The sequence below is a fragment of the Pogoniulus pusillus genome, chromosome 7, assembly GCF_015220805.1.
Source record: "Pogoniulus pusillus isolate bPogPus1 chromosome 7, bPogPus1.pri, whole genome shotgun sequence".
Classification (NCBI taxonomy): domain Eukaryota; kingdom Metazoa; phylum Chordata; class Aves; order Piciformes; family Lybiidae; genus Pogoniulus; species Pogoniulus pusillus.
This window is the reverse complement of record NC_087270.1, coordinates 26,192,808-26,311,573: the sequence shown is the minus strand read 5'-3', so window position 1 is coordinate 26,311,573 and position 118,766 is coordinate 26,192,808. Positions and strand designations below refer to the sequence as shown.

General features: G+C 52.7%; 2 protein-coding genes across 6 annotated transcripts; one reads left to right on the top strand and one right to left on the bottom strand.

Moving 5' to 3' along the window:
• Positions 1–15,418: 15,418 nt before the first annotated feature.
• On the top strand, positions 15,419–73,013 carry VPS54 (VPS54 subunit of GARP complex). Of its 3 annotated transcripts, none has more exons than XM_064146310.1 (24): positions 15,419–15,503; positions 15,962–16,066; positions 26,347–26,508; positions 27,981–28,222; positions 30,161–30,239; positions 33,617–33,651; positions 34,861–34,992; positions 38,499–38,884; positions 41,737–41,863; positions 42,916–43,023; positions 46,727–46,782; positions 48,255–48,351; positions 49,259–49,587; positions 51,789–51,918; positions 52,277–52,458; positions 54,965–55,077; positions 56,289–56,352; positions 58,893–58,998; positions 63,827–63,914; positions 65,306–65,427; positions 65,522–65,602; positions 66,622–66,729; positions 69,127–69,221; positions 72,558–73,013. In XM_064146310.1, exons 3-24 carry the CDS (start codon positions 26,373–26,375, stop codon positions 72,661–72,663), a joined length of 2,922 nt encoding a protein of 973 aa, XP_064002380.1. In that variant the 5' UTR covers positions 15,419–15,503; positions 15,962–16,066; positions 26,347–26,372; the 3' UTR covers positions 72,664–73,013. The 3 variants fall into 3 exon arrangements, 2 of the variants coding, with proteins under 2 accessions (XP_064002380.1, XP_064002381.1); XM_064146311.1 differs by having other exon boundaries at positions 15,485–15,503; positions 15,985–16,066; XR_010302861.1 differs by lacking the exons at positions 69,127–69,221; positions 72,558–73,013 and having other exon boundaries at positions 65,358–65,427; positions 66,622–66,710.
• A 727-nt stretch (positions 73,014–73,740) lies between these two features.
• UGP2 (UDP-glucose pyrophosphorylase 2) lies at positions 73,741–97,320 on the bottom strand. 3 transcript variants are annotated; one of them, XM_064146314.1, is made up of 10 exons: positions 97,269–97,320; positions 90,537–90,664; positions 89,935–90,042; positions 80,302–80,487; positions 78,846–78,979; positions 77,954–78,251; positions 76,571–76,768; positions 76,141–76,383; positions 75,523–75,627; positions 73,741–74,961 (listed from the first exon to the last, which is right to left on the bottom strand). In XM_064146314.1, the coding sequence occupies exons 2-10, from the start codon at positions 90,648–90,650 to the stop codon at positions 74,854–74,856; spliced, it is 1,494 nt and encodes a 497-aa protein (XP_064002384.1). In that variant the 5' UTR covers positions 90,651–90,664; positions 97,269–97,320; the 3' UTR covers positions 73,741–74,853. The 3 variants fall into 3 exon arrangements, with proteins under 3 accessions (XP_064002384.1, XP_064002382.1, XP_064002383.1); XM_064146312.1 differs by lacking the exon at positions 97,269–97,320 and adding an exon at positions 96,678–96,973 and having other exon boundaries at positions 90,537–90,685; XM_064146313.1 differs by lacking the exon at positions 97,269–97,320 and adding an exon at positions 96,678–96,972.
• Between the last annotated feature and the right edge of the window lie 21,446 nt (positions 97,321–118,766).

Here is a 118,766-nt window from a genome sequence, read left to right as displayed (position 1 = left end):
CTGGCGTTCAAATGATCCCTTCCCCAGAAAGTAACAGAGCAGGAAAAGAAAGCAGAATGTTGTGCCTGGGCTCTTAAAATGCCAGGAGGTCTTGAAGGTATTGAGGCACCCTCAACCAGCTTGCAGATGGCATTGAGCTGGGAGAGAGTGTGGAGCTGCTGGGGGGGGACAAGAAGGCTCTACAGAGGGACCTGCACAGGCAGCATCCATGGGCTGAGGTCAATGGGATGAGATTCAACAAGGCCAAGGGCTGAGTCCCACACTTGAGGTACAGCAACCGTGGAAGGCTCCAGGCTGGGGGCAGAGTAGCTGGAAAGTGCCCAGCAGAGACAGACCTGGGGGTGCTGGTGGGCAGCTGGGTGAAGCTGAGCCAAGCTGTGCCCAGCTGGCCAAAGAGGCCACTAGCAGCCTGGCCTGGATCAGCAGTGGTGTGGGCAGCAGGAGCAGGGTAGGGATTGTCCTCCTGCACCTAGCACTGGGGAGGCCACAGCTGGAGTGGTGGGTTCAGTTCTGGGCACTCACTGTGAAAAGGACATTGAGGTAGAGCAGGTCAGGTGAAGGGTCTGGAGAAGAGGGTTGGTGAGGAGCAGCTGAGGGAGCTGGGGGTGTTTAGTGTGCAGAAGAGGAGGCTGAGGACAGACTTCATTGTTCTCTACAGCTCCATGAGAGGAGGCTGGAGTCAGGTGGGGGTTGGGTGCTGCTCCCTGGTGAAAAGGTACTGGAAGAGAGGAACTGGCCTCAAGTTGCCCAGGGGAAGTTTAGGTGGGAGAACTTCTTGGCTGAAAGGGTTCTCAAAGCCTGGCAGAGGCTGCTCAGGGAGGTGGTCGAATCCCCATCCCTGGAGGTGTTTGAAAGCAGAGATGTGATGCTGAGGGCCATGGTTCAGCCTTGCCAGAGGTAGAGACTGGTTTGAATATAATACTGGATGCTCTGAAAGGACTTTTCCAAGCAAAGTGTTTCTGTGCTTCCACCTTCCATGAAATCCTCTTGCCTCTCATTCTCTGGTCCTGATCTTGCTGACTACCAGGCTGTGTGAAATCAGAAGAGGACATGATGAAAGCTCCAAATGTGAGTAATACAAAGATGAGTTGTGGAAACAGATTAGGAGCTGGATGGCAGCAGACAGATGGCGAGCGCTGTCCTCTCCCCGCATGGGCGGCTTGGCTAGGTGCTGGTGTGAGTAGCTAGGTGCACACACACTGAATGCAGCAGGCAGGAGAGCTCCAGCTCCATGCCCAGACTGTGACTGAGCCTCTCCCTCATCCCTAACACATGAAGATGACAACTGGTGCTTTCCTCACATTTTTCAGCCCACTCTCCTCAAACAGCAAATGTCCCAGCACTGTCATAGAATCATAGAACAGCTCAGGCTAGAAGATCAACCACTCCAACCCCACTGCTGTGGGCAGGGACACCTCTCAACTAGCCCAGGTTACTCAAGGCCACATCCAACCAGGCCTTGAACATCCCTGGGCAGGAGGCATCCACAATTTTCCTGAGCAATGCATTTCAGAGTCTTACCAGCCTCCTAGTGAAGAATTTATTCCTCAGATTCAATCTAAACCTGTTCTTCAATTTAAATTCATTTTCCCTTGTCCTGTCAGGGGATGCTCTCATAAAAAGTCCCTCTGCAGCCTTCCTACAGGATCCATCCAGGCACTGGCAAGCAGCTCTGAGGTCCCCCTGGAGTCTTCTTCAGGCTGCACACTTCCAGCTCCGTCAGCCTGTGCTCACAGTAGAGCTGCTCCAGCCCTTGGATCATTTGTGGCCTTCTCTGGACTTGTTCTGACAGAAGGTGTAGTCCTAGCAGAACTGGGCAATGTCCTGCTAAGGGAGCCCTTCAGAATCTGCCCCATGCTCTCTTTCTCTTGTCTGCCTTTCCTTGGGCAAAACATGGGAACAGACACAACCAGGACACAGAAACTGCACTGCCAGCAGTTGAGAGGTTTGAGGAGCAGTTCCCATACCAAGTGCAGGCTATGCAATAGCAGCAGCTTTGACTGGGTCTAATGTTGTAGTGCAAGGGCTGAGCTGCCTGCTCCCCCAGCACAAGTGAGGGGAAGAGTAACACACACCTCAGGGCTGATACAGAGAAGAGTTTAATGTAACATAAGGTATCATCAGCACAATGCCTAATTACCTTAGTCAGTAATCTAATTAATAATACAGTGCATGATGACCTTAGCTCAACCTATTTGCAGAAGCAGCACAGTGAAAATACACAAGGCAAAAACCAGCACAAAACAGAAAGCCAAACCCAGCAGCTGCCTCGCTGCCACCTGTTCCGCCACCAGGCCTGCAGGAAGAGCCAGCATCTACGAGCCAAAACCCAGAAGCAGCAACCAGAGCAGGAAGCCTTCCCTGCTGCCATCTGAACTTCAAGCCCCATCACACTTGGCTCCAGTCAGCACTTTCATTATTTGAAGCTGGCAGGGCTGCAGCAGAGTATCAATAACAGCAGCAGGTTCAGCTTAATCTATGACACTGGGGCTCCCCCTGGGCTTTTGTTCTTCAATAAACAATTTAAGTAGGTCTTTAATAGAAGAACCAGGCTGCCCAGAGAGGTGAAGTCTCCATCTCAGGTGGCATTCCAAACCCACCTGGGTGTGTTTCTGCATGATTGACTCAGGATGACCCTGCTATAGCAGTGGGATTGGACTGGATGATCTCTAGAGGTCACTTCTAACCTCCACTGTGCTGCATTCTCTGTCTCTTGCTCTGTAAACTCTAAAATGAGCATCAGCTTGGAAGTGACCTAAACAGCTGCCTACAGCACTCTGGAGGCCTTTGCTCCTGAATCTGGGAGCTGTGCAAGAGGTGGTTCTGTTCTGGCTCTGATGTGGTTACAGCTCCACTGGTGTGCAGACAAAGTCAGCCCCAAATAGTATCTGAGGGTTTAACCCTGCTGTCAAAGGCTGGGGTGAAAGGAGGCGTTGCTGATGCCAACAGCAGATGGGACAGGGCTGCTCTTCTCTGAGTGGAACTGGTAGGGGGATGCCTGTGGAGATGAGCACATCTTGGCTCTTTTCTAGCCATGAAATGCTGATAGAGATGATCCTGCTCTAGCAGGGCGGTTGGACTGGAGGATCTTTCGAGGTCCCCTCCAGCCCCTGACATTCTGTGATCGTGATGAAGCTTTCTGAAGAGCTAGAGGAGCACAGCTGGAGATCAGTAGCTGGCTTGCTGCAGTTGGGTCGTGTGTAGATGCTCTGTTCTGCACAATGCAGGTGATGAAACTTTGCAGCTGTGGGGAGCTGCAGGGGTTTCCTGCTGGTGGGAGGCAGCAGCCTGGCACAGCAGTTGGCTAAGGCAGCCCAGCAGAAGTGGGCAGCTGGTGCTGCTGACTCCCTGATGGGCAGCAGTGTTCCCTGGGAAGGTGGAGGGCAGCCCTGCACCCATGGACACTCTGCTCCTGCCATGGCTCAGCCATGGGGTGTGAGCAGTGCCATGAGCAGGGAGATGGGCTGGGGATGAGGTTTTCTGCCCCCATCTGTGCTGGGTATCTTACACCTGCAAGAATAAGGCTGGAATCCAGAAGGGTTTAATGCCTCAGGGGGTGACCCCAGCAGTCCTCCTGCGCTTGGAGGTGCTCAGCAAATCCCATAATGACCCTGCAGTGGCACACCTTGTCTTGTTCTGAGGAAACAGTTTCCAGGCCCAACTCTGAACATCTGTTTTCAGTTTGGCAATGCAAATCCAGCACAGTGACTGGAGCTACCTGCCTGCACGTGGCCTTTCTGCCCCAGCTAGCCTGGATTCCCTTGACCTGGACTGGGCTTCCTGCTCCCTTTGCTGTGGGGATGCTGGCAAAACCACTCTGCTTCTAACTTGAGGGCTGTGATCAGCCAGGAAGCACAGCTCCTGAGGCTCCCACTGGCTGTAAGGTCACCTGGACAGTGCTGGTGTGCAGTCCATGGAGATGAGGTGGGAGAGCACCTCCACGGGAGGTCTGATGGCTCCTGTGACTTGTCAGGGGCTCTTTGGCAAGCATGGCCTCTGCAGGAGCAGCACCAGGAGTTCAGGACCCCCTTTTCCAGTGGAGAATGGCCCCCTGGCACCCTGCTGCCTGCATGCAGTGTCCCATGGCAATGTGCCCAGTGACACACACCCACTGGGGACACACCGGTGTGGGCTGTTGCACGAGAGCTGGCTGGAGGCTTCAACTGCGCTGGGCAGCTCTGGCCCCGTTTGCTCCCTCAAAGCAGAAGAGGCAGATAGGAAGAGGACAGCAAAGCCAGGTGCCCCCAGCACCTAGCTGGGGACAATCTTTTAAGACAGGCCAGGGGGGAATGGCTTTAAACTCGAAGAGCATGATTCAGACTGGCAGAAGTCACTTTTTTCCACTGAGGGGGGTGAGGCACTGGCCCAGCTTGCTCAGACAGGTAGGAGATGTCCCATCCCCAGAACCACTCCAGGTCAAGTTGTTTGGGACTGAGCAGCCTGCTATAGTTGATCACATCTTGTTGGAACTGGATTCTCTGGTCCTACTCTGGCAAGGGTTGGACTGGAAGCTCTTCAGAGGTCACTTCCAACTCCTAACATCCTCTGATCTCGTGTGACACCTTGGCACATTTCTTGTGCTGGTGAAACGGATGACCAGGAGTGGTGAGTACCAGTCAGGCAGGTATGAAAGCACAGCATGGGCAAGGGATCTGCCATGTAGAAATCAGAAATGCTGCCATGGGATCCAGAGGGCACTTAAATGAGGTTGGTGCTCTGTGGTGTGCTCTAGAAGCCCTGTTCCAGTAAGCATGTCTGAGAGGCCGGAGAAAGGCTGCCATCTGCTGCCATCTGTAACACAGCAGTGTGAAGGGGAACCTGACCTGCAGCAGAGCACAGGAGCCACAGCAGAGCTGTGAAGGGCTGGGAGTAGAAGCAAGGGAAGGCAGGTGAAGGTGGACTTTGCACTTCAGGGCATGTTGATTCTTTCCACACAAATCACTCTCAACAAGGCCAAGGGCTGGGTCCCACACTTGAGGCACAGCAACCCCAGGAAGGCTCCAGGCTGGGGGCAGAGTGGCTGGAAAGTGCCCAGCAGAGACAGAGCTGGGAGTGCTGGTGAGCAGCTGGGTGAAGGTGAGCCAGGCTGTGCCCAGCTGGCCAAGGAGGGCAGCAGCAGCCTGGCCTGGATCAGCAATGGTGAGGGCAGCAGGAGCAGGGCAGGGATTGTCCTCCTGCAGCCAGCACTGGGGAGGCCACAGCTGGAGTGGTGGGTTCAGTTCTGGGCCCTGACTGTGAGAAGGACATTGAGGGGCTGGAGAGGGCACAGAGAAGGGCAAGGAAGGTGGGGAAGGGTCTGGAGAAGAAGGCTGGGGAGGAGCAGCTGAAGGAGCTGGGGGTGGTTAGTGTGGAGAAGAGGAGGCTGAGGGAGACTCTCTGGACACTGGGACAGATTGCCAGAGAAGTTGTGGATGCCTCATCCCTGGAAGTGTGTAAGACCAGGTTGGATGAGGCCTTGAGCGATCTGGTCTAGTAGTAGGCAGCTCTGGCCATGCATGGTAGGGGGTTGGATCTGGGTGAAGTTTAAGGTTCCTTTCAACTCAAACCAGGCTTGGGAGGGTTAGAGGTTGGACTCAAAGATCCTAACGTTTTTTTTCTGACAAACTGGTTCTGTGATTCTGTCCTCATGACTGTGACACACCACTGCAGCATTCATATCCTTAAGGAAAAGGAGGATCCTTGTGGACTGCTTTAGACCCTGGGATTTCCAGTCAGGGTCAGAGATGGGCACATGAGAACTGAGCTGCTGCTTGGGGGAGCCTCCTGTGGGAGGACAGTGTGCTGCTTCCTCTTCTTGCTCCAGGCTCCCTCCTGCTTCTGCAGCCTCTCAGCTGCAGCATTTCCCTGCTGTGTGGCTTTCCCCTCAGAGATGAGGGTGAGACCTGAGGTCACAGCCAGTTTGGCTGGGATTCCTGAGACTGTACCCTTGACCTTGCAACCTAAAGCTAGCAGAGGCTAAAACCAGGGCCTTTATCTCTCACCTTTTAAAGAAAGTCTGTACTGACACAGGTGCTAAAACCAGACTCAGTTTCCGTGGAACTGAAATTCCTGATCAGCCCAGCTGGCTTGGTACATTCTTGAGAGGTCACCAACTCAGGCTGCTTCTCCTGTGTTCTTCTTTCCTAGTCCACTTGATCTGAAACTGTGCATCTGGACTCACAAGTGCTCTTGAAACAAGATCTTTTAGTTTGCTTGAGTAAAGACAGACAGAGAAGGTAGAAAGGATCATCCCAAATAACCAGGTTAGCAGGGAAAAGGTGGGACTGAAGGACAAGAGCTCCTGACCACCTGCTGCTTTGATCAGAAGTTGCCTGCGTGGCTGTCAGGTGGCAGCCCTGCAGCTGCCCCTTCCGTGCCCTCAGCCACCTCAGATGTAAAGGCTGCACTCAGGAGTGTTCAGCACGTGTGGGTTGTTTGCTGCCTGCCTGTCTGTCTCTGTCCCTGGACACCAAAGCCCATGGAAGTCGAGACAGAACCAGAGAACTGCTGAGGTTGGAAGAGGCCTTTGAGATCACTAAGTCCAACTACTCACCTGGAGCTCCCAGCCCTACCCATCCCTCAGCATCACATCCCTCATGCTTTGAAACCTCTCCAAGTATGGAGACTCCACTACCTGTCTGGGCAGCCTGGGCCAGTGCCTGAGAACTCTTGCTGGGAACAAATTGTTCCTGATACCCAACCTGAACCCTCCCTGCTGCTCCAGCACTTCAATGTCCTCTGCTTCTGGGACACCAGCATGGATGTAAACAGTGAAGTCTGGGAAAGAAAAGAATGAATTCGTGGCTGTGTTATGTTGCAGTGCTCAGGTCAAACACCAGATACCTCTGAAGCAATGGGCAGCTCAAGGTAGCAGCTACTCAAGCTTGAATGGTGGAAGCAGAGAGGCCAATATGAGAGGCAAGTATTTGTCACCAGTACAAAGGTGTGGGCCATAATGGTGAAAACATCCGGGATGTGATAGTGTTAACAGTAGGGGTGGGATCTGAGCGTGCCTCTCTGCTGAAAGAGAAACACAGGCCTGAGGTTGTCAGCCAGACAGGTTCCTCCTGGGCCATTGTCAATCCAGGGTCATTTCATGGTAAGCAAGCTGTGGAAAATTTCCTTCTACAGCTGCTCTGAGCAGCTGAGATTCCCCTGGCAGGTTGACTCCCTGGCCCAAGTGCACATGCTTCAGGAGACCTGTACCTGAGCAGCTAAGCACTGAGTCAGCCCTGCACAGCTGTGCTTGGCTCCTGCTCAGTCTGTGGGGCAGAACTGGACACAGCACAGTACTGAGGGCATGACCCCATGGCTCATCCAAGGCATTCCATAGAGAACGATGCTGCAGCACTCACCTTCAGCCCCAGGCTGACCACAGGACTGGAGAGGGGAAACTTGGTTTGCCAGGGAGGCCATGAGAAGGGCTTTCCCTTCAAACCCAGCAGCTGTCCTTAACCACCCACAGCTGCTCACATGCTGAGGATTCCTTTGCCTTTCCTTATTAGCTCAGTAAACTCCTTATCTCAGCCCACAGTGGGGACTGTGTTACAGAATCACAGACAGGTCTGTCCTGGAAGGCACCTCCAAAGCTCACCCAGCCCAAACCCCTGCACTCAGCAGGGACATCCTTCACTAGAGCAGCCTGCCCACAGCCCTCTCCAGCCTCACCTTCAGTATCTCCAGCCATGGGCCCCAAACACCTCCCTGGGCAACCTGTTGCAGGGTTCTAGCAGCTTCTTGCTGCATTACTTGTTCCTCACAGCCAATCTCAATCTGCTCTGCTCTACTTTGCAGCCATTGCCCTGGTCCTGTCCCTGCAGGCCTTTGGGAACAGCTCCTCTGCAGCTTTCTTGTAGCCCCTTCAGGTACTGGAAAGTTGCTATTAGGGCCTCCCTGGAGCCTTCTTTCCTCCAGGCTGAACAATCCCAGCTCCCTCATAGGCTGTCTTTGTGTCCCTCCTGTCTGTGTGCAGGTCCCTGCTTGTGAGAGCAGGCTCTCCTACACCAGCATAATCCCAGGTCCTCTTGTAGAAAGTCAGACTACAGAAAGCAAACCATTAAGATAATTTGAGCAAGCCCAAACTTTCTGTCTCACTTGCAAGTCTTGCAGGAGTCATGGGGACACCCCCAGCCAGCTGGCAGCAATGACAAGGCCTGGAGGCAGAAATGCCATTGATCTGAGACAACAATAAGGAACAGAAAGCAGAACCACGCTCTGGGGGCTAACGCAGCCTCTGTCCTCCCACAGCCTCTCTACCCTCACGGAACAAATTCTGCAGACTCATTCTCTCTGCCATCTGGGTCTGTGAGCAGAACTCAGCTTCACATTCTGCTCGTGAGCTCTCACTTTGTGTGGTAGGCATTGGAAGATAGAGAGACTCTAACTAATGTCATCCTAAAGGGGGAAACCAAACAACAGCCCACCACGCAGTTCCCATGGGGAGCATGCCTGCAATCTGAGCATCTGAACACAGCTGAGGCTGCTGGGCACAGATTGCTGCCAGGTAGCAGAAAAGATGCCTGACACTGTTGTGAATGGCATTTAGAGGTTGCTGGAAGGAAATTCCCATTGGTGTCCTAACAAGGATTTTACATTTAATGTTTTATTTATACTGCTTTTTCCATGTCAGCTTCCTCTGAAGCCAGTCTGTGCTGTGCTGGTATTGATTCCAGCACCTCAGAAAGCCAGGGGTGATGCTTTGAAGCATGAGAAGGTGCCTCTTCATCTTCTAAAGCATGTCAAAAGCACAACCGCTGATGCTGACCATGGACACTGAAACCAGCAGTTGTGTGTGAAGCAATAGTAGTATCAAACCAGTACTGCCTCTGGCTGCTGCCACACTTCCTGCTGCTTAAACTCATCATATAAACCTCTTGCAACAGCAGCAGCAACACCCAGACCCCCATCTGGACATGAGGCCATTGCTTCCCAAAAGGGCTGGAACCTTTGGTTCCTTGGACAAGTTGTACTCCTGCTGTAAATGAAGGGCAGTGGAAGCTGCTTGCTGTGCCCGCAGTCCATTGCACAAGGGCTGCAAGAGGTGTGGGCTGAGCCCGTTCCTGTCTCAAGGAAAGCCCCTTGAGTGGCCTCTGCCATGCTCACACACACTTCTCTGGGGACTGGGGATGAGTTTGGCTTCGTAGCACCAAGCCAGCCAGGGCCTTGCAGACAGGGAAGTGAGAATTATTTTTGAGACAGGCATCTGTGCTTAGATCCTGGTTTGTGCTCCATGGCATCGCTTAGCATTTCACAACCTGGAACCTGGGCACCTACACAACCATGGAAATGGTTGGGTTGGAAAAGACTTCTAAGATCATTGAGTCCAACCACTAACCCACCACCACCATGGCATCCTGGCCTGGATCAGGAACAATGTGGCCAGTAGGACAAAGGAGGTTATTCTTCCCTTGTATTCAGCACTGCTCAGGACACACTTTGAAGGCCGTGTCCAGTTCTGGGCTCCTCAACTCAAGAGAGATGTTGAGATACTGGAAGGTGTCCAGAGAAGGGCGACAAAGCTGGTGAGGGGCCTGGAGCACAGCTCTGTGAGGAGAGGCTGAGGGAGCTGGGGGTGTGCAGCCTGGAGAAGAGGAAGCTTAGGGCAGACCTCATTGCTCTCTACAACTAGCTGAAAGGAGGCTGTGGCCAGGTGGGATTGGGCTCTACTCCCAGGCAACCAGCAACAGAACAAGGGGACACAGTCTCAAGTTGTGCCAGGGGAGATCTAGTCTGGATGTTAGGAGGAAGTTGTTGCCAGAGAGAGTGATTGGCATTGGAGTGGGCTGCCCAGGGAGGTGGTGGAGCCACCGTCCCTGGAGGTGTTGAAGCAAAGCCTGGGTGAGGCACTTAGTGCCATGGTCTAGTTGACTGGACAGGGCTGGGTGCTAGGTTGGACTGGATGATCTTGGATCCTGTCTGATTCAATGACTGAACTATGTCCCAAAGTGCCACATCTACAGGTTTTCTTGGGCACTTCCTGGGCAGCCTGTGCCAATGCCACAGGTGCACCTAGACATGTGATGATCTAGGGAAAGAGAAAGTAAACAGTGACAAGAGGGAAACTGCAGCCACAGCTTTCTGTAGGAATGTGATGTAAGTCAGAACAGTAGCAAGCAACGTGTGAGCATCTGACCTTCGTTCCCACAGCTTCAGGATGCCTCCCACGGAGGAGGAAAGATAGCAGGACATCTGGCTGAGGGGAAAACCAAGGTGTGATATATGTAAAAGATTGGGCTGTACTTGCCTAGGTTATGCTAATGTGTAGGTGTGTGGTCTATGCTCAAGACTATATAAACAGGGTCTTAACCAACAGTAAAGGTCTCCAGATTCACATTGAACTGTATGGAGTCCGTGTTGTCCCCTCGCCGGCAGATTTCCTTTGGCCTCTCGAGGTAAACACCAATGGAATCCTCCTGTCTGCTTCTCCCTGGTCTTCCTTTCTGCAGTGACCTAAAGCCTGCTGAGCTAACATCTGACTTAAGCTGTGTGCTGAGTGAGACAGCAGGTCCCATACAGAGTTGTGCCCTAGCAAGTTCCACCTCTAGGTCCAGCAGCTATGACTCAGCCAAGTGACTGAGCCCATGCTAACGCAAGGTGGGGAGAGTAGTCTCCCTGGAGATGGCAGCCCAGGTGTGTGATACCAGCATCAACACTGCTGCCTGTGCCTATCTGCTGCTGGAGGCGAAGTAGCAGCCAAACTCAGCCCTGACATGACACAGAGGCAGGAGATCTGCCCTGTGAGCTTGCCATCTGAGCACCCAAAACCCCAGCCTCTGCTCTGGGGGATACAAGGGCTTGCTGGTGGGGCTGTGCTTTACAGCTACTGGATCTGCTTCTCCTTTAGCAGCAGCATCGATTACACGGCTGATCCCACCTTCAGCCTGAAGCAGCCTTGGGCCATGCTGCAAACAGACCCTGGCAGAAGGAATGAAATGAGAACCTGCACCCATACTATGCAGCCTCCCCAGGACAGTGGCTGGAACAAGGCACATCAGTGTGCTTCAGGGTAACACCAAGCTGTGTGGTGTGGTTCTCATGCTGGAGGGAAGGGATCCATCCAGAGGGACCTGGACAGGCTGCAAAGCTGAGCCCAAGCCAGGGTGTCAGTTGGTGACAAACTACCCAGGAGCTAGCACTGGTCACTGGCATCCCAGAGCCAGTTGTGTGCTGGCTGCATCCAGAGCAGGGAGGGCAACAGCACAGGGAGGGGATTCTGCCCCTCTGCTCTGCTGAGACCCAAAGTGGAAGAGGGGAGATTGAAATTGGAGATGAGGAAGAAATTCTTGACAGGGTGGGGACACACTGGAACAGGATGCCCGGAGAGGTTGTGGATGTCTCCTCCCTGGAGGTGTTCAAGGCCAGGCTGGATGAGTCCTTGAGCAACCTGGGGGTAGTGAGCTTCTGCAAGAGCTACAGATGCAGAGAAATACACACATGCCTGTTCCCCACACAGCCCTGCACTAAGAACATAGAACCACAGAATGCTTTGGGTTGGAAGGGCCCCTGAAGATCATCTATATCGGCTCCTGCATTAGTGACTGCCGTGGGGTCATGTCTGGTGCCAGTAGCTTTCTGTTGCACCAGTACATCAGTGATAAGAAAACAGATGAAAATAGAAGCTGCTACCTGACAAAGGAATGTCCCAAGCCAAAGGGTGAACACAGATCAGATCAGGACTGTGTGGGATTTATTGGTCCAAAGTCTGCCAAACTAATTGTACCCAACAAGCATTTCTTGACATAAACAGAATCACAGGATCACAGAACACATCCTGCTGGCAGAGCCCTCCAAGCTCATCCAGCCCAACCCTCCAGCCAGCACTGCAGGTTTAGCACTAAACCATGTCCATCAGCACCAGCTCCACAGGCTGCTGGAACACCTCCAGGGATGGGGACTCCAGCACTGTCCTGGTGTTGTGGTAGGCCTGAGAGGCCCAAAATAGGCTTAATACATGTCCTGGCTTGCCCAGGCATGTTTTGCTCCTGTGGTAAACAAGGTAGGCACACTTAGCTTGTGCCTGCCACATGCGAGGCCTATGCTTTTCCCACCTTTGGGTAAAGCAAGCCTATGGCTTTGCCTAATACGGTAAGGTTTGGCTAACTGCCATCCTGATTGGCTATTCTGTGTCCAAAGGGCAATTAATCTCAGCCCACACTGATAAAAAGAGATAGGCAGGTAAACAACGTGCTCTGCCACGCTCTGCCACGCTCTGACGTTCTATCTGTGCCTGCTGTTGCCTGTTGCTATTGTTGCCTACTGCCTCCTTGCTTGCCTGGGAACTCCCCTGTGGCGAGTTTACCAGGGACAGGCTCTAAATGCGTCCAGGCGGTTGGCCTGCGCAGCCAGTGTGGCATCGTGCTGAGGCTGTGCAGCACAAGACATCCTGCCTGCACCTGAAAGCCTCCTGCTAAGACTAGAAGTCCTGGAGATACAGAGACTGTCCAGAGGAGCCAGGAGACAAGGTCAGAGACTGTCTGCCTCCTTTCCCCAGGAGCCTGGAAAGAATCAAGTCTCAGCAGCCGGCAAGACAGAGCTGCCTGAAAGTGTTTGGCTACTGTCTGGGACTGCAGCCAGCCCCGCGAGTCGGGTAATAACAATTCTGTGAGTAAACACTTTAAAGCCTCTTTGTAACTCTCCATTGCCTTCTGCCATAAGCAGAAGGAGCTCCTTGAGTCCATCTAGTGGGCAAGCAATATAGAATCATAGAATCATAGAATCAACCAGGTTGGAAGAGACCTCCAAGCTCTTCCAGTCCAACCTGGCACCCAGCCCTATCCAGTCAACTAGACCATGGCACTAAGTGCCTCATCCAGGCTTTTCCTTAACACCTCCAGGGACAGTGACTCCACCACCTCCCTGGGCAGCCCATTCCAATGGCAAATCACTCTCCCTGATAAGAACTTCCTCCCAACATCCAGCCTAGACCTCCCCTGACACAACTTGAGACTGTGTCCCCTTGTTCTGTTGTTGGTTGCCTGGGAGAAGCGACCAACTCCCACTTGGCTACTGCCTCCCCTCAGGTAGTTGTAGAGAGCAATGAGGTCTGCCCTGAGTCTCCTCTTCTGCAGGCTGCACACCCCCAGCTCCCTCAGCCTCTCCTCATAGGGTTTGTGTTCCAGGCCTTTCACCAGCTTTGTTGCCCTTCTCTGGACTGCAGGAGGCATTTGACCACTTGACCTTCTCTTCCAGTTCGATTAATGTTTATCCATTTTTTTCTGGTTATTACTAGATTTAGTTATTATCTGTAAAGAGTTTCCATGACCATGCAAGAACCTTAATATTATTAAAATTAGTGGCCAGGGGTGGCAAGAGTTCTGAATATCAACATGAAGAAACAATATTAATATTGGAGAAAAAATAATCTTGCATTAATTAATTTCTCCTTCATTAATTAATTTCCCCTTTCACCTGGGCAGACCATTCCAAGGTTCGAGAACACTTCCAGGACAGAAATATTTCCTAGCAACTGTCCTGAGTCTCCCCTGGGGCAGCTTGGGTCATTTCCTCTGCTCCTGTCGCTTGCCACCAAGGAGCAGAGGCTGCCCCCTCCTCGCTCCAACCTCCCTGCAGGGAACTGCAGAGAGCCATGAGGAACAAACCTTCAGCCCAGCTGGGTAACACCAGTCCCACTGGTGCCAGCACAGGGGCAGACACAGAAATGAGCTGGTTTGCTGCAGGCTGGGATGTGAGTCCATGAATTTCCACCTCTGTGCTATGATGTGGCCCACAGCCACCTGCTCACGTGCCTCTGCTCATGACCACAAATAGAACTACTGCTACTAATTAACCAGAGCCTCCCTCGGCTGTCATATCTTTTGTTGATTGCCACGGGACTACAGCTGAGAGTTTGTATTTAAGGCACAGTCAGGCAGGAGGCTGTGATTGCTTAACTGGGCCCTAACATGTCTGGGTATTTCAGCATCTTGTGCGGCTTGGTTATGGCCCAAAGTGTAGGTCTGAAGAGCGAGACAGGGGACTGCTGGGTGCAGAGACTGACTGAAGTGCCCTTGTGCCAAAGGCAGCTTAGGGTGCACTAAGAAGAGTGTGGCCAGCAGGCTCAGGGAGGTTCTCCTTCCCCTCTACTCTGTCCTGCTGAGGCCTCATCTGGAGCACGGTGTCCAGTTTTGGGCTCCTCAGCTGAAGACAGACAGGGAACTACTGGGCAGAGTACGAGAGCGAGCCAGGGAGATGATTAGAGACTGCAGCATCACTTTTATGAGGAGAGGCTGAAAGGCCTGGGGCTCTTTAGGATGGAGAAGAGCAGCCTGAGAGGGGATCTGATCAATGCTGGGCAATAGCTAAAGGGCAGAGGGCAAGAGGGGGCTGGGCTTTTTTCAGTGGTGCCCAGTAACAGGATAGGAGGCAATGGACACAAACTGGAACACAGGAGGTTTGGTGTGAATTTAGGAGAACTGCTTTAAGGGTGCTGGAGCCCTGCTCCAGGCTGCCTGGAGAGGCTGTGGAGTCTCCTTCTGGGGAGACTTTCAAAGCCTGGCTGGATGTGTTCCTGTGTGACCTGCGTTAGGTGGTAACGCCCTAGCAGGGGGACCGGACTACAGAGCCTCTGAAGTCCCTTCCAGGCCCCATCATTCTGTGGTTCTGCAAAGTCTCTGAAACATGACCATGGCTACCTCCTGTGATTCCTCCACTGCTATGCAGCAAAGTCTCTGTGGATGAAACCCGTGCAGGAGCAGCCACGACCCCAGAGCCTGGCTGCTGCAGCCTGCCTCCTCTGCTCACTGCTGGCACAGAGGGAAGCCATGAGACCTCCGTGGCGCCAAGGAGAGCTCTCCCCACCCAGGGCACAGCTGGGTCCGCTTGCGGAACCATGTGCGCTCCAGGATGGCTTTGCTCTGGCTGTGAGGCACATGGGACTGCCATGGGACGGTGGTGCTGTAGAGCTGTGGGTCACTGTGGGGCCCTCTCGAATGATGCTGCCTCTGAAGTGGCACCACCTTGGCCATGAGGCCTCCCGCAGCCCATGACGGCAGTGTTGTCGCCGCGGGGCCTTTCAGCTGGGGATGTTTCAGCCGTGAGGGGCAGCTAGGGTCACTCGAACGGCAGCACCTCGGCTGTAACTCATTTCTGCAGCCTCTCACGCCCCTGGCCGGCGGTGCTGTAGCTGGGGGGCACTCATGAGGCCTCTCAAATGGCAGCGCCCCGCCCGTGGTGCCCTGTGCTGCTTCCTGCACCCCAGCCGCTCGCTATGCCCGGCCCGGGCCGCAGACCTCTCAACTCATCAACCTGCCCCAGGCCGGAAGAGTTTGAGACCGCTCCGGAACTCGCACGGCGGCGAGACAAGACAGCCCCTTCCGCCGGCCGCGGCGCCGGCTCCTCCTCCGGCCGGCCGGGAGAGGCGGTGCAGCCGAGCCCCGGCCCCTCCCGCCGCCGCCGCTGCCGCCGCTGCCGCCCGGGCCGCTTCCTGCGCCGCGCCGCGCCGCCAGCCCTGCCCTGCGCGGGGTCGGGCAGCGACGTGTCGCGGCGGAGGCGCCGCGCTAGGCCGCGCCGCTCGCCCGGCGCCGCAGGTAGGCAGCGGGGAGCTCCCCGCCGCTTCGGGCGCCCCTGCAGGTGTCTCCTGGCCTGTGTCTGCGGCCGGGAGGCTCTGACGGAGAGCGGCTGGGTTTTCTCCGGTGCCCTTTGTGTTTGGCCGCCCGGGCTGTCCGCGGGGTGCGGGGCCGGGTGGGTGAGGGCCTGGGCCGTGTGGAAGAGAGGAGGGCGTGAGGGAGGGAAGGGGCAGCGGCTTCGAGGGGCAGGCTCTGCCGCCCGCTTCTCCCCGTTTCCCCACAAATGTACGGTTTGCATTTCCATGGTAACAGCCCTCCTCGCCGGCTGTTGTCTAACATCTCTGTGTCAGAAAGTGGCGCCTACGCCTGGCTGGGAGGCGTTGAGGCTGTGTGGAAGGGTCCGTTTTAAGCCAGGCTCTCCCGGCCCGCCCTGGGCACGGCCATCGTTGCCCTCTTTCATGTGGGTTTCTCTCCTGCAGGTCACCATCGCGCCGTCCCCAAGGCTCTCAAAGCAGGCGTACGATGCGACAGGGAGAGATATGACGACGGCCTCCCGGAGATCCCCCCGCTGTGTTCTGGCTAAGGTAAGGCCGGCTCCTCACCTGCTCTTTGGGCACACATTTTATGTGCAGGGGAAATAACGTTTGGAGCAAGCGTTTGGGGGTTTTCTCTGTAATAATGGCACTTCATGTACATGTTGGACTGGAATGTGAAAGTGCTGAAGGATTTGTTGGTTCCATAGACCACATAGGACTGCTGTGGTTGCTGGGTTTGTAGGTGATACTAACATTGCATGCAAGGGCAAACCTTTCCTTGCCTTAGTTTCAAACACAGTGTGTCCCCTTGAGAGAGACACCTGTATGTGTTTGTAAAATATCAACCTCCTGTACCTTCACTTTCTCTTCCTCTGGCTGCCCAGCCTTGACCATAGGATTTTATGGATTCTCTTTTTTCTACTTGCTTTGCCTCAGCGACTCTAAAATGCTTGGGGGGGGGGGGGGGGTGTCTGCTTCAGAATGTGGAGTGATGCCACATATGTAAAGTGCCTGTTTTGAACAGCTTTGCCTGTCTGTTGTTGTGTTTGGGGAGTTCTAAAGCACAGGTGGTGTATCGTCTGTCTCGCCTGTGCCCTGAATGAGAAGCGCTGTGGACTCTGTGCAGCTGTGGCCCCATGCAGCCACAGCTGCTTTGCAGCCCGGTGAAAGAACGCCCCTGGTGAAGAACTGCAGTACGTTGGTTAGTGCAGTTGCTGCAGTCGTTGCCACTTCAGCCTGAGAGCCAGCGTGACTCCTTTCCAAACTGTAGGATAGACAACAACTGTACTTCATGTGAAGTTCTCAGGGCATGAGGTGGTGCTTCTGTTGGGCTCCTGTTGGTGCTTCAGATGAGCCAGTCGAAAGGAGACCTGCAGCTGTCTAAGCAAAAGCTGCTGTGCATCCCGTGGGTGGCTTCATTGCCGAGGTCCAAAGGCTGCCCACTGAGAAGCAGCTCAACTTCTCCCATACCATTCACCAGTAACAGAATCTGCCCTGAGTGTCCCTGTGTCTTCAGTTGTCCTCTGGTGCATGCCTTGCTGTTGACAGCACAAAATTCCTGAGGGACAGAGATGTCCCTTCCCAAGGGTGAGCAGAAGTCCTGTTTGCCTGAGAAGGGTCAGGAGCCACCAGAGGTGCTGGAGGAAGCAGATGGCAGACTAGCTCTGGTAGTTGGGGCAGGAAGAAGTTGGGAAATGGAACCCAGTGGGTATTAGTTCTGCTTTTGGAGAAGCAGCTCCATGTAGTAGCTGCTTCTGCTTTACTGCTTCAGGTGTCTGAGGAGATGAGGTGCTGCATGTTTCCCAAGAAGAGGGAAGTATCCTTCCAGATGTGAGGCCCACCCCTCCTCCGCCCCTCCTCACTGAATCACAGCTTCACAGATTGCACTGGGTTGGAAGGGGCACCTTCCCAGGGCACTTTGTCCATCCTCTGCGCTCAGCAGGGACACCTTCAGCCAAAGCAGGCTGCACAGGGCCACATCAAATCTGATCTTGATTGTCTGCAGGGACAGGGCCTTAACCACATCCCTGGACAACTTGTTCTGGTATCTCACCAGTCTTTGTGCAGAACTTCCTCCTGATGTCCAGCCTAACTCTGCCCTACTCTGGGCTCAAGCCATTGCCTTCAGCCTATCCCCACAGGCCCTTCTGAGCATGTAGGTCAGATATTGAAATGCACCTCTAAGGTCTGCCTGGAGCCTTCTCTTCTGCAGGCTGAACAGCCTTAACTCTCCCAGCCTGTCTCCATGGGAGAGGTGTTCTAGCATCCTGGTCATTTTTGGGACCTCCTCTGGACCCACTCCAGCAGGTCTACGTTTTTCCTATGTTGAGGACTCCAGAGCTGGACACAGCACTCACTCTCCTGCCTCCTCTGTCAAGCCCACTTGATGAGACTTGCTGTGCCTTGTGCTGTGCCTGCTTTTGTCTAGTCCCCAGTTTCAGATTTTGCATAACGTAAAAATTGTCAAATACTTTCATTTGGTTCTCTCATAGCTCCTTGCAGTTCTTCAGGGCCTTGGTGAGGCTTTGGAAGCACATGATTGTCATGGGAAAAAAAAGTTGAAGAAAATTAGTTTCAGAGTAACAAATTGAAGCTAGCAAGTGGAAAGCCTGCATAGAGAAACTCGCTGTTGGTGCAAGCTGCCATGAGCTTCTTTTAGAGAATCACAGCGTGACAGGGCTTGGAAAGGACTCCTGCAGATTATCCAGTCCAAGCTAGAGCAGGCTCACGCAGATTCAATCCTACGGGAGCACATCCAGGTGTGTCTGGAATGCCTCCAGAGATGGAGGCTCCACAGCCTCTCTGGGCAGCTTGTACCACTGCTCTGCCACCCTCACAGGGAAGAATTTTTCCCTGATGTTTCCATGTCACCTCCTGGGTTCCAGTTTGTGTCCATTGCCCCTTGTCCTATGCCTGGGCACCACTGAGGTCTTGCTCCAGCCTGCCACTCACCCTTCAGCTATTGATCAGCGTTGCTGAGATCCCTCCTTGAACTCCTTTCCTGAAGTTCAACCCTTGGTGTTGCAGTTTTTGTTGTGGCTGGGGCAGTCCTTCTGCCTTTTCTCAGAGTGTCTCTGCTACTGACAGTCTGCTTACTGGAGTGTCTGCTGGGGCTTCTTGGTCTTTGTTCAGCTGCATGTCCCTCTGTGGGCTTTTAGGAGATGCTCATATGTCACCATTGTCCAAGGGCATAATGCACACTGTAATGCTGGTGTTTGGAAATAAAAGAGCATAAAGACATTTCTGCTCTCATCTTCTGTGGAGGTGTGGGCAGGCAACCACAAGGCCTGGTCTGTTATGGTTTTTACTCCTCTGTTAATTGTCTCTGAATGATCCTGCCAGTCCTGGTGTGGAAGAACGTGACTCACAGTGGCCTAAACAGGTGTAAAAAGGTCTGTTCCTGCAGCAGAGAAGCTGCCTTCTGATTTGACATGAGTGTTGAGCACTGGGAAGGTAGGTTTCTGGATGAGAGCAGGTGCAGTTGGTTCATGAGGTATATCACAGGTGTCGGTTTCATTGTTTTATTCAGCATCAGACAAGAAGTAAAACACAGCTCTCAGGGGAGACCTGGAGCTCTCCAGTTTTTGACAGACTATTTGCACTTGTGTTACCCTCAGTAAACTGCCTGTGTGCATGCATTCAGATCCCAAGAGAGCCCAGGGGGGCAAAAGGAAATGGCAGAGAATGGAATAGCAGGAAATCAGAGACTGTTCCGCCCTGGGCAGTGCTTTGCAGTGGGAATGCAGTTCTCCTGTCCTTTCTTTGCAGGCAGATTACTTTTCCTTCTTGCTTGTTGCCCTGCTGGAGGAGAGCACTGAGAGGTGACAGTTCAAGGGGAGGGTGCTGGCGTTACTCTTGAAGCTGTTGAAATGCTACTGCTTTTCAGCACTCCCTATTACAGCAGCACAGCCTGACCCAGGAGTCACAGCTGTGCTGGATGGTACCAACAGATGTGGCTAAGCCAGACTGATAAGGCACAGGTAGTTTCCTTGGCAGCTGCTTCCTGGGAGGTCAGCACTCATGCTAAGCTTCCAGTGTGGGAACAGGACATTTGGGATAAAAGGTGTGGAGCCCACCAAAACACCTCCTTGTTAAGGTGTACAAATATTTGTTAGGCTGACAGCAGGACAGGACTGTCAAAGGCATAACTCTCCTCTGGTCTTACCAATCATCTGCTTCGTACTCTAAAACCCCAAGGTGGAGATGAGTGTTCAACAAAGGCTTGGGTTAGCAAAACAACTTACACCTCATCCTCTGAAACATCTGGAACACTCCTGATGAAAGGTGACCCTGGGTTCCCTGCCAAAAGAGTTAGGTCTGTCTACTGTGACAGCACTTAGCAATAGCTAAAGGGTGGGGGACAAGAGAATGGGGCTGAGTGGTGCCCAGTGACAGGACAAGGTGCAGTGAACACAAACTGGAACCCAGGAGGTTTCACTTGAACATGAGGAAGAGCTTCTTCATTTTGAGGGTACCAGAGCACTGGGACAGGCTGCTCAGAGAGGCTGTGGAGTCTCCTCTGCAGACTTTCAAGACCTGTCTGGATGCTTTCATAGAATCAATCAGGGTTGGAAGGGACCACAAGGATCAGCCAGTTCCAACCTCACTGCCATGGGCAGGGACACCCTACCCTAGATCAGGCTGGCCAGAGCCCCATCCAGCCTGGCCTTAAACACCTCCTGGGATGGGGCCTCAACCGCCTCCCTGGGCAACCCATTCCAGGCTCTCACCACTCTCATGCTGAACAACTTCCTCCTCATGTCCAGCCTGAACCTACCCACCTCCAGCTTTGCTCCATTCCCCCACTCCTGTCACTCCCTGATATCCTGAGAAACCTGCCCTGGGTGACCCTGTTCTGGCAGGGGGCTTGGATTGGATGATCTTTGGAGGTCCATTCCAGCCTCCACCATTCTGTGCTTCTGTGTTTCTGTGACTTGGGGCACAGGAGCAAGTGTGACAATTTGGGGCTGAGGAATTAACTGGCTGAAAGAAGTGCAAAGCTTGTGTTAGTCCAGACTGATTCTGGCTGTCTAACAGAGGTGCTGCCCTGTCCTTGTTCCAGTGTTAAATCCTGCTGATTCAGCAAAAGCAGCTGCATAATAGAGCAGGAAACCTTACCTTGTGAGGGCAGTATCTTCAGTATCCTTATTCAGGGTGAGGCTGGGCCTGGCTCTGGGCAACCTGATTTAGTTGAGGATGTCCCTGCTGACTGCAGAGGGAGTTGGACTGGATGCTCTTTGGAGGTCTCTTCCAGCCCAGAGCATTCTGTGTTTCAGTATTTAGCACTTCTAGAAGCGGTAGCACTGAGCGTGACTTGTGGGTGGTTTTCTCTTCCAAAGGATTTTGGCTAACCAGAACAGTACTTCAGAGCGTTTTGGTTTCACTCTGTTGTTGCCAGGCAAAGCCCTGAAGAGCAGCAGGAACCTTAGCATGCCTTTTGTGTTCAGAGAGAAAGTTCTCCTGCCTCGCTTCTTGAGAACTACCTTGTGGTGTCCAGCTGTGTTTCATCGTGGACTGCATGGAGAACTGAGAGGAGAACTTTCTTAGTGTTTAGATGTGGGCAGTGGAAGGCCCTGAACTCTGTCCCCTAGGTACTTGGTGGCTCTTCTCAGCTGCTGCTATTTTGAAAGTCAAAATGGAGTTTGGAGAGAAGCTTGTATGAATTAGCTGGAGCTGGTGGGCTCCGTGTCCCTGGGTACCCTTTGTAGTAGTAATGTCATCAGAAGGCAATTGCTGGTAGGTGGTGGATTTGTCTTCATCTGGGAGGGAGAGTGCAGAGAAAAGAGGAATTTGGACTTCTCGAGTGCATAAATTGAGACTTTGCTCAGGCATCTCGCAGGGGTTGTGCTGACTTTGTGAAGTCCAGTTTGTGTTATTGATGCAAGTCTGCAGCCCTGGAAAATTCTCTGTGCAAATCATGAACCCGTGGGAAGCTGTTAACCTGAAGTAGGAAATAGAGAATGAAGTGATGACAGTAAGAGAAAACTGCCCCAAACTGAGGAAATAGGTCAGGTCTCACCTTCTCTGGTAGCATGTTTATAGAGAGGGGTGCCAGGGGTGGCAAAGATGTCAGGAAAGCAGAGGGTGTGTGCCTCTCAGAGTGTGGCGAGGTCGCTCCTGCAGAGCTTTGTGGAAGGCTTTGTAGTTACAAAACCAAGCAGACTGTCCTGTGCCACTACACCTGAGTCGTGCCCTTTGTTGGTGTGTTGTTCTTCTGACTGCTGAATCCTCAGGGGCTGGAGTCATAGCACAGTCACCTCAGAAGTCACTTCTTGAAGTTCATGTGATTGGCAGCTGCCCAGGTCTTGCTGACTGCAAGGTGTCCAAGCACGTGGGCACTGCATTCGTCATCATGGCCATGTCATTCCTTGCCCTGCCTTCTATAGCTATGCCAGCCTGCTGAGTCTGCTACTGAACTAAAGTGGGCTTGGTATGTGTTAAAGAGGCAGTTGATGGTTCATGGAGTCACAGAACTGTTTGGGTTGGAAAAGCCCTTTAAGATAATCCAGTCCAACCATTCTCTAGTTCTACCAAGGCTGGACAATGCCTCTCAGCAGTGCTTCGATGTAAATATGGAAGCTGTTGCATATGGAATATTAATCTCCATGTGTTTGGAGCTGCAAGAACACAGCACATTCAAATCATCAGACTTGCATCACCAAAGCTGTTTTTGTGGCTGTGATGGTTGTTGTATTTTTTTAAAGAAAAAGCTCATCTTTAACTTAAGTGATCACAGCGTGGCAGGGATTGGAAGGAACCTTCAGAGATCATCCACTCCAAGCTCCCTGCCAGAGCAAGGGGCACCCAGGGCAGATTACACAGGAACACATCCAGACTGGTCTTGAAAGTCTCCAGAGAAGGAGAGACTCCACAGCCTCTCTGAGCAACCTGCTCCAGGGCTCCAGCACCCTCACACCAAAGAAGTTCCTTCTTACATTGAGGTGGAACCTCCTGGGTTCCAATTTGTGTCCATTACCTCTTGTCCTATCACTGGGCACCACACAAAGGAGCCTGGCCCCTGCTTCTTGCCACCCAGCCCTCAGATATTTACAGGCATTGATCAGATCCCCTCTCAGCCTTCTCTCCAGACTGAACAGCTCAGGGCTCTCAGTCTTTCCTTATCATATGTTTTGGTCCCTTCAGCATCCTCCTAGCCTCCCTTGGACACTCTCCAGTAATTCTCAGTCCATCTTTAACTGGGGAGCCCAAACTGCTACAACCCGAAGTGCTGACATGAGAGGGTGGTTTCCTGTTGTGTTTGCATGCATTTTATCCCCAGCAGGGTGACAGATTGAAGGCAGGCTGCAAAGCCAGCTGCAGTCCTGTTAGTAGCTCCATCCTCACTCTGCTACCTGAGCCCTGGAGGGCTTTTCGTTGGCTGGCTTGAACACACACTGCTAGGCAAAATGGGAGCAATTGATGGTTGATGGAGAAAGCAGAGGCAATCTCCCCCAGTCCCAATTGTCTGTCACTTAAGCAGTGATGCCCTGAAGTTCCCCAGTTGCATGTTCTCATTGCTGCACAGGTGCTCTTCCAAGTAGGCGGCTCAGGTGACTCCTCATTCACTCTGCAGAGCTCCTGCGGTTCAGTGCAAGTGAAATGCAGGTTAGTGGAGTTAAAGTTGATTGAGTTAAGTAACCTGAACCAGTTTTCTTCTCTGTTACCCCCCCAGGTTCACTTTTCTGGTATGTTTAAATCAGCAAATGGATCTCACAGAGTCACAAAATGGTAGGGATTGGAAGGGACCTTCACAGATCATCCAGTCCAACCCCCTGCCAGAGCAGGGTCACCCAGGGCAGGGCACACAGGAACACAACTAGGTGGGGTTGGAAAGGCTCCAGGCAAGGAGACTCCACAGCCTCTCTGAGCAGTCTGCTCCAGGCCTCCAGCACCCTCACAGGGATGAAGTTTCCTCTCCTGTTCCCATGGCACCTCCTCTGCTCCAGCTTGCCCCCAGTGCCCTTTGTTGCTGCCCTTGGCCACCCCTGAGCAGAGCATGGCTGCGTCCTCCTGTTGCTGCCCTGCACATCTTTAGCACAGCAATGAAGGCAGCCCTCAGGCTCCTCTGCTGCAAGATGCCAGCCCCAGCTCCCTCAGCCTGGCCTCACAGGAGTTGTTCACTGCCTGCAACAGCTTGGGGGGCTCTGTGGTGGGCTCTCCCAAGCAGTTCCCTGAGGTCCTTCTGAAACTGAGTGGCCCAGAACTGGAGACAATATTCCAGACATGACCTCACCAGGGCATAGTAGAGGGGCAGGAGAACCTCTCTGGACCTAATCACCACAGCCCTTCTAATCCACCCCAGGATGCCCTTGGCCTTCTTGGCTACCAGGGCACCTGGGCATCCTTCTGCCCACCAAGACCCCCAGGTCCTTTTCCCCAGGGCTGCTCTCCAGCAAATTAGCCCTGATGTTGTTGCCTGTTGAAAAGGGCTTATTGGGCGGAGTGGTTCTAGATGGGTTTGTCTGTGAAGTGCTTGACAGGGTGGCACAAAGGAGGGCTGATCTGGTGGTGAATGAAACCAGTTATTGATTCTTTGCAAGGTTAGCATAGTGCAAGAGTGGTCAGGCATTGGAACAGGCTGCCCAGCGAGGTGGTGGAGTCCTCATCCTTGGAAGTGTTCAAGAAACCTCTGACTATGGCACTTGTGGACATGGTTTAGTGACCAGAGTCGTGCTGGGTTGATGCTTGATTATCTTAAAGGACTTTTGCAACCCAAACGATTCTGTGGTTCTGCCATCTGCAGGAGGGCTCTGGTGGAGGGCAGAAGTTTTGTCTTTGTCCTTTGTCATTCAGCTCTAACTCAGGTGGTTGTGTCCAGTTTCCTTTGCCTGTGCTCTGCTTGGTTGCTGAAGGAGTGCAGTGTGAGGTGCAGATGAGTTCATTCCTGTGCAAGTGTAGCTGCTCATTGAGGTTCATCCTCCATCAGGTCCTGACTTGGGGGACTCCTAGAATAGCTGTCAAGGATCAATAATGGAGCACAGCATCACACTGCCTCATTGTCTGTGCCCTGTGAGCCCTCCTGTCTTGTTGAAATCATCTCCACAGTGTGAGGGCTGCCATTTGCATTGATGACTGCACTCCTTTTGTACTCTTTCAGGATTTATCAGTGTACAAAGGCAAGATGAATAATTGAAAGGGATAAGCAGTAACAACCCCTGTGCCAGAGTAGCTGGAGCTTGTTCTATAAAGCTTAGGTACTGAGCTAGGCTTGAATGTTCAGTTGCCTTTGAATGGAGTTTCACACCTGGCATTGGGTAGGTGTAGTGAGGGAATCCACAGTAGCTTCAGGCTAGTAGTTCCACTGTGGGGGGAGAAGAGAGGCTTCATGGAGACTTGCTAGACACAGTTCAAGTGCGCAGTGCTGTCTACAGAGTGCCCTAGCTGCTGCTACATCTGGCTACAGCTGAGTGGGCTTGCATTGCAGGGGCTGTTTTCAGGAGGAAAACTGCAAATGTGGAACTTGGAAGCAGGTCCAAATGCAGATAAGTTCCCTATACACCTCGAGGAGAGACCTGATCATTTCCCTTAGCACTGGGTGCTGCAGTGCTGCTGTTTTGTCACTGTCAGCAACTACATTTTTCCCCAGAACAACTTGAACCTTGAGAAAAGAACTTCTTGAGGAAAGCAGGTGTTTGGAAGTGCCAAGGGAAGCACATAAGGATTCAGCAGGAGTAGAGGTTTAATGGAGGAGTACAGACCAATACGTTCTGAGATTTAAAGAAGGGCTGCCAGATGTCTGGAGAGGTTTTATTTCCCTTTCCAACTACTTGCAGGTTTCTGTTGGTGCTCCCATTCTCTGTTACCCAGTGAGTTTTATCTGCTATGAGAAAGAAGAGAATCACCTGCCAAGAAAACCAGGGAGAGAGCTTTTCAGTCCTTGCACAGTGTTTTTAGAAAGAGTTCTGCTGGTCTGGTTTCACCCATTTCAAAAGTCACTTTTAAAACTGACAGTGGAAGCACTTCATCCTCTTGTCTGCTTGGCTGGAAAAGCCCTTCATGGACTTTTTCTTCCAGCAGCCATAGAAACAGAGGCACAGGAATGGTTTCACTTGGAAAAGCCCTTTCAGATCCCTCAGCCCAACCAGTCTCTAACTCTACCAGGGCTAGGGCTAAGCCGTGGACCACACTGCATCTCTGCCTTAGAAACACCTCCCGGCATGGGCATTCAACCACCTCCCTGGGCAGCCTGTGCCAGCCTTTGAGAAGTCTTCCAGTCAAGAAGTTTCTTGTAATCTTCAACATAAACCTCCACTGGTGCAACTGGAGGCTATTTCCACTCATTGCTAGTCTGCAAAGCAGCTCTTTGAAGACCGAGTTCCTGACATTCTATGCTTCTGTGATCTTGGAGGTCCTTTCTGGCCTGGTTGATTCTATGATCATTTGTCTCTCTTTGCCCTGCCTGGGCTGTCATGGTTGTTCAGTGCAGCCCCCAGGACAGTAGAAGCTGCTAAAGGGGATCTGTTCCCAACTGTCATGGAGAGCAGAGGGGATGAAAGGCTGCACATTTGTCCACCCAACCTTCCTGATCCTGAGGAAGTTCTGTTGTGAAGGTTGCACTGTGGCAACAGGAGGGAAGAAGTGCCTGGGAGGCTTCTTAACCATCCACCTGCAGTGGTGCTGTGTGCAAGATGCCTGGAGCTATTGGGGGAAGAGTCCGTGTGGTGCTCAGCCTCGGCTCTGGGAGTCTCACATGAACTGTGCCCTGCTGAGCTACACTGGCAAAGGGGCTACAGCCACAACCCTCGCTGTGTGGCTGATGAAATGGCACTGCTGAGGTGGGATCTGTAAGCCAATCCTGATTAAAGCCTTGCTGCTTGTGTCTCGTGCAGCTCTTGCCCAGAGGTGACTTTATGCAATGGCCTCACACCACAGTTCCTCCCCAGTGCCTCAGTCGAACGCCGGTGATGCTTTCCTCAAGAAGGAGCTGGAGGCCACCAAGCGCTTCTGTCCTGTACAGTCACTGCCTGATGTGTGCCCCAAGGAGCCCACAGGTGAGCCTGCTGCGTGGGGAGAGGGGCAGGGTGGCTGGCTTGGCTAACCTGGGCATGTGTGCTGGGCCAGGGGCCCTCCTGTGCTGGAGGCAGTGCACTGAGCCCCTGCTGTCACTGCTTTACAGCAGGCAGTGTCCCTGGGAGCAGTACGAGAACTACCAGTTTGCAGCCTGCTTTTAGATGGCCACAGGACAGGCTGGGGTCTTTCTAGTGGTGATCCATTCTAGATGCGAGAAGAAGAGGCCATGGTATGTTCTGTCAGAGCCTGTAACAGCCCTGTCCAGCATGCTGGGGCTCTGGCTGTGGACTGCTGGGCCATGCTGCTGTTCTCCTACACTACAGGAAGTTGCAAGAGACCTCTGCTAACACACTCATGAGTCTCTAGGCCTATTGTAGTGAGTGAACTCCAGGTGGGGGCTGGTCACCAGAGGCCAGGTCTCTTTAATGTCTTTATCCATGATCTGGGTGAGGGGATCCAGGCACCCTCAGGCAGTTTGCAGGTGGCACTGAGCTGGGAGGAAGTGTGGAGCTGCTGGGGGACAGGAAGGATCTACAGAGGGACCTGCACAGGCTGCATTCATGGGCTGAGGCCAGTGGGATGAGATTCAAGAAGGCCAAGGGCCAAGTCCTGCACTTGAGGCACAACAACTCCAAGAAGGCTCCAGGCTGGAGGCAGAGTGGCTGGAAAGTGCCCAGCAGAGAAAGAGCTGGTGGACAGCTGGGTGAAGGTGAGCCAGGCTGTGCCCAGCTGTCCTAGGAGGGCAGCATCAGCCTGGCCTGGATCAGCAATGGTGTAGGCAGCAGGAGCAGGGCAGAGATTGTCCTCCTGCAGCCAGCACTGGGGAGGCCACAGCTGGAGTGCTGGGTTCAGTTCTTGGGCCTCACTCCAAGAAGAACATTGAGGGCACAGAGAAGGGCAAGGAAGATGTGGAAAGGTCTGGAGAAGAGGGCTGGGGAGGAGCAGCTGAGGGAGCTGGGGGTGTTTATTGTGGAGGCGAGTGAGCAGAGCCCTTCTCTGCAGCTTTTGGTCACAGCTGTAGCTGTTGTGGCACACCAAAACTTAGTTTCTAAAAAGGAGTAGGTGGGCTGGGACCTGCCGGATTGTGAAATCCAGTGCTGCTGAATTTCAGCTCCCTCTGTGTTCAGGTTCAGATCAGTGCACATCTGTGGGTGGGTGGGAATTTTGTCTCTGAAGTAGTAGCTGTTGTTGATGAGCTAAATATCCTTTCTGTATGCGAGTACCCTGCTGTGCTCAACGCTGTCCTTGCTTAGTCTGAGAGACGCCATGGCAGTTAAAGTGTTGCAGAAGGGCGATACTCTTTCTGCGGTGGTAACTTTGATCTAAGGCCCTGTGTCTGTTGCAGAGGTGGCTGAACGGTGAGCACATGCTGTGTGTAAGAGCCACACTGCAGCCAGCACACGAGGCTCAGTTTCTCACCGTAGCCTCCTGCCTTTTGTCTTTTGTGCCACAGGTGACCCCGGTCAGCTGTGTGACAGCCCCTCTCTCGTTACGGACCAGCACAGATGGACTATCTATCATTCCAAAGTCAATCTCCCAGCAGCACTGAATGACCCTAGGTTAGCAAAAAGGGAATCTGATTTCTTTACAAAAACGTGGGGAGTGGACTTTGTGGACACTGAGGTCACGCCTTCGTTCTACCTCCCACAGATCACCAAGGAACATTTTGAGTTGTACCAACAGGAGATCACTCCGGTAAGCACCCAGGTGTGGGATCACACAGTGCTGGGGCCAGGGAGAGGCCTGAGCTCCCTCTCACTGCGACTGGCCCTGCTGGAGCTGGGAATTAATTCGCTCCTCAGTGCTTGTTGACTCTTCGCAGGACTTCCCTGCTTTGTCACCTGGGTGTTTGTGGTGTGCAGAATGCTGACTAAATCCTCTCCAGGCAATTTCATTGTGGTTTTTTATTGGTATCTCTGCATGTGGAGTTCTGCACCAGGACTTAGTTCCTGTTGATTCTGATGATGAATCAGAGGAGCCCCTTTGTCTGTAAGGAGTGTGTGATGGTTGGGCTTTGCAGTGCAGTGTGGCGTGTTCAGACCTCCAGATCAAGCACAGAGCAGGATTATGTGCAGCAAGGACTGGAGATAGTTTTGAAGACTCTGATTAGAACATTTATGCTTGAAGTTCCTAAACTCCAAACAGAGCTAGTACCTTGATGAGTTCTTTTGCAGCAGGAGAGTTTAAGCTGTGTCTAAGGGCACCAAGGCCAGTAGGAGAGTCCAACAGGCTCTTAACATGCAGGTGTTGGGGAAGTATCTGGTGTTTAGGTTGGACATAGGAGAACCTTCTTGACCGAAGGGGTTCTCAAAGCCTGGCATAGGCTGCCCAGGAAGGCCGTGGCTTAGCCCCAGCCTTTGCAGAGTTAGACTGGTTGGGCTGGAGGATCTGAAAAGGCTTTTCCAAGTGAAACCTTTCCTGTGCCTCTGATTCTATGGCTTCTAGAAGAAAGATTCCATGAAGGGGCAGCTGCCCTGTTCTGTGGCTTCCCTCAGTGCTCCAGCTGACATCAGTGAGCTTTAGCATGGTGATTCCTCAGCACTGCAGTCTGCTGGTGTTCACACCTGGAGACAGAATCAAAAACCCAGTGTGAGGAAATGAAGGCCTGCAGTGGTGGGGCGAGGGACAGTGGTTTGAGGTTGGAGAAGAGGAAACTCAGGTTGTATGTTAGGAACAAATTCTTTACCGTGAGGGTTGAGCACTCAGATTGCACAGGAAGGTGGTTGGGCCCCATCCCTGGAGATGGTCAAGGTGAGGCTTGACAGGGCTCTGGGAGACCTGAACTAGTTGAGAATGTCCCTGCTGACTGCGGAGGGTGTTGGACTGGATGAGTTTTGGAGGTCACTTCCAACCTAGGCCGTTCTGTGAGTGTATAAGCCACAACCCTTCAGCAAGGCCCTCACTGACAGGGTGTGGAAGGGATTCCTGCTCTGATCTGCTTGAATCCATGACCTCCAAGATCATCCAGTCCAACCTATCACCCAGCCCTATCCAATCAACTAGACCATGGCACTAAGTGCCCCATCCAGTCTTATCTTGGACACCTTCAGGGATGGTGACTCCACCACCTCCCTGGGCAGCCCATTCCAACGGCAAATCACTCTCTCTGTCAAGAACTTCCTCCCAACGTCCAGCCTATATCTCCCCTGGCATAATTTGAAGGTGCTGGGATCTCTTTGAAGGGTGAAGGTGTAGCAGAGGCTAAATCACTCTAACCACCAGAGCAGAAGAGAGAATCTGAGAGCCCTTGGACGTGGCAGTAGCTCTCCCACCCACGTGCTGATATGTGATTCCTGGGCTGACAGCAAATAGGGTTTGCGTTTGTGACTGCTCTGCAGTCATAGCTCAGTGTGCAGTGAAGGTACTACACCTCTGCAATAGATTCTGTGTTCATTTTCTCTTGAGCTGTAAAGAAACAGGGGAAAGAACCTGGCACAGTGACTGCAGGGTGAACGTTTTGTCACCTTTCACTTGGACAAACAACAGCTGAGCTTTGAAGTGGGGACAAAAACCTATCATGATCTTACCAGGACTATTGTTTCACTGAAAACACTGGATATTCTGCTTCAAAAGTTAAAAAGCCTTTTCTTTGAAGCCTCAGAATAATTCTTTCCTATGCTTTTTGTTTTCCAGAGAGAGAAGGTTCAGGAGAGAGGCAAGGATGTTTGTGCTGCTAAAGACCCCTTCGACAGGACTCTGTTGCACACCCACGGTACAGTCACGAAGCAGGGATTTCTTCCTGTGCCAGGCAGAACACTCAGTGATGAGAGCTGCCACACACTGATGGGCTCCTTCCTTTGCTTGGGGGCTTCCTGTGCGGTGGGAGCTGCTGCTGCTGTCTCTGTAACAATAGCTGAAGCCTCAGGCCTTGTTGACCACTGCAGGCCAGAACACTTGTGCTGCCTGCTCTTGCCTTAGCAGGTTTGTGTTCATGGCAGCTTGGTGTGTCCTTGGCAGTGTTTTCTTCGGCTTTCTTTCAGTCAGGGAACTGTTGCATCACCTTTTGGCAGCTATTGGCTTTGCAATGAAGGAGGGCAGTATTGGGCCATTCCTGTGTCTGTGTCGTGAAGGCCAAGGAATGGCTGAGGTGGGAAGTGACGCTTTGGGATGGTCTAGTCCACGTCAGTTGTGCAGGCAGGCTCACCTATCAGAGGGCAATGTCTGCCTGAATTGTGAATTTACCCAGAGTGGAAGTGGCACAGCCTCTCTGAGCCAGCTGTGTCACTGTTTGGCCACCCTCACAGTCAAAGTCCTGCCTTATGTGCAGATGAAATTCCTCATGGATCAGTTTCTGCCCACTTCCTCTTGTCTTGCCACTGGGCACTGCTGAAAAGAGCCTGCTCTATCTTCTTTACACAACAGAGAGTTAAGAAACAGCGTTAAGATCCCTCCTGAGCTTGGCCAGACTAGGCAGTCTCAGGTCTCTCAGCTTCTCCTATGAAAGATGCCCTGGTCCCTTAATCATCTTTGTGGCCCTTCACTGGGCATCCTCCAGTATCTGGGCCTGGGTCTGTCTGGTACTGAGGAAGGACTGATCTCACGTTCTTGTGTAAGCAGTTCAGCTAATGTGAAACTGGACAAAGCAAAGCAAGAAGTAAAATAAAAAAGACAAGGACAAGAAATAGTCCTAACCTGGAGCAGCCTTTTAATTTTTATTTATCCATTTTAATATTCACGTGTTTGCTCCAAAATGGTAGCATAAAATCTTTCTATGTGTCTGGTTGCCATGAAGACACACCAGTGCCTACAGGACATGGAGCATTCAGTGCTTTACTCCTCTTGACCAAGCTCTTCCAACCAAGTTTCTTCCTCCTTCTCCATGCAAGAGGAAGTCTTTCTGCAGGGCTGCTCTGGGATTGATTTCATTCTGCAGCACCTCTTCCTGAGGGAGTCTGTGGCCTGTGCTGCCTATCAAGCTCCTTCTTCAGGCTTAGCTTCAACTGCTTTGAAAGGGTATTTTAAAGCAAAGAGCAAATGAGTGTGTCACCCAAGGAACTGGGAGCTTCTTGGTTGGCTGGACACTTGCTAGTGCAAGCATCTTTTAGGAAGCAGGAGCTCTTCACTGTCTGTCAGTTCTTTGGGTTGTGTCACCTGCCTTGCTCCAACTCTGGCCCTCAAGGCTTGGACTTGCGTTCCGTAGAAGGCCAAAGGCTGAGGACAACAGGGTGAGTCCTAGGCTGGTTGCTTTATTTCACTACAAATCAAGTGTCTGAGTCTGGGTGACCCTGCTCTAGCAGGAAAGTTGGACTAGATGGTCTGCAGAGGTCCCTTCCAAGCCCTACCATTCTGGGGTTCTGTGAAGAGCTGTATTGGTGAGAGCAATGTAGGAGCTCATGCTGTTGGAGCGCTTCCATGCTTGCTAGGGATGAGGAGATCATCCTCTGAGCTGTGGCTTTGTTGCTTCTCAGGCTTTGTTACTCACCTCTTCTGGCCTCCAGCCTGCTTCCACTCTCCGTAATGCACAGTAAGGTAATGAGCAGAGGAGGACAAGGGGGCTTTGTCTGAACCTCTGAAGTCTGAATTTGCCTTTTCTTCAAGTTGTGCTGGGGAACAACCATGCAGCTCTTCTTCCGGCTCAGTTTCCTCACCAGCTCTAATGGCCAGGTCAGCTTACTTCAGAGGAAGGGTAGCTTTGTGCTGCATGCTCAGTGTGCTTGAAAGTGTCCTGAGCACTCATCCTTCAAGTGCTGTGCACAGGTGATGATCTGGGCAGCTTCAGTCTGCACCATTAAAGCTGGAGTGTGCTAGAGGGATTCTGTACTGGCCCTCACCAGTTGATGGCAGAGCACATTTGGGGACAGGAAGGTTGCTGGCTATGACTGACATATCCAGTCTGCTCTGTCAGACAGCCAAGTGCAAGCATATTGAGATACTCTTGGGCATAAGACCTGAAGATCCCTTGGAGGCCCATGGCTGGTGGTGTTCCACAGGGATCAGTACTGGGTCCTATCTGAGTGACATATTCATCAGTGACCTGGATGAAGGGACAGTGTCCCTCAGCCACTTTACTACTGGGAGTAGTGGCTGACACCTCAGGCTGTGCTGCTATCCAGTGAGAACTGGACAGGAAGCAGAGCTGGGCAGAGTGCAAGAGAGTGCACTTAAGGAGTGCAGCAAGGGCAGGTCCTGCACCTGGGGAGGAACAGCTCCTGCACCAGTATAGCTGATGGATTGGTCTCTGGGGAAAAGGACCTGGAAGTGCTGGTGGACAGCAGGCTTACTGTGAGTCAGTGATGTACACTCATGGCCAGGAAGGCCAATGGCAGCCTGGGGTGCATTTCGAAGAGTGTGGCCAGCAGGTCTCTCTCTGTCTCTGCTTTGCCCTGATGAGGCCTCACCTGGAATACTGCATCTAGTTCTGGGATCCCCAGTTCCAGAAGGACAAGGAGCTACTGGAGAGAGTCCAGCAGAGAGCCCCTGAGCTGCTCAGGGCGCTGAACATCACCTTGTGTGAGGTGAGGCTGAGAGCCCTGGGGCTGTTCAGCCTGAGGAAGGAGCAGCCTGAGGGGAATCTCAGCAATGCTGAGCAATAGCTCAGGGGTGAAGGTCAGCAGGATGCAGCCAGACTCTAATCAGTGGTGCCCAGGGACAGGGCAAGAGGCAAGGGACACAAACTGGAGGCACAGGAACAGAAGGGACAAGTTCCCTGGGAGGGTGGCAGAGCAGTGGGACAGGTTGCCCATAGAGGCTGCAGAGTCACCATCTCTGGAGGCCTTCCAGACCCACCTGGATGTGTCCCTGTGTGATTGACTCTGGGTGAGCCTGCTTTATCAGGGTGGTTGGACTCTCTATCTCCAGAGGTCCCTTCCAGCCCCTGCCATCCTGTCATTCTGATGCTTAAGTCCAAAGGACAGCATAAATTGTCAGAGAATCAGAGCATCTTGAGTTGGAAGGGACTTCAGAAGGTCTTTACTACAACTGCCACCTCAAAGCCAATTCAGCTATAAGGTCAGGCCAGGCTGTTCAGGGCTTCATCCTGTTGGGCTGTTCCCTGCCCACCCCCTGTGAGGAACCTGGGGTCTGACAGTGTTCAAATTGCTACCCTTTGTTTGCTCATCACTGACTGCTTGTGTTCTGTTTCCATTGTAGATAAATCCAGGACAGATCTGGAACAAGTACCTAAGGTATGGTTCCTGGGCACTGTGAGCTTCTGTAAGGGTTTTCCATGTGCAGTCTTGAGTACTTCAGGCTGCTGTGTCAGAGCTGCTTGGGATCTGCAGTGCTCACAGCCTAAGACAAAGACCAAACTGGCTTCCTTGTGGCTTTTGTCTGATTGGCTTTGTTATTGTTTGCCATGGTGTTGTTTTTTTTTTATCTTCCTTAAAACAGAGCACAATTGGCATCATCTTGGACAGTTAAAACTTCAGAGCTGGCCTAAGTAGTGACTTTTAGTAGGAAGTGAAACATGGGGAGGCTGATAGACGCCTGAGTGTTGAGTGATGTACATCTTAGCACTGGGCTTGATTCCTTGGATCCTTGAATAAACCCCTTCTGCATGTGGGCTTGCAGCAGATGTGCTGTGGGGTTGTTTTGTGGCAGGATGCAAAAGACACACCTCTAGATTCTATCTCAGCCCAAAGAGCTTTTTTCTGGGTCCATGAGGGAGTCAGAGCATGAACGTGGGTCAGCAGTTCTGTGCCAGTCCATTGGCTGTCTCTGCGGTGTTTGAGAGTCCAGCAAACAGGAACCTTTGGCTGTGGTGCTGCCATACACACTGCATCTGTTAAAACTGCACTTCATAAGCACATGGCAAGGGCACTGCTGCCTGCTTGGGAGCTGAGAGCTGGCACTGGTTTTACCAAGTGCAAATGAAACCAGAGAGAGTTTCAGGTCCATGGCTGTCAGGGAGGTGTCATCACTGTTAGGTGTCACCAACTCCCTGTGACCAGCACCTTTACCGCCTTCTGCTAAAGATAGCTCTGCTGCCTGCTAGGTAGCTCTTGCAGCACCCTGACAGCTGGCTGGATCCTCAGTCTGGTCAAAGTTGTGGCCCCGGAGCTGAGCAGGTCACCAGCTGGACACCCTTCTGGTCCTTTGGAGGCCCCAGCTGCGGCTCACTGCTCCGGTTGGTTTAGCTCGCTGGGGTGCTTGCTCACCTGGCTCTTCGTGGCGCTGTGCCTTCCCCTTTTAGGAAGCTCAGACTCTGTCAGATCACACAAGCCTTTGAGGCTCGAAGGGAGCTGCTTATAAGGTCTGGAAGGAATTTGCTTGCCTGAGGACTTTATGCAAATGGGTGAACAAGGCCCTTCTTGGGGTCGGGAGGCGTGGGGAGGCGGGGAGGAAACTGCAGGGCTGAGTGAGGCACATTTATTCCTTTTGTTTTTCTGTTCCAGATTTTTATGAAACCGGATTTTGCCTTGGAAGATTCCTTAACATTTAATGCCGTTTTACCATGGTCTCATTTTAGTACTGCTGCTGGCAAAGGCAATCGTGACGCAGCTTCCTCCAGGTTACTCCAAGAAAAGGTAGAGCCTTGATCCCAGCTGGCCTTAGCCACTGCAGCTGGCAGCTGCTGCAAACAAACTCTTGCTGCCCTCCCCTGCTTGCTGTGGGCTTCGGTGTTTCTCGTGGTACATCAGGCTGAAGATTGTTAGTGAGCAGTGCAGGAAGCAGCTTACTGCAAGAGAGCTTTTTGTTGGCCCTGCTAAATAAACCCATGCATGAAATCTTGGTGAAAGAGCCTGTGAATGGCATAGTACCAAGTGGCTTTTTGTGACTGCCAAAGCTTAGTGAAGCAGGGGAGGACTGCAGAGATGTGGAACTGCTTGTTAGGAGAGCAATCCATGAGAAGAGGAAGCCAGAGCTTCTGCACTGTTTAAGACTGTTGCTTTCTTGCCCCTTAGGGAAGCTCCAGCAGCAAGGCACCGTGGTGTCTGTGCTAAAAGCAATACCAGATCCTGGGGGGTTTGCATGTCAGGAGCTTCTCTTACCTTTGGTTGTCCTGCCATCTGCAGTGATCCTCATTTGTGTTTTGCCAGGGGTTGGAGTGTGCTGGAGAGCACAACAGCAGAGCAAACAGAGGTCTTAGGCTTTTTGTTGTGTTGCTCATGCAGTCGTTCTGGAGAAAACCCCATGCTGAACCCTTTGGGTGGCCTCATTTCCCACCCAATGCTTTCAGAAGATCTGCAGGATTTTGGAGGCTGTTTTCTAACTGTAATTAACCCTCCTGTTTAACCTACTACAGCTTGTGAGGGCAGGGGGAGAGTAGTGAGGGGTCTTAAGGAAATATTTAACGTGACATCATCTGGGTAGTGCTTCCAGGTTTCCAGGAGTCAGACTTGCTGCTCTCCTACCAGCTCAGGAGAGAGAGACAAGCTCTGCTGGAGGCTAACTTGATCCTTCACTGGGTCCTCCATGCTTAGAGTTGGAGTTCCTTGTGGCAGTCACTTTCTGAGGATGAAAAAGCAACATCTGGCAGCTGCTTTAGACTCACCAAGCATGCCTGGAAACAGCAGGATGGATGCTCAGCATGGACTGGGAGTGAAGGAGACCCAGAGTCCTCCCTGGTGCAGTGGAGGGAAAGGAAAGCTTTGATACCCATGACCCAGGCTTCGTTGGAGAGTGGGCACAAATACCCAGATGGCATAAAGCAGTTCAGGTGCCTCGAGAGCCACAGGCCCGATCAGTTGCTGTGCTGCTGCTTACTGCTGAGATACAGGCCCACATCTTCTGGTTTGCTCTTTAAAGGCTCTGATCCAGACGTAGTTTACACTTGGCACATATCAATGGGCACCCTTTGGCCCCAACTGCCCTAAGCTCCAGGTGCCAGTTTCCAGCAGGGTTTTGAAGCCCTGCCTTAAGTACGCATCATGAGGCTGTTAGTGCTTTTGGACTGCTGCTGATCCCCTTGAACAATGTCCCCCTGACGTTTTTCTCTTCCTTGCTTCCTTCCATGTCTTGCCCTGCACTGGCACTGTGAGCTCTTTGAGGCAGGTACTATCATTTTGTTCTACCTCACTTAGCATAGCAAAGGGACCTAGGGCACCTGATTAGCTCAGTCACATAAATAAATGATGCTCCTAAGCCCTTCTCTGATCCCTCTGCCTTTCTCAGCTTTTCCTGTGGGCTGGGTGTGTTTCAGCTGGTTGGTGGAGGATAGTTTTGATGCAAGGTGTTAAAGTGGTTTGCATGTAGTGTAAATCCCTGGTGTTAAAGACAGGCAGAGGATGCAAGAAGGAAGCGTTCTCCAGAGGGGTTTCTTTCCATCTCTGGGTGGGACTTAGGGCATTCTGCATAAGGTTTGAGTGTATGGCAGCTCTAAGATACCAGGTCACCTGAGTGGCAGTATTGCAGTGAGCATTCTGATATCTGTCATTGGAGTTTGCATGTTCAGCAGAAGGCAGAACACAGCTTTTACAGCTCAGGTCATCAGGCCTACCCTGTGGTAGAAAGAATCTGAAATTCAGGTTCTGTACACATGGGCATACTCTGGGAACCACACAGTGCCAGCACACATCAGCTACGCTTCACAGGAGCTCCAGCTGGTTGGCAAGAACCAGCAACAGCAGCCACAGCTATCCTGAGGACTTTTCCACAAGGAAGATGCTGCAGGCTGGTTGGTGAACAGAGCCATTCTAAAGCCACTTCACCTGATCTCAAGCAGCTTCTGTGTGTGGTCTTACTTGCACGCCAGCACTCAGAGCTGGCTCCTGGGAGCTGGCTCCTGGCTGCTGGCCATGTTCTCACAGTGCCACTGTGCAGAAGCTTGGCTCTTTTAAAATGTGTTGCACCCAGGTCTGTAGCCCTCAACACAGAATAACAGAGTTAACCAGGTTGGCAAGACCTTTGAGATCTTTGAATCCAACCTAACAACTTCCAATTAACTATTAATTAACCATGGCATAAATGCCTTATCCAGTCAACACCTCCAGGGATGATGGGGACTCCAACACCTCCCCAGGCAGCCCATTCCAATGCCAACAGCTCTTTCTGCCAAGAACTTCTTCCTAACATCCAGCCTCAACCTGCCCTGGCACAGCTTGAGGCTGTGTCCTCTTGTTCTGTCCCTGGGTGCCTGGCAGAAGATACCAACCTCACCTGGACCCAACCTCCTTTCAGGTAGTTGTAGAATGCTATGAGGTCTGCTCTGAGCCTCCTCTTCTGCAGGCTGCACACCTCCAGCTCCCTCAGCCTCTCCTCACAGGGCTGTGCTCCAGGCCTCTCCCCAGCCTTGCTGCCCTCCTCTGGACAACTTCCAGCACCTCAACATCTTTCTTAAACTGAGGAGCCCAGAACTGGCCTGACCAGTGCCAGTACAGGGGCAGAAGGACTGCCCTGGTCCTGCTGGCCACACTGTTCCTGATCCAGGCCAGGATGCCATTGGCCTTCTTGGCCACTTGGACACACTGCTGGCTCTTGTTCAGCTGCCAGTCAGTACCCCCAGGTCCCCTCTCTGCCTGGCTGCTCTGCAGCCACTCTGTCCCCAGCCTGAAGGAGAGTAGAGGAAGGCTGGGGAGGGACTGTTTAGAAGTACCTGTGGTAGCACAAGGGGTAGTGGCTTTGAACTAGAGCAGAGCAGATTGAGATTGGATGTAAGGAACAAGTTCTGCACCAGGAAGCTGCTGGAACGCTGCAACAAGTTGCCCAAGGAGATGGTTGGGGCCCATCCCTGGAGATATTCAAGGTGAGGCTGGACACAGCTGTGGGCAGCCTGCTCTAGTGAAGGATGTCCCTGCTGAGTGCAGAGGGGCTGGACTGGATGACCTTTGGAAGTCCCTTCCAACCCAAGTCGTTCTCTGACTCTATAACTTGCTTTGCTACCTTGTAATCAGGAGCCACATCAGGGCAGCATTTCAAAGTGATTTTGAGCTGCTTCAAACAAGGGTCAGACCACAGTGGGTAGTTGTTTGCTTGCTAAGCTGATGAAGGGGGGAGTCCTTGTGATGCCATTGACAAATACCCTGAGAGTGCAGTTGCAGTGTGATAAACTTAGCAGCACAGCTGACTGTTGCCTCCTCCCTGCTCTCTCCAGCTGAGCCATTATCTGGACATTGTAGAAGTCAACATTGCCCACCAGATCTCCCTGCGCTCAGAAGCATTCTTCCATGCAATGACCTCTCAGCATGAGCTGCAGGACTACCTCAGGAAAACCTCCCAGGCCGTAAAGTTACTTAGAGAGAAGATCTCCAAAATTGACCAGGTGGTGTGCGAGGGCTCGCTGCGAGTGTTGAGACTCTCTGTCACCAGGAGTAACTGCATCAAAGCCTACAACAAGCTGAAGCTGATGGCTACTGTGCACCAAACACAGCCTATGGTACAGCTGCTGCTCTCCACTTCTGAGTTTGTTGGAGCTTTGGACTTGATAGCAACAACCCAGGAGGTGCTCCAGCAGGAGCTGCAAGGCATTCACAGCTTCCGGTAGGTAACCCCAGATGAGGTGAAGGAAGTGCAAGCAGAGCTGCAGTGTGCTGAGCATGCTGGGGGCACTGAAAGGCTTGGGTTTTCCTTGGGGCATGCAGAGAGGACGTAGCACAGAAGGTACAAAATGCAGGTGTGGCTGATGCACCTCCAGGAGAGAGTTCAGCTTTGGTTGGGGGAGGAGGAACTTTGAACACCAAAGCTTGGTGCTCCCTGCTTGTTCCCAGGTGGTTTAGGGATGTAGAGATGAGAGCCAAGCAGTGGCTTGTAGGCCACAGCTGGGAGAACTGTTTGGGCTGGGAGATACCTCTGGGATCATCCAGTGCAGCCATCAACCCAACACCACCATGGCCACAGGTTTCTTGAACACCTCCTGTGATGGGGACTTCACCACCTTCCTGGGCAGCCTGTCCAATCCCTGACCACTGGCACAGCAAAGACATTTTTCCTCATATCTAACCTAACCCTCCCCTGTACACAATTTTAGGTCACTTCCTCTCTTTCCATCACTTGAGACTAGGGAGCAGAGCCCAACCCCCACCTGGCTGCAGCCTCCTTTCAGGGAGCTGCAGAATAATGAGGTCTCCCCTCAGCTTCCTCTTCTCCAGACTTGTTTTTTACTTAAATCCTTGGGCAATAATTTCAGAAACAAGCAGACACATTGCTGTTCATCTTGAGTTGTTTTTTAAAGACAGAGTATTTGCTTAACTTGGATCCAGCCAGATTCACTCAGTTCAGCTCAGTGCTGCCCCTGTGGCCTTCTGCAGGAGGTAGCTACCCTGGCCCTGTGCTTCCTCGCACCCTCGTGCTGACTCTGCCCTACATGGACTGTGAGGCCAGGTCCTGTGGACTTGGCACTGCTCCTTCCAGGGGATCCAAAGACGTTTTGACCACTCTGCACAAGCCAACAGTACAGCTAGACCAACACTGAATTCAAGGCAGTGAGCCATGCTGGCCCATCCTCCCCATTTTGGGGAGGGACCTTGACAAGCTTGAGAAATTGGGCCAGTACCAACTGCATCAGGTTCAACAAGTCATAGTGCAAGGTCCTACAGCTGGGTCAGGCCAATCCCAGGCACAAATAAGAACTAGTTACAGAGTGGCCTGAGAGCAGCTCTGAAGAGAAGGACTTGAGGGTATCCTCATGCTGCAGCCAGAGGAGTGTGAGCAGCAGGGCAAGAGAGGGGATTGTGCCCCTTGGCTCGGCTCTGCTGAGACCTCACCTCCAATTCTGCCTCCAGATCTGCTGTCCCCAGCAGCAGAAGGACACACTGCTGTGGAGTGAGGCCAGAGGAAGCCACAAAGATGCTCCAAGGGCTGGAGCAGCTCTATAGTGAGCACAGGCTGAGGGAGCTGGGGGTGTGCAGCCTGGAGAGGAGAAGGCTCCAGGGGGACCTTAGAGCTTCCTGCCAGTGCCTGAAGGGATCCTACAGGAAGGCTGACAGGGCAAGGGTAAATTGAAGGAGAACAGGTTTAGATTGGATCTGCAGAAGAAATTCCTCACCAGGAGGGTGGCAAGACTCTGGAATGCATTGCCCTGGGAGGTTCCTGCCTGGAGATGTTCAAGGCCAGGTTGAATGGGACCATTGAGGAACCTGGGCTAGTTGAGAGGTGTCCCTGCCCGTGCCAGGGAGGTTGGAGTAGATGGTCTCTGAGGTCTCTTCTAGCCTGAACTGTTCTGTGATTCTGTGGCTTTGTGTCTGACAGCTCCTGCCGATCCTGACTGGCAAAGTGCCTGTTTCTGAACAGCTAAGCCTGACTTTTACAGGTGTTTGCTGCTCCCAGCTGCTAGCAGAAGTTGAACAGTTCGGAGTGTTTGACATCTCTGAAATTCCCACTTTTAATTTTTCTCTGCACAACTTTTCAAGATTGGCTGACATTTGTGATGTGAGAAATTCTCTGGTGTGTGCGATGAGAGTCTGCAAAACACCCTTCAAAATCTGCAATATGTGGGGAAAAAAATCTTCTTAGTTTAGAGTGGCTCAAGATTGGAGGGTTTGAAACCTCCTCTGTGCTCTCTAGAAGCCATCCTGCCATGAGGAGCTGTTGCTTATGCCTCAGCCATGTGAGTTAGATCTGTGCCTACAGGAGATCTCCAATGCCTAGAGAAGAGGAGGCTCAGGGGTGACCTCATTGCTGTCTACAGCTACCTGAAGGGACATTGTAGACAGGTGGGGGTTGGCCTCTTCTCCCAGGCAACCAGCAATAGAACAAGGGGACACAGTCTCAAGTTGTGCCGGGGTAGGTATAGGCTGGATGTTAGGAGGAAGTTGTTGGCAGAGAGAGTGTTTGGCATTGGAATGGGCTGCCCAGGGAGGTGGTGGAGGCACCGTCCCTGGGGGTCTTTAAGAAAAGACTGGATGAGGCACTTAGTGCCATGGTCTAGTTGACTGGCTAGGGCTGGGTGCTAGGTTGGACTGGATGATCTTGGAGGTCTCTTCCAACCTGGTTGATTCTATGATTCTAAGTGGGGCTGGGGGACTGGTGAGCTGAGGAGCTGGGCAAATGAAGCAGCATTCCTCCTTTTAATACCTTCATCCTGACAGGCTCTGAGCCTTCTCAGTTCTGGGTCACCTCACTGGGAAGAGAGGAGCCCAGCACCTTCCAAAAATAAAAGACAAAAAGCCTCCTTGCAGCTCCTACCCCTCATCAATATTCAGGTCCATCTGTTGGGTTGCAAGGTGGTGGTGCCTCTGAAAAGTGCAGTGTTTGAGCTGCTCTGGGTAAGACAAGATTGGAGCCTTGATTGCGTGGCTGTTACCTACTAGGTGGTTATTTTCTTCAACTGTGACCTAATGATTGGTGTTCAGGTTGATTATTGAGCTTCTCTCTCCCTGGCTGTCTTTTCTTAGGCACCTTGGCTCCCAGCTTTGTGAACTGGAGAAGCTGATAGATAAAATGATGATTGCAGAGTTTGCCACTTATGCTCGCAATGACTTAAATAGACCCCTGGAAGATGATTGCCAGATTCTGGAGGAGGTATGTCTGTTACTGAAATAAACTGCCTGCTGAATGTGTTTGCATCCTTAACATTCTTAATTAGAACCCACTAATTCACTCAGCTTCCCAGAAGCAACATTATAATTCTGTGCTCTTTCTCTGCTTGGCTGCTCCCCTTTTTTTTGTGCTGGATAAAACTAAATAGTTGCATTGAAACTCTTGGAACTGCAATCCAGTCCTGTGCTTCCAAACCAATCAGTTTTCTTTTCTCTTATTAAAAGTATTCCAAGGTCACGTCCTGCCCCTCAGTGTGTCAGTGGTGCCAAACACAGGCTCTCAGACCTGCTTCACTGTAAAGCTCCAGCAGTGCAGTGGTAGCTGGGAGCTGCACATTGTCCTTGGCTCCCTGTGTGCTCTGAGTGGCTCCATCCAGCACATGGCTGCCCTAAACTGGCCTTTCTTTGTGCTGTCTCTAGATGTGTATTCCTCTGAAAGTCACAAACATCAGTGTGAAGGTGGTGAGACTCTGGAACAGGCTGCCCAGGGAGGTTGTAGCTGCCCTCCCTGGGGGTGTTGAAGGCCAGGCTGGTTGAGGCCCCCAGCAGCTGAGTCTAGCAGAGAGGTGTCCCTGCCCCTGGCAGGGTGGTTGCAGTAGATGAGTTCCGAGGTCTCTCCCAGGTGGAGCCATTCTGTGATTCACTGATGATTCTCTGAGCAGCAGCAGCACTTCAGCAGCCACATTTCTACCCTGGAGTTTCTTCCCACCTTTGTGTTGTAGCACTGTAGCCTCTCGTGGCAGCACAGTGGTGTTTAGTGTCATCCTGGCTCAGGGTAAGGAGCCTCCCTCACCTCCAGAAGTGCCCCTGTTTGAAGCACAAGTGAGGAACAGGCATGAAAGGGGCTGGGGAAGGGACTTAGGCAGTGCTGCCACAGGGAGCTGTGTATAGCTAAGGCATGGGCTGCTGGCACTGGGCTGATGGAAGCTGATCCCTGAAGTGTCTGCTTGCCGTGTAATTCTTCAGCTGCTTCTTGTCCTCACTTTGCCGTTTGTCCTGTGGGGGTTTATTCTCTTGCTTTCCCTCCCTTGCCAGGAGAGACTAATTTCACTGGTGTTTGGCCTTTTGAAACAAAGAAAGCTAAATTTTTATGAAATCTATGGAGATGAAATGATTATTACTGCAAAGAACATCATTAAACAGGTAAGCCAAAGGCTTCTAACCTATCTGGCAGGTTTGTTTCAACCTCCTTACAGATGACTTTTTAAATAGCAAAGAACAGCTCTTTGTGAAGGTTTTTTGGGTGCCTGATCTTCTCTCATTGATAGCAGCTGAGCTTGCAGACACTGAGAACTTCCCAAAGATCTGTTTGCAGAAAAGACCTGGAAGGAGTAGGTAGCATCAGTCCAGCAGATCTTTATTGATGATCCGGACGAGGGGATTGAGTCCATCATCAGTAAGTTTGCAGATGACACCAAGCTGGAGGGTAGTAGAGCCCTGCAGAGAGACCTGACCAGGCTGGATGGGTGGGCAGAGGCCAATGGGATGAGATTTAACAAGGCCAAGTGCAGGGTTCTGCACTTTGGCCACAATAACCCCAAGCAGCACTACAGGCTGGGGGCAGAGTGGCTGAGAGCAGACAGGCAGAGAGGGAGCTGGGGGTGCTGGTAGAGAGTAGCTGAAGATGAGCCAGCAGTGTGCCCAGGTGGGCAGCAGAGCCAATGGCATCCTGGGCTGGAACAGGAGCAGTGTGGGCAGCAGGACAAGGGAGGTTATTCTGCCCCTGTACTCAGCACTGGTCAGGCCACACCTTGAGTGCTGTGTCCAGTTCTGGGCTCCTCAATTCAAGAGAGATGTTGAGGTGCTGGAAGGTGTCCAGAGCAAGGCTGGGGAGAGGCCTGGAGCACAGCCCTGTGAGGAGAGGCTGAGGGAGCTGGGGGTGTGCAGCCTGGAGAAGAGGAGGCTCAGGGCAGACCTCATTGCTGTCTACAACTACCTGAAGGGAGACTGCAGCCAGGTGGGGTTGGGCTCTGCTGCCAGGCAACCAGCAACAGAACAGGGGGACACAGCCTCAAGCTGTGCCAGAGGAGGTCTAGGCTGGATGTTAGGAGGAAGTTGTTGCCAGAGAGAGTGGTTGGCATTGGAATGGGCTGCCCAGGGAGGTGGTGGAGTCACCATCCCTGGAGGTGTTGAAGCAAAGCCTGGATGGGGCTGGATGCTAGGTTGGGCTGGATGGGCTTGGAGGTCTCTTCCAACCTGCTTGATTCTATGATCTCAGCTCCCTCTGTTTAATTACCATTGTTCTGCTCCTCTGATTTTAGCTTTTAGATTTTTTTTCCTTTCTCTTAACACATAGCTTTCCCAGCAGCATCATGGCTCAACTATACTATGCTTAATAAAACAGGAAGCAAATCTCCAAAAACCCAAAACCACACCAAAAAGCAATTGACAAACCTCCTACTGGCCCACACAGCTGTAGCTGTTTTCCATCTAGGGTTCTGTCCTTTCAGACCAAACCCTTTGTATATAGAATCAGCTAAAGGCAGCAAACCAGCACAGTTCAGCTGACTCCTTTGGGTCTGGCCTGGGCAGGGCCATGATGCCTTTCTTAGCAAACATCTGCTGGGCTTTGTGCTTGGTGTGTTTAGTTTTACTAGACTTGTCTGCTTGAGAATATTGTGTGAAGAAGTGCTTTCAGAGAGGTGAGATGATTTCCAGAGTCACCTTTTGGTGTGTTGTGAGTACTCCTGATTTGTATCTCAGAGAGTGGGAGGTAGTCAGATGCTGGTACCATCAGAAGGAGGTATTCTCTCACAGGATCACAGAACACATCCTGTTGGCAGAGCCCTCCAAGCTCATACAGCCCAACCCTCCACCCAGCACTGCAGCCTCAGTGCTAAACCGTGTCCCTCAGCACCAGCTCCACAGGCTGCTGGAACACCCCCAGGGATGGGGACTTCAGCACTGCCCTGGGCAGACCATTCCAAGGTTTGGGAACCCTTCCAGGGCAGAAATATTTCCTAGCATCCAGCCTGAGCCTCCCCTGGGGCAGCTTGGAACCATTTCCTCTGCTCCTGTCCCTTGGCACCAAGGAGCAGAGGCTGCCCCCTCCTCGCTCCAACCTCCCTGCAGGGAGCTGCAGAGAGCAATGAGCTCTGCCCTCAGCCTCCTCTTCTGCAGCCTGCGCACCCCCAGCTCCCTCAGTCCCTCCTCACAGCCCAGCTGCTCCAGGCCCTTCTGCAGCCTCATTGCCCTGCTCTGCACAGGCTCCAGCCTCTCGGTGTCCTTCCTGCAGTGAGGGGCCCAGAGCTGAACACAGCACTTGAGCTGTGGCCTCCCCAGTGCTGAGCACAAGGGGATGGGCACCTCCTCTCCCTGCTGCTCTCTCTGCTTCTAACCCTAGCCAGGCTGCCCTTGGCTTTCTTGGCCACCTGGGCACTGCTGACTCACAGTCAGTGACTGCCAACCAGCACCCCCAGATCCCTGACCAAGTCTCACATCCACTGGTTTAGAGCTCTCCATGGGGTTGTTGTGACCCAGGGGCAGTACCTGGCCCTTGGCCTTGTTGCACTTCATTCAGTGAGCCTTGGCCCATGGCTCTCAGCTGTCCAGGTTCTGCTGCAGAGCCTTCCTACCCTTTAGCAGATAGACATAGCCACCCAGCTTGGTGTCACCTGCAGACTTACTGAGGATGCCTCAGTGCCCTCCCCCAGATCATTGATAAAGACATTAAAGAGGCCAGGCCCTAGTGCTGAGCCCTGGGGTACACCACTGGTGGCTGGATGCCAGCCAGACTCCATTCCCCACCACTCTCTGTGCTTGGCCATCAGCCAGTTTTTATCTCCTCTGCTCGCAGTCTGCTGCTAAGGCTGTGCTGGGAGCCCAGGTTGTAAACGTTTGGATTTTCTTCTTCCTTTATTGTGAATGAGGTTTTTGTTTGCAGTGAGTCTCACAGCCCAGCCCACATTGCAGCCTCAGGGTTCTGTGGGCCTGGGTGTGCAGGGTGGGTGTAGCTAAGACAGGCTGATGTTGCTAGTGAAGGTGATGGTAGGGTCAGAAGCCAGGCAGAGGTGTTCTGGCTGATCCACCACCACTTCTTGTGAGAGCTCAGTGGTGATGCTAGGCCTTGCTCACTTGGCCCCAACACAGTGAAATCTAGTTAAGCTCTGTTCTCTCAGCTGCAAGTGGTGGAGTGCTGGGCTGGGTCATTGCCTGCTCCCTGAAAGCTCAGCACAGGGAGTGACTGAACACAAGCTCTCTGGTCACACTGCCCACCTGTAAACCTGGAATAGCAAAGGCATACAGATGTGTGCAGCTGCTCTGCCAGAGCCTTAAACACAACCAGAAAAAGCAGCAGTGGCTCACACCAGGGTAAAATTCCTCTTGGAGTTGGACAGCCAGCAAAGGCCACATCTGCTAGGAGAGCAGCTAGAACTGAGTCTGCCTTAAGAGTCAGAGGTGCAGGACTCTAAGTCTGTGCTTCCACACCTCGCTGCTGCTGCTCCTGTCAGGCCAGGTTAGCTCTCAGTTCGCATATTTAAACTGCCAAGGGGACATGTGGCTTCTGTTCTTAAGTACCTCCCTGAGAGGGAGCATAGCTTGGTGTTCACCCTCAGCAAAGCAAAGCTGAGATGGAGCCAGTGAGCCCCAGAGCCTGTTAGGCAGCTGGGAATGCTCTCATCAGCCGTGTTTTGCAGAGGGATCTTTAGATGGGCGAGATGGGGGTGGGGTTTGCTTGGTTGGGTTTAGGGAAGCAAGTTCTTACATGATACAAAAATGTCTCCTGCCTTTGTTGTTTTCCTTATTCGCCTTGAGGGCTGTGGTGTATGTTATGGAACTCAGCAGTGGTTAGAGAGAAGCTAAAACCCTGTGTTGTGTTGTTTTTCTTCCCCTCTGAACCTGACAGTGTGTGGTTGACACAGTGTCCCAGATAGAAGAGATCGACCCAGAGGTGGTTGTGAAGTAAGTACACAGCCAGGCTTGTTCTTTTCAGTGGGGGATGGGCAGAGGATACACATGTGGTTTGGCACAGCTAAGGTCACCATGCTGATTGGTGTTCAGTTTCCCTGTGACTGAGAGTTACCCTGCCCCTTCACCTCAAGTCTCTGCTTCAGTTTGCCTGGGGGTGAATTCCCCTTCTCCTTCAGAGTCTCACCTTGCCCTAAAGACTCAGATGTTGTGACTCTCACTGGAGGAGGCACAACCTGCTGCATTTAGAGATGTAGCTCTGAACTGCTTGGACGCATTCCCTGTTGTTTCATATCAGACACGTCCGTGGTTTCAGTGCCTGCCACGTGAACAGGAGCTGCCCAGAGAGGAGCCCACGCAGACTCAGCCCTAGAAATGGGACAGCAGGAACTTCACAAAGCCTGGCAAAGGCAAATGCTAAGTTCTGTGTCTTGAAGGAGCAGCTCCTTACAAGAGGAGAGACAGGAACTGTCTGACTTCAGAGCAGCTCTGCAGGGCAGGGTTCTGGATGTATCTGATGGTGAAACGGTTGGTGATGGCCAAGCAGGGTGACCTCACGCCTGCAGCCCAGGCCACATTAGCATAGCCCACAGGTCAAGGTACAAACAAGACACTGAGGCCGAGCAGAGGCCAGTGGGTGGGTTGGGAGCTGGAGTGTGGCATGTAGGAGGAGCAGCTAAGATAGCTGGGTCACCCCTCAGCCTGGAAAGTGGAAAGCTCAGAGGACAGCTGCCTAGAGCTACCCCATGGGTGGGTTACAGCAGAGCTGCAGCCAAGTAGGTTGCTCTCAGAGGTGTGTGAGGGAAGGACAAGAGGCAACAGGTGCAAGGTGGAAGATGATCTTAGGGAAATTCCATGTGAATATGGCCAAACACTGCAGTGAAGGCCCAGAGAAGCTGTGGGAGCTCTTTCTGGGAACATAGTCAAGCCTTGACTGTCAAGCTTAGAACAGCCCAGTCTAGGTGGGCCTGCATTGAGCAGGGGTTGGACAAGGCACCTCCAGAGGTCTCTGCTTCAGGGGCCGCTGCCATCTGCTGTTTTTCTGCAGCTCTGTGATTCATTTGGCTCAGCAAAGGGTTACCCCAAGGTAACAAACCAAGCGAGTGGCAGGACCTGTGTGGGATTCACACCCAGCTAGGAAGAAGACTGGGCACAAGGTCATGTCTAAACGTGGGCATTTGGTCCCCACTCTCCTGCTGGTGGTTCTGCTCTTGAGGCCTGCCTGTGTCACACAGCTTATCTCCTGTCCCAGCAGTTACCTCTCTGCTCTTTGCCAAACCAGCTGGCTTGCACTTGCACAACAGGTGTGGTCTCATTGACGTGCAACAAAGTGGGCTTAATAACACAGCTTTTGGAACAACTTGCAAAGATTTTCATTTAGTTTGTTTGTCCACTTGGTCTGTGCAAGTGTTACTGACCCCTCTCCCCTGCTGGAAAAAAGCTTGTGAGCACTGCTGTTTTTTCAGGCTTGCAGACCAGATGAGGATGATGAATTTCCCTCAGTGGTTTGACTTGCTGAAGAACATTTTTTCCAAGTTTACCATCTTCCTCAAGAGGATAAAGGTAAGGCAGTCACCCACCCAGAGCTTCACATGCTGCAGGGACTTGCCATCTGAAATCTGCAGATGTTGGGTTTTGCTTAGAGTGCCAGCTCTGGGTTGAAAGGAGGATGTGCAGATGTGTGGGGCAGAGGTGATTAGTGTTGACAGGAGTGGGAAGGAGAGAGCACCTCTTGTTGCCTGCTTACCTCCATTCCAAACTGATGGGGATTAGGACAGGACTTCTGTACATGGAAGGTACACCTCTAGGTGAGGTGGAAGTTCTTCACAGAGAGAATGATTTCCTATTGGAATGGGCTGCCCGGGGAGGTGGTGGAGGCACTGTCCCTAGAGGTGTTCAAGAAAAGACTGGATGAGGCACTTGGTGCCATGGTCTAGTTGACTGGCTGGGGCTAGGTGCTAGGTTGGACTGGATGATCTTGGAGGTCTCTTCCAACCTGGTTGATTCTATGATTTAGGCTGTCAGGTAGTGACAGGACTGGGGGGAATGGATCCAAGCTATAAGAGGGTAAATTTAAGTTAGATACTAGGAAGAAGTTCTTCACTAAGAGGGTGGTGAGAGACTGGCACAGGTTGGCCAGGGAGGTGGTAGAACTCTCATCTTTGGAGGTGTTTAAGGCCAGGCTGGATGTGGCTCTGGGCATCCTGATCCAGTGTGAGGTGTCCCTGCCCATGACAGGGGGGTTGGAGCTGGATGGTCCTTGAGGTCCCTTCCAGCCCTGACAAATTGTGTGATACTGATAGCAGTTAGCAGTGGACAGCTGAGTCTGCCTCCAAATGCTGATCACACCACAGCAAGTAAAGGCAGAGTCTGGTTCGTTCTGGTAGGCACAATAAGATCTCCTTCTAGCACAGCTTGTGGCGCAGAGCTGTGGCTGCTCTGTTGCACTGACAGCTGTGTTTGATTCCAGGCAACCCTCAGTGCTATCCGTGGCGTAGTTTTCTTGGTTCTAGACAAGAACCAAAAGACCAGAGAGCTGGAGGACAGTTTGCACAAGAGCTCTGCTAAGGAGAGCACGGTGGATACGGAGGTGGCCTACCTGACCCACGAGGGACTGTTCATCAGCGATGCCTTTGCTGGCGGGGCCCCAGGTGCCGATGCTGCCCCACAGAGGAACGGCTCCCCCAGCAGCGAACCCTGCAGCAGCGACTCGGTCTCCGAGCCGGAGGGCACCACCGATTCCTCCTCCAGCAAGGAGCAGACGTCCTCTTCTGGCACCCCGGGAGGGGTGGAGATGATGTAAGTGCGTGCCCTGCCTGCCCTGGGCTGCAGTGTGGCAGGCACAGGGTGTGGGGTGCAGTACAGAGATTGCTGGGGAGGAGGTGAAGCGAGGGGTTGTCCACGGTCACCCCTGGGGATGCCATCAGACTGCGCTGTACCCAGCTCACCTTTGCTGCATTTGTTTGCCTTATTTTCACCTTTGTGTGTAGTGGTGGGGACTGAAAAGGGCCTGCTCTCCAGCTGTGCTGCTGGGGAGCCAGTTCTGTAGAGAGCAGGAGAGATGCAAGCCTGGCCTACAGGAAAGAGAGATTGCTTGTCATGCCTTTAGCAGGCAGAAGCATTTCTGCTCCCTGTCTCTGTTCCCTGTGGCAGGGTTTTTTTTCTGGTTTTCGTGGAATACACCTTGATAAATTGTAGAAAAAAGTCTGCTGTTCCTTGTCAGCTGTTTGACTCACCTGGGACTTGGGCATGAGCCCCTTCAAAAGCCAGCATGGCTGATACTGAATTCTAGGAGGCAAAAGTGAAACACCATTTGTGACCCTGCTGCGAGTTAGAAGATAGCAAGAGGAGCAGGCTGTGGAGTCTCCATCTGTGGAGGCATTCCAGACCCACCTGACATGTTCCCATGTGATTGACTCTGAGTGAGCCTGCCCTAGCAGGGTAGTTGGACTAGATGCTCTCCAGAGGTCCCTTCCAGCCCTCACCAGACTGTGATTCTGCGGGCTGCAGGTCCTAGCAGCTTGGTACTCAAGGGCATGGACTTGTGTGCTTGATCAGCTATCAGTCTGACAGAGACCTTCCCCCTCATATCAATAGTGCTGGCTGAGGGCTGTTAGATTTGAGATGAATATACTGTGCGTAAACCAAATGTGGATAGATTCTGTGCCCACATACCCACTGCTGGAAGAGTTAAGACAAGGGTTTCTGGTTGGCAGATGATTAAATATGTGTCAGGTGGCCAAGAAAGCCAAGGGCAGCCTGGCTAGGGTTAGAAACAGAGTGGGCAGCAGGGACAGGAGGTGCCCATCCCTCCTGTGCTCAGCACTGGGGAGGCCACAGCTCAAGTGCTGTGTTCAGCTCTGGGCCCCTCACTGCAGGAAGGACACCGAGAGGCTGGAGCCTGTCCAGAGCAGGGCAGTGAAGCTGCAGAAGGGCCTGGAGCAGCTGGGCTGTGAGGAGGGACTGAGGGAGCTGGGGGTGTGGAGGCTGCAGAAGAGGAGGCTGAGGGCAGAGCTCATTGCTCTCTGCAGCTCCCTGCAGGGAGGTTGGAGCGAGGAGGGGGCAGCCTCTGCTCCTTGGTGCCAAGGGACAGGAGCAGAGGAAATGGTTCCAAGCTGCCCCAGGGGAGACTCAGGCTGTATGCTAGGAAATATTTCTGCCCTGGAAGGGTTCCCAAACCTTGGAATGGTCTGCCCAGGGCAGTGCTGAAGTCCCCATCCCTGGGGGTGTTCCAGCAGCCTGTGGAGCTGGTGCTGAGGGACACGGTTTAGCACTGAGGCTGCAGTGCTGGGTGGAGGGTTGGGCTGGATGAGCTTGGAGGGCTCTGCCAACAGGATGTGTTCTGCAATCCTGTGAGTCCAGAGTGAGAGCAAGGAATCAGGACAGGAGAAGGGAATTGGATCCGTGCTGATCTGCAGCACTTTGGCAGGTGTTCAGAAGTGCAGCAAACAGCTACAGCTCTCTAGCAATGGCCTTGATTCTGAGGCTGGCTGCATCCCTTCCCTCTAAACCTAACTCACTTCATCCCTCTTTTGATGTTCTCTGCACCTCTGCTCCGTGGATGGAGCAGGCTGGTCAGATGGTGTCATCACACCCTGTGAGCTCAGGCGCCACTTGAGCTGTCCTGGTGTTTATCTTGCCTCTCAGTCCCTGCAGCAGCCACAATGGAGTGGAAACCTCAGTAATGAGGTGAGTGGCAGGGTGCTGGCTTTGGAGCCTGGAGCCTAAAGAGCTGATGGAATGGCAGCCTGCTGGGGAGCCCTGAGTATTTGTTTTAGACCTTATCTTGCACTGGAAGAAAAGTGCAGTTGTGCATGTCCTTGTTATAGGGACTGAATGACAGCAGCTTAGAAGATCCCAGTTGTACCAAGTGACTTTGATGATGAGCTGTCTGCATTTAACAGCTGCTGTGAGGTTCTTTCCTACTCCAACCCATGAACAGAAGTACTGTGGGGATTTTAATAAACTAATGCTCAACCAACTGCTTCTGTCACTTGTAGGATCAGTGATGACATGAAGCTGACTGACCTGGAACTGGTCAGGCTAGCAAATAATATTCAAGAGCTACTTTATAATGCCTCTGATGTCTGCCACGATCGTTCAGTCAAGTTCCTCATGGCAAGAGCAAAGGTAAGGAGCTTGAGTCAGACTGCTGCTGATGTCTCCTCCTTAAGGAGAATTTACACCCAAGGCTGAAGTTAAGTAGCTGTGCCTGGTGCAACAGGGGCACACAAGTGCTCATGCCAGGGCAGTATGGGCTTCTGCTGTGTTTTGGGGGGTTTGTTCCTTTTTAATACTCTGGCTTGCTGTCCCTGGAGCTCCCTGCAGAGAAGACATGTCTGTTACTGCGGCTGCACACACTGCGCTCTGCTTTCACCGCTCCACCTAGAGTTACAGTGTGCCCCTTAACGTCCTGCTGGCCCTCAGCCCTGCTGTCTGGTTCTGCTTTACACCTCTGAGTGTTTGTGGTGGTTCTCTCTGCCTGTAGGATGGCTTCCTGGAGAAGCTGAATTCCAACGAGTTTGTTGCTCTGTCACGCTTGATGGAAGGCTTCATCTTGGACACTGAGCAGGTCTGCGGCAGGAGGAGCATGTCCTTGAGAGGAGCACTCCAGAGCCAAGCCAACAGATTTGTGAACAGGTTCCACGAGGAGAGAAAGACAAAGCTAAGGTATCTCTGAGCACAAGATTGCTGTTCTCTCACAATGCTCATTCTGCCAGTCATCTCCCAGGAAAACACCATCTTTTGCTGCCTGAGGCACCAGTAAGCTGCTTGTGCTGAGGAGCAGAGGATGAACCAACTGCAGTGAAGCCCAATTAGTTTCGGTGGGTTCAGGCTTTGACACTTTTCATCATTTCTTCACACTGAGTTGTTCCACAAGGACTGAGATAGCAACAGGAATGAAGGGCAACAATTAAAACCCAAAACAATTAGAACAATTGAAAACCGTGACCACTTGGGCTACAACCTTCATCAGGACAGGCATCAGCTCTTCTGGCTCTCATCCATCCACAACTCTTCACATCACAGAATTGTTTGGTTGAGAAAGACCTCCCAAGATTCTCCAGCCCAACCAGTCTCTAACTCTGCCAAGGCTGGGGCTCAGCCATGGCTCTCAGCATCACATCTCTGCCTCTTTCAAACACCTCCCTGATGGGAATTCAGGCACCTACCTGGGCAGCCTCGGCCAGGCTTTGAAAACACTTTTCAGTCATGAAGATTCTTCCAACCTAAACCTGTCCTGGAGAAACTTGAGGCTTTTTCCTCTCCTGTCCCTTCTTAGGGAGCAGAGCCCAACCCCCACCTGTCTCCAGCGTGCTCTCAGGGAGCTGTAGAGAGCAATGAGCTCTGCCCTCAGCCTCCTTTTCTCCGCACTCCAGCACCACAGTGTCCATCTTAGAATCATAGAATCAACCAGGTTGGAAGAGACCTCCAAGATCTTCCAGTCCAACCTATCCCCCAGCCCTAGCCAGTGAACTATACCATGGCACTAAGTGCATTAGTGGAGACCAAAACTGGACACAGTACTTGAGGTGTGGTCTCATGAGTGTACAGGGAGTACAGGGGCATGATCACCTCCCTACTGCTGGTCGCACCATTTCTGATACAGGCCAGGATGCTGTTGGCCTTCTTGGCCACCTGGGCACACTGCTGGCTCATATTCAGCCAGCTGTCTGACAACAACTGCAGGTCCTTTTCCACCAGGCAGCTCCCCAGCCATTCCACCCCCAGCCTGTAGGGCTGCTGGGGGTTATTGTGGCCAAACATATAACAATGACCCAAACAATGGTGAAGAGGACAAACAAGCAAGGCCAGAAGGAGAGAAAGAGAGAAAAGGAAGCAAGAAGAGAGCCAAGAACAAGCTGTGCTTCAAATTCTATAGAGTTTTCCAGACCAGTGGGATGGCATAAACATCTCTCTTATGTTTTGTTCCCCCTGGAGTTTCTTGAATTCTCTGGAAACCTTTGCTTTGCAGTTAAGACCTTGGTGTTAAAGCTGTCACACTCCATCCCTTCTGGCCCATCTTTTTTTTCTGCATAAAGCTGTTCATCTAATCAAAACCAGTATCTAGATGATGAGTAGTCAAACCCAGGTTTCAGCTCATTCTCGATTCCAGCTGCCTCTCAGGTACAGGTCGATGCCAAGTTTGGGAGATAGGAACAGTTTGTCACTCAAGAGATGAGACAAATAGGACCTCCCAGGTGGCAGAGGGTTCGTGCTCATGTATTATAGATTCCTTTTGGATTCTTCCTTTGAGTGCCATGTTGTACCTGAAAAGAAACTTAAAGATCTCTTGGCAGCCTATCTTACACACTGCAAACTGAAACTCTTTCAGCTGATGTCAGATGCCTTTGTGGAACACAGTGACTTTCACCATGTTCCTGCATTACCCGACACATATGTCCTGGACCTTCAGCAGAAACCAACCCTTGGATAGGTTTATCCCCCCCTGCAAAGGAGAAGAAACCCAAACAGTTTTCCTCAGTAGAGTTGGGGCTGTTCAGTCTGGAGAAGAGGAGGCTCCGAGGTGACCTTCTTGTGGCCTTCCAGTATCCGAAGGGGGCCTACAAGAAGCTGGGGAAGGACTTTTCAGGATATCAGGGAGTGACAGGACTGGGGGGAATGGAGCAAAGCTGGAGATGGGTAGGTTCAGGCTGAATGTGAGGAGGAAGTTGTTGAGCATGAGAGTGGTGAGAGGCTGGAATGGTTTACCCAGGGAGGTGGTTGAGGCCCCATGGCTGGAGGTGTTTAAGGCCAGGCTGGCTGAGGCTGTGGGCAGCCTGCTGTAGGGTAGGGTGTCCCTGCCCATGGCAGGGGGGTTGGAACTGGCTGATCCTTGTGGTCCCTTCCAGTCCTGACTGATTCTGTGATTCTTTTCACAAACAACAGGAATCCTGTCACGTTCTACTGTTTGCACCGGGGGAGGCTCAGGCTGGATGCTAGGAAATATTTCTGCCCTGGAAGGGTTCTCAGACCTTGGAATGGTCTGCCCAGGGCAGTGCTGGAGTCCCCATCCCTGGAGGTATTCCAGCAGCCTGTGGAGCTTTTGCTGAAGGACACGGTTTAGTTCTGGGCCTGCAGTGCTGGCTGGAGGGTTGGGTTGGATGAGCTTGGAGGCCTCTTCCACAGGATGTGTTCTGTGATGTTCTGAGTCTCCTCCCTTTCGTGTTTGTAGCCTGCTCTTGGACAACGAGCGCTGGAAGCAAGCCGAAGTTCCTGCTGAGTTCCAGGACCTTGTGGATTCAGTGTCAGCTGGTAGAATTTCCCTCCCAGACAAGAAGCCAGCAGGTGTGTGTCTTGTAGCCCTACCTTTATCTGCATTCCTTACCAGCCCATGCCACTGCTGAGTGTTGCTGGACATGCCCTGACATCATCCTTGATCACTGTTTGCTCACTTGCTGAGAGGATCAGGAAAAAGTTGAGGCCTCTTCCCTTTTTTCCTTCTTTTTTTTTCTTTTTTCCTGTTAGGGAGCTGAAAATTCTTATGCTAGCCTTTTAGAGAGCATTCTTTTGTTTTCTGAAAACCCATTTCAGTGTTAGCACAGGCAAGGAGCTCCTTCTGTATACCAGCATTGCCAGTGTAGAGTCTTTACAGGCTTTGCACCAGTGCAGTCCTTGCCCACAGCACACCACTGCAGACTGTACCTGCACATGCTCAGCCCCACTTAGCTTGCTCCTTCCCACTGCCAGTTTTTCAGAAGAGAGGCAGCCTGCTCTGGGACAGCTCCAGCATGTTTAGTTGCTCACCCTAACTCAACCCCAAACAAGGCACTGGTTTCCTCCTCATGCCCCATTCCCTCCTGTGTGCACTGGGCATGTGTAACGACTTCTTGCCTTGAGGAACTGCAGTGATGAGTGTGTGAGAGCAGCTAGGGGAGGAAAGGAGGAAAGGTGAAGTAGAATAGCCCTAGATGAGAAGGGAAAACGTGCAGTAACATCTTCATAGAGAAACCCCTTTGCACTGGTGCGAAGACCACATTAGGCAGTAACCATGCCAGTGACAGAACATGGCACTCAGACATCTCGAAACTCCCCAGATAATCTCTTCCAGCAAGAGGATAGACTGGTGCATCAAATGTAGCATGACAAGCTGCATTAGTAAGAGCTGCTGCTGTGAAGCTTGAGGAAGAAGTTGGTTTGAAGCTAAAACATTAATGTATGAAGCAGGGTACTTGAGAAGGTGTAGTGGGAAGTCCACTGACTTCTTGTGCTTTTCTTCTGGTCATAACCTGTTGCATTTGGAGGTTTTAAGTCTATAATGACTTTGGAAGATTCTTGAGCTAAGATCCCAGCAGATAATAAAGTGAGCCTAGGGGCTACAATAATTATGACAGGTGAGCAGCTATGTAAGCAGTGTTAGAAAAGAGAAGAGTGCTCCAGAGACTGACTGGGGGGTTTGCAAGCCTTGGCAAGGGAACACTAAATTTTTCAGAAACTAGCACTCTTTGGTGCCTATTTTGAGTTTAACTCTTCTTCTCCTTTCTTACTAAAATGTCTAGCTGCTGAAGAAAGAAAACCAGCTGAATTCCTGCTTGTGGAAGGGCAGAAATATGCCACTGTTGGGTAAGATGCACTCCCTCCTCTTAGCAGGGGCTTGGGTGGCAAGAGCCTTAGAGAGGCACTGTGATGAACACTAACAGCTCTGGCAATCCTTTTGGAATGAAAAAACTCTTCTTCAGCCACACAGCAGGTTCTCTGCAGCTCCCTCAGAGCTGTGCAGCACTGCCAGCCCTTTAGCTCCCTCAGAGCTGTGCAGCACTGCCAGCCCTTTGGCTTCCTCAGAGCTGTGCAGCACTGCCAGCCCTTTAGCTCCCTCAGAGCTGTGCAGCACTGCCAGCCCTTTAGCTCCCTCAGAGCTGTGCAGCACTGCCAGCCTTTTAGCTCCCTCAAAGCTGTGCAGCACTGCCAGCCCTTTAGCTCCCTCAGAGCTGTGCAGCGCTGCCAGCCCTTTAGCTCCCTCAGAGCTGTGCAGCGCTGCCAGCCCTTTAGCTCCCTCAGAGCTGTGCAGCACTGCCAGCCCTTTAGCTCCCTCAGAGCTGTGCAGCACTGCCAGCCCTTTAGCTCCCTCAGAGCTGTGCAGCACTGCCAGCCCTTTAGCTCCCTCAGAGCTGTGCAGCACTGCCAGCCCTTTAGCTCCCTCAGAGCTGTGCAGCGCTGCCAACCCTTTAGCTCCCTCAGAGCTGTGCAGCACTGCCAGCCATTCTGTATCTGGAATTGCCATTTCCTTCTCTGAATGGCTGAGCTGAAATTTGTCCTTTTTTTCCTCAGTTGTTTCAGGCAAAGACAGGGTTGTCTGCAGCAGAAGGCTTGTTGTTTCTTGCAACACAGGGCAAAACAAAGTAATGGCTTGTGTTGGAAGAGGCCTTTAAAGGTCATCCAGTCCATCCCTCCTGCAATGAGCAGGGACACCTGCAATTGCATCAGGTAGCTCTGAGCCCTGTCCAACTGGGCCTTGAATGTTTCCAGGGGTGGGCTTCCACCACCTCTCAGGGCAAGCTGGAGCAGTGCTTCACCACCCTCTTTGTAAGATAGATTGTTCCTTAGATTTGGTCTGAATCTCTCTTCTTTTAATTTAAAGTCATCACTCCTTGTCCTGTCACAACAGGCCCTATGGTAAGGCTGTCCCCAGTTTTCTTGCAGGCTACCTTTAAGTACTGAAAGGCTGCAATAAGTGCTCCTTAGGGCCTTCTGCAGGCTGAACACCCCAAAACACACAAGTCCACTGTTGAAGATTGCTTATCCTATCCAGAATAAGAAACCAGCTCTCTCTGGAGCTGCACACACAGTTTCTGGTACCCTGCTTGCCTTCAACTGGAAAGCAGTTTGCTACAGCTGCTTCTGCAATGACATCTCAGATGTAGAGCCCTCACACATGGCTGTCCTTCAGAAGCAGGCTGTGTGGCTGAGGAGTGGCAGGCTTAGGGATTAAATAGACAGGAGAGTGGCTCTGGGGAGGGAGTAGACCCTGGACTATCTCCCTCCCCAGAGTCAGACATCAGTTTACTGCAAACTGAAAAAGTTCTGGTCTCAAAATGTCTTTGACCAGCTGTCCCTTCCTGAGCTGCTTCATGATGATGCATCACTGTTCAGTTAGGAACTAGCTGATGGCTCAGAACTTCTTTCCAGCCAACTGGTAGCACTGCAAAAGAGCATTTCAGGTCAAGCAAAAGTATCTGAACATGCTTTAAAGAATGAAAGCTGCTGAACAGGTGACATGTGTGCAATCCATCTCTGCTCATCTGAGCCTCCTTGCCTTTAGCTCTGTGAAGCAGCTGTCAGCTTCCTGTTGCTGCAAGTCTTTGTCCCAGCTGTACACACCTCTGCATACAGTTTGCTGGCTAGAATCAAATACAGTCACCAAATCAAGCCTGGATGCTCTCCAGTAATCACCTGGAGGTTATTTTCACTGGATTGTTCATCATCTCTCACAGCCTGCAGCCTAAAGGCAGAAGGAGATGAAACTTTTTGAAGCATTAGAATGTCTGCTCTGATCATTTGCTCTTGCCTTAGATTTCCTGTATTCAAAGAATTTGCATCCAGTCTGTGTGGAGCCTTCTTCATCCCAGCCAGCAGTCCCCAGGCCCTCCAGTGCCTGCTGAATTCTGTGGCCATTCAGGTGTTGGGCATCTTTGACTATTTGGTCCTGTTCCTTCACAGCTCCTTCTCTGTGGCTCCATTCATCCCATCTTTTTCAGTGGTGGTCATTGTCTACCTTCTGTGGATTCCCACACCTACTGAAAGCTCACCAGAATTAGGCACTAGTCCAAAACCCTCCAGAGCTCCATTTTCCACCCCCTGCCAACATCTTTTTGGAGATTCAGAAGTTAAACCAGTGAAGCTTAGGAGATTTCCTCTCCTAGATGTTGAATCCTTTTCCCAGCAGCCATGCTGTGGGATGAGTGCTCTTCAGAACCATCTCTATGTGCTGCTTCTGGGATGTTTGCCTTCAGGCCACCTTTATTAGGTTTGTTTAGTGCTGGCATCTCTAGCATGAGGTAGCTTCCTGCCACGGTGACTGGGCTGGGTTTGATTTATGGGCTAGGATTTTTTTCAGCATCTTGCTTGCACTGAGGTGACATCCTTGGCTGTTTGCTCTCTTGTAGGACAGTCCTGCTGTTGATAAGGATCATCCTGGAGTACTGCCAGTGTGTGGATAACATTCCTTCCATCACCACTGACATGCTCACCCGCCTGTCCGATCTACTGAAGGTAGGGCTCCAAATGGCACCTCCTTAGGGCTCTGGAGGGCCTGGCTTGCTCTCTGTAATGTCTCACATGCTTGCAGCATGCCACAGGAGTTCTGGGTATTGGCTGGTGTGATGGATTAGAGTGGATCCCTCTCCCAGAAACCTACTATAAAGCTGCCACAGAGAGAGTAAATTTGCTACAACTCAGAAATTGGAAAGTTGGGAAAATGGATTTTTTTTTTTACAGTTTAAATATAGAGAGAATAAACCATGGCAGAATAGAGTAACCTTAGAGGAGATGGGGATGGGGTTATATAGAGAGAATAAACCATGGCAGAGTAGAGTAACCTTAGAGGAGATGGGGATGGGGTTATATAGAGAGAATAAACCATGGCAGAATAGAGTAACCTTAGAGGAGATGGGGATGGGGTTATACAGAGAGAATAAACCACGGCAGAATAGAGTAACCTTAGAGGAGATGGGGATGGGGTTATATAGAGAGAATAAACCATGGCAGAATAGAGTAACCTTAGAGGAGATGGGGATGGGGTTGTATAGAGAGAACAAACCATGGCAGAATAGAGTAACCTTAGAGGAGGTGGGGATGGGGTTGTATAGAGAGAACAAACCATGGCAGAATAGAGTAACCTTAGAGGAGGTGGGGATGGGGTTATATAGAGAGAATAAACCATGGCAGAAGAGAGTAACTTCAGAGGAGATGGGGGCAAGCAGTGGCAAAGCAGCAGCCCAAAGAGCAGCAGGGGAAGAGAGCAGCAGGTGTAGCAGAAGCAGCAAAGGGCAGATCCAAGCTGTGCTTCCAGACATAAAGCTTTTGATGCTCCAATGAAATGACATTAGCTTATCCATTGTTGCCATTTTATGGCCTGTCCCTGGAATGTTCACCTCTCCACTCAGAGACTCCAGTACTCATCCACTTCTGAGTTTCTCTGTTCCCAGTTTTTTCTCTGTCTGAGCTAGAATTCCACCTCAAACAGCCACAGCTGGAGAAGGCTGTGATTGGTACTGCGCCATAAGGGAGCCTTTTAAGCATTAAAGATGCAATCTGTAACGTGGCTGAGCTTTGGGAAGGCTGTTTCCTTCCTTTTGTTCACCTGCAGTGCTGGAAATCCCACCTAGTAGTGTTTGCCAGAACTGCTTGTCCTTCAGGCTGGAAGTAGAGTATGAGCCACTGAAGAACAAGCCACAGGGCTACGTTTTAATGTCAGGAGGGCAGCAAGTAAAACCCTTGAGTTTTACAAGTCAGGAGAAGCATGAGAAATTGCCTGGGATGGAGCTTCTGCTGTGGAGTGTACAGGTGATGGAAGAGCAGGACCCTTCTCATAGCAGGTGCTGGAGCACCTCTGCTATGAGGACAGGCTACGAGAGCTGGGGCTCTTCAGTCTGGAGAAGAGAAGGATTCGAGGAGACCTTACAGTGTCCCTCAGTATCTGAAGGGGGCGTGCAGGAAGACTGGGGAGGGACTATTTACAAGGACTTGCTATGACAGGATGAGGGGTAATGGGTTTAAACTGGCAGAGGGGAGATTTAGACTAGATGTTAGGAGGAAGTTCTTTACAGTAAGGGTGGTGAGACACTGGAACAGGTTGCCCAGGGAGGTTGTGGCTGCTTGCTCCCTGGAGGTGTTTAAGGCCAGGTTGGATGAGGCCTTGAGCAACCTGCTCTAGTGGGAGGTGTCCCTGCCTATGGCAGGAGGTTGGAGATGAATGTTCCTTGAGGTCCCTTCCAACCTAGACCATTCTATGATTCTGATTTGTTTCTCAGCAGAGAGGGGGAGAGCTGACAAAGCACAGGTGTACAGCAAGGTGATGGAAGGAAACAGAAACCCAAGGAGCACATCGATATCCCTTCCAGCTGTCATGTACCTGCTACACCAGATGTAGAGATACAGGCTCCAGAGGCCAGCAGTTCTTGCTGTCAGGGTTTCCAGCTGTGTCTTGGCCTACGAGGCTGTGTCAGATGTTGAGTTCTAAACACAAGCATCATTAGTAAAAGGTGAATGGGGTCTACCCTGCAGAAGTGTTTTACCTGCGGTGGGGAATAGGAGGATAGCACCCCCTGGGAGCCTGACCTTTGTGTCATCTCCTCATTGGTGGTTGTTATCTGAGTAACCAGATGCAGGAGAACTGCTCCCTGTAGGCATCCTTTAGATACATCCACAAGCTGTGTCCTTGGATAGCACTGTCTAGAGAGAGCTATCAGGCTGAGACTGGACATGTGCCTCTTCACCTCTCATTCTCCAGCTGCTGTTTCTCTCAAGCCTTGCAGCAGATGCCTCCAGCTAGGCCAGCTTTGAGTCTCTCTGTTCTCTCTCTCCCCTTGCTCTGCCTGGTTCTGGCTCTGTGTCTTGTATTCCTTGGTGCTCAAACACCATCTGCAGTTTACTGACTGCATTTCCTACCTGGCAGCAAGGAGCCATGGGCAGGAGAGGTGACAGAAGAGCCAGCAAAAACTAAAGCTTTTCTGTTACACCTGGAGCAAAATAAGCAGCGCTGTGCAGATCATGTAGAGATTTCTTTGACAGCTATCAGAGCTAGCAAGCTTCAAAAGCAGCAAGAGCTGATCTTTACTGGGACAGAAGCAACAAAGTTTTCCCAGATAATGAAATTCCAGGCTACTTGGAACTGTGCCTGCAGGAAACCTCTGTGTGCATGAAACCAGGATCAGCATCCTGCTGAAAATGAGCCATGGGGTGCCCAGGTGGCCAAGGAGAGCACCAGCAGCCTGGCCTGGTTCAGCAATGTGGGCAACAGGAGCAGGGCAGGGATTGTCTGCCTGCACTCAGCACTGGGGAGGCCACACCTGGAGTGCTGAGTTCAGTTCTAGGCCCTGACTCCCAGAAGGACATTGAGGGGCTGGCAAGGGCACAGAGGAGGGCAAGGAAGCTGGGGAGGGATCTGGAGAACAGAACTGGGGAGTAGCAGCTCAGGGAGCTGGGGCTGTTTAGTGTGGAGGAGGCTGAGGGCAGATCTTATTGCTCTCTACAGCTCCCTTAGAGGAGGCTGGAGCCAGGTGGTGGTTAGAACAAGTGATAGGAGGAGAGGAAATGGCCTCAAGTTGTCCCAGGGCAGGTTTAGGTTGGACATGAGAAGAAAGGTCTTGACCAAAAGTGTTCTCACAGCCTGGCTGAGGCTGCTCAGGCAGGTGGTTGAATGCCGATGGCTGGAGGTGTTTTGAAAGAGGCAGAGCTGTGGTGCTGAGGGCTGTGGCTTAGCCCCAGCCTTGGCAGAGTTAGAGACTGGTAGGACTGGAGGATCTTTTCCAGCCCAAACAATGCTGTGTTTCCATGCTAATTACTGGAGTTGTTTAGCTGGTGCAGAGAAGGCTGCAGCCCACAGCCGTGCTTTCCTCCCAGCAATCACACGGAGGGCTGTTGCCCTGTGGAGGCTGCAGGGGTGCTGCTTTCTGGCTGCTTCGCTTCCAACAGCTGGGCTGGTAGCTGAGTGGAGCACAGGAGGTGTGAGAGAAGGGTACAAGAGAACATGTTTGTGGTGGTCTGGCATGCAGGCAGTGAGTTGGTGCTAACCTGAGCCTAAACACCTCCAGAGCAGACCTGTCTTTGGCTCAGTGGATAAGAAGAGGTCTTGATTTTCAGGGGAAGAAGGTGAAGTGAATGTGGGACAGTTTCAGGCTTTGACTTCTGTCTGAGAGCAGAGCAGATGATGCCTCTTTAAGGTACAGCTCAAGTTCAGTTGTGGCCCTGGGTCTGGGTTGCCCTGCAAACATCCCTACTGTATCCCCAAGCTGGTCTGGAATATCTGGGGCCTGGAACTTGAGTGGTAGAGCAGGGTTGCAGCTACACAGTGCTAACAGGAGCTGGCTGCCTGGCCAAAGGCTTTTTTTTTTGTTGGCCTGTGCACATTCAGTGATAACTTCTTGTCTCCTGGACCTAAGTTAGGAAGATGGAGTCCTGAGTTGTGCACTGTACCTGGAGGCCTTCCACAGCTGAGTTCTGACGTGGCATAGCATCTCCTGTGCAGCAGTTGTACAGCTCAGGGATCTGTACTGTTACAAAGGCAGATTCAGCCACCTCGGCAGCAGGGAGCTGCAGTGCTGCCTTCAGGTTTCCTTTAGCATCAACAGGGGGAAGGTCTAGAGCCAGAGCAGGAACTTAGAGCCAGAGCAGGAACCTGTTCTCCTGATACTTTCCACTCTGCTATTACACTCAGCTGCTTGGAACTGCTGAGATCTTTACCCCTCACTCCACCCAAGCTCCTGCCTGGATTGGAATGGTTTGTAGCTTTCTCATGCACAGCTCCCAGAGTAAAGCTGAACACAGTCTGACTTGCTGCTGTTCTTTCATGCTGAGAGGAGCCTCACCCAGAAGCAGGAATCAGAGCCTGAGTTGCAATCACTGAGTAGCTGTTTTTAACAGCACTTCCTCTGCTTCCCTTTGCTGAAATACTGCCTTGAGTCAGAAAATCACAGAAGCACAGAATGGTGGGGGCTGGAAGGGACCTCCAGAGATCATCCATTTCAAACCCCCTGCCAGAGAAGCATCACCCAAGGCAGGTCACACAGGAACACATCCAAGTAGGGTTGGAAAGACTCCAGAGCAGGAGACTCCATAACCTCTCTAGGCAGCCTGCTCCAGGCCTCCAGCACCCTCACACCAAAGAAGTTTGTCGTGTTGAGTGGACAGGTTTCGAGAGCGATGGTGAAGGTCTTCTGTCTTACTGGTGGACAGTCTGTAGTAAGGAGTACACAAGACTCTGGAACTGGCCTTCATCATCATCTGCCTAAGCCTGCAAAGCTCTCTTGCTGGCACTTGCCAGCTGCAGCTGGGTGTGGTTACTGGGGGTGCATCTTGACCATCTTTTCCTTTCTCACAGTATTTCAACTCCAGAAGCTGCCAACTGGTGCTCGGAGCTGGCGCGTTGCAAGTCGTTGGGTTGAAAACAATCACTACGAAGAACCTAGGTATGGATTTCTGTCTGTACAGTGCCAGAGCTCGCTCTGCTGCCTCTTCAGAACCAGCCCAAACACCCCCAGACCCCTGCACATTTACAGTCAGCTCTTTGTGTGCTACTGTGTGCCGTGGGTGAGCAGATCTTGCTGGCTGGGGGGTGGATTCGCTGGCCTAGAGAGGCACTAGAATCCATCCCCTTGCTGTGCTGGCTGCTGGACCACTGGAATGTGAAGCTTCCCTGTGTTAGGTGAAGGAGCCATGACATCAAACACGTGGGACAGCAGGTTTGCTCTGAAGGTGTTTTGAAAGCAGGAAGGGACAGGGACTTTTTCAGTGGTGACTTTAGACATGCTTGGAACTGCTCAGTGCTCAGCTCTTTGCCACTGCAGGTAGGTGAGCAGAGAAATGCAGCCCAAGCCCTGTCTGCTGAGCTGTGCTGTCCCACTTGCCCTGGGGCCCCCTGAGGCCCCAGCTGCTGGCCCAGACTGTGTGTGGGTAGCACACGGAGCCCTCCTGTGGCTGGGTCTGGATCTAGTGCGGTCTGCTGTGGCTGAGTGCCCGGGACAGTCTGGGGACACTGGGCTCTGTGTGCTGAACCCAGACAACAGGTTGGGCTGCAGAGTTTCTCATCTGCCACACATAGCTCCTCAGCTGCATTGCCAGCCCCAGGGTAACCTGCCTGGGGACAGTGAGGTGCCCAAGCTGACCTCCATATCCTAACCTGCCTCCTGAAACAAAGAGCCTTTGGCTGATAGGTTGCAGCTTGCCGTTCCCATGGTTCAGGTTGGCACTTCCCTTTGGAAAGGGCAATAGCTTGAGGAGGATGGATGCCAGAGGCTTTCCCCCAAAGGACTCTGTGCTGGAGCAGAGGAAAACTGGCTCGGGTCTTTGCTCCACCCATCTGGAGACCACAGTGGTACCACCATATGTCCTGCTGCTGGCTCAGGCCCTGTTGGACACAGGAGAAGCTCGATTTTGGAAGTTTTGCTGGCAGCAGAGGCAGGAGCAGGCTCTGGGCAGTGACAGGCCAGGATGTTTACATACACCTCCTGCAGAAGAAATGCTGATTCCTTGAGAATGTGGCTGCTGAGGTTAGGTAGCTGATGAGCTGATGAGTCAGGTCTTTTGACATCTCTCTGATGTCTGTGTGTGCTCAGGGCTCCAAATGTCAAGCAGACACTGAAAACCTCTTGTAAAGTCAGTCCCTTCCCCCTCCTGCTGCAGCAGCCGGCTGTGAACAGCCAGGTGCCAGCCTGGCATCTCGGCTGGCTGGGTGTCCCGGGTGCTCAGAGGCTTCCCTGCTCTGGCTTTGTCTGTAAAAAGAGGCATGGTAGTGGCAAGTGACTCTTGCTGTGTAATAATGAAGTGATTTTTCTCTCCCTCTGGTGGCCTGACTGTGCAGCCCTCTCCTCACGCTGCCTGCAGCTAATCGTGCACTACATTCCTGTTATCAGGGCTCACTTTGAAGCTCGGCTGCAGCCCAAGCAGTTCAGCATGCTCAGGCATTTCGACCACATCACAAAGGTAATTCCTGAGCGTCCCCTGATGAGGTAGAAGAGCTCTGCCTTGCAGCCCTGCCCTGAGGGGCAGGAGTGACCCCTGCTCGCTTCCCTTGCAGGACTACCACGACCACATAGCCGAGATCTCGGCGAAGCTGGTTGCCATCATGGACAGCTTGTTTGACAAACTCTTGTCCAAGGTAATGGGTTATGGCAGGAAGGATGCACTCTGGAGAGATCCTTCTCTACAGGATGGGGCTTTCACCTGGAGGCTGAAACCTTCCTAATCAGGACATGCTTGAACTTCCCTAACCTGCATGAGCACACAACTCTGTGCTGTGCTTGTGGAGATGTTTTGTCTTAACACCTACCACTTGGCTGTCATTTGCCTTCACCCCCCAACAGAAAGATCCCTTTTACTATTTCAGCAGTAAGAGAAATGTTTTGGCTGCTGCTGGTGCTCTGCTGCTCTCCTACCCTTAGCAATTTTATCTGCCACTCTCAAAGCAAAAAAGTTCCTCCTCATGTTGAGGTGGAATTTATAGAATCATAGAAACAGTCAGGGTTAGAAAGGGACCACAAAGATCATCTAGTTCCAACCCCCCTGCCATGGGCAGGGACATTCTACCCTAGCTGAGGCTGCCCACAGCCTCATCCAGCCTGGCCTTAAACACCTCCAGGGATGGGGCCTCAACCACCTCCCTGGGCAAACCATTCCAGCCTCTCACCACTCTCATGCTCAACAACTTCCTCCTCACCTCCAGCCTGAACCTACCCACCTCCAGCTTTGCTCCATTCCCCCTAATCCTGTCACTCCCTGAGAGCCTAAAAAGTCCCTCCCCAGCTTTTTAGTAGGCCACCTTCTGATACTGGAAGAACACAATAAGGTCACCTGGGAACCTTCTGTGTTACAGTTTCTACCCCTTACCTCTTGATCCTGTCATTGGGTACCACTGAAAAAGCCTGGCCCCATCCTCCTGACACTCACTCTTGGAGTACTTACAAGCAGTGATGAGATTCCCCTCTCTTCTCCAGACTAAAAAGTCCTAACTCCTTCAGCTACTCCTCCTAAGACTCCACATCTACCCAAGACCATGCCCAGTGAGGCTTAGTTGATGATGTCATTAGCCAGGCAGGCCTACAGCTGGCTCCTGGAAACTCCCAGCTGAACTGGTTTAAAGTGGCAGAGAAATGTAACTGGTTGTGGTTTTCTTTGCAGTACGAAGTGAAAGCTCCTGTTCCTTCAGCCTGCTTCAGGAATATCTGCAAGCAAATGGCAAAGATGCACGAAGCCATCTGTGATCTCCTGCCTGAGGAGCAAACCCAGGTGACACCTCCCTTGCAAGTGTCTATGGAACTGGGAACGAGAGAGGCTCTTCTGCTTGGTCTAGTCGGGGAAAGAGGTTTTTGGGCCTTTGAAACCCACACAGGGAAGGGGTTTGCAGCAGGAGGGTGCCCTGGTGATTGAGGACACAAAGAAGGCAGACTTAGTCAGTGCCTACTTTGTCTATACTGCTGGAGACTGTCCTCAGGAGTCCCTGACACCTGAGGCACCAGAGGAAAGCTTGACAGAAGAGACTGCTCTGGTTGATGAGGACTGAGTTAAGGTCCAGTTGAGTAATCTGCACATCCCTGAGTCCATGGGTCCAGATGGCATGCACCCATGGGTGCTGAGGGAGCTGGCACAGGGCATTGCCAGAACACTCTCTACCACCTTCAGTAAGTCATGGCAGACAGGAGGGCTGCCTGGGGACTGGAGGAGGGCAAACATCACTGCAATCTTCCTGTCAGCCTCATCTCCACCCCTGGAAAGGTAATGAAGAAACTTCTCGGCGCTGTCCTAAGGCATATCGAGGCCAGTGGGAACATTAGGAGCAGCCAACATGGTTTTACCCAGGGGCAGTCATGTTTGACCAGCCTGACAGCCTTTGATGAGGATGTAACCAGGTGGACTGATGATGGCAGAGCAGTGGATGTGCTTTATCTTGATTTCAGGAAAGCATTTGACACTGTCTCCCACAGCATCCTTCTGGCTAACCTGAGGCAGTGTGGTCTGGATGATCAGGGAGTGAGGTGGATGGGAACTGGTTGAAGGGAGGAAGCCAGAGAGTTGTGGTCAATGGGATGGAGTCTAGTTGGAGATCTGTAGTTAGTGAGTCCCACAGGGTTCAGTACTAGGACCTGTTCTGTTCAATATATTCATCAGTGACCTGGATGAGGGCACAGAGGGCACTGGCAGCAGGTTTGCTGATGGCACCAAACTGGGTGGAGTGGCTGCCACACCAGAAGGCTGTGCTGCCATTCAGCCAGACTTGGACAGGCTGGAGGGGTGGGCAGGGAGAAATGGAATTCAACAAGGGCAAGGGGGAGAGTCTGGCACCTGGGAAAGAGCAACCCCAGGGAGCAGTGTAGGTTGGGGAAGGCAGTGAAGGGGAAAAGGATTTGGGGGTCCTAGTGGGTGGGAGGTTGCCCATGAGTCAGCAATGTGCTCTGGTGGCCAGGAGGGGCAATGTCATTCTGGGGTGGATTAAAAGGGCTGTGGTTAGTAGATCAAGAGAGGTTCTCTTGCCCCTCTACTCTGTCCTGCTGAGGCCACATCTGGAGAACTGTGTTCAGTTCTGGGCCCCCCAGTTCAAGAGGGACACAGAACTGCTGAGAGAGTCCACAGAGCCACAAAGATGCTGAAGGGAATGGAACAACTCTGTTAGGAGGAGAGCCTGAGGGAGCTGGGGCTGTGCTGCTGGAAGAAGAGGAGCCTGAGAGGTGACCTCATCAGTGGTTATAAAGATGTAAAGGTGAGCACCAGGGGGCTGGAGCCAGGCTCTGCTGGGTGATGCCCAGTGCCAGGACAAGGGGCACTGGGTGGAAGCTGAGCCATAGGAAGTTTCATGGAAACAGGAAGACAATTTTTTTCCCTGTGGGGGAAACACAGGTCACAGAAGACAGGAAGAGACTGCCCAGGGCAGTTGTGGAGTCTACCTGTCTGGAGATACTCAAAACCTGCCTGGATGTGTTCCTGTGTGATCTGCTCTAGGTGACCCTGCTCTGGCAGAGGCTGGACTGGATGAGCTTTGGAGGTCTCTTCCAGCCCCTGACATTCTGTGATGCTGTGATTCTGAGTGTTGGGATGTGCAGGGAGAACTCAGAGCTGAGTACTTCTTTAATGTCTGAAGAAGGAGGTTAGGCACCTTCCATAGGAACGGCAGCACTAGGTAGCTGGAATGCAGCTCTTGGAGGGAATGCTTCTGTAATGCTGCTCAAAAATGGTGGCTTCCAGAGGTGCCTCAATGCATTATGCATGCAGGTTGTGCCAGATGTGTTTGTGCTCTTGCAGAGTGAAGGAGAGGAAGGACTGAGCCAGGCCCTGAGCAGCCTGATGCTGTGGTTCCCCCTTTGCACTACATGAAACGAGCCCTGCAGGGCACTCCTCAGGCTTTCCCTTGGGAGTAGTTCCAGTACAGGAAGGAGATTTGCTGTCTTCTAAGCTTCATACCACTTGCTAGATGCTTCAGACAACAGGGAGGGAAAAATCATGCTCCAAAGAAGGTGTCCTCCAAAGGCAAGGCACAACAGCGAGCTGAGGGTTCCTCCTGTCCTGAGGGTTAGCAACTCTACATGGCCAGGGAGATGAAGATGCAGAAGGCCTGGCAGGAGGCAGAGTCCCATCAGTTGCCAGAAAGCCCAGCCTGAAGGTTCCTTACTCTGGTCCTCTGCTTCCTTCTAGATGTTGTTTTTACAAATCAACACAAGCTACAAACTCCACCTGAAGAGGCAGCTGGCCCACCTCAACGTGGTCAATGATGGAGGACCTCTGAATGGGTATGTTTGGGCACCCTCGTGTTCTTACTGCTTTTACTGCTTCGCTGTTGCACTGAGTTCAGAGGAGGCAACAAAGGAGATCGAAGGGCTGCAGCACCTCTGCTGTCAGGACAGGCTGAGGGAGCTGGGGAGCCTGGAAAAGAGTCCAAGGAGACCTCAGAGCTGCCTTCCAATACCTGAAGGGATCCTACAGGCTAGGAAGGGACTTTTCCTAAGGATGTCCAGCAATAGGACAAAGGGGAATGGTTTTAAGCTGAGGAAGAGTAGATTTAAAGTAGATCTTAGGAAGAAGTTCTTCAGTACAAGATGCTGAGGCTCTGGAACAGGCTGCCCAGGGACATTGTGACTGCCTTCTCCCTGGGCATGTTCAAGGCCTGGTTAGATGAGGCCTGGATCAGCCAGATCTAGCTGAGAGAAGATGATCTCTGAGGTCCCTTTCCAACCTGAGCCATTCTGTGGTTTCAGTAAGCAGGCTTTGTCTCCTGTGTCGTACTGTGAATACCCTGTGAATACTGCCTTCAGTTTTGGGCTCCTCAGTTTCAGAGGGACAGGGATCTGCTGGAGAAGGTCCAGTGGAGGGCTGTGAGGGTGATGAGGGGACTGGAGGGCACTGCCTTAGGAGGAGAGGGTGAGGGACCCGGGGCTGTTTAGTCTGGAGAAGAGAAGACTGAGAGGGAATTTAATATATGTTTATAAACATCTGAGGGCTGGGGGTCAAGGGAGGGGGGGACAGTCTCTGCTGACTGCTCCCGGGGACAGGACAAGGAGCAATGCATGGAAGCTGCAGCACAGGAGGTTCCAGCTCAACACAAGGGGGAGCTTTTTGACTGTAAAGGTCATAGAGCACTGGCACAGGCTGCCCAGACAGGTTGTGGAGTCTCTGGAGACTTTCAAGGCCTGTCTGGATGTGTTCCTGTGATCTGTGCTAGATTGTGTGGTCCTGCTCTGGTACAGAGGTTGGACTCGATGATCTCCTTGGGTCCCTTCCAGGCTCTGTGATCTTGTGATGCAGCATGAAGCCACACTCTGTGTTCTGGTGTGTTCCACTTGGAGCTCAGTAAAGGACTGGAGATCTCCAGTGACCAGGAGGGCAGGCAGCTTGCTAACAGTGGGAGCTGGGCATCATTCCACTGGAGGCCTGCTGCAGGATCCCCAGTCTGGGGACTGCTTTTGTCCTTTGGTGTGGCAGCAGGAGCCACAGTTCAGTTCCCAAGGACTGGGTGATTGCTGGAGCAGTTCTGAAGCATGGCTGGTAATTGATGGTGCTAACAAAGCAGGAAGAGAAAGGTGTGATTGCATCTGTGTCCTTGGCAGCTGCTCTGTGGGCACTGTTTGTACAGCACAACCAGAATGCAGTGAGATTGTGTCATGAAGCTTTTCCTCTTTCCTGTCTCGGCCCAACCCTCCAGCACCCAAATCCAGGCCAGGGGCAGCTCTCCTGAGAGGCTGGAGCTGGTTGTGCCTGGAGTCCCACACCTCCCAAGAACCTGTGCAAGCCCAGTGCTGCTGTAAGTGGGGTTGTCACCTGAAGGTGTGAGGTTGCCAATCATTCCTAATGACCTGGGGGTGTTTGTCTGCAGTTCTGTGAGGGTGGCACTCAGCTGGCCTGCCCCTGTGCAAGAAAGCTGAAGAAGCCAGGGCAGGAAGGCTGTAAATGTTCCAAATGTCCCTGGAGTGGAGAGTTTGGGTCCTGCCCAGGCTCCTACTGCAAGCTGGGCCTTGTGCTATGCAGGCACTGATCTGAAGTGGTGTTTCTGTGCTTGTGGTGAGCTCACAAGATAACACCCACCTGCCCCTGCTACTTACCAAGGCCCTCGCTTGGAAACCAACAAACGTAAGAGGGTAGGAGTGGGGCTGCCACAGCTCCACTGCACCAGGAGCACCCCACCTGTGCATTTCACACTGGGGTCCCAGACACTCTGCTCCTGCTTTTTGGGGGGGTTCTTAAATACCTGTGGCTTTGGCATCCCCAGCTCAGGAGAGTGTGATAGTTTGAAGCTAGCTAGAATGGGAACTGCTGCAGAGATGCTATGGGCACTGAACATCACCTTGTGAGGAGAGGCTGAGAGCCCTGGGGCTGTTCAGCCTGGAGAAGAGCAGCCTGAGGGGCATCTCAGCAATGCTGAGCAATAGCTGAAGGCTGAGGGTCAGCAGGATGCAGCCAGACTCTGAGCAGTGGTGCCCAGGGACAGGACAAGAGGCAATGGACACAGGAGGTGCCACAAGAACAGAAGGGACAAATTCTTCTCTGTGAAGGTGGCAGAGCAGTGGTACAGGCTGTGCAGAGAGGCTGTGGAGTCTCCACCTCTGCAGGCCTTCCAGACCCACCTGGATGTATCCCTGTGGGATTGATTCTGGGTGAGCCTGCTCAGGCAGGGGCTTTGACTGGTCTCCAGAGGTCCCAACTCCATGCTGGCATTCTGTGAATGGCCTAAAAAGATCCCTTGTTGTAGGAGGATGGGGGCGGGTGTCCCTGCTGCAGTCCTGGTACTGTATCCCAGAGTCGCCCTCACTGCCAGAAGCATTCCTGCGCTGCCACTGTACAGTGATGCCCCAAGTCTGACCCTTCAGGGACCTGAGGCCACGGCGCTGTGAGAAGAGGGCATCATCCAGTGCTGGCTTTGGCTTGCTGCTGTTGCAGCAGCCTCGGCTGTCTCGTGCTCTCCTGAGCCTCGTTTCTCCATGCTTGTTTCTCTACTAGCAGTGGAACCCCAGGTCCCTGCAACCTGCTGAGTGTTTGACTCTGAATATCCAACTTTCCTGCTTCGCTTCTTGCTTCTGGTCGCATTCCACAGTGCAGGAGAGATGTGAGCTGTTAACTGTTACAAACAATGCTGCTGCTTTGCTGTGGAGGTGCTGTCACAGTCCCCTTCTGAAATGCAGCAGTTTACGTTGCAGTAATTAACATTCTAAGCTGAAGCAGACTTGGAGCTCTGGATGAGCCTGAGGGTAAAAGCAAGAGAGCAGCCGTTCCAGCTGCCTCCTTCCTGCCGGCTCTTCTGAGCTGCTTGTTGCAGCTCCCCGCCCCGTACCTTGAATTTACACCAGGCAGTGACCATGGTTGTGTGTGGGTACTGCTGGAACAAGTTCTGCACCATGAGGGTGCCCAGGGAGGTGGTTGGGCCCCAGTCCCTGCAGATACTCAACGTGAGGCTGGTCAGGGCTCTGGGCAGCCTGCTTTAGTGGAGCATGTCCCTACTGACCGCAGAGGTGGGTTGCACTGGATGAGCTTCCATCCCAGACCATTCTGTGAGTTGCAGCCCTCAGAACACCAGGCCCAGAGCTATGAGGCCACTCCTGTGGGAGCTGCTCATCCTGTCCTGTGTTTCCCTGCAGGCTGGTGACCTCAGATGTTGCTTTCTACACTGGAAACCTTCAAGCTCTGAAAGGCCTTAACAACTTAGACCTAAACATGGCTGAAATCTGGGAGCAGAAGAGGTGATGATGTGCTGGCAGCAACGGCCTGGCTCCGACACAGACACACTTTCTTCTGAGCAGCACTGACGACTGTGAGGTGAATTCTGAAGCCCAAGACAGGCCACTATTCATGGTCGGGGAAAGGAGGCTCAGAGGGAGCTACGGGGAGGGCTCCTCCCGCTGTCCTTGGGCAAGAAACAAGAGCTCAGCTGTCCGTGCAATGTTTGCTCCTTCTCTCTGGAAACAGACTCAGGTTTCTTTGGACCAAATCCAAACGAACACATAGCTGTAACACAGCTGTAGTTGTCTAGAGTGCTCTGTAGATCTTTATATTAAACAAGATGCTTTGCATTTCTTCCAGTGCAATGAACTCCACCTGGTCTCCCACCTTATTTAACCATGGTACAGGGAGTGAGAGCTTGTGGTTGGAACTCTGTAGAAAATGTTTTTCTCTCTGTTCTCAGATTTTATTTTTTTACAGAACTTTATATAAATAAATGGTTTTTGATTGCTTGCATGTTAGGATTCAGATTTGTTAGGGAACAGGCTTGTTGCAGGGGATTGCTCACAGGTGGGCTCTAAGCTGCCACCTGAAGATAGGATTTTCTAATGGCCTCTTGGCTCACTGGAGCCATTCCCTACAGGACAGGAGGTGTGGAATGACCATCAACAGTGATCACAGGATGGTAGGCGTTGGAAGTGACCTCCGGACAGCTTCCAGTCTTACCCCACTGCCAGAGCAGGACCAGAGAATCTAGCACAGGTCGCACAGGAACACATCCAGACAGGGCTGGAAAGCCTCCAGAGGAGCCTCCACAACCTCTCTGGGCAACCTGTGCCAGGACTCTAACAGGCAAGAAGTTCTTCCTCATGTTGAGGTGAAGGTTCCTGTGCTGCAGTTTCCATCCACTGGAGCAGGGCTCCTGGTGGAAGTGGAAAGCAGTAAAACAGGCTGGTTTGGGTTTCTGCGTGGCTAAGGAAAGAGGGTTAAGGAGAGGGAGCAGTGCAGGACTTCACTGGAGACAGAGAGTAAGACACAAAAAAAACCAGGGCAGAAAGAATGTTAAAGGTGTCAGGATTTGTATAAAAAGCCAGCACCAAAGAAAGGGCTGAAATTGATTTATTTAAGAGGTTTTTAAAATGCTGCCTTGCACACCTGGCCCTTGACAGTGCCTGCATGGGTCACCTTCACACCCCTCCCCATGCCAACTGCCTGGCTGGGTGGGCAGGTGTCACTGGCTGTCAGTACCAATAAAGCTCCCCAAGCACAGCTGTTCTTAAAGACCAACTTCTTTAATGATACAGACCAGTGGTATGGACTAAGCTTATAAAATAAAGCTGTCTGCATGTAAATACAAGAGAACATTCAGAAATCCAAAGTGATGGGGACAGGGTTGGGTCCTGTACAAGTTTAGAAATGACTGGGGAGGAGATAAATTAATTAACATACATGGCTGTGACAGCAGGGACACAGCAGTGGGCAGCGTGGGGTGGCTGCTGCAGGTTGGAGATCTGAAGAGCAGCTGCGGTCTGAAATGGGGTGTGAAAAGCAAACACCATGCGTGGACACCCAGGCCTTGTGCTCAAGTGCTGGGCTCCTTGGGCGAGGCTGGAACACCGACGCTTCCCACTCGCACGACACAGCAATGGAGGGATCGGGGCCTGGCCCCAGTGCCCCCACCGTGCAGCAGGGACAGGACACCCCCGAGCAGCAGGGCTAGAGGTGGAGACGTCTGTGAGCACAGGGAGTAGAGGGGAAGGGGGTGACAGCCCACTTAGTAATAGTGACACTTCAGGTTGTCAGCTGTGTCGGAAGGGCCCAGGGGTCACTAACTGCATTGTCCCACGCGCATCACTTCACAGCTTCCTGCTGCAGTTACCAGCAACTCAAACGCTACCGAGGGTCAGAGGCAAGGCTCTGACCTCCTCAGCACAGCTCTGTCCAAGACAAACAGTATTGCACTTCAAGGGGACAGTGAGTGACAGCATCTCTTCAAGGACCGAAGCTTTACTTACGCACATCCACTGCACCGTGTGTCTGCTCAGAGAGATCAGCAAGGACATTAACTGGGAATTAATACTGCAGGGTACGGTGAAGGTGGCAGAGCAGAGGCCCTCTCTGGACTCATATTTCTAATGCTTAAAAGGTTCTGCTTTGGCGGGGGGCTGGCTCAGCACAGCAGCCAACGGACCCGGCCGTGCCCCTCGCCCTCACTCAGTGGTCCAGGATCCGAAGGTTGCCAGACACAATTTTGTTCTCTAGGACAGCTCCAGCCGGGATGTCGATCCTGTCGCCGTGATTGGCGATGATGATCACTGTTCCCTGAGGCACAAAAGAAACAGGGCCTGTTAGAAACATCACACTTGCTGGGCTTGGCTTTAGCCAGAGCAGTCACAGCCTCAGCCAGTGCCAGCCACCACCTGCTGCAGCCCCACTCTGCACCCAGCTGTGGCAGCAGCCAAACCACCCTGTCAAAGGGCCGAGGCAAGGTCCTGCTAGGCCTGGCCAAAGCCTGAGAAAGATGGAAGAAAACTGATTTTCCAGGTGTCAGTGGTCACTGAGAAGTCAAGAACCCCAGACTAGTAAGAAGGGGCCTGTGGCTGTACAGGCAGCCTGGACAGCAAGGTGGTGTGTGTCTGATGGACAGTTTTTTGATCAGAGAGGTATAAGGTCCGTGGTGCTCTCAAGGGTCACAGACCAACCTCAGCTCTCCTTAAGACTCTACAGCGAAGCAGCTCTAGTGGTAACACTTCATACTCCTTCAGAAGTGGCTCTGCCATCCCGGGGGCCCCTCAGCTCCTTGAAGAGCCTGCAGGGCTGGGTGGTGCCCTGGGGAAGTGACTGCGAAGCAGGGAGCAGCAGGAGCACTCTGTGCACACTCACCTTTAGTGAAACGTTCTTCCCAAATGTGACATCACCTGAGACCGTGAGGTGATCCAGCTCCAGCATGTCTGGGATGCTTTCAAACCTCCGCAGGTAATCCTGAACCTTTTGGAGCAAGAGCAGAGACACTCTTGAGATCCTGGTGGGCTATAAGCACGAAAGCTGCCTCAGAGCTCCTTCCAGGGGCCTTCCCAGAACCCACAGCTGGCAAACACAGGAGCTGCTCTTTTAGAAGCAGGGCAGTGCAGCCACTTCTGTCAGTGACAGCTATGGACAAGCAGAAAGGGCAGTGTCCCACAAGAGCTGGGTGAGCTTTGCTTCCTCGAGGGCAATGGATGGAAACTGCAGCACAGGAAGCTCCACCTCAACATGAGGAAGAACTCCTTAACTGTAAAGGTTGCAGAGTCCTGGCACAGGCTGCCCAGAGAGGTTGTGGAGCCTACTTCTCTGGAGCCTTCCCAGCCCTGTCTGGATGTGTGACCTGTGCTGTATCCTCTGGTTCTGCTCTGGCAGGGGGCTGGCCTGGAAGCTCTCCAGAGGTGCCTTCCAGCCCCTAACATCCTGTGAGCCTGTGTTTGCATCAAGAGACAAACCCAGGGTGCAAGTGGGGACCTTTACCTTGGTGAAAGAGCTTCCCAGCTTGACAAGAGGCACTGTGGGGAACTCTCTCTTCTCGCTCATGGTCAGAGAGCCTGCGTTAAGGCTGTACAGGTTGGACATCACCAGCAGGAGATCCGATGTGGTCTTTACGGGCAGGAAACGGCTGCGGGGGACGTTTATCCCCAAGGAGTTCTCAAAGCTCTTGATAGCAGCACCAACTGCAGTCTCCAGCTGGATAACGTTCAGGCCTCCATCCAGCGTCTGCCAGAGGAAGCTCGAGGTGAACACAAGCAGCAGGGAATGGTGCTCAGGACTACAGACAAGCACCAGCCAGAGCTCTGCAGGTACCCACCCAGAGGCTCCTTTCTGAAGGCAGCAGTCACCCTTTGGTCACTTGGAAACGACCAGCTGGAGCCCATTTCCTCTGCCCCCGCCCTGAGCTGGTTACCTTTGGGTTCACAATGATCTCCATGTCAATGGCATTCTTCTCCTGCAGCCTTTTGACTGCAGACAAAGCAATCCACAGGTTGTTGGTGTTGAAGATCTTGAACTTTGAGACAGACTTGAACTCATCCACGTGTGCCTTTGGGACCTGAGCAATCTCCACCAGCCTCAGCTTGTTCTCGTACTGCGTCAGTGTGCCACCCTGCATGGGGCAAAGGAGAAGGTTCAAGTGCTGTGCAGCAGCTGCCAGGGGAAGCCTTTCCTCGCCCCAGGTGCACTGGGGCATTCAACGCTGAACCTTGGTGACAGCACCTTGCCTGTGTCAGCAGCCAGGTTACTAATTATAGACCATGGCTAAGTGCAGTCATGGCTCAGCATTCCAAGATACTTCATGCTCTCAGTGAAAGCTGCTGAGAGCTTTCTGCAAGTGCTGCTGTTGTCCCAGCTCACCTTCAGCAGTGCTTCTGTGCTGCTGGATTACAGAGCAAACCTCAGTCAAAGCCACCAGCACTGTACCTGTGCTGCTTCACGGGGAAAGAGGTGGCAATGGAGCAGCCTGGGCTGCATCCTGACAGTGCATGGCCATGGTCTGAGTGTGACCAGCAGGAGCAGGACAGGGATTGTCCTCCGAGGAGGCCACACCTGGAGTCCTGGGTTCAGTTCTGGGCACTCACTCCCAGAAGGACACTGAGGGGCTGGAGAGGGTTCAGAGAAGGGCAAGGAAGGTGGGGAGAGGTCTGGAGAAGAGGGCTGGGGAGGAGCAGCTGAGGGAGCTGGGGGTGTTTAGTGTGGAGAAGAGAAGCCTGAGGGCAGACCTCATTGCTCTCTACAGCTCCCCGAGAGGAGGCTGGAGCCAGGTGGGGGTTGGGCTCTTCTCTCTAGGAACTAATGATATGAGAGGAAATGGCCTCAAGGAACAGTCTGAGAGCCACACCAAGCTGATCAGTGCAGTGCACACCTGGCCAGCTGGGTAAGTACTGCAGGCAGTTCTCAATTTGCAGAGACAAAAGTGCTGTGTTCCACCTCTCACACCTCCAGTTTAAACACTCTTAAACTTCTCCCCACTAGAAGTGACAGCTTGCAGAAGGCGTGGCTGTTGTGACCTGATCCCTGCAGCAATCCCTTGTGTTTAGAGTGATTACTGCAGTCCAGGCTCTCCTTGCCTGCTGTTGCCCAGAACCTAGATCAGATTTGTTCTACGAATTAGAACTTCATAAACTTGCTGATTTTGTGCCTCTCAAATTAGATCCCGGCTGATGTGTTAAAGGGTGCCTAAAATAGCTGTAGGAAGATGTAATGTAAGTCTGAATCCATGCACAGACAAGAGACAAGAGGCTGAGATCTCTCCAGCAGCATGCCAGGCACCCAGGCAAGGCTCTGCCTTTACCTTCACATCTGCCCTGGTCTTGTTTGTGACTTCCATGACAAATTCACAGCGTTTTCCATTGGGGGGGTTCATCAGGTGGTTAAGGATGTAAAGGTCCACAGTGGCACCCAAGTTATCTATATTGGATACAAAAATATATTCCTTCCCCTCTGCAATCAGGTTGTCCAGCAGACCAGAGTTGTAGAAGCTAGCATAGATGTCTCCATGGCCTGGGGGATACCAGCACTCTGTGTTCTCTCCTGAGTAAGAAACATCCTTGGCTATGGGCAGCAGAGTTTCCTTGTTAATTCGAGGGTACCTGGGAAGACAAAGGCCTTTGCTGAGTCCTCACCCGTGTCAGACCAGCACAAAGAAGAACACAACACAGTAGTCAAGGTGCAGTCACGCAGACTTCTTCATTCAGCTCCTGAAGGAGTACTTTCCAAGATGGGTAAGTGACCTGCAAGGCCCACCCAAGTCCTGAGCTGTTGCTGAGAAGCCACAGAATGCAGCCTCTCACTCGAGGAGATGAAGCCAGGGTGCTCAGCTCTCCTCTCACACAGGCTCAGAGCACACCTAACCCCAGCAGCCACTTGAGTTTGCTCCTGCAGGGAAGCCAGCTTCTGTGTCCCTCCACAGCCCACCTGTCCTAAAAGCACATGGAGGGCTGAGGGGCCAACACCCAGCAGATGATGATTCCTGAGGAACCCACACACCCCCCTCCCTCATCTTCATGCAATGCTCTTCACTCTGCTTAATACCCTGGCACTCCAGCCCACCAAAGAGGCTTGAGAGAGACTGGACATGGCTAGAGAGACACTCAGCATCTCAAGCTCCAGCCCCACACCTGTGGAGCAGGCATAAGTGCAAGCTGTCCATTCCTTCCCTCCACAGAGGCAAGTTTTGGTGTTACCTGCTCTGATTAAAAGTGTAGATCTTGACACGGCTGTGGCTGTACTTCTGCAGGATCTTCTTTGTGTCATCATCAGTGTTGAAAGAATTCATCAGCACAAGAGGAACGTCGGTGTTGTAGGACTTGTTTAAATGCTGAGGTGGGAAAGAAAGGTGAAGTTCAGTGGGTGTGTTTAGCTTCAGCTCCTGACACTGAGGTTTGGGGAGAAAGTAGTGAGATAAAACAGACTGGAAATGAAAAAGACACGAGAGAGAGAGGGAGATATGCTTTCTGCTGGCAGCAGGGGTCAGGTAGAGGAAAACAAATCCTTGGAAGCAGCAAAGATAAGGGCCACATTAATTAATGCAGCATTGATCTCTGCTTTTAAATCTGCCCTCAGATGTAAAAATGTGGGAAGCACAGGAAGGGTCACTTCAAATGTTAGGCCACAAAAGGCAATGTTTGCCCTCAAACATTCAGATTCACGGCTGGCAGGGTGAACTTGCCAAACCTCCTCTGCACACGGCATGCTGCAAGGTGGACAACAGCACCAAGAGTCTATCCTGAAATGTTCTTTGGGAATCTGTAGTCAACAGCAGCATTTCTATGTAGACAGCACAGTAAAGGCAAAGGAATCACTGTTAGAAAACACAGCACCACGCCACCGAAATTAGTGTGCAGGAAGGGGAAAAGTTCTCCAGGGGGTTCACAGGCTTGTGCTGGGGACTGTCTGAGAACATTAACCTGTGGTGGTGTCAGAGCCTGCCACAGTGACCCTTCTAAGAAGGCACAAAGGATTAGGACTGCATCTGTTGCATATAAATTTAAGTCTGCTACAGAAGTGTCCGGGGCATGGCAGCACCACTCCAAACAAACACCTGAGGCAAAACCCCCTGTGCGGAGCTCCAGAAGCCATGGAGCAGGCAGATCCAATTTCCTGCTTTAATGACAATCCTAATGATCTGCTGCAAGAGAAAGATTGTGCCTGAAAACCATCAGCTGAGATGTCCTCTCTCGAGGCTGACAGCTGCTGGTTTCTTCCCCTTTTCTCTCTCAGAGGCCAGTGCCAGCAATCACTTCCAGCAGGAGAGCTTTCATTTGGTAAGGAACTCGGAGCTGCTCTGAAGAGCTTTGTCCTAAGGCACATAAAGAGAAGCCTTCTAACAGCTGAACTTGGACTTGGCACCTGGTGGGGTCAGAAACAAACCCAGGCCAGTTCTGCAGTCAGCTTGTTTGCATTTCTGGGCACAGTCCTCATGCCTGGGCTGTTGGTGTGCACAGGCTTACACTGGTGCTAAGGTGCAGGGTGGGCAGCGTTCAGTCACCAGCTGCTCTGCCCCATTCATGCCTGTCCCTTCCAAAGCAACCCCCACTTCACTGCTAGCACCATGACCAGACCTTCTTCCCCTCTCCTCTTGCTTTTGGCAAGGCTACTCTCTGATCTCTCCTGCAAGGGGAGAAGCCCAGTGGGAGTTACCTCGATCTGCTGAACTGTCAGGTCCAAGAAGGTGTTCTCATTCCGCACGCCAATGAGGCTCTTGGGGCCTTTGCAGCCCATGCTTGTGCCCAAGCCACCATTGAGTTTGACGACCACCAGCTTGTTCAGGACAGAAGCAATGTTATCAGGCAGTCCTCTGGCCTTTATCTTCTCATAGGGCTGGATCTGGGAAAACAAACAAGAAGCCCAGCAGTCACACCCCTGGAACTGCCCTCTGCTCACAAGCGCTGCCCGCACGCGTTACCGACTGATGGCGCAGGAGAGTCTGCACTGCTCTAAGGACTCAGGGACCCCACTGCTTGCTGCAGCTCCTCCTCTGCTCTCTGGCACCAGGCACAGCCAGCTCTGCCCAGCTAAAAAGATCTCTACCTGCTCTCCTGGCTCGGGGAACCTGCCTTGAAGAGGGGCTAAGGAAGAAATCAGGCCAGGTGTGCCACTACCCACCCCCGCAGACCCTCCCCTTGGTCCACAGAAGGAGAAGGGGTCTGCTGGTGAGCCAACTCACTTCCCCACTGAGATGGGGAAGTGTCCAGTCAGGTCACAGTTTAAGGACTCCGGCACTGTCACGCAGGACAGAAATTTTTCCTTCCCTAAGCAGATTTATTTTGTTCATACTTTGCTTTGGGGTTGTCAGGAGCAACTTTCTTGGCCAAAGGTTGCCTCTGACTCAATCTAAGAACATTCCTGCTCCAGCTCCTAGTCCAAGGCAATCATTCAGCTCTCCCCAAAGCCTGCTACAGGCAGTTCCTCATTCTCACCCTGCTGCTCTCAGGCTGTGCTCAGCCAGCTGATGTGCAGCCTTGCAAACTCTTCTTCTGCCTTGCTGCTAGCTCTGTCCTGAGGTGTACAACCAGAGCTCAGGCTGCCATTGGGCCGGTGCTGGAGAGCCAACTCAGGCTGCTGGTGACAGCCTGCCCAGCACCAGGCACTGCCTATCCCCTGACCCAACACACCCAAGTCAGAAAGACAAAGGTAACAGGGCAATAAGAAGCATGATGCCAAGGCTGTGTGGGCAAAGTCAATACCATGGCCCTTCAGCCTGCCCTCCTACAGCCTTGCCGCTGAAGAGTCCTTGGTGTTCCAGTGCTGGGTTCTTCTAAGGGCTGAGTAGGACCCACAGCTGCCAGCCAACAACAAACACACAGAGAGCAGCTCTCACAGCTCTGCTTGCTCTGGGCCAGCCAGCCTGGGGTTCAAAAGGAACAAGAGCCACGGTTCCTGCTCAGCTCTGCAAGGACATGGAGCAGCCCTGACAACCTCAGCCTTCCAGGACAGCACAGGCAGCTTGGAGCAGGTCCCTCACTCCAGGGAAGTCCTGCCTGGCGCAGGACCTGCACAGCTCCTGCTCTGCGTTTCACAGGTGCTGCTCGTGGCTCAGGCAGCAAGCAGGAACGGCAACTGCCACTTCAGAGCACACAGAGCCCTCTGGGTTGGAAAAGCCCTTTAAGTCATCCAGCCCAACCAGTCTCTAACTCTGCCAAGGCTGGGGCTAAACCATAGCCTTCAGCACCACAGCTCTGCCTCTTTGAAACACCTCTAAGGATGGGCATTCAACCAGCTCCCCAGGCAGCTTGTGCCAGGCTCTGAGAACCCTTTCAAGGAAGAAGTTTCCTCTCATACGAAATCTCACCTACATATCTGGGAAGCACTTCCCAGAGCTCCTTGGGTACAGAAGTGCACAAAATCCAGAATCTTGATGTGTTTTGTCCACAAACCAGCAGGGACCAGCAGGACAGGGAGGGGATTCTGCTCCTCTGCTGAGACTCCAGTTGCAACACTGCCTCCAGTTCTGGGGCCCCCAGCACAAGGAGGACCTAGAGCTGCTGGATAGGGTCCAGAGGAGGCCATAAAGATGATCAGAGGCTGGAGAACCTCTGCTGTGGGGACAGCCTGAGTTAGGGCTGTTTAGCCTGGAGAGGAGAAGGCTCCAGGGAGACTTTAGAGCAGCCTTCCAGTACCTGAAGGGGCTGCAGGAGAGCTGGGGAGGGACTTCTGACAAGGGCTGGGAGTGCCAGGATGAGACACAAAGGCTTTGAGCTGGAAGAGGGGAGATTAAGGCTGGAGGCGAGGAAGAAATTCTTGGCAGTGAGGGTGGGGGAGACACTGGCATAGGGTGCTCAGAGAGGCTGTGGATGTCCCCTCCTAGGAGGTGTTCAAGGCCTTGAGCAACCTGGGCTAGCATGTGTCCTGTTCTCTGCTGTGGCAGAGGGTTGGAACTGGATGCTCTTGAAGGTCCTTTCCAACCCAACCCATTCTGTGGCTCCATGCCAAGACTGGGCAGGCAGCTCAGCAAACAGCTGCCCTCCTGATGAGCAAGGGCAGGATGAACACAGGTCCTCCTGTACTGACAGTGCACCAGAGTGCTCCAGACTTTAAGTCATCCAGCCAGGACCCAGAGAGATTTACCAACTCCCACTCTCTCTGAGGTCAGTGTTAGCTCCTGTGGGCCTGCAGATGCATTTCAAGCATTGAGGTCTGAGCTCTAAGTGGGTGGATGCGAGTCACACCCATGAGTGCTCCGACACTGCCCCAACAGCCAGAGGGAGGACTCCAGGTCTTGCCACACTCGTCCTGCCTCACAACACAAAAACATGTCTGTCACCCAGTTCTGGGCCAGACTGCCTCCAGAAGACAGAGCTGAAGTGCCAGCTACCCTTCCACACCTTCATCATCATGCCTGGAACCAGCTTATGCTGAAAGCTGAGAGCAGGATCCCAGTGAAGTGAAGGGTTCCACTCCATCGAGGACCCAGCTCAGCTGTAGCAGCTGCCACACAGAACTGAACAGCACCAAGAAAGAGTTCAGTGACTTCTGAAACAGTCCAGTGTCCTGAGCCTGCTGGAGAGCTGCCAAGGAGAGCCCTACTGCAATTCAGCAAGGTCACAGGCAGAGTGCTGTGCCTGGGGCAGAACCCCATGGGTCACTACAGCTTGGGGACTCACCTGCTAGAGAGCAGCTCTGAGGAAAAGGACCTGTGAGTTCACCATGAGCCAGCAACGTGCCCTTGTAGCCAAGGCAGCCAATGGCAGAGCTGGGTGCAATGGTGTTCTAAGAAGAGTGTGGCCAGCACATCAAGGGACATTCTCCTCCTGCTCTACTCTGCCTTGCTGAGGCCTCATCTGGAGCACTGTATCCAGTTCTGGGCTCCCCAGTTCAAGAGGGACAAGGAACTGGGAGAGTGCAGCAGAGAGCCCCTGAGCTGCTGAGGGCACTGAACATCACCTTGTGAGGAGAGGCTGAGAGCCCTGGGGCTGTTCAGCCTGGGGAAGAGCAGCCTGGGGGACATCTCAGCAATGCTGAGCAATAGCTGAAGGCTGAGGATCAGCAGGATGAAACCAGACTCTGATCAGTGGTGCCCAGGGACAGGACAAGAGGCAATGGACACAGGAGGTGCCACAAGAACAGAAGGGACAAATTCTTCTCTGTGAGGGTGGCAGAGCAGTGGGACTGGCTGCCCAGAGAGGCTTTGGAATCTCCACCTCTGGAGGCCTTCCAGATGCACCTGGATGTGTCCCTGGAGGATTGACTCTGAGAGAGCCTGCTCTGGCAGGGGGTTGGACTCTATCTCCAAAGGTCCCTTCCATATCCCTGCCACTCTGGCAGAAGCACTGGAAATGCCAACCTGGCAGTGAAACCTTGGCTCTGGAAGGGTGTTTCATTCAGAGAATGATGCATGGCAAGAACTCAAATGCAGCAGGATGGTTGCAGCAGAGGCCCTGCTGGATGCCAGTGCTAGCAGCTGCAGCCTAGTGTGGGCACTGCCATGCAGAAGCACCTCATCACCTGTCAGGTTACCAAGTGCTCCACAGGAATCAGAATCAATTCTTGCTCCAGGGTTTGGGAACAGTGGACCTGAGAAGAACATGCTGAGGGGGAAATGCTTCAGGTGGTGGTGCACGGCCTGCAAGGCACCTGGCTGCAGCGTTACTGAGACACAGCCCAGCACAGATCCAGCTGCTCCAGGCAGTGTCACAAGAGTGGCTGCTAGGCACAGGCTGCAGGAGCAGTCTGACCAGCAGACCTCAGAGGGTGCTCCCGCAGCAAGAGATCTGGCAAGAGCTTGTCAGAAACCAGCAGCAGCCTGGAGCAGGGCGTGTCCCATTAGCCAACCTGTCCTTGGAGAACAAGGAGACATTTACTCAGTACCAAGGGCCAGCTGCAGAAACAGGACCAAGGGAACCTTTTGAACCTGTGCCCAAAGCTAAGACTAGGAAGGCAGTTTGTGCTCTGAGCTGGAGCAGGATGTTCTCTTTTTCTTCATGGCACGGTTCATTGAGACAACAACCGGAGCTGCAGGCAGCGATACCACCACGGGGGGAAGGGACAAGCTCCTGCCACACTCGACTGCTCCTCACATCCTGCACCGGGCTTGGCACTGCTGTCCTGTGCTTAACTTAAGCACTGCAGCTCTCAGAGGCCTCCAAGCAGGACCCTGCTTTTGTTTCCCATGCAATGTAGCATCTGCTGCTTTGCTCCACAGGCAGCATTCGATGGCAGCTGACACTCGATGTCCACCTGCTCTCCTTGCTGCCCAGCACCCTCAGATGCTTTCTCCTCTGAAGCTGGACCAGTGAAGGTTCTGCCTGCACCAGCCACCACTGTGAGCCTGGGACATGTGGAAGCAAAGCTTCTGGAAGGAAACAACAAGTCAGAGGCTTAGCAACAGAGGGAAAATGGACTCAAGTCTTCTGCTCTGCCTGCCTGGAGCTCAGGAGTAGCTGGCCCATGGGTATCAGTTGCTGCAGTGGAAGCAGAAGTCTCAGGGATGACACCTCCCATGACACAGAAAGATAGGGCAGTATGACAGGACAATCACTGCTGCTTCAACGTCCTGACAACAGCCTTGGCTTGTCAGTAGGTGCTTCAGGAAAGAAATGAGAACTGCACTCAAAGGGCAGGCACAGGAGGTAAGATGTTAGATGACCCATGGACATCGGCTGACAAATTCTGCTCCTCCACAGCACAGTGCCATAGAGTCACAGAAGTCTTTCAGCTGGAAAACCCAGCCCAAACAGTCTCTAACTCTGCCAAGGCTGGGGCTAAGCCACAAGCCTCAAGCACCACATCTCTGCCTCTTTCAAACACCTCCAGGGATGGGACTTCAACCACCTCCCTGAGCAGCCTCTGCCAGCCTTTGAGAACCCTCAAGAAGAAACTCAAGAAGTTTCTTCCAATGTCCAACCTAAACCTCCCCTGGGGCAACTTGAGGCCATTTCCTCTCCTCCTGTCACTTGTTGCCAGGGAACAGAGCCAAACCCCCACCTGGCTCCAGCCTCCTCTCAGAGAGCTGTAGAGAGCAATGAACTCTACCCTCAGTCTCCTCCACACTGAACACCCCCAGTTCCCTCAGCTGCTCCTCCCCAGCCCTCTTCTCCAAACCCTTCCCCACCCTCCTTGCCCTTCTCTGTGTCCTCTCCAGCCCCTCAATGTCCTTCTCACAGTCAGGGCCCAGAACTGAACCCAGCACTGCTGGTGTGGCCTCCCCAGTGCAGTGCTGGCTGCAGGAGGACAATCCCTGCCCTGCTCCTGCTGCCCACACCATTGCTGATCCAGGCCAGGCTGCTGCTGCCCTCCTTGGCCAGCTGGGCACAGCCTGGCTCAGCTTCACCACCCAGCTGTCCACCAGCACCCCCAGCTCTGTCTCTGCTGGGCACTTTCCATCCACTCTGCTCCCAGCCTGGAGCCTTCCTGGGGTTGTTGTGCCCCAAGTGCAGGAGCCAGCCCTTGGCCTTGTTGAATCTCATCCCATTGGCCTCAGCCCATGGATGCAGCCTGTGCAGCTCCCTCTGCAGAGCTTCCTGTCCCCCAGCAGCTCCACACTCCCTCGCAGCTCAGTGCCATCTGCAAACTGACTGAGGATGCCTGGATCCCCTCATCCAGATCACTGACAGCTGTTAGAGAGATGCCCTTGGCACAGGACAGAAGCCTGCAGCAGCTTTCAGATCTAACCTGAAAGTCTGAAGTAACTCAGGTGAAACAGAAAATGGAAAGACAAAGTCATTGCCAGAATTCTCAGTGCTTTGTACTGCTCATGCAGCAAACCAATCCTCAAAACAACCAGAGCCAAAGCAGCTCCCTCTGCTGAGGGCAAGGCACTGCCCTCTCAGCCGTGAGCCTCCTCCACCCCCTAAGGCAAGGTCACCTAGATGGGCAACCATCAGTTACCAGCCAGCTTTCCAAAGGAGTCCTGTGCTGCTCTAACAAGCCCTGGAGGAGAGCACAGGATGAGGTTTTCTGACTAGGAAAGCTCTGCTGGAGCTGAGCAGGAGCACTCAATCCACACATAGTCACAGATGGACATTTATCCCCTAGACTTCAGTGCTGTGGTCTTTATTCTGAAGCCCTTCTCACATTATTACTCTTTGCCCCTTCAAAATGCTACAGCTGTCCTTAGACTAATTCTGGAATTCTGGTTTCCATGGAATCAACTTTTAGCTCAGAATTCCACCAGCCTCAGGAAAAAAATTCCTTTGGAGAAGTTACACTCCAGGTCACTTGAGATGTGCCTTACATGAAACTCTTTTCATCATCCACTGCATGTCCCTTCTGTGACTGGCATGAAAAAGGAGGGAAAGGCAGGGCACATGCAAGCAAGGCTGGGGGAGGGAAGAGGGATGGAGCTCTTCTGGGGAATGAAAAGGAGAATAAAAGGGGGAAAACACTACAGAAAGTTTGGTTTGCTTTCAGCCAAGCAATGTCCAAGGAATTCCTGAGCAAGGAGATCAATATTTATGAGGCAATGAAGGATGTTTGCATGCAGGGATTTTTCCCTAGCTTTTTCCTGTGACATTTACTAGTGGTGATGATTCGCTCTGGAGCTCATGCTGGGAAGCAAAATGTCACTGAAGGTGACGGCTGCACCTCACCTGACCCCAAGAGACCTGACTTGGCAGGATTTTACCCTTCTGCCTCTCCTCAAAAGCTGCTACACAGCTAAGGAACATTTGAGCGTGAACCAGTCCTGGCCACGAGGAAAAAGAAAGAAGACTCTTTCTGAGCTTTTCCCTCCTTTCAGCCCTTAAGTTGGATCTTTGTCTGAGTTCTTTTTGAACAGCTTGCCTTGCCTGGGAATCTCCTCTCAGGCTGCTTTGGTGTCCTACCATAGCTCTGCTGTTGACATTTGCTTCCAAGCTCCTACTCACTCATTATCAGTCCTGGAAGAGCTTGGAAGTTCTTCCCACTGAAGGTGTGCAGGACGTGTGAAAGAGACAACAGCTCTCCCTCTGCACAAAGAGGCATCAAGCTGCTGCCCCTGAATGCCAGGCCCCCACTGGACAGAGGGCACAACTTACTCCTCTCATTGTCAGGACTAAGCTTTACATAGTTAAAAGGCTTAGTGCTGCCCAGGATCTCAATGCCTCCAGGCCAGAAGCAACCCCATTTCCTTCAGTCTTCCCTGTAAGTCACGGTACCTAGAACTTCACTTTCCCACCCTGGCCTCTTTCCTGAGGGTGGATGTTGCTCCCCAAAGCAATGCTCCACCCAGCAGAGAACAGACACCACCTGCCTTAGAAGTCAAAGCACTCAACTCTGCAAAAGCCTTGGACTTGCTCTAAACCAACATCACTCTTCAGGGCTTCAGAGAGCACCACTGCATCTGCTCTGGAAGCCACTGGACAGCTACCTTCCAGTGGAAACAGAGCCTTGATTGAAGGGCCAGAGGGGCCAGGGGTTGCCACACAGCTGTGAGGACACCGAGATGCCGCAGCACGCCCAGATCCCTGCAGTGGGGACAGCAGCAACCATACAACTGCTGGGTTTGAAAAGCCCTTGGAACTCACCCAGCCCAACCATTCCCTAACTCTGCCAAGGCTGGGGCTAGGCCACGGCCCTCAGCACCACAGCTCTGCCTCTTTCAAACACCTCCAGCCATGGGCATTCAGCCACCCCCCTGGGCAGCCTCAGCCAGGCTGTGAGAACACTTTCAGCCAAGACCTTTCTTCTCATGCCCAATCTAAACCTGCCCTGGGGCAACTTGAGGCCACTTCCTCTCCTCCTATCACTTGTTCTAACCCCTGCCTGGCTCCAGCCTCCTCTCAGGGAGCTGTAGAGTGCAGTAAGGTCTGCCTTCAGCTGCCTCCACACTAAACAGCCCCAGCTCCCTCAGCTGCTCCTCCCCAGCTCTGTTCTCCAGATCCCTCCCCAGCTTCCTTACCCTCCTCTGTGCCCCCTCCAGCCCCTCAATGTCCTTCTGGGAGTGAGTGCCCAGAAATGAACCCAGGAATCCAGGTGTGGCCTCCCAGTGCTGAGTGCAGGAGGACAATCCCTGCCCTGCTCCTGGTGCCCACACCATTGCTGATCCAGGCCAGGCTGCTGCTGCTGCCCTCCTTGGCCACCTGGCAGCACAAATTCACCATCAGTCATACAAGAGTCCAAAGCCAGCCCAGGACCACAGCTGAGTCAGCCAGGTTAGGTTTCACAGGAAGGATTTACTGTGATACCAGAAGCACTGAAAAACCCAGGTGAGGCCTTGCCAGCAGCAGCTGAAGCAGCAGGGTCCAAGTTGATTGCCACTGATAGTATCAGAAACCCCTGCCAAAGGCAGCCACCTGTATCAGACTCCTGCCTTTGCCCAGGGTGCTGTAGCTTACAGAAGCTGATCAATGAGCTCCACAGCCCACCTGCCATATGGCCCTCTCCAATCACTTAGCAGAATGGATTGCTGGAAACAGGCTCCTCTGAGACATGCAACCTTCTCCCAAGGGCAGGAGGGAAGTGGGAACAAGGACCTTACTTACCTCTCCTCTAACACAAAGTATCACTGACTCCAGAGAAGGTATCAAATGGTACCAGGCCATCTGCCTCACTTTGTTCCCCTGCACCAACAACAGCCTACAGAATAACACCAAGGAACTTGACACATCTGTGAAGCAGAAGCTGGTGTTCAGGAACAGGTGCAAGAGATGCCAACAAATAGCTGTTCATTCCTGGAGTCACAGAATGGCTCAGGTTGTAAGGAACATCAGAGCTCATCTACCCCAGCCCCCTGCCATGCCCAGGCAGACCTCTCAACTAGAATCAGCTGCTCAAGGCCTCATCCAGCCTGGCCCTGAACATCCCAGGGAAGAGGCAGCTACAGCCTCCCTGGGTAGCCCATGCCAGAGTCTCATCAACCTCACACTGCACAACTTCTTCCTCAGCTCCAGTCTAACCCTGCTCTGCCTCAGCTTCAAACCATGCCGCCTTGGCCTGTCCCCAGACACCCTCAGCACAAGTCCCTCTGCAGCCTTCCTGCAGGATCCCTTCAGGCACTGGCAGGCAGCTCTGAGGTCCCCCTGGAGCCTGCTCCTCTCCAGGTTGCACACTCCCAGCTCCCTTAGCCTGTGCTCACAGCAGAGCTGCTCCAGCCCTTGGAGCATCTTTGTGGCCTCACTCTAACAGCTCTGTGTCCCTCTCATGCTGGGGACACCAGAACTGGAGGCAAGGTTGGAGGTGGGGGTCTCAGCAGAAGAAACCCCTCTGTTGCCCTGCTGGACATGCTCCTTGGGTTCAGCCAGAACCCAAAGTGCTGTCCTGCATGGCTGCACAGAACACACTCAGCCTCTGGGCAGCTGTAAGCACCAACAGCCACTTCTATGCTCCTTACAAGACCGTCACTCCATTGCAACTTACAGAATCTTCTGGAGGTCTCTGGATCTTCCCCCAGTCCACAGATGGTCCCTTTTCTTGTAGAAATCTATGAAACAGCTTCTTAAATCCTTCCAGGTCCTTTTTTGTGTGCTGCAAAGAGGAAGAAATGCACTGGTGGTTAGTGCAAACCAATTGATCACGGCAGCACTCCTACAAACTTGATGCACAGGCTACTCACAAAAGCAAATTTATCAGGCTAAAAAGAAGGAAAACTCTGAAAGGTACCAAAGGTCACTTCCACTAACAACAGAAGCTGTCCTAGTGGGTACAGAACCCACCTGGATAGCTGACAAGCTCTCAGTCAAAGCCATAAGAAGTCAGACCAGTCTGCAGGGTAACAGGCTCTCTCCCACCCTTCTGACAGCTGTTAAAGATTACAGAGACCCTTGAGTAACTACAGATGATGAAACACTTCACAGGAACTCTGTCATCTACTTCACATGGCACTGAGTGTCTCCTGCTGACACTATGTCCAGGCTACTCCTCCACAGAGGATCACAGCACACCCCACAAAATCAGGATGGTTGCTATGCTGGGATCTGTTTCCTGAATTTGCCTCAGTGCACCCAGATGCTGCTCCTTACCTCTAGCTCATTTGAAGATGCAGTGGCAAGGATCTTATCGAGTTCTACTTTCATTGAATACTCCAGCTCCTGCCGAATGACTTCCTGGAACTGTGAACTGCCAGCCTGAGACATTGCTTTGCTGAAATCTTCAATCAAAACAAAAACATCTGTTACAGGGAGAAGAAAATCTGCTGATGTAGACTATCAGTAGCCTTTGGTTTGCAGTTAAAAGTGAATCTAGTCTGTGCTGGTACTTCAGGAATGTAAAGCTTTTGTCTCCTAGTAACTTGGAGCACAGACCTTAAATTGGGGCTGCAGAACAGCCTTCCTCTCAAAACTCAGAGTCCTGAAACACCAAGAAGTCACCTCAACAAGCATCCCACAATCCACAGCAGTACAGTTTTATTGCTAAAGAGCCAAAGATCCACATTCACTGTGAGAGGGACACAGAGCTGCTAGAGTAAGTCCAGAGGAAGCCACAAACTTGATCTAAGGGCTGGAGCAGCTCTGCTGTGAGCACAGGCTCAGGGAGCTGGAGGTGTGCAGCCTGGAGAAGACAAGGCTCTAGGGGCAGCTTAGAGCTGCCTGCCAGTGCCTGAAGAGATCCTGCAGGAAGGCTGCAGAGGGACTTTATACAAGTGTCCACTGTCAGGTCAAGGGGAAATGGACTTAAGTTGAAGGAGAACAGGTTTAGGTTGAATCTCAGGAAGATATTCTTCACTAGGAGGGTGGGAAGACTCTGGAACGCATTGCCCAGAGAGGCTGTGGATGCCTCCTGCTTGCAGATGTTCAAGGCCAGGTTGGATGGGGCCTTGAGTAACCTGGGCTAGTTGAGAGGTGTCCTAGCCCATGGCAGGGGGGTTGGAATTCAACAATCTCTGAAGTCCTCTTCCAGCCTGGGCTGTTCTATGGTTTTATGATCCTGCTGCATGGAGCAAGTTAAGCAGCGTGTAGAAGTGTGAAAAGCCTTTTCAACGAGCCATGGTAACTCTTTGCTGTAGGAGCTGGTGCAGAAGGGTGTCCCTCTGCTCACAGCAGCACACACCAACACGTGCTTTCATTATTTACACAGCACCATCCACAGCTCCTCTCAGCAGATCTTCTCTTACTTCGTGTGAGCATTTTCACTCTCCAGCATGCTCGTCAGTTGCTAAGGAACCTCGAAAATTAGCTTATCATCCCGGTATTTATTTTGCTTCTGAAAGTGACCAGCTCCCTAACCGTGCAAGAGAGGAAACACAGAAAGGCTCTGTGCACTGAAGCCCACTCGGCAGCAAGGCACAGAAGGCAGCAGGACTCCAGCAGAGAGCATTTACAGCCACCCTGTTCTCAGCAGACACCTTGCGTATGCTCTCTGAAGACCCCAGTGGATTTAATTCCTGCCTGATCCCCTGGGTAATCACTTCTCTGTCACACTGAGGGAGGCATCACCAAATATAGCTGGGTTTGAGAAACACCCCAAATGCTGGGGCAAATAAGGGACGTGAGGAAGCTGCATTTGCACAGAGTAGTGCTGCCAGAGCAGGCTGAGAGGCAAGAACCTGTGCCTAAAGTTTACTTCTCTAGAACATGCACCACAGGGCCACTGCATGAGGACATCCAAGACAGGCAGAAGCAGCTCATTTTACCACAATATTGCCTCTATTCTGGCTTTTTGAGGCAGAGTGCTCCCCAGCCCCAGCAGCAGTACCTAATCCTTGCTTTGAAGCCCACAGAAGCCATTTTACTGACTGCACTGTTTTACAGGTAGGGGAAGAGAAAAAACAATCCAGACAAGTGCTGCAGTGCTCAGTGTGTGGTGCTGAGACAAGGGGGCAATGCTGGCCCAGGGCGAGCAGCTCAGTGAACTACAGCCCCTTTTCTTCCTTCAGTTCAGGGCTTCATTTAGCAGTTAAACCAGGTGAGAGCTGCAAGCCTGTCAGGCACAGCTTTCCAAGTCAAAGATGTAAACTCACGGGCAGCTCTTGGTTAGGAAGCACCTCCTCCTACAGAGAAAACAAGGAGGTCTTCACCAGCTCCAACTGCTGCCAGCACCACCCGTCTGTTCACATGTCTGGGGCTGCTGCCTGCTGGAACAGGGTTTCAACTTCCAGGGAAACAACTGCCAGGAGATACTGCCACACTGGGAACCCTCCTTGAAAGATGTCGTAATGCATGCCTTATGTTGCAGCAACAGCAGTGGTCATGGCTCACAGTTCATCAGCCTGGAAAACATCTGAACCTCCCCAAATGATGCAACACAGCTGGAAAGAGTATCTGCAAACATCAGGGGTTCAGCAGAGACCATGCTCAATGCAACACAGCTGGGGAATTGCAAACATCAGGGGGTCAGCACAGACCACGCTCTGCAACACAGCTGGGGAGTATCTGCAAACTTCAGGGGTTCAGCAGAGACCATGCTCAGTGCAACACAGCTGGGGAGTTGCAAACATCAGGAGCTCAGCACAGACCATCCTCAGTGCTCTCAAACAACTGAGGCTAAAGCAGGCAGAGCCTTCCCAGGCTGCCCTGTGAGCAGGACTATCTTGTTTGCTTGCATTGGCCTACAGACTGCTACCTATCATGTAAAAGCATTTGAGGGTTGAACACCATCACCAAAAGACCAAACAAAAAAGGCATCACACAAGCAAGTGCCTGACAATGTCCTGCTTTGGTTTGTTTTAGTGAACCTACAAACCCTTCACAACTTCATGAGCAAATGCTGAACACACTTGGTGACCAACATGCTCTCAAGGAAGCAAAGCAAACCTGCTGCTTCAAACAGCCATGGAGTCTGCTCCATCACACCAAGCTAACAGCCAGGAGGTCCCAAGGAAGGGACATTTCTTATCAAAACCCTGTCCACCAGCACATCAGCTGCACCCTTGATTGGCCACGGAGACAGCCTGGGCTTTCTGATGACCACTGGATCTGCCTGCACCCACTGAATCTGGCCCCAGACACAGCCCATGTGCCAGGGCATGGCTGCTTGGAGAGAGAGCTATGAGCACTATTATTAGTAGTAGTACTTTGGGGAAAGAGAGGCAGGCCATGGCTGGAGCCCATAAATACACATATCTGCCTGGCATGAGGGAAGTGCCTGTGCTGCACAGGGAGGAATTTGAATACTGTAACTAAGCCACCAGAGAAATAACAACTCCAAGCTTTTCTGCTTTTAAAGTGCCATTGCCAGGCAGAGGCTTTTAAAGGATTTATCTTAAGAGCTCTGGAGCAGGATTTGAACTGGACAGGGACACAGGGCACTCTCTGAAGGCTCATCGAAGCAGGAACGCAGCGGCAGCAGCGCTGCCTCCGTGCCACACAGACACTGTCACGCAGAGGTGGGCAAGAAGCTGGTACTCAGTCACCTCAGCCTAACAGCAGCAGAAAGACAACTGTAGCCCTTCAGCAAGAGCTACAGTTAATTCCAGCAGCCCGGGGTGAAGACTGATTGCCCTTCTTACCCCTGGCAGCAATGAAGAAGCAGAAAGACCAGTGGAGCTGCGTGTCTGAATGCAGCTTTGCCCACAGGCAAGCAGCATTTCCTAAGGCTACCACATAAAGCAGTTCTGGTGCCCTTGAAGATCAGCCGGGAGGCAGCGGTGAGGCTGGAAAACTGCAGGAAGAGATTTCCAAGTGTACATCATCAGGCCACAAGCTCACAAGTTACTGCTAAACACGAATGCCTCTCCTTAGCTGTTTTGCAACCGGAGATTCAGACCTCAGTCTATGCCCCCATCTGAAGGAAGAGAAGGGTGGGACGAGGTAGCAGAAGACTCTTGGGGACTCAGCCCACGCAACAAACGAGCACAGCACACCAGGGCACTAGAGTGGAAACTCTGCAAACGCCGTGCGTCGCACACAGGCTGCCCCAGGGTGTCTGATCCTAGTGCCCTCAGCAGCAAGAGCTGCCCGAGGAGCAGGGCCAGGACAGCTCTCGAAGCGTGCTCACGGCGCTGTCTGGTGCGCGGAGCTTCACTCACACCCTCCTGCCCCCACTGTTATTTCTAGCAGGCTTTTGTGCTCTGCTCTGGCGGCTAACTTGCCCCCTGCCCTCACAGCATAAACTACAGCATGTGGCTGGGTGCTCGCAGGTCTGCCCTACCTAACTTTATAGCCAGCAGATGAGAAGATGACGGCAGATCAGATCAAGCTGACAAAAAGGAGGTCTTTGTAGACCATGAGGGATAGCTGTTCTCAGGAAAACTGAACAGGAGTGGAGCAGTGACGAGCCCACACTTTGGAACTTGCATGCATTCCCTGTCTGCCCTCCCTACTCTTACTCTACATTAAATTGCATTAAGACTGATTACTTTTTAGTGAATAATCCACTCAGAAGAGAAATTCACTGCCTTGGCACTCAGGTAGAGAAGGACCCAGCAGAGGAGGGAGCAGTGGGACAAGTCAAGCAACAAGTGTTGAAAAACCTGGGAACCTTTGGTGCTGAGGGTCATGAATTCTCTGAAGGCTGGCAAGCCGAGGAAGCATAGCCAGAGGCCGAGAGCAGAGATGTGTTTAGTCTCCTTGGAGCTAGGCTACTGGGATTAAAAACAACTCGTGCTGAAGGGTGGCCAGCCAAGGCAAAAGCAGCAGCTGAACTTTAAATTTAACACGCTCTCTCCTTGAACTCCGCGCTGAGGATACAGAGGGAATGCCTTAACTTCCACCAACTCCACTGAAAGTTCATGGCAATTTTTATTCCTGGCCAGGATAAAAACCTCTTTAAATACCTTGGCTGTTAACACACAGCTGCAATCAGTATCAGAGTTTTAAGCTGAGCACGGCCACTCAGCCCTTTGGAGCTAGAGGCAGAATTCGTCAGTGTGCACTGGACTGGAGCACAGGTGAGCTGCCTCTCTTCTCGGGCATGACCACGTTAGACTGAGCTGCTGCCTCACAAGTTTGCAGCCCAGGAAGCCCTTCTTGGCAGCTGCCTGCAGCAAGAAGTGAGGGGCTGGGGTCAGACGCAGCTGGATTTCTCAGTCTAGCAGCTGATTCTCATACTAAAAATACCAACTGCCATTGGCAGTGTTTTAGTAGAGCTCTTCAATTGTGGAGCCTTAGAGGAGTGCCAAATCTTTGGCAACACTTAAACACCTGTTTACAGCCTTTACATAGGTTTCTCCAAGCTTTTAGTTTCATCAATAACACTTTGCCTACAAGATGGCCACCTTCATCAACGGGCTGAGAGAAGCCAACACCATTTAAAAAGAACTCAGGATGCATTTTTGTACTTCAGAGCAAGAAGGGACTTGACAACTGCAGAGCAAGGTGGCTGTCACCTTTAACCACTCCAACTCCCTACATCTGGCCCCGGTGCCCCAGGACATCCGCAGCCACCTGGTGCCTTCACGCAGCAAGTGTCGCACAGTCCTGGGCACCGGTGAGGGACAGCCACTTGTCACAGCTCTCTCCAAGCCACTCAGCTGCCTGCAACACTCAAGTTCACACAGGGAGAGACCTCCTCGTGTTCTTCCTCCAGGCAGTCTCATGTTTGTTGACAGGCCTGCAGGGATTTGTGCTGAGGAAACCTCCAGGCGTGGATTTAATTAAACAAAACAAACAAACAGACTGTCAGAAAAGGAGGGAAAGAAAACGGCCACAGCAATGCACCAAAATAATTTTTCTTCCCCAAACGACCTCCCCTGAGCCAGTTCCCCGTTTCGCAATACGGGAATATGGAACTCAGACCACGTATGCACAGGCTCACACATGCGGAGCCAAGGAGAGCCCCGGAGCCTGTTGGGATCCGCAGATCCCACCAAAAATGCTCGCTCGCCTCTGAGAAAAAAAACCCAAGTGAGCAGCTTCGACCGCAGCACTCCTCCCACCGTAACTTTCAGAGAGCGCCACAGTGGAGAGCGGAGATTTTCCTTGCGAGATCCCCCTGCAGCCCCCAGCCCCAGCCGCGCACCCGGCACCCACAGCCACGCAGCCTCCGGGGGCGCGAACCGAGCCGGGCAGAGGCCCCACGGCCAGGCAGGGACCGCGGCTGTGGGGAAGCCCCTGGCGCAGCCCGGCTCCAGCTGCTACCGGCCGCTGCCTGCGCCCCGCCGGGCTGCCGGAGAGGAGAGGAGAGAAACTGGGGGGAGGAGGAGGGAAAAAACCCCTAACCGAAAGCCGAGATGTGCCTGCACGGCTGGAGAGTCCAACCCCACCGTCACAAGCACGGCAGCTTACCTGTGGCATAGGACGACATTTTCGCTCTTTAATAAAACAAACACTCTGCTCTGACCAACGCAAACGGAACCGCTCGGGGTTTTTTTTTCCCGGTTCCCCGAGGCTGGGCAGGGCAGGCTGCCTCTCCACCGCGTCCCTGCGGAGCCCGGCCGGCGGCTGAGGGGAAGCGGGAGAGAAAGACGGCCCCGACCCCGCTGAGAGCAGCCCGCCCGCCGCGCTGGCCCCTCGAGCCGAGAAATCCCTCCCGGTCCGGCGAGCGGGAGATAAACCCCGAGGAATTTAAATTTCATCAATGAAAGAGGCGGACCCGGCGCTCCCCGGCTTTCACCACCCCCAACCCTCCCCTCCTCTTCCCTCCCCGGGGCTCCCCGCACGGCTCCTCCCCGCTCCCAGACGGGACAGGCCAAGGCCGGGCCGGGCCAGCGCGGCCGCCGCCCCTGCTCGGCGTGCCCCACTCGGCGGTTAGGCCCGAGGGCGGGACCGCCTCTCCCTCGGGCGGCAGGAGGGCAGCCAGGGGCCTCCCCGCCGCCCCGGGGAGGGGGTGGCGGAGGCGGGAGGGAAGGACGGGGGCGGCGGTCCCGCCGTACCCACCTAGTCGCTGCCGGCACCGCGGGCGGCGGGGGGCGGGGAGGGGCGGGGCGGCGGCGCCGACACCCGCGTGCAGCGCGCCCCCGCCCCCGCGCCCCCCCCCGGCCCCTCCGGCGGGGGCGGGGCTCCCGCCGCCTTCCCATCGGGCCCTGCGGCCAGCGGCGGAAGCGCGGGGGGGCACTTCCGGTCCGTCCGGAGCTGCGGACGGGGCGGCGGCGCCCGGGGGGCCCAGGCGGGGGCGGAATGGGGGCACCGCAGCGCAGGGCACCGCAGCGCACGGCACCGGCGGAGCTGTGCTGCCGCCGCAAGGGCGCTCCCTCTCTCCCTCTCCCCTAGGAGATGGCCGCTGCAGTGCTCGGGCGGGAGCGGCTGCTGCGCACCCTTGGCTCTGCTGGAGGCCTTCCGCCCCGTGCGGCCGCCCGCTGGGGTGATAAATGGTGGTTGGTGCTGTGCCGCGACACCGAATCGTGCAGTGGAATGGGGAACGGCATGGGTTGGGAGGCACCTTTACAGCTTGCCCCGTCCAGCCGCCTGCAAGTTGCTCAGAGCTCCAAGCAAGCTGCCTCGCAGCGTCCAGGGTAGGGCAGCTCTCGCCTGTCTGGGCCGCCCGGGCCAGCAGCGCCTCCCCACCCTCGCTGTGAAAGTCTCCCTGCTCGCCAGTCTCACGTCGTGCTCTTCGTTCAGAGCTGTCACCCCTTGTGCTGTCGCAGCAGGCCCCACTCAAAAATTTGCCCGCACTTTTAGTGGCCACTTTAATCACTGAAGGGCCACGATAAGTTCTCCCTGGAGCCTTGTGCTGACCGAGGAGCTCCCGGTTCTCTGAGCCGCGCTGTGTGGAAGTTACAGCCCTTGGATCATTTTTGTGTCCCCGCTCTGACAGGTCCATGCTTCCTGTGCCTAGCGCTGGACAGAGCAGAGCAGCAGAACGTCCCTTCCTCAGCTGGCTGGCCACGCTTCTTGGGAGCCGGGGTGCGAACGGCTCTCCGGGCTGCCAGTGCTCACTGCCAGCTCATGTCCAGCTGCTCATCCCCCAAATCCCTCCTCCTCAGGGCTGTTCTCAATCCCTTCATCCCCCAGCCCATACTGATAACCTGATGCTCAGGTGCAGTTTGTCTCTGGTGAGGTCCTCAGGAGCCCATTTCTTAAGCTTGTCCAGGTCCCTCTGGATGGCACCCACAGTTCAAGGAGGGAGCTTAGAAAAAACAGGGGTTGAAGCCAAGATTAAAGCAAATTCAATGCAAGATGTCATAGAATCATAGAATCAACCAGGTTGGAAGAGACCTCCAAGATCATCCAGTCCAACCTAGCACCCAGCCCTAGCCAGTCAACTAGACCATGGCACCAAGTGCCTCATCCAGTCTTTGCTTGAACACCTCCGGGGACGGTGCCTCCACCACCTCCCTGGGCAGCCCATTCCAATGCCAATCACTCTCTGCCAACAACTTCCTCCTAACATCCAGCCTATACTTTGCCCAGCACAACTTGAGACTGTGTCCCCTTGTTCCGTTGCTGGTTGCCTGGGAGAAGAGGCCACCTGAAGGGCTACAATGTCCCTTCAGGTAGTTGTAGACAGCAATGAGGTCACCCCTGAGCCTCCTCCAGGCTAAACAACCACAGCTCCCTCAGCCTCTCCTCTTAGGGTTTGTGTTCCAGGCCTTTTACCAGTTTTGTCGCCCTTCTCTGAACACCTTTCAGCACCTCAACATCTCTCTTGAATTGAGGGGCCCAGAACTGGACACAGCACTCAAGGTGTGGCCTGACCAGTGCTGAGTACAGGGGAAGAATAACCTCCCTTGTCCTGCTGGCCACACTGTTCCTGATGCAGGCCAGGATGCCATTGGCTCTCTTGGCCACCTGGGCACACTGCTGGCTCATCTTCAGCCTACTATCTAGGCTGCTCAGCTCTGCTACCATGCTGCATCCAACAGTGACAAGCCAAAAATGCAAGCTGGATGATCTCCAGATATGGCCAAAACAACATTTCATAGCCAGCCTATTAGAAGATAAATGCAGGCATAAATTCCAGGGTAGTAAACAGGGATAAATAGAATCTAACTGCCTGCAATAAAACTAACTCCTGTGGCCTGTCTCACTGCTGTGGAAGCAGGAGAAAACCCTCCCCCTTCACTGAGGTTTATAGAAGGAAGAGAAAAGTCAAGGCTGAACACTGATCCTGTCAGCCAGGTCAGTAAGGACAGAGGTAACCACAACCAACCCATCCACAACCAGCATGCCTTGGTGCATTTCCAAGTGTGCAGAGCTCTGGTGCAGGCTTTTGAGGGAGATGAAGGAAATGAACATGTTTGGGCTAAGAAGTTCTGTCTGCCAGTGCCCCTCCAGCAGTTCTTCCTGCCTAGCAGCTGTTGGGTGGGCAGAGGAGAGGCTGTGCTGCACGTGTCATGGAATCAGAATCACAGAATGTCAGGGGCTGGAAGAGACCTCTAAAGCTCATCCATTCCAGCCTCTGCCAGAGCAGGGTCACCTAGAGCAGATCACACAGGAGCACATCCAGGCGAGTTTTGAATAGCTCCAGAGAGAGACTCCACAACCCCCCTGGGCAGCCTGTTCCAGGGGTCTGTCACCCTCACAGGGAAAAAAATTGTCTTCCTGTTTCCATGAAACTTCCTATGGCTCAGCTTCCACCCAGTGCCCCTTGTCCTGGCACTGGGCATCACCCAGCAGAGCCTGGCTCCAGCCTCCTGCCACTCACCTGCACATCTTTATAAACATTCTTGGGGTCACCTCTCAGTCTCCTCCCAGCAGCACAGTCCCAGCTCCCTCAGGCTCTCCTCCTAACAGAGTTGTTCCATTCCCTTCAGCATCTTTGTGTCTCTGTGCTGGACTCTCTCTAGCAGTTCTGTGTCTCTTTTGTACTGGGGGGTCCAGAATTGAACACAATACTCCAGACGTTGCCTCAGCAGGGTAGAGTAGAGGGGCAGGAGAACCTCCCTTGACCTACTAACCACAGCCCTTTTAATCCACCCCAGAGTGACATTGCCCCATAGTTAAAATGAGAGAGGAGAATTTTCCTCATAGGCTGCATGCAAGCTGAGGCACACAACCTCCTGGTGCTGCTGCTCCCAAAACCACCAAGTAGGCATGTGCAGGAAGTTGTCCATCTGCACCAATATTCTGCATTAAGTAGCCATAGAAACAGGAGGTCAAAGTGTCCCAAATGAAAAACAAATCAGCTTTTGGTCTCCCCATGCCTGCTGTCACTGCCTCGCTTAGGTCAGTCAGCATCTTCCAGCAGAATAATGATGATTATGATAATAGTAATAACAATAATGATAGAAGCAGAAGCAGAAGAAGCACAGCAAAAGCAGCAGAAGAAGCAGAGAAGAAGCAGAAGAAGCAGAGAAGGAGAAGAAGGAGAAGGAGAAGGAGAAGGAGAAGGAGAAGAGAAGAAGAAGAAGAAGAAGAAGAAGAAGAAGAAGAAGAAGAAGAAGAAGAAGAAGAAGAAGAAGAAGAAGAAAAGAAGAAGAAGAAGAAGAAGAAGAAGAAGAAGAAGAAGAAGAAGAAGAAGAAGAAGAAGAAGAAGAAGAAGAAGAAGAAGAAGAAGAAGAAGAAGAAGAAGAAGAAGAAGAAGAAGAAGAAGAAGAAGAAGAAGAAGAAGAAGAAGAGAAGAAGAAGAAGAAGAAGAATGGATCACATTGCAAGTGCAAGAATGAGTGGGAAAAGGTACCAAACCCAACCCCGTGCCTGTTTTTTTGTGCCTTGTAAATAAAATGCCTCATAAATAAGATAGATAAATATGATTCCAGTAATTTCCTTTGGGTTCACCTCCCCAGAGCCTAACATCAATGCAAGTTGCTGCCAAAAGAGCCCCTCTCATCCTCCCTTTACTCCAGTCTTTCTTCCCAGCCTGCATCCCCATCCCTCAACACCAGAAGGACATGGACCTGCTCGAGAGGGTCCAGAGGCCACAAAGATTGCTGAAGCTGGAGCACCTCTTGCACAAAGGCAGGCTGGGTGAGTTGGGGCAGTTCAGCCTGGAGAAGAGAAGGTTCCAGGGAGAGCTTAGAGCTCAGAGTATCTGAAGGGGACCTCCAGTCAGGCTGGGGAGGGGTCGTTCAGAAGGGCCTGTGGAGACAGGATGAGGGCAATGGTTTGAAACTGGAGCAGGTCAGAGTTAAGTTGGACGTTAGGGGGAAGTTCTTTAGACCAGGGTAGTGGGACACTGCAACAGGTTGACCAGGGAGGTGGTGCAGGTACCATCCCTGAAGACATTCAAGGTCAGGCTTGATTTGGCCCTGAGCATCTAGTTGGGGATGGTCCTGCTGACTGCAGGGGGTTTCATAAGGTGACCTTGAAATGTCCCTTCCAAGCTGATGGATTCTCTGATTCTGATTTGGCTCAGGGTTAGGGTGGGCTTGATTCTGGCATGCAAGTGGACAGCAGCAAGTGGCAGTGAAAAAGCCTTTCTGAGTACACAGCAGCATCTCTTCATCTGCCTGTCATTTGCTGCTTCCTTAGCTGTCCCCATGAAGATTCCCACCAAGGGTATTTACTTTCCCTCCATCCTCAGCCTGTTTTCAGCACCTCACTTGTTGCCAGTTAACAGACTTGCCCCATATCAGCAGATCATGGAAATCTGGGTGCCTGGGGCCTGGGCAGGGGCAAAGACACAGTACAAATGCCAAGGAGATGTGGCCAGGAGGTGCTTGGAAGAACAGCAGAAGCCCTTTGGTATTCTGTTCTGCAAATGACATGGGCAGTAGCAGAAGTGCTTTGCAGCCATCTCTCTGTTAGGCTGAGAGGTGATGTCCTACCTGAGCTTCTCTTTTTTCCATAGTAACAGGACTGGTTTGGTTGGAAAAGACCTTCAAGATCATCCAGCCAACACTATGGCCACTAAATCATAGCCCCAGGTGCCATGACCACAGGTTTCTTGAACACCTCCAGGGATGGGGAATCCACCAGCTCCCTGTGCAGCCTGTTCCAGTCCCTGACCACTCTTGCAGCAAATAATTTTTCCCTCATCTCCAACTCAAATTTGCCCTGGGGCAACTTTGAGGCCATTTGTCTTATCACCCGATACTAGGGAGAAGAGCTCAGCCCCCATCTTGGTGCAGCCTCCTCAGGAAGCTGTAGAGAGCAATGAGCTCTGACCTCAGCCTCCTCCACACTAAACACCCCCAGCTCCCTCGGCCGCTCCTCCCCAACCCTCTTCTCTAGACCCTTCCCCACCTTCCTTGCCCTTCTCTGGACCTGCTCCAGCCCCTCGGTGTCCTTCAGGGAGTGAGGGCCTGGAACTGAACCCAGCACTCCACGTGTAGCCTCCCCAGTATGAGCTTTCCTCACAAGCTGAAGCAGCATCCTCAGCTGGAGGTAGGGTGGTGGGGAGACCTCTGCCCCTTCATGCCCAAGTCCTTGTCTCCAGGACCCCACCCTCTGAGGCATAAGGGTAGAGCAGGACTAGCCTGAGGGCAAGGAAGCTGGGGAAGAGTCTGAAGAATGGGGCTGGTGCCCAGTGGCAACAAAAGAGGTAATGGGCACAAACTTGAGCTCAGGAAGTTCCATCTCAACATGAGGAGGAACTTCTTTATTGTGAGGGTGGCAGAGCCCTGGGGCAGGCTGCCCCAAGAGGTCTTGGTAGTCTTCATCTCAGGTGTCCAAAACTCACCTGGACACCCATTGTGGGTGACCCAGCTCTGACAGGGGATTGGGCTCCACGATCTCCAGAGGAACCTTCCCACCTCCTACCATTCCAAGTTCCTGCCTGCGCTCCTCAGCCAGCAGTGCAATCATGCTTGAACTGCAGGCCCAGAGAACCAAACCTCAGGAACATGAAGCCAGACCTTTCCATCCCAGCTACCTTGTCATGGGGGAAGACCCTCAAATCTTCAATCCTCATCAGGTTCCAATGGGGGTAGGCATACAACAAGCCCAGCAGAAGTGTTCCTGGAGCCAAAAAGGCCCTTGTCAAGGGAATAACAATGAGCCATTCCAAAGGACCATCCCTCACACCTCAGACACAGAGGGCAGGATAGGGACCCAGGTCTCTGAATGTGTGACTTCTGGACAAGATGGACCTGGTGAGCAGCCTGAACCAACAATCTCATGCTGGCAGCAGAGAGAGCCCCAGCTGCTGAAGGACAGGAGACCTGGCGTGTTTCTGCTGCCCAGGGGTATGCTCTTTGCCAGGAGCATGGCACATGACGCGCTCCAGGAGCTGTTATATCCCATCAGGAGTGAACCAACATTCCTCAGTTGACAGGATCATCACATGGTTGTCCTGGCTTTGCTGCAAGGGAACCATAGAATCAGTTTTCTGCTCCCAGAAGCTGCATTTTTTGAGCAGGCTGCAGCACCCAGTTTGGTGAGAGCAGAGTTGATCAGACCCTGCTTTTGTCCGTGGCCAGCCATGGTGTGCAGGTTTCAAAGTGATCAAGATCTGTAGCACTTCATTTAGGCAGGGGCTAAAGCCAGGAGGAGTGAAAGCCAGCACAGCCAGCCCAGGCTGGCCAGCACAGGGATCCCATACCACTCACATCATGCTCCCTACCAACTGGAGGGTTTTCTGGGGACCATCTCTTCTGCTGATGGCTGCATTCCTGCAGGCTCCTGCTCAGTGTTGTGCTCCCCAGGCCAGCTCTCCTGCTTGCTGTCACCATCGTGTTGTCATTGGAGCTGTGGTACTTGCAGTGCTTGAGATCTAGGATTCAGTGGGTGACAGGACAGGTGGCTGCATGGAGGCAAATGGGTACATGCTGGAACACAGCAGGGTGCTGTGATCTCCCAGCCTGTATGGGTCCACATGCCTGGATCCTCCAGAGAGCATGTGCCTGGGGCAGAGAGGTCCCACGAGCCACCACTGCAAAGCAAGAGCTGACTGAAGCTGCCTGCAGGGCTGCTGGAGCACCATCCCCTGCTTCTGTTTGGCTGGAGTCCCTCTGCCAGGGGTGTCCCCTGGGGACTGCAGTTCTTACAGCAGGGGTGACATTCATGGGAAGTGAGAGCATGCAACCCCTGCAGGCCCCTGCAGCCCTGCATGTTCACTGTGCATCCCAGAATCACAGGCACAGAGTGGTAGGGGTTGGAAGGGACCCCTGGAGATCAGCTAGTCCAAGGCCCCTGCTGGAGCAGCATCACCCAGAGGCACAGGGCATTTTACATGGTGCTTCAGGGCTGAGGTGACTCTGTGGGTTGAGCACAGCAACATCTTTGCTGCTGCAGACCTGTTCTTACCTGTCCTACACAGAGGCCAGCAGCAGAGGCTCTTGCAGTGGGTGTTAAAAGGCTACAGCCACCAACACCTTGAGGGTTGCACTGCTCTCTTTGGGTGTCTCCCAGCATCCCCATGCCTTTCTTGTCACCCTGCGAGACAGGTTTCACACAAATGGCTTGGGAGTGAGGACATGCAGCTGGGAACAAGGCAGATTGTCAGGAAATAAACACACAAGGCTTTTTCTTCCCAGAGGTAGAAGTTTGCTGAGATCAACTCACAAATGCAGCTGGAGGCCAAGTCACTTTTGCCTTTTTTAGAGGCCCAGAGGATTGGAAACTCCATCAGGGATCAGTGCTGGGCCCCATCCTCTTTAACATCTTCATAGATGATCTGGATGAGGGCATGGAGTCAGTCATCAGCAAGTTTGCAGATGGCACTAAGCTGGGGGCAGATGTGGCTGGGTTGGAGGGCAGAAGGGCTCTGCAGCGGGACCTTGACCGCCTGGACAGATGGGCAGAGGCCAATGGGATGGGGTTCAATAGCTCCAAGTGCAGGGTGCTGCACTTTGGCCACAACAACCCCATGCAGAGATACAGGCTGGGGTCGGAGTGGCTGAGAGCAGCCAAACAGAGAGGGATCTGGGGGTGCTGATTGATACCCACCTGAACATGAGCCAGCAGTGTGCCCAGGTGGCCAAGAGAGCCAGTGGCATCCTGGCCTGCATCAGGAATGGTGTGGCCAGCAGGAGCAGGGAGGTCATTCTACCCCTGTACTCTGCACTGGTTAGACCACACCTTGAGTACTGTGTTCAGTTCTGGGCCCCCCAGTTTAGGAGGGACATTGAGATGCTTGAGCGTGTCCAGAGAAGGGCGACGAGGCTGGGGAGAGGCCTTGAGCACAGCCCTACGAGGAGAGGAGGCTGAGGGAGCTGGGATTGGTTAGCCTGGAGAAGAGGAGGCTCAGGGGTGACCTTATTGCTGTCTACAACTACCTGAGGGGTGGTTGTGGCCAGGAGGAGGTTGCTCTCTTCTCTCAGGTGGCCAGCACCAGAACAAGAGGACACAGCCTCAGGCTGTGCCAGGGGAGATTTAGGCTGGAGGTGAGGAGAAAGTTCTTCACTGAGAGAGTCATTGGACACTGGAATGGGCTGCCCGGGGAGGTGGTGGAGTCGTCGTCCCTGGGGCACTTCAAGGCAAGGTTGGATGTGGCACTTGGTGCCATGGTCTAGCCTTGAGCTCTGTGGTAAAGGGTTGGACTTGATGATCTGTGAGGTCTCTTCCAACCCTGATGATACTGTGATAAACTTTAATGAGGTGCTTCTGCAGAACCATTAGTAGAAGCTGTTGAGAAACAAATGATAGTCATGTTATGAGGACTGAAGAAGCTCCAGCAGCTACTCACTCAACAAGAGCTGGCAAAGCAGCCCCCCAGTCAAGTGCCAGAGTCCTCTTTGTCGAGAACTTCTTCCTTTCTCTTGCCAGGATTTCACTGCATTCCATGTTTGCCTTCCCAAGCTGTTTTTCTGTGGAGCAGCATGGAGCTAGGTGAAGCCAGACAAGGAGCCTGGAGCCATGAGTGGTACCAGGCACCACAGTTCCCTGGGGAAAACCACGATCCTCAGCAAAACCACACCTCACCTGACGTGTCCCAAAGGGTGACAGGCACAGGTAGCTCCCAGAATGCCTGGGTCTTTTCAGGCTGGTCAGAGAGGTGCACATGGCTTCTGATGGCTTTTGAAAGCCATTAGTGAGACCCAGGGAAAGAGTAGGCTCCTGGGCTGTTTGGTTCTCCTCTTAGGGAAGGAAGACACAATGCACCCATCTCAGCCTTTCCCAGGCAAGAGGCAGCCCCAGTCTGTCACCCTTCACCTTCAGGCTTTGCCTGCAGGGCTCAGTCATTACCACAGCTAATTAGATCCTTCAAGCCGATTAGGAAGATTGCAATAAGTGGAGTTATAAAATCCCTGGGCCTGATACTCCTTATCAGAAAAGCCACTTTGTACTGGCCCGACCTTAAAATGCCAGGGGGTGATGTAAAGTGCTCTCAGAGCAGCCCAGCAGCACCGGGGGAAAGCAGTGCACACTGCAGAGCAGCAGCACCTCAGCCTGATGGGCACTGCCCCCAAGTGAACTGGAAGCATCTCTTTGGTCAGGGAGGGGCAGGTCTCTCACAACAACAACAGATGTGTCTCTTCTGGCAGCTACCTGAAGAGACCGATATTGATCCAGTAAAAGCAGAACAAGGTCTTGCCAAGTCCATTTGCAAGGGCCTCTAGGGGTATCTCCAGGCCTTAGGAAGTCAGGAAAACTCCCTTCCAGGGTGATTCTGCCAGCATTTCTATGGCTGGACACCCCCTGAACTTTTGGCATATTTCAAACCTGATGCAGCCCTGGAAAGAAGAACTTGCCCTGGTTGTTGGACTGGATAGCCCTTGGAGGTCCCTTGCAAGCCAGACCATGCTGTGAGTCTGTGACTTTTCCACAGCAGTGATGCAGAGAAAGGAAACAAAGCCTCCTCCACTCAGAACAACACATGTGTGCACACAACAGCTTTGGAACCAAAAGCACCAGGGGTGCGTGGTGGTCTCACAGCCTGGAGGTGACCATCTGGGGACAAGGTGCCAGTGTTAGCCCTAAAGAGGGAACAACCACCCTGCTCTAAACAGCCCCTGTAGCCCAAGAACTGCTCTGTCCCCACCCACAGGGTCATAGAACCACAGAATCATGTGGGTTGGCACAGCCCTTTAAGCTCATCCAGTCCAACCATTCTCTCACCCTAGCAAGGCATGGCACTGTGCACCATATCTCAGTGGCTTTGAAACACCTCCAGAGGTGTTCCAGAAGCTGCTGGTGATGCACCTCAGGGCAGAAGGCCACACAGACGTGGTCATGCTCTTGGCAGAGAAAAGAGGCTGCAAAAGGAAGCCCTCTCTGCTGCAAAGGGAGGCCTTGCCTGTGGGCTGAGTGTCTAAAAATATGACAGCAGTCATCAGACCCATGGCCTGGTGTGAAATTACTGTCATGGTGACATTTGAATCACAGCTTTAAGCCAGCAGAGTTAATGCTTGGACTCAGTGATCTTAAAGGTCTCTTCCAACCAAAACAATTCCATGATTCCAAATAGGTGCAGCCAAGAGTTTATGTTTGCCTGCAAGTAAAATAAAACAAGAGAAGGGTTTTTGCTGGCTGGTATGCTCCATGTGACCCCAGCAGCTCCTTTTTGCTGGCTGCCATGCTCCATCTGACCCTAGCAGCTCCTTTTTTCTGGCTGGCATGCTCCATCTGACCCTAGCAGCTCCTTTTTGCTGGCTGGCATGCTCCATCTGACCCTAGCAGCTCCTTTTTGCTGGCTGGTATGCTCCATCTGACCCCAGCAGCTCCTTTTTGCTGGCTGGCATGCTCCATGTGACCCCAGCAGCTCCTATTTGCTGGCTGGCATGCTCCATCTGACCCTAGCAGCTCCTTTTTGCTGGCTGGCATGCTCCATGTGACCCCAGCAGCTCCTATTTGCTGGCTGGCATGCTCCATGTGACCCCAGCAGCTCCTATTTGCTGGCTGGCATGCTCCATGTGACCCCAGCAGCTCCTATTTGCTGGCTGGCATGCTCCATCTGACCCTAGCAGCTCCTATTTGCTGGCTGCCATGCTCCATCTGACCCTAGCAGCTCCTTTTTGCTGGCTGCCATGCTCCATCTGACCCTAGCAGCTCCTTTTTGCTGGCTGCCATGCTCCATCTGACCCTAGCAGCTCCCTCAGCCTGTGGGGAGGTAGCTCATGAGCTTGCATTCATGACATCTCCACTCAGCTTGGCACTGAGGTCCTGAGTGCCAGCACTGAGGTGCACGTGGGAGTAGATGCAGGGAAGCCAAAATCCTACCCTCCCCCTCACTTCCCAGGGCTGATCAGCTCTCTCCTGTGCAGAGGCTGCTTCAAGGTAACCCGTGACACATAGAGGAACATGAAAATCCAGCCAAACCAGTATGCCCAGCTGTAGTATCCAGAACAGCTTGAACCTGGCTGGTGCAAACTGGGATTCCATCTCTTTCAGCCCAGGCACCCTGTCCTGTCCCAGCACAAATGCTGTGGGCAAGGGGGAAACCTCTGTGGTCACTTTTGCTTAGAGATCTTCAGAAGGACCTTTCTTCCTAAGGAACAGGGATGAGTAGTGGCAGCCTCATTCTTAGCAGCTTAGTGGAGGTGGCTGGGTCAGTGCAAGAAAAGGAGAGCTTGGATTGCTGCCCTGGAGAAATGGGTCAGGGCATCCAGGTCTGGAGTCCTCAACACAGGAAGGATATGGACCTGAGAGGGGGGCCACAAAAATTCTCAGGGAGTTGGAGCAGCCCTGCCATGGGCACAGGCTGAAGGAACTGGGAGTATTCAGCCTGGAGAAGAGAAGGCTGCAGGCAGACCTAAGAGCAGCCTGCCAGAAGCTGAAAGGGCTACAGGAAGGCTGCAGAGGAACTGTTGCCAAAGGGCTGTAGGGACAGGATGAAGGCAATGGCTGCAAACTAGAGCATAGCAGATGGAGATTGGCTGTGAAGAACAAGTTCTGCAGCAGGAGGCTGCTGCAACACTGCAACAGGTTGCCCAGGGAGGTGGTTGAGGCCTCAAGGTGAGGCTGGAGAGGGCTGGAGAGGGCTGTGGGCAGGCTGCTCTAGTGGAAGATGTCCCTGCTGAGTGCAGGGGCTTGGGCTGGATGAGCTTTGGAAGTGCCTTCCAGGCCAGAGCATTCTGTGATTCTGTGATTAAGTAGGAGGAAGAACTGAGAAGCAGTCTCTGGGAAGAGATACTTGTGTGTAAATAAAGCTCTGCCTGTGTGTGCACAAACATTTCTGCTTTACAGAGAATTAGATGTGCATAAGGCTCTGAAACTTCATGTTAAAGCACATGGAAAGGTGTCAGAATTCCTTTGTGTCCTGAAGTCTGGCTGTTGCCCTCACCTTTCTGTCTGACCCAGAAAAGATGCTGTGCTAGGACACAGAGAGGCAGAGCGGGGCAGAGGACTGGCCCAGCTGGAGCTCAAAACACTTTGGGATCGTGTTCTGATTGCAGAGGGTAAGGAGAAAACACTTCTGCAGACCTCCCTGCAGTCATTTTTGGTGCTGTGCCATTTCCTACTCTCTCGTTCTTCACAGAATTACAGAATGTCAGGGGCTGGAAGGGACCTCAAAAGCTCATCCACTCCGACCCCCCTGCCAGAGCAGGGTCACCTATAGCAGATCACACAGGAACGCATCCAGGTGGGGTTTGAATATCTCCAGGGTGGGAGACTGCACAAACCCCCCTGGTTGTGGAGACCCCAACAGTCTGGAGACTGTTCTGTCACCCTCACAACGAAAATATTTTCCTCCTGTTCCCATGGAACTTCCTATGCCTCAGCTGGCACCAGTGCTCCTTGTCCTGTCACTGGGCATCACCCAGCAGAACCTGGCTCCAGCCTCTGGGCACTCACCTTTGCATCTTTATAAACAGCAATGAGGGCAGTGCTCAGGCTCCTCTTCTTCAAGCTCTAAGCTCCAGATCCTCAGCCTCTCCTCGTAAGGAAGATGTTAACTGCCTACATTGTTTTTGTGGCTCTGCACTAGACTCTCTCAAGCAGTTCCATGAGGTTCTTCTCAATATGGGAGGCCCAGAACTGGACACAGTACTCCAGATGTGGCCTCAGCAGGACAGAGGAGAGGGGCAGGAGAACTTCTCTTGACCAACTAACCACATACCTTCTAATCCACCCCAGGATGCCCATGGCCTTCTTGGCCACAGTAACACATTGCTTGCTCATGGGCACCCTTCTGCCCACCAGGACCTCCAGGTCCTTTTCCCCTTCACTGCTCTCCAGCATGCCAGTCCCCAACCTATACTGGTCCATGGGTTTGTTCTTTCCCAGATGCAAGACTCTACACTTGCCCTCACTGAACTTCATTAAATTTCTCCCTGCCCAACTCTCCAACCTGTCTAAGTTCTTCTCTCACTTGTCCCTCTAGAACCTACCTCTGCAGACATTTCCACTCTTCACCTGCATCTTCCCCAACCACTGCCTTCTGCCTGATGATTTTACCCCCACTTTCCTCCTCCATTCCCCTGCACAGCTCCATCCCTCTCAGCTGCAGCAGCACCTCTTCCCTCCTTTTCCTCTGGACCAGCCTGGAGAAGGAGAGTCCCGAGCCCATCCCTTGGCACAGATGCAAGAGGAGCCTTTTGGTGCATGAAAAGCCCTGGAGGCACTTCCAGAGATGCTGTCCCTAGCAAGCTGGACCTCATCTCAGGAGCTCATCTCCTTCACGAACAGCAGTGTGCATTCAGAGTGCCAGCCCTCTTGCATCAGTGTGTCAGATGTGGTCTCCATATTTGCCACAGCTGCAGTCCTCTGGGAAGCACAATGGTTTTGGGAAGTGCAGGAAAGCCTCCCCTTTTCCCCTTGTGCTGGCTGGATTACACTAGACAGAGGGTAGAAGCTATCCCAGCCTCTGTAGCATGGCAGCTGCAAAGGCAGAGAACCACCAGAGCTGCGAAGCTGCCATCTAAGTTCAAATTCCCACATATGTGCCTCCCAGAGCCTGATTTGGGACTACTTCTAAAATAAAGACCCAGGTGCTTATTCCTGATTCAGCTGCCCAGAAGCTCAGGAGGGTTTAGATGGTCTGGGGACTGTGCCCCCAGCTGAAACTGAAGCCATCCAGCCCTATGTGTGTGTTAGCAAGCAGAACAATGTGGAAACCATTTAATACTGTGGTAAATCCTGCATGCCTGCTGGGCTGATGCCAGCTTCACAGGGTGTAGGCCACCTAGGATTCCATCCCAACCTTCCAGAGCATCCTAGATCACCACTTGGCAGGTGACCTTCCTCCAAGGCACTTTGAACACAGCTGGGGGGTGAGAGAGTTTAAGAGTGTGGCTACAGCCTGTGGCTATTTGCCATTTGGCCCTCAGTGCCAACAACATATCTCAAATGTGTGTTCCCAGCTTGGACAGGGTGATCATGGAGCTGTGTCTAACAAAAGCCCAAAGAAAAAAGGTTACAGAAATACTGCAGCAGCTTCAAGTTTCCTAAGGCGAGGAGATGTGGGTTGCCAGCTCCCTTGCTGAGATGATGTGTTTGCAGAAGGAACTGTTTCAACAGCCTGGTCTGGACCCAAAATCCCAGGAGGGAAACATCCAAGACCTCTGGCCTGCATTCAGAGCCTGGTTTTATACCAGCATAGACCTCAGAGATGGCCAAGATTATTCCCAGCCGGAGGGTCTTGATCTCCTCTGTGAGCAAACCATTAGCACAGCCTCAACAGTTTCAGACAAAGTCAGCCAGTCCTGCCTGAACTATTCCCCAGCTCCTCTTCCACCTTTGCAATGGGCAAAGAGGTGGTGGCACTGAGTGAGCATCTTCAGTGCAGAAAAGATCTGTGGTGCCTTTGATGTGGGCATAAAGTGCAGAGAGACCTGCCCAGGACTGCCACCAAAAGGGAAGCGTGCTTAAAAAAACACTCACCTGCCAGTACCAAGGTGGAGAAGAGCAGAGTGAGAAAAAATGAGTTGTTTTGTGTCTGGCTCTGTCGGACACTTGAGTCTGCTCCTGCAGCTACAGCAGCACCAGGCGAGCTACTGTGGAGGAGCCGGTGGGGAGCAAAACCTGCTCTAATAAACCCTGTGTGTGGCAGAGCTGCGCTGCTGACAACACAGGGGAAGGAGAGAAAAGGAGCATACAAAAACCGTCCCGGGTTGCTAGGCAGAGGAAGGCTCCAGCAGAAACTGCACAGAGGAGGTAGCTGGGGGTGCACAGCCCCTGCGGGGCACAGGCCACGGGAGAACTGAACCTGGGCATGGCACAGTGGGAACACAGGGGTGGTGGGGTGCAGCTGAGGGAGCTGAGGGTGTTCGGTTTTCAGAAGAGGAGCCTGAGGACAGACCTTGTTGCTCTCTACTACTAGAAAGGGAAGTTGGATTCAGGTGGGTGTTGGACTCTTCTCACATGCAACAAGTGACAAGGCAAGAGGAAACAGCTTCAGGTTGGGTATCAGGAGCAATCTCTTTCCAGCAAGGGCTCTCAGGCACTGGCCCAGGCTGCTCAGGGAGGTGGTGGAGTCCCCAATCCTGGAGGTGTTTAAAAGCTACGTGGCTGCGGTGCTGAGGGACGTGGCTCAGTGGCAGTGGCTCAGCAGCAGTGGTGGAGTTGGGAGCTCTAGGTCAGTGGTCGGACTGGATGATCTCAAAGGTCCCTTCCAACCTCAGCAGCTCTGTGGCTCTGTGATTCCGAGGGACATGAATGCGCTGTTAGCAGGAAAAGCAGGCTGGTGAGGAGGGTGCTGGCTTGGGAGGAGTTTGGCAGCACTTTGAAGGTTTGCCGTCTGTGCCTCGGGGGCTCTGGCTCACGGAACTTCTCTGCCTCTTCTCAAGCCTGCAGGAAAGGAATGGTTGGTGAGCGCCCGTGCTCGGCTCTCCACGTCCTCCGGCTGCACCCAGCTCTCCCCTATTGCTGTCCCGCAGCGGATGTTGGCTGTGTCCCCCGCGGCGTTTTGAGGCCAAGCTGGTGCCACGGTGATGATCGAAAGGCACCGCAAAGCGCAGGGGCAACTGAAAGGGCAGCTCTGTGCCGGGCAGGCTGCGGCTGGGCGGCGGCAGGCAGAGGAAGCGGCAGCACAATCCCTGCCTTGAGGGCACAGCGCGGTCCGGGCTCTGCTCCCGGCTCCGCGGCGCCGAGCGCCCGCGCAGGCTGGCGGAGCTGCCCCGAGCCCCGCTCCCCGCGGCTCCAGCGCCTCTGCTCTGCTCGCCCGCCTTTCAGACGCGGTTTTTCCCCTTACAAGTACATCCTTGTGGGATTCAGCAGTGTGCTGGGACTTGAGTGGAGCATTTTCAGCGGCTGAAGGTCGCCCTGTGGTTAAATGACCGAGCGAGCAGATGCCATTACGCTCTCCAGGCGCAGCAGACGGTGGCTGTTGCCATCAGTGCTGTTCTGCTATGTGGTCCTTGTCCTCCTTTTTTAGGCAGTTGTCTGTTCCCTGAAAGCCATACTAGGAGCAGCACTAAATATGTGTCATTAATTCTAATCACATCTTATTCTTTCCATAGCCAGCAGTTGTTGGCAACTGTCTGTGAAGTCTTGCTACAGGGACATGAAATGTGGCTGGTCAGTGCTATTCAGCTGAAGACACTTCACTTCCTAACCCCCCAAACAATGCTGCAAGCAGGGACCCTTATTCTTAGCAACCCTGTTTGAATCCTCATCTCCAGAGGTGTTTGAAAGAGGCAGAGATGTGGTGCTGAGGGACATGGTTTACTCCAGCCTTGCTAGAGTTAGACAATGGTAAGCTGTGATGATCTTAAAGGGCTCTTCCAACCAAATCAATCCTATGATTCTGCTCTTAGATATTAGTTAGAGAATGCGTGGACTCAGTCTTAAAGGTCTTGAAATGATTTAATGATTCTACTCAGAGTGAATCAGGGAATGCGTTGTGTTGGAAGGGACCTTTGAAGGTCATCTTGTCTAGCCCCCCCTGCAATGAGCAAGGAACCATAGAATCACAGAATTGTTTGGGTTGGCAAAGCCCTCTAAGATCATCCAGTCCAATCATCAATGCAACACCAGCACAGCCATTAAACCCTGTCCCCAAGTGCCATGGCCACACAGTTCTCAAACAATTCCTGGGATGGTGACTCCACCTCCTCCTTGAGCAGCCAGTTCCAATCCCTGACCACTTTGCAGCAAAAAAAAACACCCTAATCTCCAGCCTAACCCTCCCTTGGCACAATTTCAGGCCACTGTCTCTTGTTCCATCACCTGATCCTAGGGAGAAGAGACCAACCCCCACCTGGCTCCAACTTCCTTTCAGGGAGCTGTGGACAGATCATCTTCAACTAGATCAGGTTGCTCAGGGCCTTATCAAATTTGACCTTGACTGTCTCCAAGGATGAGGCCTCCACCACATCTCTGGGCAACCTGTTCCAGTATTTTATTCCCTTCACTGTGAAGAACTTCCTCCTAGTGCCCAGTGAGGCTGTGTCCTGCTGTAGAAGAGGACCCTTTATGGTCAATGCTGTCTGGAGGCATTTGCACTCTGAGTGTTGGATCACAGAATCCATCACAGAGTGGGCTGGGCTGGAAGGGGCCTCCAGAGCTCATCCAGTCCAACCCCCTGCACTCAGCAGGGACATCCTCCACTAGAGCAGCCTGCCCACAGCCCTCTCCAGCCTCACCTTCAGTATCTCCAGCCATGGGCCTACAACCACCTCCCTGGGCAACCTGTTACAGTGTTCCAGCAGCCTCCTGCTGTAGAACTTGTTCCTCACAGCCAATCTCAATCTGCTCTGCTCTACTTTGCAGCTGTTGCCCTCATCCTTTATGGCATAAGGCAAGGGGAAAAGCTGGGCACCAAACTGAAATTTCCACATGTTTTAGTTTCCAGGCTCTGGATTGCACACTTCCTACCAACAGCTCTGCCAGGAAGATTCCTTGATCCATACAATATTGTTTCCAAGGCTGGCTTGTAAATCCAGGCTGTAATGAGATCCACTTTGGTGGGAAATCAGGGGGGCAAGCAAGTCCTGCTTTGGAAGTAGCCACAGAAGTCTGCAAAGGACAGGAATCAATCTGCTGAGCGAGGGGGCACAGCCAGCTGGTGTTGAAGAGTTGTGCTGGGCTGCTGAGGAGCAGCAGTTCCTGCAGAGGAACCCATCCTGTTGGCGTGGGGCCTGGGTCAGGGCCAGAACTTGTGTTTGGCTGTGCAAAGACAGGACCTGGCCTTTTGCTGCCATCACATGAGAAACACTTTTGACATGATAAATGTGGTGACAGAGAAGCCAGCTGGAGCATGACTGGGCTGTGATTTTCCTGATGTAACTGAGCAAACCCCTGCCCACCAGGCTCCATGGGGCTTTGCTGTTAAACTGTACAGAATGTACCAAGTCACCTGGCTTTAAATGACATTTCAACACCCCACCCCACCCCCCCCCAGTAGAAGAGGGACAGTTGTCAGGCTGTGATTAAAATAGGTGCTTGTTTGTTGGTGTGACGTTTGCTCAGCTTCCAGGACATGCAGCAATGAGCCCTGCCACCTCTCCCAGAATAAGATATGCCCCAGATGGCTGCACACAGAACCACAGAATCACTTGGGCTGGAAAAGCCCCTTCAGATCATCCAGTCCAATCATCCTCTAACTCTGCCAGGCCTGGGGCTAAACCATGGCCCTGCTGGGTGCTGTCAGCTCCCAACCTGGCCTGGCCATTGCATGGCCATCACTTCACAGAGTCCAGCAGCCCTGGCACTGAACCCAACCTCAGATAAAAATAGGCAGGAGCTGACGTGGCTGAGCCCAGGTAAGCAGCTCTGCTGCAACGCCTGCTAATCACTGCCTCCTGGGTGAGGGCATGCAGGCTTCCAGTGCTGGCCTCTTCTCCCAGACAACCAGCAATAGAACAAGGGGACACAGTCTCAGGTTGTGCCGGGGGAAGTATAGGCTGGATGTTAGGAGGAAGTTCTTCCCAGAGAGAGTGATTGGCATTGGAATGGGCTGCCCAGGGAGGTGGTGGAGGCACTGTCCCTGGAGGTGTTCAAGAAAAGACTGGATGAGGCACTTAGTGCCATGGTCTGGTTGACTGGCTAGGGCTGGGTGATAGGTTGGAGTGGATGGTCTTGGAGGTCTCTTCCAACCTGGTTGATTCTATGATTCTATGAAGCTGGAAGAGGAACCATTTGCTGGCAGAGCAAAAGGGATAAAGAGGAGCAGCAGTGGAACAGACCACGTGCTGGCAGAGGCAAGGCAGGAAAAGCAGGAGCAGGAGCTTTATGGGTCAGAATGAGACAATGAAATCGTTCTGCAACTTTTGCCATCTTCTTGAAAGAGCCCTTGGGAAACTCCAGCACCTCAGTGGGAGCTGACAACACTGCCTAAATCCCCAGGGAACAACCACACATCATGGAATGGCCTGGCCCTGGACACTAGGCTTCAAATACAGGCTTGATTGCCACTCTTCTTTACACTCAGCCTGACTTTGGTAGCCTCCTGACAGGGATGTGACACCTACCATAACCTAAACCTCCTAAGCCTGTCACTGTCCAAGTGTCCCAGGTTCTTTTTGTAGTGCTTTTTGCATCGTGGATCCCAGCTGATTCAAGAGCTTCCTTGGAAAAGCAACAAGATGTAAAAATGCCCTCCCCCTTCTAGCAAAATGCCTTCCACCTGTTGTCCCTTCCTGCTCAAAAGCCTCCAAAGTCAGGGTCAGTGTTTCTGGCCGGGCTGCCGACAGAGGTGACCTGGTGGCACTCCTCTGACGATGAGAGCTGATGAGGGCTGGGTGAGTGCCAGTGCTGGAAAGTGAGCCCAGCTCAGCCCCGCTTGATCTGCCTTTCCCAGGTGGCCACAGATGACCACATTTCCCTCGCAGCCCTGCAGAGTGAAAGGCCAGATGAAACAGATACAAAGCAGCTTAAATCCTGTTGTAGGGACACACAGAATGGGAAGGAGGAGTAGGGTTTCTGCTCTTCCTAATCTGGAAAATCCATGACTTTGCTTCCAGCCTGGCTTGATATCAGCCAGGGCTTTGCAGAAAAAGCAAACACTGCTTTTTCAATGCTTTTATTGCTGACAGCAGCTCCCAGGTGAACTCAGTTCACCTGCTTGGAGGGACTTTGATAAGTTGAAGGTTTTGTCCTGGCTATCAGTGTGTACACACTGTAAGCAGGGGACCTGCTCTGGAGCACCAGCTCCTGATGCTGTATATGCCCAAGGCCTGGCAAGCTCAAGGTGATTAAATATTAACATTTATTGCAGTTCATCCACTTTGTTCCAGATTCAGGGCAAGCTCCTTCTCCCAGGAATGCAGTGGTTAGAGAAAGCTGAGCAATGTGGGAGCTCAGTTATTCTCCTCAGGATTGGTGGTGAATAAATCCTTTGGTTAAGTTGGTGCTGTTCTGGGGAGGCTGAATAGCTCCATAAATCACACAACAACACCCAAGCCATCCCTCTAGCCCTGATTAATCTCCTTTAGATTGATTTGGATGCTGGATTTAATAACAGTTCTTCATCTCTTTCTTGCTTGAGGACTGCTTGGGAAAAGCCATTACATGCCTTTGAATGGGACTCTCCAGGGAGACAGACCCGAATCATTCTTCTCCCCTTCCCTGGCAGTGCTGAATAGCTGCTTCACCAATGCAGCACTCACAGCTTTGTGCAGAGCAGAGCACTTGTGACGTTCCCTTCTTAAATGAAGTAAATTTGGGGTCAAGTCTTTCAAAACAGGGGAATCACAGAATCACAGAGTAGCAAGAGTTAGAGGGGACCCGCAGAGATCATCCAGTCCAATCCCCCACCGCCACTAGAGCCGGGTCCCCTAGGTCAGTTTGCAGAGGAACATGTTCAGGCAGGTTTTGAAAGTATCCAGAGAAAGGAGACTCCACAACCTCTGTGGGCAGCCTGCTCCACGGCTCTGCCACCCTCAAAGTGAAGAATTTTCTCCTTAAGCTCATGTTAAACCGCCTGTGGTTTAGTTTGTGTCCATTGCTCTTTGTCCTCTCACTGGACACCACTGAGAAGAGCCCAGCCTCATCCTCATGACCTCCACCCTCAGCACTGAGAAGGCACCCTCTCAAGGTGCACTTCTCCAGGCTAAACAGCCTCTCCCTGCCAGAGAGATGTTCCAGTGCCCTCAGAATCCTTGTGTCTCTCTGTTGTACTTGGAGAAAGACACGAGGAGAGAGGGCTGAACTAGCACTGCACAGTGCTGCTGGACATGGGATGCAATCACAGCTGAGAGCTTCAGATCTTCCTTGCATTTCCCTGCTCTCCTGAACATTGATGATTACTCCAAGATCTCCATCTGAGTGGTGACCACACAGCCACACAGGGAGGATCATAAACCAGTTATGGAGAGAGAACCATAAACCAGTTATGGAGCAAGAACAAACAGAACCGGATTGTGCACATCCACCTCCCTGCCCCATCCTATCTCAGGAGGCACCAAGAGGCAGAGGTGGGAACAGTGAGAACATCGTTAATCACTGATGATAGTAACCTTATGAAGTTCAATGAGGGCAAGAGTAGGGTCCTGCACCTAGAGAGGAATAACCCCTTGCACCATTACAGGTTGGAGCTGACCTGTTGGAACACAGCTCTGTGGAAGAAGACCTTTGAGCCCTGTTGGACAACAAGTTCACCACAAGCCAGCCATGTGCCCTTGTGGCCAAAATGGCCAAGGGCATCCTGAGATGCATCAATAAGAATGTGGCCAGCAGGCTGAGGGAGGTTTTCCTCTCCCTCTAGTCTGCCCTGCTTAGGCTTCATCTGGAGCACTGTGTCCAGTTCTGGGGTCCCTCGTTCAAGGAGGACAGGATATTGCTTGAGAAGGGACA

Bases quoted from the DNA above. Each gene is read 5' to 3' on its own strand.
- VPS54 (XM_064146310.1), top strand. From the start codon at position 26,373: ATGGCCTCACACCACAGTTCCTCCCCAGTGCCTCAGTCGAACGCCGGT. The intron at 33,652-34,860 runs GTATGGTTCCTG...TTTCTGTTCCAG, and splicing joins ATCTGGAACAAGTACCTAAG to ATTTTTATGAAACCGGATTT. The intron at 38,885-41,736 runs GTAGGTAACCCC...GTCTTTTCTTAG, and splicing joins CAAGGCATTCACAGCTTCCG to GCACCTTGGCTCCCAGCTTT.
- UGP2 (XM_064146312.1), bottom strand. The intron at 80,488-89,934 runs GTAAGTTGCAAT...TTGTTTTCCCAG, and splicing joins AGAGACCTCCAGAAGATTCT to ATCCAGCCCTATGAGAAGAT. The intron at 75,628-76,140 runs GTAAAGGTCCCC...TTGCTCCAAAAG, and splicing joins TGGGAAGCTCTTTCACCAAG to GTTCAGGATTACCTGCGGAG.